The sequence below is a fragment of the Mustela lutreola genome, chromosome 7 (assembly GCF_030435805.1).
Source record: "Mustela lutreola isolate mMusLut2 chromosome 7, mMusLut2.pri, whole genome shotgun sequence".
NCBI lineage: Eukaryota > Metazoa > Chordata > Mammalia > Carnivora > Mustelidae > Mustela > Mustela lutreola.
Genome location: NC_081296.1, coordinates 104,405,327 through 104,516,652, shown reverse-complemented (window position 1 = coordinate 104,516,652; position 111,326 = coordinate 104,405,327). Strand labels below are relative to the sequence as shown.

Genomic DNA, 111,326 nt, shown 5'->3' with positions numbered 1-111,326 from the left:
TAATTCTACTCACAGACTTATGGATCTTCTCCCTATGGAATGTGCTCTATCTCTTCTCTGATGCATTGTTCCCCGACATGACACTCAGAAGCCTACTGTACTTTCTTTCAAAACCCACTCTTAGGAGTCATTTGTATTTCTATTAAATTTTACCGACATGAAAGATAAGAGTAAAAAGACGATAGAGGCGGGATTTATATCATAGAAAGAAAATAATTCCAAACAGAACATTATATACCCTTGTTCCTCAAACTCCATTAGCCACACCATCATTGTGGCCTTTGTCAAAGATGAAATCAGACACTGGTTAAGGAGGTAAGGATAGATTTTTTTTTTTTTTTTCAGTAATAAACTACCGCTATAAGGAAGGGAGTCCAGTATGACCTGAAATCAACTTCGTGGAAACAGAAGGCTGGAGACTTTTGAAAGGCAGGGATGTGCTTACAGGAAGGCACTGGGGAGCGCTGAGGATGGGGGTGATCCATGTGACTAAGCCATCTGGGCTTGCTAACTGGAGCCTAACCAGGGAAAAAACAAACTTCTATCTTTATGACCAGAACTGGTGGTGCAAGTTAAAACAAGGCCCTCACCAAAGTTAGGCCTTTATCTTCCCACTCAGGAACTGGGATTGAAAGCCATGATTCTCTCCTTGAATGTTTGCATTTCAAAAAGATCTCTCTTCCATCTTCAGAGAAATGGTTTAGGATGGTAGATTTACATCTTAAAGGCAGAGAAAATATAATTGCAAACTTTGTAAAGTAATTGCTGTAAAAAAGGGCTTGGGATATATCTGCCTACCACCAGAGTTGGGACCGGAACAAACAAAATTCTCCCAGTGGCCTTGACCCCTCTAAGAGGTCCTGGGGTCATTCTAGGGGATATGACCTTGAGCTGTTAGGAACTAAGCTAGTGTTCAAGTGTCTAAGTGTGTGTAGGTGGGAGGTGTGGGGGATGAAACTGTAGTTTGCTGATCCTCAATCTAAAAAATATACCTAGAATTGAGCTTGTTGGCTTATGAGGTATGAACATCTTCAACTTTACTGGATAATACCAAGTTGTTTTCCAAAGTATTTGTAACAATCTGTATGCCCATCAGCAGTAGATAACAAGTCCAATTGCTTTTAATCCTTGATATCATCTACGTTTTAAATTTTGCCAACCAGGTGACTATAAAAAAATGTATTGTCCTGATTTCAAACTATATTATAAAGCTATAGCAATCAAAACAATATGGCATTAGCATAAAAATAGATATATAGATTGAAGGAACAGAAGAGAGAGCTGGGAAATAAGCCCATACATATATAGTTAATTAATTTATGACAAAGGAGCCAAGAATATATAATGGGAAAAGTGTCTCTCCTTAATAAACAGTATTGGGAAAACTGAATAGCATATGCAAAAGAATGCAACTGGACCCTTATCTTACACCATACACAAAAATCAAGTAAAAATGGACTTTACTTAAACATTCAACCCAGGGCGCCTGGGTGGCTCAGTGGGTTAAGCCGCTGCCTTCGGCTCAGGTCATGATCTCAGGGTCCTGGGATCGAGTCCCGCATCAGGCTCTCTGCTCAGCAGGGAGCCTGCTTCCTCCTCTCTCTATCTCTCTCTGCCTGCTTCTCTGCCTACTTGTGATCTCTCTCTGTCAAATAAATAAATAAAATCTTTAAAAAACAAAACAAAACAAAAAAACAACAAAAAAAACCATTCAACCCAAAACTGTATAACTCCTAGAAAAAAAGGCGGGGGTTAGCTCTCTGACATTGGTCTTGGCAGTGATTTTTTTGGAGATGACGCCAAAAGCACAGGCAACAAAAGCAAAAATAAGCAAGTAGGACTGCATCAAACTAAAAAGATTCTGCTCGGAGCACCTGAATGGCTCAGTCAGTTACGCGTCTGCTTTTGGCTCAGGTCATGATCCCAGGGTCCTGGGAACCGTCCCGTATCACATTGCATCCGGCTCCCTGCTCAGCAGAGCATCTGTTTCTCTCTCTACCTCCGTGGCTTCCCCTGCTTGAACTCCCTTCCTTTCTCTCTCTCTTAAATAAATAAAATCTTTTAAAAAATAAAAAAAAAATCTGCCCAATAAAGGAAACAATCAATAAAATCAAAAGAATGGGAGAAAATATTTGCAAATTATATACCCAATAAAGGTTAATATGCAAAATATGTAAAGAATTCATAAAATTACAAAAACAAACAAAAAACAGACAACTGGATTATAAAATGGGCAAATGACCTGAATAGACATTTTTCCAAAGATGATATACAAATGGCCTACAGGTATATGAAAGGTGCTCAATATCACTAATCATTAGGGAAGTGACAAAACTGCAATGAGATGTCACCTCATACCTAGCAGCACAGCTGTTATCAAAACATCAAAAGATAAGTACTGGTGAGGATGTGGAGAAAAAGAAACCTTCGTGCACAGTTGTTGGGAATGCAAATTGGGTACAGCCATTATGGAAAACATTATGGAGGTGCTTCAGAAAATTAAAAATAGAACTACTTTGTGATCCAACAATCTCATTTCAAAGTATATATCCACAGGAAATGAAATCACTATTTTGAAGAGCTGTATCTACACTCCCATGTTCATTGCATTATTAAGGAATAGCTGAGATATGTAAACAATGTAAATGTCCATCAGTGGATGAATGGATAAAGAAAATGCGATATATATATGCACATGGAATATACATTGTAAATATACAATGGAATATTATTCAGCCTTAAGAAAAAAAGGGGCACCTGAGTGGCTCTGTTGGTTAAGTGTCCAACTCTTGATTTCTGCTCAGGTCATGATCTCGGGGTTGTGAGATTGAGCCCAACATCAGGCTCCACACGGGGCGTGGAGTCTGCTTAAGATTCTCTCTCCCTCTCCCTCTGCTCCCCATTTTGCTTGCATGTGTGAGCCCTTTTTCCCTCTCTCTCAAATAAATAAATCTTAAAAAAAACCAAAAACAAAAAAAAAAACAAACCCTCATGGAACTGCATTCTTCCAATATGTGCTAGTGGGTGAAGAGGTAATGAATTAGTGTAGTGAACATGAGAGGAGGAACAGATTTGAGAGGAATGATGATGAGTTCATTTGGGGGCATACTGAGTTGGATTTGAAGCAGAGAGAAAAAGGAGCTAGATATATTGATTTTGGAGTCACGAAGACTTAGGACTTTTGAGTTAGCCAGCTGAAAGAGATTTGGATGGCAAGTTGGTGCTGGCTGTTGGCAGGAGACCTTTGCATAAAGCTGCCTAACCGAAGAATCAGAGGCTCACGAGAACCTAACCCTGTATTTTCCTGTATTTCCTCTAGTAGCAATGATTAAGTATTTGCTAATACCATGTCAGTGGTGACTTTATAGAACATAACTACCTCAAATAATGAGAATCAGACTGTATATTTCTCTGTTTTTACTTTTCACCTTTCTTACATAAATGTTCAAATTTTCTTTGCAATGTTTTTGTCCTCAGAATATATTTCTTTGGGACGCCTGGGTGGCTCAGTGGGTTAAAGCCTCTGCCTTCGGCTCAGGTCAGGATCCCAAAATCCTGGGATCAAGCCCCACATCAGGCTCTCTGCTCAGCAAGGAGCCTGCTTCCTCCTCTCTCTCTGCCTGCCTCTCAGCCTTCTTGTGATCTCTGTCTGTCAAATAAATAAATAAAATCTTTAAAAAAATAAAAAAAGAATATATTTCACCAAAAATAAACAGAGAACTGTGTTCAATAATCAGTTTTTTTCTGTGATGTTATAGTTTCAATTTAATGCACAGTTAGGTGTATTAATTTGGCTGTGCTTTCTATTTTAAGTTTACTTTTTTCTTTTCTATTTTTTGAGTATGTAAAACATAAATAAGTCTATGGTTGAAAGTCTTTCTAGAAAGAAAGCCTCACTCCCATCCTTTTCCCCTACTGTCCTTTACAATTAGCCATTTTGGGGCTTCTGGGGGGCTCTGTCCATTAAGCCTCTGACTCTTGATCACAGGGTGGTGAGTTCAAGCCCTGCATTGGGCTCAAAGCTGGGCATGGAGCCTACTTTTTTAAAAAAAGTGAATATAAAATATAAAAAGTGAATAAAAAGTGAATATAGTCATTTTTTCAGTGTCTAGTGTAACATTCAGGTTTTTAAAAACAGAAAATCAAGTAAATACATAGAGATGTATGTATTCTTATTTCCTCTCCTTTATCATACTTAAAAAAAAAAGATTTGTCCATTTATTTATTTATTTATTTGACACAGAGAGAGAGATCACAAGTAGGCAGAGAGACAGACGGGGGAGCAGAGAGCCTGATTCAGGGCTCGATCCCAAGACCCTGAGATCCTGACGTCAGCCAAAGGCAGAGGCTTAACCCACTGAGTCACCCAGGCGCCCCTATCACACTTTTAAAAACAGTTAATCTTGTACGCTGGAAGTCACTGTATAATCAGTACTTAGAAATTGTCCTCACGTTTTACAAGGCTGCGTGTTCACTTAAAAGCACTCGATGGTTTTGTTCAACTCATTGGAGCAAGCGTTTTTAAAGTGCAGCCGATTAACAGTGAGTGCACTCGCTGGAATCAGACCACATCACTTACCGAATGTTTCATCTTGAGGAAAACATCTACCATCTTTGCGTCTGTTTTCTCACCTGTCAAATGAGGGTGTTGAAAAAACAGCCCACCGTCCCTTCAGTTTTACGAGCAGCACTATAGTGCATATATTTCTAGCGCTTATGATTTTACATGGAACAAAGGAAGCCGTCAACTTAAATACAAAGCAGGATGGGTGGGGATGGTGGTGATTTGCAGCAGCTTCAAGTGAATATCGGGGAAAACCTTGTGGAAACACAAACTATTTCCAGAGCCTGTGTGAAGTCGAGAACAGGAGTACATAGGGGCCCCCGGGTCTGAGCCGGACGGGAGTCCCGGAAAATGTGACGGTAGGGCAGGGACGCGCTTGGGATAGGGAAACGCATTCCCTACCAGACACCAGGATAGGACGCTTTCGCTCTCCAGCCTCCGGGCCAAAAAAGAGTGCGGTGTCGTTTCCCCCTTTAGCCCACAAGACCGCGGGCTACAGCCGACCAGGTAGGCACCCGCGACTGGGAGCTCTCAGCGGCGGAGCCCGGACAGCCGCGGAACTTGAGGGTTCCCAGCCTGGGCGGGGTCAGGGGCCGGGCGAGCCAGGGCGCGGATAGGGAGGGGAAGGGGGCGGAGCAAACCTGGGAAGGGGCGGGGCCGATACCGTGGCGCCAAAACGCGAACATGGCGCCGGAGCGGCTTCGTAGCCGGGCGGTCTCTGCCTTCAAGCTGCGCGGCTTGCTGCTCCGGGGGTGAGTCTTCCCGGGGCAATTTACGAGACGGGAGAGCCAGGGCCAGGCGACCGCGCCGAGCGCCCGTAGGCGGCTTGGCCTTCAATCTCAGAGACCCTTGAAAAACTTGAAGAAGTGAAATTGATCTGGCAGGGTCTAAAGGCTGCGATTCCTTCTTAAATTTCCCGAGTCGAAAACGTTTCTCCCAGGTGGGATGTGGCTCTCCTCCAGCATGTGGCCCGTGGAGCCGGAGAAGCGGCGGTCTGTGTCGCGGCAGCGGTTTATTGGCACTGCGACTTAGGCACTTCTCAGCTCCCCCTCCCCCAAGTCTATGCCTTAGCAAAATGGGGGTAATAACAGAGCGACTTCACGTTGCTTGTGAATCATCAGTTGAGCGACGTGGGAAAGCCCATATGCGTGTATATAAATATACCTTATTTTGTGAAAATTGTGAGCCCTCCCCTTTCTCAAATTTGGGTCAGGTATTATTCCTGAGCGAGAATTCCTAGAGAGTGAGTTAAAAAGTGGGTAAATTTGAAGCACATTCCTAGATCCTCCTCTTCCCCCTTAAACATTCCCTTTAGAACTTATTTGATAGGTTTTCTGGCCGTAATCATGTTTTCCTGTACTTACAGAACGCACTTTTCTAAGATTTTTCTCACTGAATCTGTTTTGTTTTTTAGAATACAGTATTTTTTCGATACATATTTAAATACCTGCTGGATGGAATATACCTTTTTTGGTCCCAGGTTATGACTGCATTTCCAGTGTGTGGAGAGTTTTTTGGTTTGTTTTTGAAATAATGAGTTTTATGAGCCTTTTAACTTTGCTTTTGGTTTAGCGGTGAACAAGGGCAGGAGTGGATATGCCCTGGGAGAAAATAATGAATTTTGTTCATTTGATCCCTAACATTTTGCAGATATGAGCAGTTGATCAATTAACGTTTCGTTCTCTTAGAATTTGACCTAATACTCAGCTGTCATTCATCAACTAATTTAGTCAGAAATATGCTGAAATCCTGTCTACACAGGATCTGGGCCAGATCGTGTATAGCTTTACAGGGTTTGGTCCATCCTAAGATCACTGTGCTGAGGCAAGGAGTACAAGAGAGGAAGACACTGTGGAGCTTGGGGAACAGATAGCGTATTATTTATTTATTGCTGTGTAACAGATTACCCCAAAATTTAGAGATTTAGAGGTTGAAAACAGCACACTCTTTATTATCTCACTTTTTCTGTGGGCCAGGAATTCAGGCAGGCTTAGCTGGGTTCTTTTTTTTTTTTGACAGAGATCACAAGTAGGCAGAGAAGCAGGCAGAGAGAGAGAAGGAAGCAGGTTCCCTGCTGAGCAGAGGGCCCTATATATATGATGCATGATGCGATGATGCATGATGTGGTGCTCAATTCCAGGACCCTGAGATGGGGACCTGAGCCTGGGATCATGACCTGAGCCGAAGGCAGAGGCTTTAACCCTCTGAGCCACCCAGGTGCCCCTTAGCTGGGTTCTCTTAGCTTCTCATAAAGCTGCAGTCAAGATGGGGTCATCTCAAATGTCTGTTGGGCAGGATTTGCTTCCAAGTTCATTCAGTGGTTGGCAGGATTCAGTTCTGCCAGCACTCTTGGACTTGGGCCTCAGTCCTTGTTAGCTGTTGGTTGGAGGCCACCTTCAGTTCCTTGCCATGTGGTCCTCTCCAACATGGCAGATTCCTTCATCAAAGCCAGCAAAAGAAAGAGTAAGTCAGAAGTCACAGTCTTCTGTAACCTAATCAAGGAAGTAATATCTTGTTTTAAAAGTTTTACTTTTAAAATTACAGTACAGGAAAATGCTCCATTACTTCTACTATAGTCTATTGTTAGAAGCAAGTTACTAGGTCCAGCCCATACTCAAGGTGAAGGGCTGCACATGGTTGTGAATACCAGGAGGCATGGATTATTAGGGGTTGTTTTAGAATTCTGTCTACCATGGATATTAAGTAGTTCATAGTTATTTAGTTTCAGTTGTGAAAAGGATCCCAAGAAAGAAGTGCTCTGGTAATGTATAACATTGTAACTACTCTAGAATTAAAGAAGGACTTCATTAAAGAAGTTGTTTGAGCTGACTGTTCAAGGATGAACAGGACTTGAGTAGGTGAAGAAAAGAGCGAGGAGAAATGACAATATAAAGGCCCTGAGGCAGAAGACCACTGGAGGAGCCTAAGGAGATTTGGCAGGGGCCAGATCCTGTATCCTAACAGCTGTCCCACCATTCACCCAAAATGTGTGTGGTTTTCAGGACTCACCAAATATCTGTGGACCACCTTCAGGATGCTTGGCACTCTGCCAGAGGATGGCACAATTCTAGTTTCCAAGGAGCATCATCCATGATAAATTGGAGAGTTGTGATACCCACACATGAAACAATAACTGAGCAACCCAAGTTAAGAACAATTAGTGTGATGACAGTAACAATAACGATAAGTTGAAGTTGTATGCTACAAACAGAATGGCATGCAATTAGTTGATTGTTTAGACAGTGTTCATTCTGAGCCCTATAGGTATTTAAATCAGGGATTCATGTGGTTTTTTTTTTTTTTTTTTTTAAAGTTCGGTCTTACTGGGTTCTTTTGGAGCAGAGGGATTCTTGTGATTTCAATGAGTGTTGCTTCTATGACTATATTCATATATCATAGTTTTTTTTCTAGTCTAATTTTCTAATTTTAAGAGTGAAAACAACAATGAAATTACTATAATTTACTTTAAGTAAATGCATCAGCAAACCAATAAATATATACTTAAGTGTCTGTTATGTTCAGGACATTGAAGCAAATAAAGTCCTGCCGTAAATGTAAGGCGATAACTGGTACAAAGCTATTGTGATGTGTCAGATCTGAGGTGTATAGGAATTTTAACAATTCATAAGGGAGGAGAGGTTGCACCTTCCTCAAAAAAGATGTGATTTGGGGCTTTAAAAATGGTTATGTTGGCTGGGGAGAAATGGAAGAATTTGTTCAGAAAGGAGTGGAGAGGTGAGCACTGCTTGCAGTGAAGAGTGAATAGATTTTAGTTTCAATGACACATTGATGAGTGTTTGTCAGTTTTGGGCATAAAACTTTGAGCCTCGGTGACCAGTGGCCTGCCATATCTTTTCTTTCCATTCAGGGAAGCCATTAAGTACCTCACAGAAGCTCTTGAATCTATCAGTGAAGTAGAGCTTGAAGATGCACTGGAAAAGATCATCGATGCTGTTGAAAAGCAACCGTGTAAGTGACATTCTCTGATAGCTCTTAAATTGTTAATATAGTTCTATATCCTTGATTACATTTATAGATTTCAGTGGAAGTTGAGGATTCCATATGAAGATATTACAGGGTTATGAGACATACCCATGGTAGCACTTCTTCCCAAGGGGTAGCTTCTAGTTCCATTGCAACTTCAGGACTTTCCCCAGAGACTCTTAAAGTTCTTTCCTCTCATGGAGCTGTCTCGGCTAGCTGTCCTGCACTTTTGATCTGATCCTTACAGTCACTTTTGTCTCTCTGCATAGCTACAACTTTGTCTTTTTTTTTTTTTTTTTTTTTTTTTTAAGATTTTATTTATTTATTTGTCAAAGAGAGAGCAAGAAAGAACGCAAGCACAAACAAGGGGGAAGGCAGGCAGAGGGAGAAGCAGCCTGATGTGGATCTTGACTTCAGCCAAAGGCAGACACTTAACTGACTGAGCCCTCAGACGTCCCCCTACTACTTTGTCTTACTTAGGTTTGGAACTCCTAAAAATTTTTGGGGGAAAAAGAGTAAGTGAGCAGGGCTAATTCTCCCTTCTGGCTTCAGCCTTTCTCAAGGGATCTTTTTATTAAATATTTAACCTTTTACCACAAACCTGGACCTACAAAGAAGGAATGCTCTTCTTCTAGGCACAAACATCCAGTGTTTCTAGAGCACTGAGGGACAGAAGCAAGTGTGGCTTGCTCTCAGGCATTATATTGATCTAGTTTCTTCGATTATGTAGGAAGACATACATTCCATGATAGATGAGAAATTACTGTTACGTCTTATTTTCAGTTGTAATGGCAGAATATTAAATATACCTTTGCATTTAAAAACTGCTTTATAGTTGAAAATTTAGAAAATTATTACTTATGAGAAAGTAGTATATATTCCTTTAAGATGGCGCATAGTGTCTTACCTGAGAACATAGCAAATCGTTCAAGGGTGTCCACTCTGGAATCAGGCTGGCCATCTATACTTTCTAGCTGTGTTCTTGGGGAATTTATTCAGTCTCTCAAAGTTGTACTTCTTCCCCTTTAAGATATTAGCATATGAACAACAACCTATCTGTAAGGATATCTAATCTAATGGCATAATGCTTGTGAAGTACTGAGTGTAGTGTCACACATTTAGTAAGGGCTTAAGAAGTGGTAGCTGTTATATCTGTTACTGTCATGCCTGTGGAAACACAGCATTGGTGCTGGAAAGTTCTACTAATGCAACTAACCTTACATATAAAAACTTCTGTAAGTGTTTATACAACTGAATTTATATTATTAGACAGTCTTTAGAAAAATAAGGCATTTGGCTGTGTATTAGGATATTACAAGTGTATTTGAGTGTAAAAAGATAAAGGTTTTTGAGATATGGCTTCTGTTATTGTTCTGACCTAACCTTTTTTTTGTCCTAAAAACTATGAAATGAGAATCTTAGGGTTAGTCTTTGCAGATTATTTTTAGAAAAGAGCTATCTGTGGAAATAAGTAATTTTTATGCCTGTTTCTAAAATTGAACTTTGAAATTCTCTTTTCAGTGTCATCAAACATGATTGAACGGTCAGTGGTAGAAGCGGCGGTCCAGGAATGCAGTCAGTCTGTAGATGAAACTATGTATGTGGATAAAATGAACTTCCTCCTGCTGGCAATATGAAGTGCTTATTTTAAATGATTTTCTTGGGGAAAGATTTAGTGATCAGCCTTTCTACAGTGGTTATTTCTGAGTGCTTCTTTCTTTCCTTTTTTAAAAAATTAACATATAATGTATTATTTGTCTCAGGGGTACAGGTCTGTGATTCATCAGTCTTAATTCACAGCACTCACCATAGCACATACCCTCCCCAATGTCCATAACCCAGCCCCCCTATCCTTCCTTGCCCCTCCACTCCAGCAACCCTGTTTGTTTCCTGATATTAAGGGTCTCTTACGGCTTGTCTCCCTCTCTGGTTTCATCTTGTTTCATTTTCCCTTCCCTTCCCCTATGATCCTCTGTCTTGTTTCTCAAATTCCTTGTATCAATGAGATCATATGATAAAAATATGGAATGTGTCACGAATTTGTGTATCATCCTTGCACAGGGGCCATGCTAATCGTTGCAATTTTAGTATATGTGCTGCTGAAGCGAGCACTCTTAGTGTTTTTCTTTTAAGAGATAGCTTGCATTATAAACCTCATTAAGTGACTCATCTTTACTATTTTTTTCCTGGAGATCTGAGATTACAGTGTTGTTTATGCCATTAGTAACTTTTGCCACTACCCGTTGGATCTGAGTTTATATTCTGTATGCTTCCAATAAATTGAATTTTCAGAAGTATACTTTGCTTTTGCTCTTAGGAAAGTGCAAGGTTCAAAGAAGTTCAGCAGCTTATGTTGGGTCCCATGGTCAGTGGCAGAGAGGGTAGAACTGTAGTTTATGATACTTTCCAGTAACTCATGCTATGAGAATTTAGGAATTTATGTGGGAATAATTTTTTTTGGTTTCATTTCCAGATGTCCCCCCCCCTTTTTTTAAAAGATTTTTATTTATTTATTTATTTGAGAGAGAGAGAGAGCATGAGAGGGGAGAAGGCGGAGCTGGGAGCCCGATGCAGGACTTTATCCTGGGACTCCGGGACCACTACATGAGCGGAAGGCACTGGTTTAACCAACTGAGCCACCCAGGTGCCCCCAAATGTCCCTCTTTCTTTTCCTCTTTTGAATAGGATACTTCTTCCCAAATTCACAGGGTTTAACTGAGAGGAAAACAACTGGAAAAATGGACAGAGAGTATTAACTTTAATAGTTTTTTTTCCCTCTTTGGGGCAATGGGGATCATTGACAGGAGTCATTACCATATTAGAGCTGCTTAGAAAATAGAGAAATTGAGGAATATTTATTTATTTATTTAAAAGATTTTATTAATTTGACAGAAAGAGAGAGAGTGAGTACAAGTAGGGGGAGAGGCAGGCAGAGGCAGAGGGAGAAGCAGACTCCCCACTGAGCAGGGAGCCCTATATGGGGCTTGGTCCCAGGATGCTGAGATCATGACCTGAGCCGAAGGTAGACGCTTAGACTGAGCCACCACCCAGGTGCCCTGAGAAATTGAGGAATTTTAATTTTAACCTTGCAGACTCATTATTTAAGATACTAGGGTACTATGACATACCCCTAAAGCCATCAGTAGAAATTCAAAATGACTATATCGAAGTGGAAAGATTGTAATCATAAGTACACATTAAAGTTAACCGTTGTTTCTTTCTAACTCTTTATATGCCACAGTTAGCCAGTGCAGAGGTCCAGTGGGACTGAATGGTGAACAGTCTTTGCAATTGTAATTGTCAGGAAATTATTATATTATAGTGTAAGAGAGGCTTTCATTTTTATAGATGAAGAAGTGGCATGAGAAGTCAAATAACCTGTCAAGATTGACCCACTAAAAATGATGGAACAGTATGTGGAATTCAGGTTTTCTTCAAGTCCACTGGTTCTCTGCTATCTCTACTAAATGTTACCACCAGAGTAGCAAGAACATTTTTGACCATATTCAGTCTGGGAGATAAATAGATGAAATTTTAGGGAAGATTTGTTAGATTGGAATATTTATGCAATAGTGCTGTGAATTTTTTAAAAATTTGTTTCAAACATGGTTACTTATTAACAATGTCTGAAAGTAAATTATTTTGTTGAATTTCTTTCTCTAACACTGTGTCAAGGATATGGCCAGTATTTTGAGGGTTCTTTTCAAAATATTCTTTCAAAATATTTGCATAATATTTTGCATAATATTTTGGATTAAAAACTTGTTGGAAATGAATTGTATTTTTAAGTAATATTTAATAATTTTAATATTTTACATTATATTTTGCATAATATTTTAGATTAAAAACTTGTTGGAAATGAATTGTATTTTTAAATAATATTTAATAATTTAACCCACTGAGCCACCCAGGCACCCCAATAGGTGACATTCTTAATTAGAAGTTAACTTGATTATTATTATTATTATTATTATTATTTTTTTTTTTTTAAAGATTTTATTTATTTGTCAGAGACAGAGAGAGCGAGCGAGCACAGGCAGACAGAGAGGCAGGCAGAGGCAGAGGGAGAAGCAGGCTCTCTGCCGAGCAAGGAGCCCGATGTGGGACTCGATCCCAGGACCCTGGGATCATGACCTGAGCCGAAGGCAGCTGCTTAACCAACTGAGCCACCCAGGCGTCCCTATTATTATTTTTGCTTGAGAGTGTTGGCAATACTTTCTTGTCTCTGAGAGGAAAATTTTATCCCCGTATTATGAGACTCCAAGAAATTTTGTATATGACCTGTGGAAAGTACATTCGTATACCATAAGATTATAATACAAGTTTGTTTTGTTTTTTTTTTAAAGATTTTATTTATTTATTTATTTGACAGAGAGAGATCACAAGTAGGCAGAGAGGCAGGCAGAGAGAGAGGAGGAAGCAGGCTCCCTGCTGAGCAGAGAGCCTGATGCGGGACTTGATCCCAGGACCCTGAGATCATGACCTGAGCCGAAGGCAGCGGCTTAACCCACTGAGCCACCCAGGCGCCCTATAATACAAGTTTTTATGCTCACTTAAGATTCTTCTGTTTTAGTAACTCAAGTCTGTTTTTGTGGACTGTTTTTCAGAGAACATATTTTCAATATCATAGGAGCATTTGATATTCCACGCTTTGTGTACAGTTCAGAAAGAAAAAAATTTCTTCCGTAAGTATACCATCTGTTGATTTTAAGCTAATGTCATATGTTCAGATGTACATTTTTCTCAGAAGGCATATAGTCCATGATTCATTTTTGGCCCACCTTTGTGTATTGTGATAGTTATAAATAAGCATTTCTTTTTTTCTAGTCTATTAATGACCAACCACCCTGCCCCAAATTTATTTGGAACAGCAAGAGATAAAGCAGAGCTGTTTCGTGAACGATATACCATTTTGCATCAGGTAAGCTGAGAGGGGAAAATGAGTCTGTTGAAGCTTAGGTAAGACTCAGTGTTAATTAAAGGATAGAATTTTGTAGTCCAGCGCTTGTCATCCAATAGACTCTTACTGGACTCTCTAGGTTTGAAAATGTATGGGGGATACAGAAATAAAAACAATTGTTTTTGTGATGATAAAAATAGCAGCTATCATTTACTATCCACTTTTAATGCGCCGAGCGCTGTGTTTAGCATGTTATGGACATACTTACCTCTTATAATCATTGCAATGTCAGTGTATGTATAGATGCTATTATCCTCATTTTCCCATTATTTTAAAAAAATATTATTTATTTGAGAGAGAGCAAGTGAGCACAAGGGGGTGGGGGGTGGATGAGCAGAGGCAGAGGCAGAGGGAGAAGTGGGGCTGATCTGGATCATGACCTAAGCCAAAGGCAGACGCTTAGCCAACGGAGCCACCAAGGTGCCCTACTATTATCCTCATTTTACAGATGAAGAACTGAGACTTAAATTTAAAAATTTGACTGAAGATCACGTATAGTAAGTATAGACAGGATTCGAATCCAGTGTGTCCGACACGGGAGCCCAACCTTTGCCTATAGCACTATACTAGCTTCTAGCAGCTTCCAGTCTGTGACTTTATTTATTTATTTATTTATTTTTAAAGATTTTATTTATTAATTTGACAGAGAGAAATCACAAGTAGACGGAGAGGCAGCCAGAGAGAGAGAGAGAGGGAAGCAGGCTCCCCGCTGAGCAGAGAGCCCGATGCAGGACTCGATCCCAGGACCCTGAGATCATGACCTGAGCCGAAGGCAGCGGCTTAACCCACTGAGCCACCCAGGCGCCCCCAGTCTGTGACTTTAAAGACCTTTGCATGAACAAAATATAAAGTAGAATTTTGTATGTGCTGTAAAAGAGATACAAGCAGAATGTATTTTTTGGGAACAGCAGAGAAGCTTTCAGGGAAATGATGGCATTTGACATGGGCCTTGCCTATTTGGTCTCGTGGAAAGGGTGAAAAGGTGGTGCTAACAGTGTGAAGAAAGACAACAGAGGGAAAGAGTGGAGTCTTCCAGAAATGATGAGAAGGTGGTCCATTCTGTGTGTAGAAGAAGGCTCATGAAGAAGAGTAGTATGGGAGAGATAGGTTTGGAAAGCAAGTGGGAGCTAGATTGTGGGAGCACCTTGGATGCCACTCTTGGCAGCTGGGACTCTGGTTTCTTTGTACAAGGAACCTTGGAATATCAGAGAGAGACCCAGTCACAGTTGGGTTTTGTGAGCACTTCTTTCCCAGCAGATTTTGGGATGCATTAAGAATGTGAGAGAAGGGTGCCTGGGTGGCTCAGTGGGTTAAAGCCTCTGCCTTCGGCTCAGGTCATGATCCCGGGGTCCTGGGATCGAGTCCCGCATCGGGCTCCCTGCTCAGTGGGGAGCCTGCTTCCTCCTCTCTCTCTGCCTGCCTCTCTGCCTACTTGTGATCTCTGTCTGTCCAATAAATAAATAAAAATCTTAAAAAAAAAAAAAAAGAATGTGAGAGAAGACTTTAGGGAGTCCATTTTATTAGTCTTGCTAGGAATGACAGCTGTGGGGAGAAGTGGCAAGGGTTGTAGACAGGGGACCGCACCAGAGCAGTGGAAGCCATTATTCATGGTGACTGAGTGCATGTGAAGAAGAAGGGAGAGAGCGAAGACTCAGATGATTAAGGTAGTAAGTCCAAGAGAGTAGGACAGTAGAATAATATGTTAACAAATAAGAAAAAGGGAATGTTTGGGGAAGATGATGCAGATGACTCAGATTCTGTTTCAAACATTTGAGTTAAGGTTACCAGTGGGATATCAGGTGAAAAGCATACCTAGAGCTGAAGAAAGAGGTCTGGGCAGAGAGAGAGATTTAGGGGGATCTGCAGAGGAGAGGAGGAAATGGAGTAGACCAGTAGACCGTCTGAGAAAGAGAGGCAGCCATAGGGAGGCAGTGGCTGAAGGGAAGAGGAGAGAACTGGGGAGCCAGGCCAGGATGGTGTTAGATGGCAGAAGCAGAAGAAGATTTCAAGGAGAGGATGGACAGTGGGAGGAATCCCCAAAAAAGGATGAAGAGGGTGAGCACGAGGGATGCCTATTCTCTCCTGCTTCCATCACCTACATGATGTTGCCAGATCAGTCTTCCTGACATGAAGCTCTGGTATTGTCATGATTTTGCACAGAAATCTTTCAAAAGAGAGGCTTACTGCCTATTGAATTAAATACAGATTATACTTAGTGGTTGAGATCCTCCGGCTGCATGTTTTTGGCCAGCTCTCTACTTTTCCTCTAAAAGTTCCTCTGTGCTGGAATAAAGAAGGAAATACAGAATTATTGTTCATTTCTTCTTCTTCTGTAACTTTGCTTATACTATTCACTCTGGATTGCTCTTCCCTCTTTTCTGTGCTGCTGAAACCTTCCTAATTTGGAAGGGCCTTCTTAAATTCCTCCTCTTTTCTGAACCTCTTCGTGATCAATTGGATGCAGTCTCTTCCTGCTTTAAACCAGTGACTATGTCAGTATGTCTCCTACAGCATTTACTGGAGTTAACCCTGCCTTGCATTTGGGGTGTTTACCCCTGTTATCAGACACTCCTTTTTATTTTCTCTGCCACATTTGGCACAGTGTTTTCCATAGACAAGATGCTCAAGTAGATACTGCATTTCTTTTTCCTTTCTGCACTCCATCTCACGACCCTGAGATCATGGCCTGAGCTGAAATCAAGAGTCAGACGCTTAACAGACTGAGCCACCGAGGCACCCCTTAAAAATTACATTTTAAAGCCTATTATATTATTTTGGGTGTGTGACTTATCCCTTCTGAGCCTCATTTATTCTTATCCGTGGAAAGGGTTGAATTTTAGTTCATTCACATATTTATTACAGTTATCTCTCTGAAAGCAAGTCTGATTTTATTATTATCCCACTTTCAATATCTTTGTTTTCCAATGTCTATACAAAAACTTCCCGCTTGGCATAGAAAGTCCATACTGTCAGGGCTCTTTTACTGGAGATTACAGAAACTCAAACCAACTAAAACAGAAAGAGGCATTTATTGGCCTTTGGAGAGGTCTAGAGGTCCACCAGTTTCAAGCATGGCTGGGTCCAGGATCTTACACGTCATGAGGTATCTACTTCTTTCCATCACCCAGCAATTTTTAAAAATTGATTTTACTTTCAAACAAGTTCTCCCAGTGAGATGACAGAGGCCGCTATAGCCTCAGCAGCACTTGGAGAGGGAGCTGCCCTCTTCCAGTAGTTCTAGCAACAGTTTCTTAGCAGCTCTTAGCTTAAGGCAGTTGGCAACACTGAACCATTCACTGGCTAAGGGGTGGTGTACTTTGATTGATTAGGGCTTAGTGGCCAGTTTATAGGAAGGGGAGGGGACACCAGCCCTGCCTAAACTACATGGACCACAGTGGGGTGGGGGGATGGTTCCCCAAACAGAGGCTCCAACTCATTTCCTACCTTGTCTGACACTGCTTTGTACACCTCATGAGCCAACTCTACTAAACTTGGCATCACTTCCAAGTATTCTTTTACTCTTGTAACTCTTTCTTGTAACACATCCCTTCCTCCTCCTGAAATGTCTTGTCTCAGCCTCTTTTGGTTTCTAACTAGCAAAGTCTTAATTTATCATTATGGTCTCATTAAGTGCCCCGTTCTGCCTGGGGTCCTTTGTTGTATGGTGGCCCTTGACTTTTCTCTCTCACAAACCCTGTGCCCTCAGGAAGGCACTTGGTTTGTTGTCCTTATATCCTCAGCTGAGAGTGCACTGCTGCTAGCTGCACAAATAGAGCTTTTTCTTAAAAATAAATAAATAAATAAATAAATAAATACTTTTTAAATTTCAAAATTACATTGCTAAGTATTTTATATTAAAATATGTGGGCTTTGGGGCGCCTGGGTGGCTCAGTGGGTTAAGCCGCTGCCTTCGGCTCAGGTCGTGATCTCAGGGTCCTGGGATCGAGTCCCTCATCGGGCTCTCTGCTCAGCAGGGAGCCTGCTTCCTCCTCTCTCTATCTCTCTCTGCCTGCTTCTCTGCCTACTTGTGATCTCTCTCTGTCAAATAAATAAATAAAATCTTTAAAAAAAAAATATGTGGGCTTTCAGATTTCAGAATAGGCAGTAGTAACATTAGTTTAAGGACAGTGTTTTGTCAGAGTATTACTTTAATGAATTTTAAATTTTTATTTTGATGAATTTTAGTTTAAAATGTATGATTCAGTAATTCATGTGAATCTTTCTTTTTTTTATAGAGGACTCACAGACATGAATTATTTACTCCTCCAGTGATAGGTTCTTACCCTGATGAAACCGGAAGCAAATTCCAGGTTAGAACATTACCCTAGTTGTTTAGGGGGTATAACTATACAAGTTAAATATTTATTGCTTAATTCTAATTTATTAAAATTTAAATGAAAATGAATCACCAGTAACTGTTTAACCAATAAACTGACCTGTGCATGCTCACTGTTAATAAAGTCCATGCCCTGGGTATTGGGTGCTACAAATCTCTAATAGAAGCTACTACTCCCTTCTTTGGGACAGACCCTGAGACGATGGTAGCCCCCAGACAGTCTCTGGCCACTGTCAGGGCCACTAACACAGATCCCTAATCCTCTTGGTCTATTTGCTGGATGTGATATTGGCTTTCTGATCAACTATCAACATTAACCTTTCTCCCCTCACTCAGACTCCAAAATCCTGGTCTTTGTTCCAGCCCATCCCTCTAGTGACCACGACACACTTAGCTAAAACGTGCTTTATCCCTTAAAGTGAAAAGTTTACTTAAGGTAGTAAGGAAATAACAATTACAAGATAAATGAGATAGCACAGACAGGCCACAGGGGTGATGGGAGAATGTTTTCTGTCACATGCACTCCTCCCACTTTTAAACTCCTATACCCTTTGTTCCCTTTCATTTCAGCAACATACATAGTCATTGTCAGGGTTTGTGGGGTCCAGCCCCCTGTTGGGCTCTGGGCTTAGCTCAGCATGGAGTCTGCTTGGGACTTTCTCCCTCTCCCTCTGCCCCTCCCTCCCTCAGTCTCTCTCTCCTTCCCACTCTCTCAAATAAATAAATAAATCTTAAAAAAAAAAAAAAAAAGAAAGGCATCTGGAAGTTTCCCCCCGGCCCTGCCTTGCTTAAGGAGGGAGAGGACATGGAGGGGAGGGGCAGAGGGAGGTGGAGAGAGAGAGAGAATCTTTTTTTTTTTTTAATTAAAAAAATGTTGTATAAACATATAATGTATTTTTAGCCCCAGGGGTACAGGTCTCTGAATCTCCAGGTTTACACACTTCATAGCACTCACCATAGCACATACCCTCCCCAATGTCCCTAACCCCACCACCCTCTCCCAACCCTCCGACCTCCAGCAACCCTCAGTTTGTTCTGCAAGATTAAGACTGAGAGAGAGAATCTTAAAACGTCCACGCCCAGCACGGATCTCAAAACTCAGATCATGACCTGAGCCAAAATCGAGAGTCAGATGCTTAACCAACTGAGACACCCAGGTGCCTCGGAAAGGATTTTTAAAAAAATAGTATCCTAATTGTTACTGCCTTTAACCTAATGTTAAAAATATAATAGATTGAGAACGTAAATAATAGTGACAACGTTTCAAAATACTAATATAACTTTTTAAATAGCCTTCTAATTTGCAAGAGGTACTAGTTAAATGAATAAAACTTTTTTCTACATTTTAAAGGTAAGTGCACTTTATCATTATTCAGAATATAGTAGTTTCTCTCTATCCATAGGTAAAATGTTCTAAGACTCCCAGTGGATGCCTCAAACCACAGATAGTACCACAACCTGTATATACCATGTTTTTTTCCTATACATACATCTGTGATAAAGCTTAACTCATAAATTAGGCATAGGAAGAGATTCACAACAATAATTAACAAAACAGAACAATTATAACAATATAGTGTAATTATTATGTGAATGTGGTCCCTGTCAAAATATCTTATTGTACTGTACTCACCCTTCTTGTGATGATGTGAGATGATAAAATGCCTACATGTTGAGATAAAGGGAGGCGAATGTTGTAAACATTATGATGTAACTTTAGAGGACTACTCACCTTCTGACAATTCATCAGAAGGACCATCTGCTCCTGGGCCACAGTTGACAGAGGATAACTGAAATCACAAAAAGTGAAACTGTGGATAAGGGGAAACCTGCTGTAATATGGCATGAGACTTGAGTCATTGTTAAGTGCCTGAGTTGGTATTTTAGCTTTTTATAGGATAAATTCTATTTTCTGAGTTTTATTTTATTTTCTACTGTTAAGTAGGTATAAATACTAAAATTTGCATTCAAAACTTTCTTATTTATAAAAAGATTGGTTTCTTCAAAAAATTTTAAGAATTTATTTTGTCTTATTTTAAGCTTAAAACAGTAGAAACCCTCTTGGGCAGTACAACCAAAATTGGAGATGTGATTGTTCTTGGAATGATAACCCAGTTAAAAGAGGTGAGTTAAACTTAGTAAGCATCCGACTATTGTTTTCAGCCTCGGGACCAATAAAGTGCCAGTTACTATAGCGTTCCTGCAGAGGTACAGGGCCACACTCCTCGTGGAAGGCTCCTTCCTCTGTTAGCAAGTAGCCTTTGCCTCCACGTTCAGCTTCCTGAGGAGACATCAGGAAGGAGTGTCTCATATCGGCGTGGTTCAAAAGTAGTCCCCAGTGACCTCTGGTTGAGCCGAGAGGATGGAGGTTGTGAACAAGCAGGGCTGCAGACCACATCCTGGTTCCTCAGGGAGAGACACTGTTGACTCTCTCAGGAGGCCCGCTGGGCAGCCTGCCAGCGCTCCTCTTGCCCTCTCTGAATTTGCAGTGGTTTCCGCATACCTGAGAGAGGCTATCAGGTGATGAATCTGAGGCGACCAGACAAGCAAATGGAAATGCCTAGACCAGGAATTGCTCATTTTTAAAAATCCACTGTACTCTACTTTGTTCTGTTGTCAATGTTGTATTTTATTCATTTTGACCTAGTATTCATTTTTATGTAAATGTGGACATACTTCTTTTAACTTTTTTAGGGAAAATTTTTTCTGGAAGATCCTACAGGAACAGTACAACTGGATCTTAGTAAAGCTATATCCTTCATTATTTATTTGACTTAAGGTTTTCTTTATTGAGATTGATGGTAGTTTTTAAAAATTTTTTTTTTTTTTTTAGATTTTTATTTATTTGAGAAATCACAAGTAGGCAGAGAGGCAGGCAGAGAGAGAAAGGGGTGGAAGTAGGCTCCCTGCAGAGCAGAGAGCCCGACGCGGGGCTCGTTCCCAGGACCCTGGGATCATGACCTGAGCCGAAGGCAGAGGCTTTAACCCACTGAGCCACCCAGGCACTCCTTAAAATTTTTAAAAGATTTTTATTTATTTGAGAGAGAGAGAGATCATGAGCAAGGAGGAAGGGCAGAGAGAGAGGGAAAAGCACACTCCTCCCTGAGCAGGAAGCCCAGTGTGGAACTCAATCCCAGGACCCTGGGATCATGACCTGAGCCAAAAGCAGATGCTTAACCAACTGAGCCATCCAGGAGCCCCTTCATTTTTATTTTTTTAAATCTTTGTTACATGAGTTGGGGATATTGTTTATGTATCATTCTCAAGTTAATCTATTTGGGTTCCCACTGTAACTTACATATGGCGATGACGTAGCAATCAAGACCTAATCCTAGTCAGAGACAAGAAAATCTTTAATTCACTCTTATTTGGAGAATCCAAACAAATCACCAAGGAAGTTTAGAACGCGCTAAGAATGATCCATACTGTCAGTATTACCAAACTACGTGTTAGAATCAGACATGGGGCATTTAAACCTAAAATTTTTTAAGCTGTCATCTATTCAGTTTCAAGTATGAGGACTTTGAATTTATTATTTAGATAGGCCTTTGGGCCCAGACTGTGTATTGACTTTATCATCACCTCAATCACAGAAATATTTTCCTCAACTGTTGTGTACCAGTTCCACAGTGGCTTGTACACTGAGTCATGCTTTGTCTTAGCTGAAGGTAAGTCAGTATACGTTTTTTCCTGTCCTCCTTATGCTACCATAAAAGCATTTCTGCATTAGTTAAAATATATGAACATGGTATAATTTGGGAGAACATTGTTTATGAGTGCATACTTTTGACAACATTAAATAACTCTCAGGGTGGTAAATGGGCCTGGGGTTTATTTTTGAGGTGATAAAAATATTCCAAAATCAGTGGTGATGACTGTACAACTTGTGAATATACTAAAAAACCACTGAACTATATACTTTAAAGGGTAAAGTGTAATGACATGTGGATTACATCTTAATAAAGTTGGAAAAAAAAACCCAGATTTTATATAGGGTCATAAAATGAAGCATTTCCTAATCTTTGTACCTTATCTGTCTGTACTCCAACATCTATTATGAAGTTAAGTGGGAAGTTTTACATCTGAATCTATTTCTGTTTTGTAACTTTTTAAATATAGAACTAGACTCTCCTGGGCTCTGAAGCTGTCATATAGCTTGATGGGACTGGCAAATTCTATAGTTAGTTGACAGAGGGTGAGACAAGAGTTTAGCATTTGCTTTGTGTTCCACAGTTTCTTCCTCTCAAACAAGAAGAATTGGACAAATAAAAGTGATTTATTACTTATCTTTTTTCAGGTTGGTTTGAAGATCAGGTGTTTCATGTCAATGCCTTTGGATTTCCACCCACGGAACCTTCTAGTACTACTAGGTATAAGATGTTTGACTGCAGTTCTATGGGAATTTTGGAATTGTGACAGTAGTGAATGTCAGATAGGATATCATATCTCAATTATTACAAGGGCTCAGGCTTTGTGTCAGATGCAAAGAGTAATAGACAGTGAGAGTTAGCAGACTAGGCTGTGTATGTAACTGAAAACTAGCACGTTGATTCCTGATGACTTGCTGTCTCATTTCCATGCCTTGGCTTTTTATTTGAAAGATTTCTAGTCTTCCTGTCTCTCTTATCTATAGGGTTGACGAGAAGTTCATCTGAAATAAGAGATAGGGAAACAGAGGAAGATAATTTTCATGTTACTCTAAAGCCTTGTTTTGTTTGCTACAGGGAGGCTTCCCACCTGCTAATTATTTATTTTAAAATATTTGCTTTAGTCAGTTTTAAAAGACTCAGATATAACCTATTAAGTATTTACTTACTGTTTTTGTATTTATTTTAGGACATTTAAATAAACTTGTTTGCTTTTCAAGTGTTACAAATAGTGTATTTTCATGGTATTATGTACACCGAGGGGGAAAATAACCTCATTAGAAATAGAAAGAAGCTAAAATTGTAAAATTATTAGAGAAACATCTCCAAAAAGGGGCACCTGGCTGCCTTGGTCAGTGGAGCATGTGACTCTTGATCTGTAGAGATTACTTAAACATAAAATCTTAAAAAAACAAAAAACATCTCCAACAGAAAACAGGCTAGAGGCTAATATTGTATCATAATTACTTAGGGCATACTATGGAAATGTGAATTTTTTTGGAGGGCCTTCTAATACATCTGTGAAGACTTCTGCAAAACTAAAACAACTAGAAGAAGAGAATAAAGATGCCATGTTTGTGTTTATATCTGATGTTTGGTTAGACCAAGGAGAAGTGTTGGGCAAACTTCACACCATGTTTTCTGGTAGGTGCCATTCTTTTCTCCTCTTTTGAACTCAGTACATACAGGGGGTCATGTCCTAAATTGTTAAAAAAAAAACGTATCTTTTTGAGTAGTCTATTTTCTTGTAAATGTTGATTCAGCAGTGAGCTATTTTAAATGAGACCACCTTAAAGACTTAAGTTTTTACATTTGAAAAATTACCCTGTGCGTGTGTAATCATGAAAAATAAGAATTAGTCCTAAGTATAGTATAAGAATGGATAAGAGTTTGGGCTTTGGAGTCTGACAGAAGTGGATTTAAATTGCAGCCTGAGACCTTGGGCAGGTTACTTAATCTCTCTCTTAGCTTATAGGGAGGTTGTGAAAATCAAGCCATTGCAGGGCCTAGCATATAGTAAGTCCTCAATAAAGGGCAGCTTTGCTACTATTATTTAAAAATACTAGTTGTTGGGGCGCCTGGGTGGCTCAGTGGGTTAAAGACTCTGCCTTCGGCTCAGGTCATGTTCCCAGGGTCTTGGGATGGAGCCTGCACCAGGCTCTCTGCTCAGCAGGGAGACTGCTTCCTCTTCTCTCTTTGCCTGCCTCTCTGCCTGCTTGAGATCTCTGTCAGTCAAATAAATAAATAAAATCTTAAAAAAAATATAGTTATTAAAATAAGTTATTATTAAGCTTGTAAGTTTTTATTATTAAAAATTCATGGTTAGGGGTGCCTGGTTGGCTAAGTGGCTTAAAGCCTCTGCTTTCAGCTCAGGATATGATCCCAGGTTCCTGGGATTGAGCCCTTGCATCGGGCTCTCTGCTTAGTAGAGAGCCTGCTTCTTCCTCTCTCTCTGCCTGCCTCTCTGCCTTCTTGTGATCTATCTGTCAAATAAATAAATAAAATCTTAAAAAAAATAAAAAACAAAACAAAATTTAAAAAACCTCTCATAGGGGCGCCTGGGTGGCTCAGTGGGTTGGGCTGCTGCCTTCGGCTCGGGTCATGATCTCAGGTCCTGGGATCGAGCCCCGCATCAGGCTCTCTGCTCAGCGGGGAGCCTGCTTCCTCCTCTCTCTCTCTCTGCCTGCCTCTCTGCCTACTTGTGATCTCTCTCTGTCAAATAAATAAATAAATAATCTTAAAAAAAAAAAACCCTCATAGTTAAAGGGTTTTTAGTCGGATTTCTAGACTTAGAAACCGATACTCATTTTATTCTCTTATTTTTAGGTTATTCACCAGCACCTCCAACCTGCTTTATACTGTGTGGTAATTTTTCCTCTGCACCATATGGAAAAAATCAAGTTCAAGCTTTGAAAGGTATTGAGGGTCTACTGAATAAGTGTTTCTTCATTTATATAAACTAAACCGACAAGAAGTAATCTGTAATATTTTAATTTCATTCAAAAGATGTAGGATTGTATCTAATAAAATACAATTTGATATTTATGTGCATTCAAATTAAATTTTATATCCCTTTAAAATTTTAGATTCCTTAAAAACTTTGGCAGACATAATATGTGAATATCCAAATATCCACCAAAGGTAATGATTTCTACTGCTATTTTTTTAAAGTTTTTTTTTTTTAAATAAAAAATGAATTCTGTTTGATATCCATGATTATTAAGAAATGAATGGAAGAGGGGTGCCTGGGTGGCTCAGTGGGTTAAAGCCGCTGCTTTCAGCTGGCGTCATGATCTCAGGGTCCTGGGATCAAGCCCCGCATCGGGCTATCTGCTCAGCAGGTAGCTTGCTTCCCCCCTTCTCTCTGCCTGCCTCTCTGCCTACTTGAAATCTCTCTCTCTGTCCAAAAAAAAAAAGGAAATGAATGGAAGAAAAAATTGAGAAAATTAGTATGGTATGAGAGAAAATTATCCTTACATTGTGATAATATGTTATACTGTACTAGAGATTTATAGTGAAAAATATTAAAAGGAAGAGTGATACTTTCAACTATATTTTGAATTTCTTGGTGACATTAAGTATCTAGAGCTACACTCTTCAATATGATAGTTACTTGCCACATGTGTCTCTTTAAATTTAAAGCTATATTATAGTTAAATATAATTTAAAATTCACTCACACTAGCCATAATTCAAGCACTCAGTAATTGGACAGTGTAGATACAGACATTTCCATCACTACCAAAAGGTCTGTTGGACACTGTTAGTCTGGAGACTTTTAGTAATTCATTTATTAAAATGCATGAAATTTAAAAAATATTAAAAATTCATGATTGAATTAAAGGCAATAACTTGTTTTTAGACTGTTGGATAGTGTTACAGTAATTGTGTTTTTTTTTTAATGAATATGTTGAATTTTGCTGTAGTAGTCGTTTTGTGTTTGTACCTGGTCCAGAGGATCCGGGATTTGGTTCCATCTTACCAAGGTAAGTTTTGTTTAGGTTTTTCTAACAATAAAAAAAATTATACAATTCAAAGATATATTCTTACCACCTAAATTGTTTTTATAGACCACCACTTGCTGAAAGTATCACTAATGAATTCAGACAGAGAGTACCATTTTCAGTTTTTACTACTAATCCTTGCAGGTAAATATTACCATTTTGTGTTATACTTTTTTCCCTTTCATTTCAAAATTAAGTTGTGTCACTAAACTTTGACTACTATGAATAAAGAGAAAATTTTTCTTCATTTTAGGTTTTTTTTTTTTTTTTTTTTAAAGATTTTATTTATTGGGGCGCCTGAGTGGCTCAGTCATTAAGCATCTGCTTTCAGTTCAGGTCCTGGGATTGAGCCCCACATCAGGCTCTCTGCTTAGCAGGGAGCCTGCTTCTCCCCTTTTCATTCTCTGCTTGTGTTCCCTCTCTCGCTGCATCTTTCTCTGTCAAATAAATAAAATCTTAAAAAAATTTTTTGAAAAAAAGATTTTATTTAATGTCAGAGAGAGAGGGGGCACAAGAAGGGGGAACAGCAGGCAGAGGGAGAAGCTGAGCAAGGAGCCCGATGTGGGACTTGATCCCAGGACGCAGGGATCATGACCTGAGCCTAAGGCAGAGGCTTAACTGACTGAGCGACCCCGGCATCCAGGTTTCTCAAAACTTTAAAAATATTTTAACATGATTTAATTAATTAATAATGAATTTAGAAGCTGAAAAACAGATGGAGATTTAAAAATTGATATACTCATTTCACATCCTTTAAGAAAAGTTACGGTGGAAAAGTGAAAAGATGATGCATTTACTCTATGTATCGCTCACTGTAATCATAGGTTGTTACCCTAGTCCTTGGTTCTCCTCTCTTTTCTGCCTACATTCACTCCTTTGGTGACCTATCCATTCCCACCTGTATACTGCCATGTCAACTCCCAATCTGTTCTGTACCCTTATCAGAGTTTGTGGCACCTTTATCCTTCCAGTCACTCAGGCCAAGAACTTTGGGTTTCTCTGACATGTAGTTTTTCAGGAAGTCCTTGAAAATTTTGAAGGAAGACTTCAAAGTATATGCAGGACCTGGCTGCTTCTCCCCACCTCCTCCTCTGTGGCCCTCTACCATCTTCTCTAGCCTGGATTACTGTTACTAGTTGCTCTGGAGCTTTTCCCCCTGCCCTCCTTTTCTAGTCTATTCTTAACAAGGTGTCAGAGTGATCCTTTGACACACGGGCACATCACATCATCCTTACTGATCCTGAAAGATAGGACCCCCTCCTGCCATTCAGTCACAGCTCACATCCTCGCAGTAGTAGTCAGGCCCTGCCTGATCTAGCCTCCTGTTCCGGCTCCGATTTCCTCTCTTCCTCATTTATTCCAGGCACTACAGCCTCCTCTCTGTTCCTCAGACATGCCATCTCGGGGCCTCTGCTGTACCTGCTCCCCCGACCTGAACAGCATTCTTCCTCTGCGTATCTGCTTGATTGACTCTCTCACCTCCTTCAAGTCTGTGCTCAAATCAGACTCTGTTACCAGCCTACCAGTTTTGATCATCCCTTTTCATAGCTCAGCCCTGTGGCCCTTCTCTCCTCACAGATGGTCCCTAATAGCCTATTTTTCTTTTTCCCATACACTTAATTATTTCCCAATATCCTTATATAGTTATGTTTATTGTTTATTTTCTCAGACTGCCCTGCCCCCGTTAGAATATAAACTGCCTGAGGACTGGGATCTTTTTGTTTTGTTCCTTCATCTCTAGAATGGTGCCAGACACATACGAAGAGCTCAATAGATTACTGTTGAATGAGTGGATTAATATATTTTAGCTGCATTTCTGCTATAGTAAACAATGGGAAGGGAGAATAGCTTTGTATCATGAAATATTTTGCCTTTTAAACTATCTCATGTTTATCATATTTTCTCCTGAGGAAGTCAAATTCAACTATTGTTTTCATTTTAGAATTCAGTATTGTACACAAGAAATTATTGTCTTTCGTGAAGACTTAGTGAATAAAATGTGCAGAAACTGTGTCCGTTTCCCGAGCAGCAATTTGGATATTCCTAATCATGTAAGTTGAGTCTTCTTTATTAAACTATCTTAAGAGTTGCATTATATAAAATCTTGTTAAGTCACTTAATAATTTGCCCTTTTATGTTTATTTATGGTTCAAAGTAATCCGAACATACTTTGGTCAGTAAGTTAATTTTTGTTACTAAGTCAGTGTTTCTCAACTTTCTTACTGAAGTCTGCCTAATGAGCAGAGGGAAACCTAAAATGAACAGGAAATTTCTTTGATGCTTCCTATTTTGCTTTTAAAACTCATAAATCTTACATTGTCCTTCAAAATATATGTATATTTGTTTTAAAAAGATGTTTCTATTCCTCACATTCATTAAATGATACGTCCACATTAGGAGGATGTGTGGTGTTTATCTTGTAGCTTCAGGGTTCCCTGACATAAACTTGTTAATCCCTGGTTTCATGTACCCCCCCGTACCACTTTGAGAAATGTGAAAGTAGATCATACAGAGCATTTTTAGTATTTATTTTATAATATTAATGATTATGTAGGCTGTTTATCTATTCTTGGCATTACTCAAGCTGTGGAATTATTTTAGATGAACAATAATTATAATTAGTAGTTGAGTTTATTATACAGCTATAAATACAGTTGCTCCAATATGACTGGGGAGTAGTTTTTTTTTTAAAAAAGATTTTATTTATTTATTTATTTATTTATTCGTCAGAGAGAGATAGAGAGAGAGAGCACAAGCAGGCAGAGTAGCAGGCAGAGGCAGAGAGAGAAGGAGTCTCCCCACCCAGCAAGGAGCCCAATGCGGGACTCGCTCCCAGGATCCCGGGATCATGACCCAAGCCAAAGGCATCGGCTTAACCAATGCCACCCAGGTGTCCTGGAGGGGAGTAGCTTTTATGACATATGGTATTAAATGAAAACTTACAGATTTTTCCTAAAATACAGGATAGTTAATTCCATTTCATTTTCCCCCCAAGATTTTATTTATTTGAGAGCGAGTGAGCAAGAGTGGTGGGGAGGGGCAGAGGGAGAAAGAGAATCATACTCTGCACTGAGCAGGGAGTCTGACCTGGCATTCCATCCCAGGACCCTGAGATCATGACCTGAGCCGAGGATAGACACTTAATGGACTGAGTCACCCCTAGGCACCCCTTGTTTCATTTCATATTAGTATTTCCTAAAGCTTTGTGATTCAAAGTCTCCCTAATTGTTTCTCAAATTTTCTAAGTCCTTTTGGTAAATGATATTTAATTTAAAATGATTTGTTGGCAATTTTAATTTTTACAAATGAACTGACATTTGTTTTATACCATTCTTTTTTAGTTTGTAAAGACTATCTTATCCCAAGGTCACCTGACTCCTCTACCTCTTTATGTCTGCCCAGTGTACTGGGCGTATGACTATGCTTTGAGAGTGTACCCTGTGCCTGATCTTCTTGTCATCGCGGACAAATATGATCCTTTTACTCTCACCAATACAGAATGCCTCTGCATAAACCCTGTAAGAACATAGTTAATGTTATATAGTCATAGTTTGTCAAGATTAGAGTGTTATTTCTTTAAACTTTATTTTTTAAGTTATTTAGTAAGATTATTGTTGTTTAAAAATGTACTATTAGTGAAACATTGAGTTAATTTGGTATATACAGAAAGCTCTTCAGCATTCAGGAAAGCATATGACTGTAAAGTAATGTGACTTAAAAAAAAAAGTAGACCAAAGCATATAAATCCAAATGCATATTTTCCCCTTCATAGTTAACTGCCTTGGGATCCCTTTCTGGGAATTGCTTTCAGAGCCTCTGTCTCATTCTCTTTAAATACATTAATGTCCTTTGTGAATGATTTTGATTTTTGGAAATTTGTGCAAGTCCCAGAAATGCGTAAGCCTGATGAATATGGAAATTCTTACTGAGATATAATTTCTACAGAAGTATGATTACCTTTTCAAGTTTTGGGAATAAGTACTGCATAAACATTGTTGATGTGAAACAAAATATCTTCACTAGTGATTTTTAATCTGTATGTTTCCTTGATTCTTGTGACTGTAATACTTTTTTTTTGTTTCATCTAGGTCATTTCTAGAAACATCATGACTTACTGTTGGTTACCACTTTCCTCAAACACTCATTTATTTTGTCCAACTCCCTCTAAGAGAGGGTTTCTCAACCATGGAACTATTGACATTTTGAACCAAATCATTTTTTTACTGTGGGCCACTGTCGCTTGCATCATAGGGCACTGTGCAGCATCTAGCCTCTCATCCCTTCATGCCAAGGGCAGCCCCCAGTTGCAACAGACAAAAACCTCTTAGGATATTTGCCAAATGTCCCCTAGGGATGACATTATCTGTGGTTGAGAACTGCTCTAAGGATGAGCACAATGTATTTGGTTTCATGGTTTAAAACTTGTGAAAGTTTTTTTAGAATCTTTATTCACTTTCCAATATTCTTTCACAATGAGGCTATTTCTTTATTTAAATTTAACTCTTTGGCTGTTCTCATAGTTAATGCTTTATTTGATAACACCTTATTTCTGAATTTTTCCACTTCGTCTTCCTGTCAGCCAGTAAACAACCATCTCTTACACCAACATTATATCCTTTTTTACTTCATACCTTTTGAGCAAACCCAAAACTTTTCACATTGCTTCATCCCTTCTTCTTCTTCTTTTTTTTTAAAGATTTATTTATTTTAGAGGGAGGGTAAGAGAGCACGAGTAGGGGGAGGGACAGAGGGAGAGAATCTTCAAGCAGCTCCCCGCCGAGCGCGGAGCCCAGTGTGGGGCCCAATCCCCAGCCCAATCCCACCACCCAGGAGATCACTTCCTGAGCCAATATTGAGTCAGATGCCCAACTAACAACCTCCCAGGCACCCTGCTTCATCCCTTCTTGATACTTACTCACCCTAAGGAATGCCTGCGATGGGCCAGACATTGAGCTAGTGCCAGGGACACAGAGCCTGAAATGAACAGACCATCTCTGCCCTAGAGTTTAGTAGACACAGTTGTATTACTGCTCAGTTGCTTTGGGGGCACATCAGGGCACCATCAGTGCCGATTTTCACTGCAGAGAGGGGCAGGAAAGCTTTCCTGAATGTGATGTTCAAGTGTCTTATGTGCAGATATAGCATCACATGGTACTGTCTCTTACACTGAGTATTTCTTACTCCTAAGCATTTCCAGTTACATCTGTTAGTATAAGACTCTCTAGCCATCTAGAAAGACTTGCTTTGAGTGGAAACATTTTATATTAGTATCTTCTCTCTATAAAGATCAGGAAAAAAAAAAAAACACCTCTCATTACTTTTTAGTTACATCTGACAACTTTATTTTTAAGTCATGACAAAGGAATTTGATCTTAAATATAGGAATTCTTTTATAAAAGTTCAGTATTCACAGGCATTTTTTTTTTTTTCTCCAAAGGGCTCTTTTCCAAGAAGTGGATTTTCATTCAAAGTATTTTATCCATCCAACAAGATAGTAGAAGACAGGTAAGTGTACCCCCAGAAACAGCAAGGAGGAGTTGTCTTTTGGCTTTGTATTGCTGAAAATCAGATGTCCTGTAGGTGTGTTGAGGTTTTAAAAAATGTCTGTAATGGTCCTTTGAAAATGTTTCAGGCTGAACTTCTGGTCATACTGTGGGACATAGAATTGTATGTACTTGATAACGGAGATTAAGAAGTGTTTTCTGAGGGCTGTCTCGGGCCAGCCACAGAGGTGGGCTAGTTCTCTCACAGGTTGACTCCTGATGATGTTTGTGTTTTGAGAGGTCAGCCTCACCGTCCACGTGGTTGACTCTCAAAACCTAGGCAGTTGGCCTTAAACTGGCATTAATGAAGTGTGTGGGGAGGGCATGGGATGTTAGTGATGGTGAGAGGTTGGGGTTGGGGTGTTGTCTTGGGGATAAAGAATAATCCATGTTGGGGGCTGGGTAGTGGTTTTCCAAGGGTGATCTCTAGACTACCCTCATCAGAATCCTCTGTGAACCTTGTTAAAAATGTTAAATTTCTCACTTCACCCTGACAGAGGAGATAAAATGATCATGAATGTGGTTTTCCCAAGGTGAGGCTTATCTGTTGCACTCCCTAAGTGCTGACCCCTGCAATTTCCGCAAATGTGGGAAATCTAGCTGTATAATTTACGGTAGTGGGGGGCTGTGTTTGTGCTCTCTCCTGGGCAGCATTGGGGGGGGAATCCCACTCCAACCTTATCAAATGATTTTCTAGTTGTAGGGCCCAGGAATAAACATTATTGACACCATTTCTCTTGGATTCAGGCAGCCTAACACGTGATTTCTCAGTTAATCATATTTTGAAAAAGCAGCTTCCCCTTCAGATAAGAACAAGTGACCAAGTAACTGCCTCCCAGGTTCTTATCAAAGAATGCAATCTTGAACACACAGCTTAGTGGTCTTTATTTTTTGGTAATTAACATTTAAATGAAATGAATACAAGTACATGATAAAAATTTCAAACAATGCTCAAGGTATAGAATTGAAAAGGAAAAAATACATCTGCTTCCTAACCCTGAAACCATGATTAAGTTTCCTGTATTTTTAAAAGATGTATTTTTTTGAGAGAGAGGGGGTATGCATGCACATGAATGTGGTGGGGAGGGGCAGAGGGAGGGAGAGAGAGAATCCTCAAGCAGACTCCTGGCTGAGCACAGAGCTTGACTTGGTGCTCGATCCCAGGACCCTGAGATCATGACCTGAGTCGAAATCAAGAGCCAGAAACTTAACCAAATGGATCACCCAGGTTGCCCCTTTTTTATATTTCTTGAAAAAACAATTATGCATTGTTCTTACCACTCAGTACTCATGGAAGATTTAAGTCCATTCACTTTATGAGATATTCTAAGTTTTCCTCTTAAATTTACTCATTTGACATATATATGATTCTTACTGTATTCCACACACTGGTTTTTGGAATGAATATAACCAGACAGATACTCTCATTAAGGTTACAGATCTTCTAGTCTCTTCTATAAGCCCCAAACTACGTATGTTTGACTTTACCTAGACCAAGTTGAATCCTAAAACACCATAACTGATTTGGAATGCCCTTAGGTAAGAGTAAGCACTTGCCTCCAGTGTCTCAGCTGCCTGTCCTCACCTGGATGCCCTTGAGGGCATTTAATTTTGTGACCCAGGATTACTAAGGGCTGCCTGCCTGGAGCATATTTTGTCCACCTTTAGATGACTTTTACTGAACTGCAATTTGATGTGAAACTTACTCTGCAAGGAAAATCAATATGGGAACTTTAAGCAGGTCTCAGGCCAAGGGGATTCTGTGTCTGTCCCAAGCAACTGTTTATCTAGGGGAGACTAGGAATCTTCTAATGAACTCCCTTTGCTTTAGCTGCTAGGAAGCACAACCAAATGTGTAGCCCAATTCTCTCGCTGCAGAGGAATTACTACCATAAATGTTGGGCATGGCCCTACTTGTAATCGCTGTCAAATAAATAAACAAATCTTTTTTTAAAAATGTGGGTACTTCTTAGAACTTTTCAAATGTATTTAAATTTCAAAACCTTAAAGGAAGGGATTAGTCTTAAAAATTATAGGTAAATATATTACCAACTGAAAAAAGGTGTAAAATAGTGTGAACTGTATTCTAACACTTGTATATCTTTTTAAAGCATGTACCCCCCCATAGATGCTTATATATGATTAGACTGTCTTTATAAGGACAAATAATTGGTTCCCAGAACAGAAATAGAGTGTGAGACTGATTTATTTTTCACTCTGTCCCCTTTTGAATTTGGAACAATATGCATGTAATGACCTATTTTTAAAATTAAGTACTTAGAAATGTACAATAACTTAGGTTTCCAACATGTTTAATTTTATGAATTTCTATTTTCAGCAAACTTCAAGGTTTTTGAGATTCTTAAAGAGCATCTGAAGAAAGAAAATTCCATCAGTTCTGCTTAATTTTATATTTATGTGATTTTGATAAGTTCCAATAAAATTATGATAAATGCTAGAATGTTCTTAAATTTGTATTTTATGAAATTTTGGTATTAAGTTACAATAAACATGGTACACTTGACAAAGTTTTACAGCAAAAATATTTTCTGTATAGTCTTAATATGAAAATATGCATGAAGATATAATCTGATTTATGCTTAAAAACTGGTTTCATTATTCTAGGCTAATCATATGCTAATATTCATTTTAAAGAAAATACAAATATTTAAAATTTTCTGATTCCTTATTTTGTCTAACTTGAGTCCTAATGTTAGATTTAGCAATCTTCCAACTAAATTTCAAGTCACAGAATTTATTCTAATGCTAGTGAAAACTTATATTACTAAGATAATCATTTCATAATTATATTTTGGCACTGGAGATTTTTTTTTAAGATTTTATTTAGGGGGGCCTGGGTGGCTCGGTGGGTTAAGCCTCTGCCTTCGGCTCAGGTCATGGTCCCAGGGTCTGGGATCGAGCCCCGCATCGGGCTCTCTGCTCAGCGGGGAGCCTGCTTCCCCCTCTCTTTCTGCCTGCCTCTCTGCCTACTTGTGATCTCTGTCTGTCAAATGAATAAATAAAATCTTAAAAAAAAAAAAGATTTTATTTATTTGACCGGGTGCGACAGCAACAGAGGGAACACAAGCGGAGAGGTGGGAGAGGGAGAAGCTCCCACTAAGCAGGGAGCCTGATGTGGGGCTCAATCCAGGACCCTGGGATCATGACCCAAGCCGAAGACAGATGCTTAACCAACTGAGCCACCCAGGTGCCCGTGCACTGGAGATTTAAAAACACATGGTCACTGTAGGCTTTACATTTAGAAGACACATTACTTTGAAGCAGCAGGTTTTGTTATTTGGATGTGATCACTTAATACCATCCCCTTACTTTTAGTTTACAGCATTGCAATAATAGCCTAGAAATGAATGTGAGTGACAGATAGGAAGTCGGGGTACAAAGAATATTTCAAATGTAGGAGTAATCTTTTCTTTTTAAAAGATTTTATTTGTTTATTTGACAGAAATCACAAGTAGGTAGAGAGGCAGGCAGAAAGAGAGGGGGAAGCAAGCTCCTTACTGAGCAGAGAGCCCAATGTGGGGCTCGATCCCAGGCCTCTGGGATCATGACCTGAGCTGAAGGCAGAAGCTTTAACCACTGAGCCACCCAGGCACCTCAAGAAGGAGTAATCTTAATATTACAAAAAGCCTGGAATGGAAGACATTTCTTTGAAAGAAGGTTAGACTTTGGGGGAAGAGAGACTGATAAAAAATAAAAACGACACATTGAAGGGAAAATTTCTCAATGAGACTTAATCTGAATGTAGTGAGAAGCGAATTAAGTTAAGGGTGAAGTGGCAATTTGAGAAGTGGTTTGAAGATGGAAAATTTTGGGAGAATGTTAGTAGAGGCCTGATGTTAGAAGAGCAAGATTTAGCTTTAATTTCAAGAAGACCTTAGAGCAAGTTAGAGATGAAATTAAGGCATAAGTTCAAAAGCTGTATTGCTTGGAAAATTTATAATTTGGGCCTTGAAAGTGGTAGTGAAATAAACACTGCAAGGCTGTTGGTTCAGTTATGAGAACCAGAGCTAAATCTGAAAGATGGCAGGTAGGAAGTTATAAATGGAAACTCCTATCAAGTGTTCCCGCATTCATTTCATTGTTTCTATAAGATATGCTTTTTGAGATCTTTTTACATTTAGTGCCTAGAAAGACAGGGTGACTTAGCAAGGTGAAGTGAAACGAAGCAAGGCAGGTAACTATGAGCAGGTAAGTTGCCAGAACCAGACAGTAAGTGTTAGAATAAGACCGGAACCAAAACCAGGTGGGAATCCGCATCGTCCGGAAATGCAAAGCAGAAATGCAAAGCAGAAGTCTGAAAGATGGGGCAGCGGAGGAGCAGCACTGAAAGGGCATCCTGGGCTTCTCTTTGGGGGGTGAGAAGCAGAGAGGTGGTGTGCTCCCTGACTTTGGTGCTTCATCAGCTGGTTGACCTTGCTGCCAGAAATCTGGGTCTGAGGCACTGCGCCTTAGAACAGAGGCCAGGTAGATCACACCAGAAGACAGGCGTGGGAAAGACTTCTCTGCCGTGAGAAAAATAACACTTGGTCTCATGGGGGAAACCACAGGAAGTGCGACTGGAACATGCAGGTGCACCTAATGGCTGCACCTGGTGCTGTCCCAGCCAGTCGTAGCTATGTGGGAAGCCGAGCCCAGCTGGCCATTCTAGAGAAATTTGAATTTTCAGGTTAAGCATCCTGACTTTCCAATCACCGGTGGTTTAAATTAGTCTGCATTAAGGAAGACATGATTACACGCTGGGTTGTGCCCATGAATTGCTTTCTCTGCCTTATAAGCACAGGAACTCAATCTGGTGTTCTATCAAATATACCTATTAAGTAAGATGACTTGGGTCCCAATCAATTACCAAAATCTCTTGTGAAATTTACTATGTCCTCTTAAAGTGGGACTGCTCAGAGCAGGCAGGATAAAATTAAAACAGAGTGTTTCTGTCTTGACCCTGTGCATATTCCTGTGTTTTCTATGCAGGGGAGCCCCCCCCCCCACCAGATTCAACAGGCAGCACAGGCTATACAGGAGAGATGGGTGTTCTGCCGGGGAGGCCAAGGTGTAATGATCCAGGGTGTGAGTGTGGAGAGCACTGGGAATCAAGGCATGATGGCCTTGGAGACACAAGGAATTTGGATGTGGGGCTACTGAAAAGCAGTCAGCAGATCTGGCTTTCAAGATCACTGAGGTTACTGTGTGAAGAGACTGTAATGAGGGAAGAGCTGAAGAGACCGGTCAGGAAAGTACTGCATTAGTCTGCAATGGAGATGATGCAGGGGCTCAGACCAGAAATGGAAAGAAGGGGATGTATTCGGGGTGCGTAAGAAGAGACCGCAGGCCTGGGTAACTGAAGACCGATGCAGGATGGGGTAAGGGGAATCAAGGATTACACTTAGGTTTCAGGTTGAAGCACCTGGGTAGACTGTACTATTTACTGAGACTGGGTGCATAACAGGTTTGAGAGGGAAAAGAAATCAAGATTTCTGTTTGGAGGGGTGCCTGGCTAGCATTCAGTCAGTGGAATGTGTGAATCTTGATCTTGGGGTTGTGAGTTTGAGCCCCACACTGGGGCTTATTTAAAATCTTAATTTTTTTTTTTTTTTTTTAGAGATGCCTATCACGCATCCAGGTGGAGGTATCTGGTAGGTAGTGGCATGAACCTAGAGCTCAGAGGTTAAGTGTGACGTGTGAATGGAGATAAAATTTTGGAGTCACTAGTCTCATCCCACATGAAGTCCATGAAGGCAAGGATTTTTTTTGACAAGTACTTTCAAGAACTTTTAAATTGAAGTGTAAGATACATACATACAGATCCCCTATCATCAGGGTACAGCTCAATGAATTTTCACAAACTGCACATCCTGTTAGTAATACCAAGATTAAGAATCAGAATACTACCCCTCACCCCAGAATCTCACTCCTGCTCCCCTCCAATCACAACATTCCACTCCCCCTCAAAAGGATAATCACTAGCCTGATTTCTAGCAGTGAGATTCATTTTGCCAAGCTTTGCCTATTGTAGAATGGAATCATACAGTATGTATTATTTTGCATCTTGTTTCCTTCATACAACCTTGTCACATTTATCCACATTGTTCATTCACGTCCATTGTGTGGATATACACATTTTATTTGTCCATTCTACTATTGATGGAAACTTGGGTAATTTCCACTATTTAAACAGTGCTACTATAGATAAGCAAATTCTAGTATGTGTCTTTTGATAGGGATATGTGTTTCTATTGGATATATATCTAGGAGTAGAATTTCTTAGTTATGAGATATACATTACAGTCAACAGAAATTTTCCAAAGTAATTGACCCAATAGCTACTTCCAGTATCAGAGAGTGCCAGTTGCTTCACATCCTTGGGACACAATGATTTTGTTTTGTTCCATCCAATGCCTAGAACAGTGCCTTACCTACCCAAGTAGTGGGTGCAGCAGTGTACAATAAATATGTTGAAAGAATGAATTTAAACTTAGATGGCATTTAAAGCTGTGAGCTTGATTAGGATCATCTAGGACAATTCAGTAAGTAGGCTGATGAACAGACTTTGGGTGACTCCTAAATTAGAGGACAGGCAGGAAAGAACAAGCAAAGGAGGAGGAAAATGGGAGAGCATGGAGTTCTTCAAAGCAAGAGTAAAGTATGTTTCAAGGCGGGGGACTCAACTGTTTTGAATATGGCCAAGAGATCATAAGATGAGGGGAGAAGTTGGGAAAGGAGTTAAGATTTTTGGTCATTTCAAACCTGATGGACATAAGCATTAAATCATTGAAATAGAGACCTCAAAAGGGCAACTAGATATACAAGTTTGGAATTTAGAACCTGATATAGAAGTCTGGTATTTGTGAGTGTAAAAATATTTGTGAAGGAGAGAATGTGATTGGAGAAGAGATAGGGTCCCTGTCTTGAGGCATTTCCACTTTGAGGTGGAACAGAGATAAACACCTGCAAAACAGACTATATAGTGTCAAGTGTCTGAGGTAGGAGAGAAATCTGGAAAGTGTCCTGTCACTGAGGTAATCCCAAATCAACTGTGTTAAATGTTGGTGAAAGTTTCAACAAAATGAGAAAAGAAAAACAATCACTGGATTGAACAACTACCAGTTAATAACTCCCTTAGTCAATAAATACTATTCTATAACATCACTTTTGAATGCACAAAATCCCCCTGTACAGCCATAGTAAAATCTGCCCACCCAGTCCCACTGCAGGATTCTTGGATTCTTCCCAAATCTTTAGAATCATGGGTAATGTTGCCTTGAGCATACTCTTAGACTGAGAATTGCTGGATGAAAAGCGTATGTACCTTCTAAAGGCTTTTGATATAGCTACCAAACTACTGTCTAGAAAGGCTTTACTACCACCGCAAATAACAGTAATTGTAAAAACAGTCTTTGTCATTTTGATAGGTAATCTGTGGGATCTTATATTTGCATTTTTATTATTAAAGTCCTGGGGGGCCTGGCTGGCTCAGTCAAAGGAGCATGCGACTCTTGATCTCAGGGTGCTAAGTGTCAGGTTGAGAGTAGAGATTACTAAATAGAAAAATAAATAAGAAACTTAAAAAACAAGTCCTGTATGCTTACTGATCATTATTTATGAATAGCCTGCCCATAGCTCTTGCCCCAAATGTGAGGTGGTATAGGGCAAACCTTATGGTGAAATGTCTAGAAAACTGAAATGTTGGTTTGGTAAAGTAAAACATGTGGATAAGCTTAAAATTGAATTACAGCTCGTGAATAAGATAATGTACATAAATGCTGGAAATTACATTATGATAGTTATTCTGCAGACGTAATTGCACCACGGCACAGGAATCTAAAAAGGTAGTATGTGGTGTAATTGGTTGATTTGAAATAAGAAAGTTATTTGTGGCATTTCCACCAGCCCACTCCAATTCCAGCCCCTCCTCCAGGCTGTCCGCTGTGTCACTATGGCAACGACCACGCGCTGCTCCAGGCTCAGTTCTCCGGCGGTTACCGAACTGGGCCGCCCCACTCTGGGCAGACCCGCGACTCTACGCGCGTCCCACCCATCTTGTCTCGGGTCGCTCTCCCCCGGCCGGAGGGCTGGAGCCCCGGCGGCAGCATGGCCAAGGCGACAGCCTCTTCGCCGCTGGAGGACTTGGACCTGAGCGGAGAGGAGGTCCAGCGGCTCACCTCAGCCTTTCAGGACCCGGAGTTCCGGCGAATGTTCACCCAGTACGCCGAGGAGCTCACGGACCCGGAGAACCGACGGCGCTACGAAGAGGAGATCACCGCGCTGGAGCGTGAGCGCGGAGTGGACGTGCGGTTCGTGCACCCGCAGCCGGGTCACGTACTGCGCACCAGCCTCGACGGGGCGCGTCGCTGCTTCGTGAACGTGTGCAGCAACGCGCTGGTGGGCGCGCCCAGCAGCCAACCCGGCCCCAGGGGCGCGGCGGCCGGCAGCCAGTGGTCCCTGCCCTACAGCCTGGCTCCCGGCCGCGAGTACGCGGGGGGCCGAGGCACCCGCTACACGGTCTACGACGTGGTCTTCCACCCAGAAGCGCTCGCGCTGGCCAGGCGCCACGAGCGCTTCCGCCAGATGCTGGACGCCACGGCACTGGAGGCCATCGAGAAGCAGTTCGGCGTGAAGCTGGACCACAGGAATGCCAAGACCCTGAAGATCAAGTACAAGGGGACCCCGGAGGCCGCCGTGCTGCGCACACCCCTCCCCGGGGGCGTACCGGCCCGGCCTGAGGGGGAGCCGGAGAGCCCTCTCCCTGATTTCCCCTACCCCTACCGGTGCCCGGCGGTGGCCGGGAACTCAGTGGTCCCGCGACCCCTGGCGCCCTCCCCTCCGGAGGCGGTCCTTGAGCCCGCCCCCACCGAGCCTCGTTACAGCGTGGTGCAGCGCCACCACGTGGACCTCCAGGATTACCGCTGCTCCCGGGACTCGGCCCCCAGCCCGGTGCCCCGGGAGCTTGTAGTCACCATCGAGCTGCCGCTGTTGCGCTCGGCTGAGCAGGCGGCGCTGGAGGTGACGGGAAAGCGGCTGTGCCTCGACTCAAGAAAACCCGACTACCGGCTGCGGCTCTCGCTCCCGTACCCGGTGGACGACAGCCGCGGCAAGGCGCAGTTCAACAAGGCCCGGCGACAGCTGGTGGTCACGCTGCCCGTGGCGCTGCCCCCTGCGCGCCAGGAACCTGCCGTGGCGCCGGAAGAGTCCGTCTACACGTCCGGAACTGACGGCGCGGCCTGCGCTTCCGCTCGCGAGGGGGAGGTGGGCCCGGCAGGGGGTTGTGCCGGGAACGGTGGGCCGGATCCCGGGGCTGCGGACGCCTTGATCACCACGCCCGCCGCCGCTGCGGAGCAGCTCGTCTTCGAGCCCGACGAGCGGGACTTGGACGAGCAAGCGGTGTGCACAACGGGCATCGAAGAGGAGCCGCCCTCGGTAGCGGAGAACTCACCTGAGGACGGTGGAGGAGTCTCCCCTGGTACTTCATCTGGGGGTCTTGACAGAGGGTCTGCTGCAGGAAGAGAGAGTGCGCGTGGAGATTTCGGAGCTGAGACTCGAGTGCTCGGGGAAGGCGCGGGCCGGGAGCCCTCCGATCGAGCCATGGGTGGTCCCGGGACCGGCGGCAAGGAACCTTTGTGTCCTCCTTTGCAGTGTAATCAGGATGAAGAATCCCTGACTCTATTGATTCAAGTGCCTCAGATCCAACCGCAAAGTCTTCAAGGGGATGTGAGTCCCTTCGGGTACAAACTGGGCTTCTCCACCCAAGGCTTAGTTTACTATTCCTTCTTTTTGCAATTTGCTCCGGAGAATAAATTGAGCACCAAAGAACCAGTGGCTAGTATTTCTTCGAACAATGCAGTGATAGAACTGGCCAAATCTCCAGAATGCCATGGACATTGGAGAGAATGGTATTATGGTTTAAACAAGGATTCTTTGCAGGTAACAGTTCTTTCTAGACTCGTATATATTTTTAAAGATGGTATTTATTTATTTGTTAGAGCACGAGCAGGGGGAGAGGCAGAGGCAGAGTAAGCTCCGCAACCCCCCAGCAGGGAGCTCTATGTGGGGCTCATCCCCTCAGGACCCATGAACCGACCTGAACCGAAGGCAGACGCTTAACCAACTAAGCCACCCAGGCGCCCAAAGACTCTTATATTTGAATAATTCTATCCCACTTTTAAAATTTGCTCTTACCCTTGAATAACACAGGTTGGAACTACCTGGATCAACTTATAAATGATCTTTTTTTTTTTTTTAAGGATTTTATTTATTGACAGAGATCACAAGTAGGCAGAGAGGCAGGCAGAGAAAGGAGGAAGCAGGCTCCCCGCTGAGCAGAGACCCCGATGTGGGGCTCGGATCCGATCCCTGGACCCTGAGATCATGACCTGAGCTGAAGGCAGAGGTTTAACCCACTGAGCCACCCAGTGGCTCAGATCATAAGTGATCTTTTTGATATGTACAGTATATTATAAATGTATTTTCTTTTATGATTTTCTTAAAAATATTTTCTCTAGTTTATAAGAATACAGTATATAATACACCATACAAAATATGAGTTAATGGACTGTTTATGTTACAAGTAAGGCTTCCAGTCAACAATAGGCTGTTAATGGTTAAGCTTTGGAGGGGTCAAAAGTTGTAGGTGGATTTTTCAACTGGGACTGCGGTGTTCCCATAACCCTCCCTGTTGTTGAAAGAGCAACTGTATTTGTTACCTCTTGTGGGCAAGTCCTCGAACTTGGGGCGGAGCAATACCTAGTTTACTTAGGACATAATTTCCATGAATAGTGTGTTCGATTGTAGTTGCTGCTATACTTTTTGGGTTATTGAAGTTCTTGAATTTCAGATTCAGTACTCCAGTATTATGGACAATTAAAAAAAAAGATTTTATTTTATTTACTGACTTGTGTGGGGGGAGGGGCAGAAGGTGAGGGAGAGAGAAGCAGACTCCCCTACTGAGTGGGAGCATACACTGGGTTCATCCCAGGACCAGAGACCATGACAGGAATGAAATCTAAGAGTGGGTTCCTCAACTGGCTGAGCCAATCAGGTGCCCCTACTGATAATTTTTTTTTTTTAAACTGTAAAATTTTAAGTTCTCAGGAACTTTTTAAACTCCTAAATTAACAATTGGTGGTTTTCATTGAGATATGTATTAGTGTTACATGTAATTTTTTTTAAAGCTTTTATTTAACAAATCAAGGGTTAAATTCCCAGCAATAAAACTAGTTGCAAGGATTATGTATTGAAAATTAAGTTTAGCCTTGGGCTTTAACTTGCCAGAACTTTTCATTTCTTCCTGTGATTTTTCCTGGATATTTGCTGATAAGTTACATTTTATGAGGGGTAACTTCTGTGAGAAGTGGTTAATTTGAAACTCTCCGAAAATAAATAGCCAGGGCAAGGTAAGATACTTTGTGAGAATATAATATGAAATTGACTGTCATCAGCAGGGGGAAATTTAGGAAAGGGCAGTTTCCTGTAATTGTTGTATTTATCTATTTATTTTTAAAGTTTGTATACATAATCTCTGCCCCTCTACCCTGTGGTGGGGCTTGAACTCACTCCAGAGATAGAGTTGCATGCTCCTCCAACTGAGCCACCAGGTGCCCCATAATTGTTTTAATAAATGTAAAAATAACAATTGGGAAGAAAGTTTTATGAATAGGCAGTTGAGAGAATACTAAAGACTATTATTTTAATCTGATTTTCTAGAAGGCTAACATTATTTTAGCAAAGAAACTAGAACAAAATGGGATTAGGGCAACTGTGTTTTATATCTTTGATGCTTGAAATGGATTTATAATTACTTTGTTAATCACATTTGCTAAGGCTGATGAAGCCATAATATTCAGTTATTTTTCTTTACATTTTGCTGGACTAGAGTAGAGTCTAAGCATTAAAGTAAAATTTCTTAATATCACAAGAGTAATGGATGGGTAGACATGTACTATATGATGATTATATTATATGCATCATATAAAAATAGAGTGATTTGTGACTGTCAAGGTCAGAATTGTTATTTTACACATAAGTACAAAATAGATTAATAAAAGCCTAAATATTCACTGGACATTTTCCTAGAGCTTTAGGACCACTAAATTCAGTTTATTTTAGAATAAAATCAGTCATTAGAATAAAGTGAGTTTATGCACTTTGTTTTAATCATAACCATTTCCATTATATATATTATATAACTTACATATTTATATAATAAAAGTATTTGGGTATTTTTGTGCAATTAATGTGTCTTTACCAGAGGCAGGAACCTTAGAAATGCTTTTAATTGGGGAACGTTTCTATAATACAGTTATTCTGGAACTTTAAAATAATAGCAAGGAAATTACTCCAAATACAAGATTTTTGTGTACCTAGTGTTCATGGTAGGTGTTCTTAAGTTTAAATACTGTTTAATGTAAGGGAACTTTAAAACTAGGCTCTTTCTTGATTTTGCTCTCCTATTTGGACCAATTAATGAACTGTTTATTTGGAAATTTGTTTTTATGAAAGTACTTTTATTTTGGGCAACATCAAACTGATTTTATGCATTTTAAATATGGTTTTCCCTTCAACACTGTAACTATATACCTGTATTTACTTGACATGAATATGCACAAGTTGCTTTGTGTTTGGGATTCTGGTGAAAGTGATTTATGCATTTCCTAATTATAGTTTGGAAATCTTTCCATGTCAGGCTCTTGAAATCTACCTCATTCTTATAAATAGTTATATGCTACTGTCACAATGGATTATCTCAATCACAAAAATAGAATATACTTCTCTCAAATATTATATTTGACTCTTATCTGGCCAAGAACTAAAAGGCAAACTGGTCACACAAAATTTGAATAAATCCTATCATATATATTTCTTAGCTCTCTCATTGGGAAGTATTCTAAAATTAAATTACATTTTATAGCTTCGACTGCATTTATAGCTCTAGAGGTGATTTTTTTTTTAAAGGTGATATTATTCTTATAAATACTAAGAGAAAAAAAGGAAAGGAAAATACCATATGTAAGTAAGATTAACTCAGATTATTAACAGAGACTTAAAGAAGGAACTAAACTTTTTTCTTTTTGGATCTTTTCTGATATATGTATATACTCTTGCTACTCTTACTGCTCTGTACAATACTGTTTTCTTCTACCACGACAGCATAGGAGTAACATTAAACATTTTAAAAGCATAATCCTGAAGTGTGTAATAACTTGTATGAGCTGTTTTTAGATCAACACTGTCAAAAAAATGACCTATAAAGCAGAATATTTTTTCTCTTTTTATTTTAGGAAAGGCTGTTTGTCAATGAAGAAAATGTTGATGAGGTTCTTGAAGAAGTCCTGAGCCCTCCACTTCATCAGACAATGTCCTTAACCCCACCATTAATTGAAGTTCTTCAGGTTACTGATAGTAAGGTTCAAATTCATGCAAAGGTAAGGATTTGGTTGCCTTTATAGTGATTTAGGACAAGGTTAAAGCCTGACAGATAACTTAATTTTTTATTTCTTGATGTCGTAACTTTAAATTAAATGTACATAATGGTTGGGAAAACTTAAGAGGAGTAGAGACTTTTTTGCCTGTATTTTCCTATGGACCAAACACTTTGTGATTCATTTTCACATATCTCATTTAACCCCGAAATAACTGTCCAGTGAGGAAGAGGGAAACTAACATGTGGGAAGTTTGAGTACGAGTCCGGGGACAAAGAAGTCTTTTTGACTCTCAAACCATGGGAAGGAGCTATGTTATTCAGTTTGTTCATTCTTTCTAGTTGAACCTTAAGTCTAGTTATTCTTAGTCTTCAATATTGGACACAAATAATTTAGTAACTAGCACAATTGATCTACATATGAATTGGGGAGGAGAGTAGCTCTAAAGAATCACAAAAATTCAGGAAAAAGAAATTCAAGAATGCCCTTATAAGAATGAATACTAAATGGTTTTGTAGGCCATGTCAAAGGGTTTGTAGGCCAGGAATATTTTATTCTGAAGGAGGTAAGGGGTCACTGAAAGGAATTACTCAAGAATTAATGCCAGGTTTGCACTGTCTGCATTGCTAAAGAGAACTAGCAGCATTTAGAAGATGACTTTGAGGCAGAAAGCTCGGACGCCTATCTGCATATCTGTAAGCATTATTTCTTCACAACTTACAAAAAAAAAAAAAAAAATTCCAGAGAGTACAATTTAATTTTCTGTTTTTTTTCAAAGATTCTTAATTTGTTGTTTCTCTTGACATAGTTGCAAGAATGTAGTAACTCTGAAAAGCTTCATGAAAAGGAAGAAAAAGGCAATGAAGGAAGTCATCTAACTGAAAAAGAAAATATAGAATATCCTACTACCTCAACAACTGATTCTAATTCATCTCTAGAAGTTAAAGTACTAGAGACAGACAGTTGTGGTTCAGTTGCATGCCTGCGAGGGGCTCCTGATGTTTCACACTTGCTATTTGAAAAGTCTCAGCAACCTGAGTCAAAAATGGAACCTGAATTTATAAAAGAAAAAAGTCCTGCTTACTCAAATGAGGAAAAAGAGGACTTAGAAGAGCCAGTGATAACAGAAGAGAAAGAATCAGATGGAGATGACCTATCTTCATTACTAAACAGAGCTTCAGTTCACAATTTATCTGGTCTTAACAACGTAAAAGAAACCAATATGCAGGACGGTAGTGTGCAGTTTATTAAAGATCATGTGACTCAATGCGCATTCAGTTTTCATAATTCTCTGCTATATGACTTGGACTGATTCTGTATAATTTTAGAGTTTATAAGAGTAAAAAGTGTTTGGTTTTAAAACATTATCTTTCTGTTAACTACTATCTTAAAGTACTCAAGAAAGTATAAAATTAAAATTTGCAGTTTTGAGTCTCATGGGGAAACTGGAGATTGTTTTTTTGTATGTAGAGTTTATACAGTTTCCTTAATTATGGAGACTTTTGTGATTGCTCTGATATATTTTTTTCTAATGGCGAGTTAATCATTTAGTTTTAAAACAACCTGTATATATTTGCTTGTTTTTGGCTTCTTTTGTTTACCATTACTTTAATAAAGTTTCAAAGTAAATATTCACTAAGTTGTGTCTGTTACAAAGCGTAATTCTTAAGAATGCAATTAACTAGAAATTAATCAGTATGGGGGGAGGGGTAGAATCTCAAAACTATGCATTTATGTTTCACTAAATATGATTATTTATGCTTGAAACATTCTTAGAACTTTACTAACCAATATTAACCATCCCATTATGATACAGATACACTGAATGAAATTTAGTATTTTTGCTTCAACTCTGTATTTTATGTGTGCCACACACACGCGCGTATATATAGTTATACAGGTTATATAGTAATGCCTTTAAAATTCAACTTCTTAAAAGATGTTTCTGGAAGTTACTATTACAGTATTAAAACATTTCTTGGTTTTATAAATACATTTATGAATTTTTTTAAAAGCTTTTAAGTAATCTCTCTACCCAAACATAGGGCTTGAACTTACAACCCTGAGATCAAGAATCATACACCCCACCAAATGAGCCAGCTAGGCACCCCGACATTTATGAATTTTAGAACAACTAAAAAATCTGGGAATTTGCTCCCATAGCAAATTGTCTTCAATATATTACATGAAAAGAAACCAAAGAGCCAGTGTTTTCTAGTTAGTTTTGCTTGTAATATCTAAAAGAGGGCAATAGCTAATTCATCTTAACAGTGGTTAAGTTATTAATATTTATATTGGAGGCCAGGAGTTCTCACAAAAATTTTTAGTACAGCATGAATGAAAATGTAGAAAGGAAAATATTTGTTGATCTAATTGCTGACCCCAAAACCATGATCTAGTTTATCAATGATCTTTTTCTGATTAAAAATCAAACTTCAGGCCTACCTTAGTCCTGGACATTAATTTTTTTAGTCCTCTGAACTGCTGAAAGTCAAATCAGAGCACCAAAAGCTAGTACAAAGCATGACAATTCATCCTGATTGACATAACACCCTATAAAATCTGGAACCAAACTGGGCTGTGAGGGTAAAATAAAGGTAACTCATAAAGCAAGAGAACTATTTGTTCCATATTTAACAACCAAATGCATTTCTCAAACATAATATGACTCTTAATTTGATGAAGTAATTTCAAAATTGTCCATTTAATACACCATCTTCTTAGAATGAAATGTTGTCCTAATACACAGAAATTAGTCTCTGTGTAACTTCTGGTTGAATGCAATTATATACGATTAAGAGAAACTTCCACAAGAAATAAGGAATAAATTTTAAGCATGTTTCCTATTATTTACTGTGTCTATCCTTTTAAAAAGTATGATTTCAGTTAAAATAAAGCTGGCACTGGAACATGTTTCATTTTGGCATGACTGAACTTTCTATCATTTCTGGCTTTCGAAAACAATTTTGGCTGTATTTCACTTACACAGCAGCTTTTTATTGTTCATTATCTATGCTTGGGTAATTTGAAAGCCAGTGTCTTCTAAAGGGAATGCATTGTCAAGAGTGGGGTTTTATTTCAAACTCAGTTATATGATGTACAAACAGTACACACGAAGATGTAATGTAAACTTTAAAAACTTCTAGAATGCCTTCACTGAATTTTGGTGTAAAGAGTAAACAAAATTTATTCTGCAAAATAATTATGAACGTTTTTATGCAAAAATGAGTATTTTATTTTGGCAGCACTAAAAGAAAAAAAAACCCACTGTACTTCTACATTGAGGTGAAAACAGTGTTTAAACTTTCTTATCAATCAAATACATTCCAAAAGAAAGTGTGTTCTATGAAGGCTCCAAAGCACAGGCAAATCTTAACACAATAATACAGGAATCTGTAATACTGAAAATGTCTGTTCTGATAGGGCGTTTAACAAACATAACTTTTGTATTATAAAACCAGTGAAGCAATCCCTTCCTAGTAACCGTGTCAAGAGTGAAACTGGGCTTGTTCCATTAATACTAATAATTCCATTGTAATACTTTTTACCGCTATGACAATTTTAAATAAAGTTTGCTGTACTTAAAATAAGTTTTGAAAGTGGAAAAGTGTACAAAGTTCCAGATAAAAAGATTAATAGATGCACCTTAAATAAAATTTCCCCTTTTCTTTTACCAATTAATAATGATTACCTTTAGCAGATCGAGATTGAACTTTAAAACCCAACTCCCAAAATGAAAACTGGTGTTTAAATTTTAATCAGACATAGAAGGAAAAGATTACTATATTTGGACATCTTTTACAAGAATTTTTTTTCTGTATTAAAGCAGAAACCAGTTCCTAAACCCTTTTATTCAATGGTATATTCTGTTTGGACAAATATCAAAAATAGAAGACTGTGACTTTTGCTTTTGTAATTGTGATTTTTCACTGCAGTCTTCTATAACTTTTACAGAGTTCATGGTCCCTAATATCTCCCCACCCTCCATTTTTCCTAGGTGGGGAAATGGCTGCCATAAATTTCTCACTGATAATTAGAGTTTCTGGAAACAAGTACTGTTTGTTATTATTTAAGAGTGACTCAATTTGGGCACTCTGGGTGGATGGTCTACAGGTTTTCTTGTGGTGCATACCACAGTCTCCAGCATGAAATATCCTAGGAACTTGAGGAACCAGCACTTTCCAGAATTTTGGAAGACAAGATACAGTTAAATATTGAAGAGTCCAGTCCCAGTTATAATCATCATAAGTACAGAAAGTGTCTGTGCACTCAATCAGCTTCTGATATGCATCCCGGGTCAAGGCTAGACCCATATTGTGCTCTGTGGATTTCCAAGTTTTCACATCTACCTTGTCAGCAATGCCATGGTAACTTCGAACCGCCGTATAGGTCCCCAGGGAGAGAACATCACACTCAGGACACTCCTCCTGCTTTAACTTCCACATCTTTTTGAAGACATGGTAAAAGTCTGGGGCTAAGTAGTGATCTTCCTCTAGGAAAAGTATGAGGCCAGTATAGTCTCGAAGAACTTTTACCCTTTCCCATACAAAATGCAGCTTCCACCACCAATGGTGTTTAGTTTGGGAGAACTTAGCCTCTCTATAATGGCCAAAGGAGTCGGGATACTCAGCATTAATGCATCCCATCTTCAAAGCTGCATTCTTATCCAGATCTCTGGGGCAATCTCTGGGGTCGCTGCCTGGAAACTCGTTGGGGTACAACTGAATGCTGAAAGGAAAGAACACCTGCAGAACCGGACAGAAATCCACCCCAGCGATTAGCTGATTGATCTCTGTCGACCAGAAGTCATGGCTAAAGATAACGAGGACGTTGTCAATACCCTGGGCTTTTCGGAGTGAGTCCAGCAGCAGTCTGAGGTAATCGGGCCGGTTATGCACCTGGACCACCAGCACCAGCTCTCGAGGCGCCCAGGAGCCGGCCTTATCTACATTCCTCAGCGTCTGGTCAAAGTTCAGCTGGTACACCAGGGACCTGTACCGCAGCGTCAGGTTGTCTGCCTCGGGCTGCGGGGCTGCGGGGACCAGAGGAGCCGCCGACTCGTTGGAGACCCGGCGGATGCCCACCGACACAGCAGAATGGTCCCCGCCCCGGCCGCCCGCACCTCGCGCGGGCTCGGCGTCCAGCAGCGGCGGGGCGAGGGCCTCGCTCTTCCTTTGTCGCCCATTGCTGCTCCAGAGGACGAAGCCGCAGGCGGCCACCACGAGCGTCAGGATCAGCACCTTCCGCTTATAGATGCGGAACCTCATGGTCTCCAGGGCAGGGAGCGCGGACGGGCGCAAAAAGGAGCTAGCGGCTTCTGCACAGAAGGGGCGGGCGGGTGGTGGCCGTCGCCTTGGCCTGTAGCAGTCAGAACTGGCCCCCGCGGCTGCCCCAGCTAACTCATCCCGGGCCCCGGGGGTCCAGGGGCCCGAAGGGTCTCAGTTCCCCCGCGCCGCCCGGGCTCCACACATCCTCGCCTGGCAGCTGCAGCTCAGGTAGCGGCCCCGCCGCTAGGAGCCGCGGCTCGGCGTCGCCTCGGTCCTCTCCATTCAGCACCGGTCCCGGAAGAAGTCCCGCCGCGGCCCCACCGCACCCCGCTTGGTTACCTGCGCCTCCAGTGGCCCTGCGTCCTTTGCGCTCTCATCCTTACGCGGGCCCCAGACCGCCAAGACCCAGCGACGCAGCCTCGCCCCACTCTGGCGGCGACCGTTCTGACAACCCGCGACTGGCCCTCGGAGCGCCGCGGTCCTCCGGCCCACACCCCTCCGGCCCGCCCCCTGGGCCGCTGGTTGGAGATTCCCGGACGCGTCCGGAGACGACGGGCCGGCGCTGCCTGCTGCCTATTGGTCCGTAGCACTGTCGCTCACGCTCAGTTCCTACTTCCGCTTCATCCTCCCTTTCCTGTTAGGCGAGAGCGGAGCGAGGCGAGGATCGTAGTTGCCGTTTCCCGGTAAGCGAAGAGGGGAGTGTAGCGGTCTCAGCAGGAACCTCCAGTACTCAGAATCTGGAGATGGACCAGGCCGTTGTAGGAACTGGAGGGCGAGACCCGCTGCCTTGGCAGAGTTAATGGGCTTCTCCCCTCGGAAAGGGGCTCACGAATGACGGCCAGTGGGCCGGGAGATACTTATTCAGGGACACGTCAGCCGTGAACGCTGCTCACGGGTGATGGTGCTTCGGAGGGGAAAGTGAAACCAGACAGCTCCGGTTCCCGGAGAAGGAACGGAAGCGGGCGGTAGCTGGAGCTACTGACTGAAACCAGGCACTGAACCGGGCATACCCGGGAGCTAGAACATGGAGGAGAAGGGTGTGAGAGGGTCTGAGAAAGAAAATCAGATCAACCCCACTACGCTTTTTGGGACGGCCACAGTAAATTAAGCTCCGAAGGAACCCACTTTGTACGGGGAACTGGCTGTTGGGCGCCCCTATGCTGCTTTTAAGTGAGTCTCTTTCCATAAATATTCTGGACATCACAAAAAGGTGTGCACTTTTGTATTGAGTCATAGGTAAAAGGAGTATTTGGTGGGTTTACACATTACTGACATGTGTAATGTTTTCCTATATTTTTAAAGCACTTTATTAAAAATGTTTGAAGTTTGCTACTTTAACTTCAAATGTTTTACATTTTCATCCTGCAGACTGCGCTGCTGCAGAAATGGTCAACGTTCCTAAAACCCGAAGGACTTTCTGTAAGAAGTGTGGAAAGCATCAGCCTCACAAAGTGACCCAGTATAAGAAGGGCAAGGATTCCCTTTATGCCCAAGGAAAGAGGCGCTATGATCGGAAGCAGAGTGGCTATGGTGGGCAGACAAAGCCAATTTTCCGGAAGAAGGCTAAAACCACAAAGAAGATTGTGCTGAGGCTTGAATGTGTTGAACCTAACTGCAGGTCCAAGAGGATGCTGGCCATTAAGAGATGCAAGCATTTTGAACTGGGAGGAGATAAGAAGAGAAAGGGCCAAGTGATCCAGTTCTAAGCTTTGAGTTTCTTCTTTTATTTTTGAGAAGAAAATGTTGACCCTGTAGAAAAATTACCCGTATGAAAATAAAGTCATATTTTTACCCAACTGTTTTTTTTTTCAATCTAAATAGAATGACATGCTTAGTGAGTTGAATCACATTCTTTATGTGATTCAGAATAACAGAAAATTAGTCCATGACGTAAGGTTTATCTTCAAATATATATATATATATGTAAAAATATAAATATATTTATGTATTTTAAAATTTTTATTTGACAGAGAGGGAACACAAGCAGGGGTGGGGGTGGTAAAGGGAGAAGTAGGCTTCCCATCCAGCTGGGAGCCTGATGTGGGGCTCCATCCCAGGATTCTGGGATCATGACCTGAGCTGAAGGCAGACGCCTAATGACTGAGGCACCCAGGTGCCCCTTATTCTCAAATTCTTACTTAGATTTAGTTCCACGAAATTGGAATTTTGTATTTATATATACAGAAAACAGGAGTCCCACCGCCCAACTTTATAAACTAGGTTATGGATATAAATCACATAGTAGGGAAAAAAAAAACATTTTCTGGTCAATTTCAAAATTAATGTGTTTGGTGAATTCATAATTACAACTGATGAGCTGCTGGGAAAGGTCTAAATCAGATTTTGAAAAATGTAAATGAGGAGGATAAATTAGGCCTGTGTACAGCAGACTGAATGGGGCAGACAGAGTATCCAAGTTGGGATATAAGAAGAGCTGACTTGCAAGTTGGTGTCCAGTAGGGACCACTAGCTATACATAGATATTTATTTATTTATTTTTAAAGATTTTATTTATTTATTTGACAGAGATCACAAGTAGGCAGAGAGGCAGGCAGAGAGAGAGAGGAAGCAGGCTCCCTGCGGAGCAGAGAACCTGATGCAGGGCTCAATCCCAGGACCCTGGGATCATGACCCGAGCCGAAGGCAGAGGCTTTAACCCACTGAGCCACCCAGGCGCCCCTACATAGATATTTAAACGAAAAATGCAGTTCCTCAGTTAGACTAGTTATATTTAGTGCTCAATAGACACATATGCTGAGTGGCCAACCTACTGGACAACACAGATACAGAACATTTCCATCAGTTTTTTTTGGACAGCACTGTGATAGACTGGTCCTGAATGTAAGGCACGAGTTTAAGACCAACTTCTAACTGAAAGACATTCTGAAGCTAGTGAAAAAACAGTGAGTCCATGATGGCATAAACTGTTTTTTGATTCTTTAAGAAGCCATCCTGGAGACACTCAAATGTTAAAACTTCTTGGTTATTAGGAGCTTTGAGAAAGTATGCAGTTACCACTGAAAATAGAATGGAAAGCTGAAACTTAAAGAAGTGAGCCTTGCAACACACAGAAGGCAAAACATGAGTATCAAAAGGAAAGAATGACAAAGGGTATGGTTTATGAGAAGACAAATTCTGCATTTGTACAAGAATTTTAAGTTGGCCAAGATAGTTACATGGGATGGTTTGTAGATGAATAATGCAAAGTGCTAGGGTGTAGGACTAACAGCTGGTTGGCACTTAGTCCCAACACAGACACTTCTGCATTTGTTGATGAAAAACTTCTGGAGCACCTGAGTGGCTCAGTCAAGTGTCTGCCTTTGATTCAGGTCATGTTCCCAGGGTCCTGGGCTTACTGCTCTGTGAAGAGTCTGCTCTCCCACTTCCTCTGCCTGTCTCTCAAATAAATAAAAAAATAAAAATAACTTCTACAAGAACATGTAAAAATCAGATACACACATGTTAAATATGCCACAATACATTTTTAAAAGAATGATGCTTTAATGTAGTTACATAATATTTATGGGTAATCCTTCAACATTTTGAGTTTAGCAAATCCTAAGATGTTTTACTTAATTATAGAATTCTTGGTTTTAAGAGCTTAAGTGAATTAACTTTAGAAGGTATATAAAATCTGGACTTAAAATCTCTGGTCTGGGTTCGTGGTACCTCCCAGGGTAATTTGTGAGGATTAAATCACATACTGTATGTAAAACACCTGGAACAAAGATGGAGCTAAATGCAGCTCTTTTTAATGTGTAAGCCATTTTTGCATTATATATGATTTTTTAAAAATAAAAACAAGAAATTATATAGAAATCTTTTGCAGGAAGAATTTGACCACAAGCAAAACAAATTTAAGGTCACCCAAGAATTACTCTGGACGAAAGAATCCACTCTGAGAAGAAACTACATTTTAGAGATACTATACATCAAGTTTTAATAAAAATCTTCTAACAGTTAAAACAGTATTTACTCAGGAATACTTGTAATTTCAGAAAAGAATAAAATGCTCCAAATAAATATTTTAGGACAGAGGAAGTAGCAGCTACCTAAGCCATAAGAAATAGTCTTACACAGACTAACTGTAAGTCCTGGCCCAAACCAGCAATGGTATGCTAAGACCAGAGATGGTTTTCTCTAGTAACTTTTACTTCCTTTGTTCCCAGAAACCGGTTATGAGGCTATTGCAATGATCTAAAAAAGAGGCTGATCTGAAGAAGGGCCATAGGAATGAACAGAATGGAGCAGTTCTGATTTCGTTTTCCACAATTTTTTCAAGCAGCTTCATTTTCCATTCCTTTCCCCTGGTTCAAATCCTCATCATAGTTTAGCTGGTGTATCACCAATTTTTAAATTAAAAAATAAAAATATTAAGTTACTAAAATAATAAACAGAAAAAAGAACCTTCAAATACGGAATGTAGTCAGTAAAAAGTAGCAATTTTTAACTCCTACTCAACCCTAAAACTGTGTTCCAACTCTGGAAGTTAAAAAACAGAAATCACAACAAAGATGTGAGTAACATTATAAAACCTATAAAAGCTGAAGTCTGTTTATCCCAACGCAGCTCCAACTTTATGCTTGAATATAGAATTCCATATGTAGAATAATATACTAGAAAAACACAAAAAGTGGTATGCTTATATGGTTTCATACCAAACAAGTTTTCACTATCTTAGTCCTTCAAGGTATATTTTCTACATATAGGAACTCAATTTCTTTAACTGAAACTCAAGAAGAAAATTGGTAAGAAAACTCTATGACTGGAGTGATAGGGATCAATATCTGTTTAACATTAAAAGATAACCCACAACCCATTCTGGAAACACTAGGTTGAAATAAATACATGTGCAATAAACTGATAAAACTGCTTCTTCACAAGGAAATTAAATAGGTTTTAATGAAATTAAGGTTTTACAGTCAAATGATTGAAAATATTAGAGTAACATCTTCCCCTCAAGTATATGAAAGGCTTCCCTTTCTCCAGTTTGACACAAACCACAAATAAATCCCAAACTGATCTGTAACTAAATGGAATTTCTTTTTGTAGTATCACCTATTACTTTAACATATCACAGGAATTTACATAACAGGCTAGAGAACAGAAGTAAGACATAACAGGTGCTTCAGTACCACCCATATTATCTACTAAGACCACAGTGTGAGCAACAGAGTGTAGATTCATAGTAGTAGTTCCCTGAATAAAAGAGTTTAGACAGAATCTTCCACAAACACAGGTTTTTGCAGTATCCAAATCTTGGCACAGATGAAAAGGAATGATATGAGAGCCATATGGAATCCTATTGGGAAAAAAAGTTCAAAAAAATTTTTTTAATACACTATTAGATTCAGAATTTCATGCATTAGGTCATGAATTTCTGGACACTGACTTATAATCATAGAAAAATAAGATCTTTAATTAAGTGACTCAGTATATTATCCTCCCTTCCAAACAGTTAAGAATGGTGAAAATATACTAAAAACACCATATGACATATTGTATACTTATACTACTCCATAAAGTATCTTTTAGCACTGTCACTTAATAGCAAAACCCATGGAATAGACTGCAGAGAGTCATCTGTCCTTTATGGATCTACACTGTAAGACCAGTATAACATGATCATTTAAAGGTATAGTTCTGTTACACAATTCTCATAATGGTAATGGGAAAATTACTGAGTTCTATTTGTGAAGAAACATTTACGTAAATATATCCAAATATTCTCCTAGGCATCCATTGTTCAAAAGGGACTTTAAACTGTGAAACAGATTTAAAACACTTATTGTTTGGGGTATTTGTTTTAATTTACTGGCTGGCTAAGCCAGTAGGCTGACCTCACCTTGCTTGAATTACTTAAAACTTCCAATGATGCCCATTGCGATTAAAATCAAGTCAAACTATTTACCTTCATCTATGAGCCACTGTAAGATTGTCTTTTGAGGTTGCCTACCCATTTCAACTCCCCAAAACTCCCCAAAACACTGTTCCCCCAAACTCAACCAGGCCCCAAGTCACTTTGTCTGTCTCCCACAGAGTCTGTGTTTTGTTCTCTAGTCCCTAACTTAGGCTGGCAAGTAATAGGTGTTCAGATCTTTTAAACAAATAAATAAAATCTACTCATAATTTAAACTGGGGTTCAAAACCCTTTTAGAAAGAGTCTGAAAAGATACATATTAAATAAAAAAGTTTCCTTTTCATAAGGGATTAGTGACCAGCCTTGTTTGCAATTCATTTTTTTCAACTGTACTAATTTCTTGCTTGTATAAGTAACAATTAAAAAAAAAAAAACTGTGCTAGGAGTGTCTACCACATGTTTATCTCTTTCAGGCTGTTGATTATAGCCTAGGGAAATAGGTAACAGTTAAAAACTGCATTTTCTATCTAACATAATTTAAATTCCCACAAATTTTTCTAATAGACCATAACTTTGTTTGTAACCAGTAGTTAGGGCAATTCACCAGCAGCCAGATAAAGGCATTGTTCTTATAGTTTTGGATTGGTATTCTTTTTATAACAAGTGGGCTGAAAACATGCAAAATTATACATTAGTAAAAATTAAGGTCACCTTAAAAGAACATATACCAGTAGAGGTCAAGTCTAAAAAACAATGTAAATACTACATGCTATATCATTCACCACTATCAATTTATTTTTCTACCTTCCCTATCATATCACATTTTAATCACCTATTTTTTTCCTTCCACTTTTCTATGTTGGACGTCAGTTCTGAGCCAGCCAGGTGTCTCAAATCATCAGAATTTTTAAAGCTCCTCAGGTGACTCCAAATGTGAAATAAAGTTTGAGAATCACCACTTTAAACTAAGAGCTCTTAAATACAAATGGTGAGGAGGGAGGGTTGTAACTGATTTCAGTCAGGGTCCATGAGCATTATAAAGCTGTATGCAAAATTCTGTGTATTTTTCTAGGCCCATGGGCTTTTTTTTTTTTTTTTTAAAGATTTTATTTATTTATTTGACAGAGAGAGAGATCACAAATAGGCAGAGAGACAGGCAGAGAGAGAGATGAGGAGAAGCAGGCTCCCTGCTGAGCAGAGAGCCCCATGCGGGACTCGATCCCAGGCCCCTGGGATCATGACCCGAGCTGAAGGTAGAGGCTTAACCCACTGAGTCACCCAGGCGCCCCCCCCCTTTTTTTTAGTCCTCTCTACCCACTAAAAAACCAATCCTGTCTCTGAAATATGGTCTTCCTACCATTTTATGGGCACTCAATAATAATTTGGTCTACATCTTAGTCTCCTATATGAAAGAAGCACGGAGTTTGGGGTCTCATGAAACCATGTGCAGTTAGTGTTCAAAGACAAGGGGGAGGAGAACCAACAGCTATTGAGTCCTACTATATGCCAAAGTATTAGCTCCTTTATCTTCACAACTATGTAAAGTGGGTATTATTATTCCTGTTTTACAAATGAGAAAATTGAATCAAAGGAGGTTTAATAACTTGCTAAAACCACACTAAGGGGTAAAGCCAGGAATCAATCTCAAGTCTGACTCCAAAGACCACACTTGACCACTGTGCCAGATTGTAATTCTCAAACTTTAGAGTGCATCAATACTACCTGGAAGGACTGATAAAAACACCAGGGTTAGACCCCACCCTCAGATTTTCTGATTCAGTAGGTCTATAGTGGAGTTAAAACCTCACATCTCTTACAAGTTGCTAGGTGATTCTGATACTGTTGGTCATGGACCACTCTTGGAGAAACAACTGCCATTCATTCATTCATTCAAATATTAATTAAGAGCCTAATATATGGTAGGAACGGAGGAATATCACATTTTAGACCCTGGGGAAACAGTAAGTAATAAGACAAAGTCCATGCCCTCATGGATCTTACATTATAGTGGGGAAAACTGACCAAAAAAAAAAAAGTTAAAAAATATGTAATACCAGGTAATAAATCCCATGACAAAAAAGTCAAGCAGTGTAAGGAGGTGGGGGAATCAAACTTTAAATAGAGTCAAGAAATGCCTTTCTGGGTGCCACGTGGGAAGAGAACTGAATGAAGTGAGAAAGTGAGTTATGAACCTTCTGGAAGAAAAGCATTCCAAGCCGGAGTAAGGAGCACCAAGAAGGTCACTGGTGCAAGGGGCCAGTTTGTGCACAGCATTGTAAACTATGTTAAAGACTGTGACTATTACAGTGAGGATGATGAGAATACTAGAATGCTAGATACCACATTTTATGACTATATAAAGTCTTACCTATTATATAATACCGCTTGTGCAGAAGATTCCAATAAAGTTAATGGCGTTTGCAGCATTATAATCGGAAGGACTTTTGGTTGTTCAAAAGTATTTCCAAAAAGATCCAAGTACTCAAGGGATAAATTTTTAAATTCACTAGGCAAAAAGGGAAGCTTATTTCGAGCTGCTGACAAAAAACGCAGTTTTGTCAACTGTCCCATCTTGAAAGGAAATCGAATCAATTCATTATCGTCAAGTTTCAAATCTGTAAGTTCTCGGAGCTGGCAAAACTGCACAGGGAGTGCCTTAATTTTGTTCTTGCTGAGATCCAAACTCCGAAGTGACATCTGGAGTGAGGACTGACACAGGGCTACACTAAATGACTCCAAATAATTATCATTCAAGTTAAGTTCTTGAAGATGGATGAGGTCCCCAATTGTAGCTGGAAGCTTTTTTATATGGTTGTGACTCAAGTCTAATTTCTTCAGGTTTCTTAAGCAAAGCATACGCATATCAATTCGGACAAGCCCACAGTAAGAAGTCTGAAGATGTTCCAGAGAATATGGAAAGTTCTTGCTTAGAGGATAGTCCTTTTTGGATGTGATAACCATTTTAGTTTTAAATTTTTCAAATTCTGAAGTCTTCACTGGTGTGAAGGTTGTAAGTGGTGCTTCAATATCACAACCTCTATGAGCCAGTCTCACAGCTGTAAGGAAACTTTTTAAACTGCTGGAATTGGCCTGAATAAATAAAAATAAGTCGTACAATTATAAATTCCATTTTAGATAATATATGCATGCTAATTCATCATACAACAAATTCTGTAAAATTATGCATGCAAAATGGTGCAATCATTTCTTGAAAATGGCAGTAAAAATAATTTTTTTAGCACTTTATTGAATAAATTTCAATACAGATACAAAACTTTGAAAATTTCTGAAAAAAGGTTATGTTGAAAGACACACTCTAAATAAAACCATTTAAAAAGGAACGAAAAGAGCATAAAATAAGATGGGAAAGCATGAAAAGATTCCACTTAAGGTTGGGTTTGGAGTTCCTGGGTGGCTCAGTCATTAAGCAGCTGCCTTCTATTTAGGTCATGATCCCAGTATCCTGGGATCCAGCCCCGTGTAGGGCACCCGGCTCAGAGGGGGAGCCTGCTTCTCCCTTCTCCCTACCTGCTACTTCCCCAACTTGTGTTCTATCAAATAAATGAAATCTTTATTTTATTTATTTTTTTAACGATTTTATTTATTTATTTGACAGACAGAGATCACAAGTAGGCAGAGAGGCAGGCAGAGAGAGAGGAAGAAAAAATAGGCTCCCTGCTGAGCAGAGAGCCCAATGCAGAGCTGGATCCCAGGACCCTGAGATCATGACCTGAGCTGAAGGCAGAGGCTCTAACCCACTGAGCCACCCAGGCACACCCAAATAAATAAGATCATTAAAAAAAGAAAAAAGACGGATTTAAGATGAACTAAGATAGGGCACTTGCTGGCTCATTTGGTGAAGCATGCAGCTCTTGACCTTGGGGTTGTAGGTCCGAGTCCCACATTAGGTGTAGAGTATAAAAAAGGTGTTAAGTATAAAAATAAAATCTTTAGGGGTGCCTGGGGGCTTAAGTCCAATAAGCATCTGACTCCTGGTTTTGGCTCAGGTCATAATCTCAGGGTCATGAGATCGAGCCCCACATCGGGCTCCGAACTCAGCTTGGAGTCTGCTTGAGATTCTCTCTTCCTCTCTCTCTCTGCTTCTCCCATTCATGCTCTCTCACTCTCTCTCTAAAATAAGTAAATTGTTTTTTAAAAAAATATTTTAATGGTTTAAGTATTTTCTAAAATGATAATAAATATAACACCCCCTAAATTGTCCTACTTGCATTTTATCTTTTTTTACACCAAATTTAGATTTGCAACCTGATTATGCTGGCAAAATGTAGACTTGTGCCACCGGCCTTATAGTTCCCCTCTAGAACACCATAAGGCTCCATCTGGAGCACAGAGCTAAGTCATTCTCCTTCCTCCCCATCCTGCATAGCCTCTCTGCACTTTTAGAGCTGGGCCAGCATGCCAGAGAAGCTGCCATTGCTTCTTCAAACACATCTGCCAAGTGTCCATCCCTGTTCAGCTAAGTGGGATATCAGGATGCTCAAACAGCTTCTTCTATAAAGAAAATACAATCAACCAACCTAACCATTAGTGTTTTTAATACCATACCTTACTTAGACAGATATCCACAGGAGGCTCCTTTAACCGAACAGTAGCTTTCCCCTCATCCATAAATTTGGTGAAGAACTGCTCAATGTTCTCCTTTAGCTGCTTAAAACCAATGAGAAAAAAAGGATAAAACCAGGTATTGTGATTCAATATTTATTACAACTAGAATGTGCCCGTCACTTTGCCAGGCTTTTTATTCAAGTCTGGGAGTTTTGGTTTTAAGTTTTAGTTTTTAATTTCATTGTGTTTTTTTTTTTTCTTTCTTTTTTTTTAAGCATTTGGGTAGCTACATTTCTTTTCTAGCTTCTGGTAGATACTACTGTTTTATCAGCCCAGTAACCCTTTCCTGTGAATCCCGTTTGGGAGAATGCTCCTCTTCTCCCATTCCAACTATGTGACCGTAGTAGGAGCTGCCAATAGTAGTTACTTGCCTTCTTAACTTCAGTCCATTAGTCCCAAGTGGACACACTCCCACAAGATTGTAAATTCCAAGAAACCAGGAATCTTGTTTCCTTTGTTCGATACTGTATCCACGGAGGCACAACAGTGACCGACACATAGTGGTGCTCAAAAATTACTAATGACAATTGTTGCTTCTGCTTTAGACTTCAACAACTACTGAAAAGCCACTCTGTACCGGGTACTATGTCAGGGGGGTTAAAACAATAGTAGTGAAGAAAACCAAATGATAATTACATTTATAAAGTCGTCTTTATAAATTACATTTATAAAGTCTGATGAGAGACAATTATTAAGTAAGCAATTATAAGCACAACAAATATTAAGATAAGGGAATTAGAGACTGCTCTAAGACCTTATATAGCAAAGGAAGCTCACCTGGTCTAGGGGAAAGGTGACCTTAAAGGTGAGAACTGAAAGAGATGTAGGGCAAGTGAGGATACTGGGGAGAGAGAGGGAATAGCATACCGATAAGGAAAAATGTGTACTAAGCCTTGAAGGCAAGGGAGTTTGGCAGCTGTGAGGAGCTGAAAGAAGTTCAATATGGCTAAAGGATTCAGTGTAGAAGCAAGTGAACCCAGACAGGCAGAGATCGAAGGCTGAAAACTTTTGTAAATCATGTCAAGAATTTTGGATTTTATTCTGCAAATGATATCTACTGAACGACTTTAAGTTGTGAACATAGATCTACACTTTGATAACTTCCCTTTAACCACAGTGTAAGAACGAACTTTGGGGGAGGGGGAATTAGGATGGGGGAGGGTAGAAATAGGAGCATCTTTTAAGAGACTAGCCAAGGAAGGGTTAATGGTGGTTTAGACTGTAGTTGGGACAGAAGGAGGTAAGAAAATCTGAAAGATACCTATGAGGTAGAACTGAAAGAATTCAGTATTTTATTTGATGTGGGAATGTAAAAGCTTTAAGGCTTCTGGGCAGAACACTTTTTTTTTTTTTTTTTTTTTTTTTTTTAAGATTTATCTATTTAAGAGAGAGCGAGAGAGAGAGAGAACACGAGGTGGAGAGCAGCAGAGGGAGAGGCAGACCCCACTCTGAGCCTGACTCAGGGTTTGATCCCAGGACCCCATAATCATGAACTGAGCTGAAGGCATATGTTCAAACAACTGTGCCACCCAGGCATCCCAAGAGCAGAGTACTATTTAATGAGTTGCATAATTCCAAGAGAAAAGCAAATTTAGGGTGGCAAAGAAAATTAATTTTTAGATATCTTGAGTATGAAATGCTACAACATATCTTAGTGAAGATTTCCAATTCAAGTTGGAAATTAGGAGAGGACTAGTTAAAGATACAGATTTAGAAATTACAGTGAGATGGGTAGTAGCTGAACAATGGAATAGAAAAGTTGGTAAAAGAAAGATCCCCACGATACTTCTACACTTAGCACTAATACTAGTCTTCAGGACCCAGGACCAACAACTCAGGACCACTTTAACTCTTCCAACAAATGTTTACTGAGCACCCACTATGTTCCAAGGCCTGTGCCACTACCTCTTCTACAAAACCTTTCTCTGGTGCCTGGGTGCCTCAATCAGTTAGGCATCTGTGTTCAGCTTTGGTCATGATCCCAGAGTCCTCGGATTGAGTCCCATATCAGGCTCCCTGCTCAGCAAGGAGTCTGCCTATCCTCTCCCTCTGCCCTGCTCCTGCTCCTGCTCTCTCTCAAATCAATCAATCAATCTTGAAAAAAAAAAAACCCACTTTCTCAAGCCTCTGTAATGAAATTCATTTAGCTTTTTGATACTTTACTATTATACTTCTACCTTTATTATAGCATTTATCATAGCCCACCTTTGTAGTGCAAGCACTAGTTTTTGTTTTTTTCCTTTCTAGTCTTGGAAGGATAGTGACTAAATCAAGTTTATTCTCCCATTTAGCATCTTGCACACAGTAAACCTTCAACTCATAGTTCTCAGTAAAGTTTTGATTAGGATCACGACCTACCATTACTAGTGCACTTAAGCTTAGGGAAGAGATTGTTACAGACTTTTTAAAAATATACACTACCCGAGCTGGGGTTATTGGGGAAGACAATGGTGAAGAAAAGGGAGACACAATTCTTGTTATGAGTTTGCTTCTGTCAACTTAGTCTTCTAACCTATAAAATATTGGGTGATTGCTGAAGTCTTTTCAAGTTGAAAGGCTATATGAGTTGATTCCATGAAAAAGGAGAAATTATACTTTTAACTGCCTGTATCAATTATTAAGCATCTCTGAATGAGATGCAATAAACACATCCCTCAACTAAGAGTATTCATTGTGGAGTACAACACTATGAGGGAATAATCCCAGAAACTGTATAAAATCTGGACAAGAGTCAGATGCAAGGGTGGGAGATGAGTTGTCCCCTCAATTTTATGTATAAACTTTATTTAGACATAAGGGTATGCCAGTCATTCTGACAAAATAACATAGTGCCTTGTAAAATGAGGAAGACAATTTTATAAAACTTGTGTTTTGAAAATTGTTTCATCTTCCAACTGTTTTTAGAGTTTACTATTGCTCTGTAGAGGAGAAAAAGCCCTCGCCCTAGAAAATCAAGTCTTAGGAAATTAAACATTTAAGGAAAAAGAGAGAGAGAGAGATGCACTAACCAGTAACATTAATAAAATATCAAGATGCAACCCAATGCATTACTGTTATACTACTATACTAATCTGGTCTAGCGACCTTGGACACTATCCAGCATCACTTAAAGCCAAAAAAAAAAAAAAAAAAAAAAAAGCTAGCGAAAGTACCGTGGGGGGAGAAAAAGCTTACTGAACGAAAGTGCAATTATTTTACTGGTCCCCCAAACTGGAATGCTGTTTCATTTAAAGTTTAGTTTCACGCAGACCGAGTTTCCAGAGGCTTTAAAAGGTCCGGGCTACTATCCACTACTGAATAGAAAGGCTGTCAGTTTAGGGAAAAAAAAAAAAAAAAAAACGGAAAGAAAAATAAGGAAAAGGTGCCCTCTCAAAAGCTTTCCTCCTTCGGGTTCACAGGAGACGCCCAGGGCTGGAAGGGGTGGTGGGGCTCAGGTATCCGCCCCCAGGCTAGGCTCCAACCTCTGGAACCCGCGAGCATGCGAGACCCGAAAGAGAAGGCTCGTGGCCAATTCCCGAGGCAGGCCGGGTTCTGTCCACGCACCTCATAGCGGGTCCCACGCTTGTCTTTCAAAGTGGAAATGAGCAGGCAGGTGGGGTAGGGGCCGCCTCTATCGTCCCGAGCCCCAGCCCGAGGCTGACTCCTGGGCGTCTGCTGACAGAGGCTCAACACCGCCCGGACGCCCTTACCCCGGTTCCTCATTCCCAGAGCCGGCAAATGCCGACTGACTACTTCTACGTCGCAGTGGAGCTTCATTTCTCCCAGCAGCTGTAAGCCAAATCCAGAACTCGGCTTTGAAACTTCCCCCTTCCCGCCGCGCCGCGCCGCCGCCGGGGTCCTGGAGCGCGCGGGCTGTCTCCGGATCTGCCTGCCTGCTCGGAGTGCCCACAGCTCGGATTTTCTCAGAACAGCGGCTCTATGGATCTGCGGGGGCGCCTGCCTCCCATTTCACTTGCAGGGCCGAGTCCTCACTGCGGCTGCCGGTCGGCGGAGCGCGGATACCGGCCGCCTGAGGATTCGGCTCGTGCCTCCCGATACCGGCGACTGGCGAAGGCGCAACGTCCTTTCCCAGGAACGCTTGCGGCTGGCGGGGCAGGTGGTTATTGTTTGGGGCGGAGTTCTAGTTTCCGCTGTGGACACTTAACCGGTTTCGGTAGTTGAGTTTCCCAAAGGGAAGCGGGTGCTCCCCTGTTAAAGGGAGAGTGTCTTTACCTACATAGCTTCGGAACTTGGGACTTTACGAGCTGCCCATTGCGGCATTTCCTGGCGCTGATGGGCTGGTGTTTGTTTTGGTTTTGGTGGCTCCGCTCACTCCGGAGGCAACACCTGTCCCGTCAGAACTGAAAGATAGGACAGTATTTGACTTGGCGATTTCTGTCGAACAAATGCCTAGTAGCGGTTGTGTGGAGTGACTGGCTTAACTGTATCCGACACTTGTTAAGACCGTCCAGACCCCACATGCCTTTCGAATTCATTACGTTTATTAATGGGGGGCTAGGCCGTAGGCGGGGCGAAGGAGGTGCTCTCAGGGTCGCAGTCTTGTCTCCTTGAATTTCGTGTCCTAGGCGCCTCTCTCACCTCACCTTCGTACCGGCCTTTGGTTAAACATTCATTTCGTTTGAGCTGTACTTTCGCGAATGTGAAACGATTTATAGAAATACTGATTTTCAATTCAACTATGACCCTATAATGATTTATGCTTAATTGAACACCCCTGTTTACAACATGTTGAACCTAACGTGTTATCTGTTGATTCTAGTTCCGAAAAACGTAATTGGTTTTTAAAAATTAGTGATTAATGGAGCACTACCCCCCGCCCCGCCCGTTTTCTAATCTTGCATGTAGAGATGAAAACAATTCCGCACTTAGCAACAGCTAATCTCATGGCCAGAGGGAAACAAAACTAAACTAAAACGACACCTTAGAGTTTTCAAGAACAGACTTTACAGGTATTACCTACTTTTGTTCTTTGAGTAAAACAGTAAAAAAAAAAAAAAAAAAACCAAAAAAAAACAGCTTAAATCACGACAGGTATCTCAAATACATTCAGAACTTTCAGGGACAGTTGGGAGCTGAGAAAATCTTAAATGTACAAGCTGATGTAATTTCAATTAGAATAGATATGTACAAAAACCAAGAATATAACAACTCCATCCCTCTTTTTGGTGCTAACCTGGGTAAATGAAACACGGATTCAGTGATCAGATGTTAAATAATCTAAAGATATGAAAGTTACTTAACAGTTTCAAGGTGATTTTAGAATAAAATAATAGTGCTGATGTAGTTTTTTGAATGTTGTTGGTAGGGTCCGGAGTCCATGGCCAAGAAAGAATTCTTGAGAGATCTTCCGTGGGAAATGGTGGTTTTGCCTGGACATCAGGCACAGGCATCTAGGGCTGCTCCCCACTGCCCCAGGATTCTGAGGAGCAAGTGATTATATACTTTGGGTTAGGGGAAGTAAAGATAAGGGAGGTTCCAAAAGGACTTGCAAATGTTAAAGAAGACTCAAGATCTCGTAGGTTATAAGGTGATTTAGTTTTATCTACATTTCCTTCTGTCTTTGTTTCCCACATCTGTGTGTACAGTCAAAAACTTATCTTCCTAACTGCCAGATTTTCAAAGATGTGTGCTTCCCAAAATACAGAAATTAGATTATCTTATTAAAGAATATCACATAAAATAATACTGGACTGAAAGTAAAATAACCATATATTTGTTTTTGAGATCTCATCTCTTTCCCTCCCCCCCCCCCACATTCCCCCTTAGTGTCCCCATTTTTAATGGCTGAAATACTTGGATATGGCATTTATTTTGGTCTTTCTGGAACTGTTTATGAAGCAAAGTATTCTTTAGGGGTACCTGGCTGTTGGTGGAGCATGGGACTCTTGATCTCAAGATAGTAAGTTTGAGCCCCATGTTGGGTACAGAAATTATTTTTTAAAAATTCTTTGATTACCCATTCACACTTCTGTCTTTACTACCACAAACAAAGTCTGCGTGTTGCTCTCCTCTGCCCTCAATTACCTCAAGCTAGTTTGAATTGCAGACTGAAAGAGTATGAAAATTCAAGGCATTTTAAAGTGGGGTACAGTTTTTAACAAAAGGAATCAAAGAAATGATGTCTAGATTAGTTTTCCTTCTGGACAATTGGTTCCCCTTCCTCCTGGCCTACATACTACACTTATTTCCACCCCTGTTGTGTTCATACTAATTGATCCTATTAATCTTTCAAAACCCAGTTCAGTTTCCACTAGCTATCTTTAACATCTTGGTCTCCTTTTTTGGAGTTTAGAAATTCAATTGCACTTAAAATTACCTTTCATTTCCTTTAGTACCCTGGTTTCTGGTGCATACAGCATCCAACAGTTAATTGAATCTCTGACTCTTGCCCCCTTCATTTGTACCCATAGTAAACTTTACTCACTTAGGTTTGTGGCTCACTTGGTTTCAAACTAGTAAATCATAGTCACATCATATTATTAAACAGCTAGGTCATAATCTATGGACAGTGTAGGTTTTCCTGCCCTGGAACATTGGGACCAGATCTTAGAGATGGTTTTTAATTTTTATTTATTTACTTTAAAAAAAGATTTTATTTATTCATTTGAGAGAGAGACAGACACAGAGAGAGGGTATGCGTGAGCAGCAGGGGAGGGCAGAGGCAAAGGGAGAAGCAGACTCCCCGCTGAGGAGGGAGCTCTATGCTGGACTCAGTGCCACAACTTTGTGATTATGAACTGAGCCAAAGATAGACGCTTAATGAACTGAGCCATCAGCTGCCCCTAAAGTTGTTTTTTTGAATAATAAACTTCATTAAATAAAGCTAAAGGATTAACAAATATGCACTTGATCAGTAGATTATATAGTACCTATATAGTGCTACCTTGCCCCTGTTGGTGCTCCTTAATTAGGTCTTGTAAGTTATGTTCCCACTATGATTTCCCAATTAATGTTCACCATTCCCCTGTTAGTGCTACCATGTAAGTGGAGAGCTGCATTACTTTCCTCCAGAACTATTCCTAAACTTACCAGGTCTTCTTACTTCAATACTTATTCACTTGTTTAGTATTTATAATGTTCTTACTGTATGCCAGTGCTTATGTTAGATATTTAGAAGGCAGAGATGATTTTGCAGTGTTAAGGAGAGACAAGCAAACCATCAGTTATACTACAGTGGGATAAATGTCGGACATTAGAGGAATATAAAGTAGCCAGATGATGAAAAGAATTTGTTTGCTAAACTAGGGCCTTTGGACTTTAGCCTGAAAGTCCTGGGAAATCACTGAAAAATTTCAACAGGCGATAAAATTCAGACCTGTTTTTCCTAAACAGGAAACAGGTTATTGTGGTCAGTAAAGAGAGATTACTTTAGAGGTGGAGCAAGCAAAGAGACAAGGATCAGCTAAAGGGCTAATGCAATGATCCACCATCTATACTGCTGCCACATTAAATCCTTTTAAGGAGTCTCCTGTCATAGAATCTAAACTTTGAGAGCTGAGACATAGTTTACAGATATTCCAATGCAATTCTTTCATTTTTCATGAAGGTAATAGAGGCTGAAAAGAGTACAGGGATTTGCTCATGACCTTTCTGTAGTCCGTGTTAAAACAAATAGTGCTAGAACTCAAGGTTACAATCAATTTCTTCCAAACTCCTGATCATGTTGATATTTTTACCTCATCCCATAAATTGTAAATGTTCTCAATAGCATCTAGAATAGTGAGTTCTTTCCATGAGGTTTTCAATTAATTTTTTCCCCAGATCCAGTGGAGGAATTATTATGTGTGGTTGCCATAGCCTTACAAAACAGATGTCTTAAATAAAAAGACTTGAAAGTTGAAATGATTCCTTTGATCCATAGGCTGCAGAATGAATACCGTATTAGCAGACATGGAAAGAACATTAATCTCATGGTACATCTCCATCAGAGTTCTTGGGTGACCAGGGGTATTGTCAATGAACAGTCATATTTTGAAAGGAATCCTTTTTTTCTGAGCATATGCCTTAACAGTGGGCTTGAAAGATTCAGTAAGCCAAGTTACAAAGGGATATGCTGTCATCTAGGCTTTGTTGTTCCATTTATAGAGCACAGGCAGAGTAGATTTAGCATAATTCTTAAAGGCTCTAGGATTTTTGGAATGGCCAGTGAGCATTGGCTTCAACATTAAGAACTACTTGAATCATCAAGATAGTTTAACAGGTTGTTCAAGTTTAACTAATTGTTTCTTATTTGTCCTTTCCCTTTTTGCTTTTAAATGAGTTCACACTTCTTCAGGCCCAAAGGATTCTGAATCAAAAGTGCTGAAATATTTATGGAACTGATCTCAGAACTATTGTAATCTCTTAAAAGTTATGTACACTAGGTAGGAAAGGTCTGAGAAACCTATAGGTCGGGAAAGGTTAGATTAACTTTTGAGAGGCACATGACTTGTGGAAACTACACATCAATGACTGATATAAATTGTAGGAAAACTATAGATGTTTGACATTGGACCCTCTACAATCAGGCTTTATGATAAAATACGTTTATTTTACCTGTCCCTAAGCTTTTGTGCATCCTCAACTCTAGTTCACAAAATTGTTCACCTTCTACAACTCCATTTTTTGACTCAAACATTAGGCATTCCCTTCCATCTAGTGTTGCCTGTAGAAATTCCACCCTTCAAGGCTTACTTCAAAGGCATCTTAAGTATATCTTGAGCTAGCGTTAATTTTTCTCTTCTTTGCTCCTCTTGTACACCACATCCATCATAAGACATAGTGTTCTGCTTACTTAGTTGTGTAATGTCATTGAGTCACACAAGTCGACACTGGAAGGAAGAGCTCTTTGAGATAATCCCATTTTCTTCTCTACATCTGCAAATTTTAGGAGCAGGAATCAAGTCATATCTGTTTTTTTAAATTTTTGACTTGCCTTCTTCCTTCAGCCTGCACCAAAGTACCTAATTTAATGATTGCGAGGGGCACGCTCACCCTCAGAATCCTGAAAGGGCATACCTCAAGAAGTGTTGTATTTCAGTTTTAATACAAGAATTCGTGTGTAAAATTTTATTGGAATTTTCACTCTGTGGTACATTTTGTAGATTTAGTTAAAGCTTTGATTTTGGTATCATGTATAGTTTTAGGTTTATCTAGAGACATTATAAACGTCCATGTGGAATTTAGACATCTTTCAGCATATTATTAGATGGCATTCATTCTTTAGTAGTTGTAATGAAATCATCCGGTCAAAGCAACCTACATTGTGCAACTTGTTTCTCGCTTATATTTAACTACATTTAAATATCAAACACAGTAAACCTCTTATTTTTCTTGGTTGCTGAAGGTGTATCTCTAAGAGTGTGTCCCTCGATTAAAAAACAAGAAACAGCTCTGAAACGCATTCTGTTTGACCAAAGAGAAACTCCTACTGTTGACTCTTCATTATTACAGCTGACTTTAAGGTATTTTGTTAATTTATTCCAGCAGGTGTCAGTGCTGAGTCGAGTCAAAATCCTTTTTCCAATTGTAAAATTTTAATTAAGAAAATTAATGGTTCAGGCGATGAAAAGATTTTTTTTTTTTTTTTTTTTTTTCCCTCCTGTTTTCTGTTTCTCAGGAGTTCAAGATTCATTCTTTTCGGCTTCAAAAGAGACGGGGTCTCGCTATGTTGCCCAGGCTGGAGTGCAGTGGCTATTCACAGGCGCGATCCCACTACTGATCAGCACGGGAGTTTTGACCTGCTCCGTTTCCGACCTGGGCCGGTTCACCCCTCCTTAGGCAACCTGGTGGTCCCCCGCTCCCGGGAGGTCACCATATTGATGCCGAACTTAGTGCGGACACCCGATCGGCATAGCGCACTACAGCCCAGAACTCCTGGGCTCAAGCGATCCTCCTGCCTCAGCCTCCCGAGTAGCTGGGACTACAGGCGCGCGCCACCGCGCCCGGCGCTCGAGAGCAGCGCAAGTTAACACTAGAGGCTGAGCTGCGTTGACGTCATCAGCCGTGCCGGCCTGGCCTGTTTCCGAGACCGCCCTAATATACTCCCTCGAAACAGCATAGCCGCACTGCGCTCGCGTCATTGGTCGGCACTGCATTCTGGGTAAGCCGTGTCTTGAAAATTTGAAGAGCGCATGCGTGGGGTCGCTCCTTCCTTTTGCCTCGTTGCATCCGAGAGAGCAAGATGGGTCACCAGCAGCTCTACTGGAGCCATCCGAGGAAATTTGGCCAGGGTTCTCGTTCTTGGTAAGAAACAGAATGTGGTTTTAGGGAAGGGTTGCACTCGGTTGTGACGCCGCCAGATCTCTCATGGAGAGGAGTCCGCCGCGCCTCGTGGGGGTAGACCGACTCTGGAGCCGTGACTGCCGCCATTACGGGCCTCTGACGGGTGGCGAAAGATCGGTGGTGCGGGTGGTGGCCCCCGAGTGCGGAATCCTTCCATTTCGGCGGCTCGCAGTAACGCCTTCTCTTCTTACAGCCGCGTCTGCTCAAACCGGCACGGTCTGATCCGGAAATACGGCCTCAATATGTGCCGCCAGTGTTTCCGTCAGTATGCGAAGGATATAGGCTTCATTAAGGTACGCGGCCGCGGGGTTGTCTCCTCCCGGTTCTGTGAGCTGGGAACGTAGATACTTATTTAGAGCTTTCGACCAACAGCGTTTTCTCTCTTAGTTGTTAGCGGGGCTTTTTGGGGTATCGGACAGCACGGTTGAAGAGTTTGGACAGGGTAATGGGATAGATTTTTACAGTCTCACTCCTTTTTACCAGTGGCAGTCAGTTTTAGAAAACACTGGAAATTAAGTTTCAGATCTCTTGAATCGTATCTAGACATTTTCCAGCGAAATACATGTGTTGGCCACTGCCCGGAGACGTGAGATAGCATGTCCTGGAATGAGCTTGAGAATGGGGGCCAGACAGACTTTAGGATTCAAGATAAAATCTCCTGACGTTAGTCCAGTCCCATGAAGTTCCGTTTCTGCCTGAGAAAGATAAATGGCAAGGTGGTTGTGTAAATTAGTTACGCATATGTGGAGCTGTCTTCACTTCTAAAATTTAGATAAATGCCAGAATGTTTTCTTCCCCGTATGGTGAAAACTACCACTTACTTTCTTGGCTCTTTGAGATATACAGTTACTGGTGTTACAGTATGATGTCGGGTAGACACAAAGTATAGTAGGGTTAGACTTTTAGTTTTGACCACTTAGCAAGTATATGCTTGTTACATTGTGGAAGTTCATGTATCTCACTCGGTGGGGTGGGAGGTGGTGTGTCAGTGATGAGAATGGACTCAAGCCCTTGAGCTAATAGCTTTGTGGCCTGGTTACTCAGAGGGTTAAATGAGTTAACGTATGAATGATTGCTATAGTAGGGTCTCTCACACATTGAATACCAAAGTACTAGCTGTGTAATTAGTTACCTACTTAACCAGCCTGAGGTTTTGGTAAAGATTTTTTTATGTAGTAGTGTTTTCTGGTGGGGAATTTTTTGATGGAAGAAGTGAATACCAGTACTAAAGATTACAGTCTAGAATATAATAGTGGTTTGTGGAACAGCTCGTTGTAAACATTCAATACATATTTTAAGATTTTTAGAGCTTGGTGGCTAGTTTGGGTGGGTTAGATTTCTGGTTTGAACCTCACTCTTTTGTAATGAGAGCCAGTGTTTGTGAGAATAAAACAGGTATTTGAATAAACATTTTGGATTAATATATTTCTTGTCTTTTTTTTTTCTTTGCAGTTGGATTAAGTGAACTTCCTTGAATGGGTCATCCAAGATACTCTACCTGCAGATAACCAAGATACCTACCTTAATGCCAGCTCATTGTACATAAAATAAAAATCCTCAAATTATGAGTGCTTTAAAGTGAATGGAATGGTCATTTGATTACAGGAATCTCCTTTTTCAAATGTGCTATTTTCTCAACGGTTCATCACCAACATATGTGGCTTACTTTCTTTTAATGTAAAAGTACTCATGTTGAACTCTGCTAAAAATGCCAGCATTGTTTTTATATTTCAAAAAAACATTTTTATTAACATAAAATGGCTTACATATGGGAGCATCCAGCATATAACCCAAGTTAAGTGTCTCATAGGTAATAGATTTGCTGCGGTGAGCTAGGCAGTAGAGATAGAACTGTTGAAACATGTTTTTTTGAAAAACAAAACAAAAAAACTACTACTGAAACCTTGGCATTGCCCAGAGGTGCAGAGGTAGCGGTCCTGGCTTTTGGGGTAATTAACAGATGAAAGACTATAAGTTTGTCAAATGTTTGTATGTGGAAGGAGAGACCGGTGATTAAAAGTTCATGGGTCTTGTCAGCAAAATAAACTTGGATGAGGCAAAGGTGGAAGGAGGGAAACAAGTATGTTGGAAGGCAAGTGATCTTGGCTCGGTCTAGGATAAAAGGGAGTGTTTGAGGTCGCCTACAAACATGGCTTTAGAAGAGCAAGATGACAGGATTTGTTGTAAGCTTGGATGGGGGAGATACAAAATAAAGGATTCTAAGGGTTGGTCCAAGCAATGGGAAGGCTATAGTCCTTCCTGAGTGAGAACTGAAAATGGTTTGGGGAAGAAGAGTTAAGTTTAGGGCATAGTAAGTTGAAGGTGCTTTTAGACTTCCATATGGAGTTCCCAAGTAGATGAGCATTTGGGTACATTACTCTGCAATCGTTGGGAACTTAGGAGTGCTTGTACAATTTTGGTTGTCCTAAGAATATGAATAATACCTGCTAATTTGGGATCTCATTGTAACTAGAAGAGATCCAATTCCTAAAATCTAGGGAAAATCTATGGAGTGAATAATATATGAACAGGACTGTTGCGGGTTACTCCGGGACAGGTGGGAAGATGAAAAGACTGCAGGAGAAACCAAGAGAATGGCATACCAGAAGCCAAGCAGGGAGTGATCAGCTAACTTTCTAATAAACTTGGGTTGATACCGTGTCTTCTCAGGAAGGGAAGTGCGGCTAGAAATAAGTGGAACAGACCCCTTAACTGATGGTGGTTAAGCTATCTGCAAAGTTTCAAAAACATGACAAATGTATTGCTACTGTAGGTGCTCATGGAAGTTGGGGACAACTGAAGCTTAACTATGATGAGCTTTTTGGCAAATATACCTTTGCTCCTAACCTTGCCCAGGAGTAGAGGATAATAAACCGTAGTTGCTGCTGGAGAGATGTTTGGGGAAGAGTCAGATTTCAAACTGTAAGGTGTAAAGAATATTGGAATATACCAAAGAATATTGGAAGAAGAGCTTGAAGGTGTAGGAAAGTTTCTGGTAAGGGAATGGAGCTGCTATCGCAGATAGGGTGGTTAAGACCCGTACTAGCTGAGCAAATGTGGAAATTTCAGATGTGATAAGACTCCTACATCTGAACTCTGGTCTGGTGGGATGGTGCTATGTAAATACTTGCTCCCATATGTATTGTGTGTTGGCCAAGGGGACATGCCCTAGCCAGTCCTGGCCCTGTGTGTATGAGAGAATGGGGAGGCTGGTGTGGATTAGGTGGTCTGACTTCTAGGAGTTGAATAACTTACTGCTTAAGACTTAACATGTATGTGCCAGAAAGGCCGAGTGCCTTAAGTGCGCTATTTTTTTTCAAGTCACAGACTTTTTCATAGAATGCTCATTATACCACTGAGGAAAACAGGCTTAGAGTTGCAGTTATTTCATTACCAAAGTCTACCCAAGTAAAGTGATCAGAACTGGTCTAGAACTAGAGACTGTCCAATATCAAAGCTAATGTTCTTACTGCCTACTACACACTCTTCCCCAGAAACAATTATATTAAGGCAGGAATTATTTCCATGTTTACTGCAGCACATAGCAACTGCCTTGTATATTAATAGTAGGTCCTTAATTGTTGAGTTAAATTACCTACTAAATGAATGTTCAATGATGTTGATAGCAAAATACGACAAATCCATGACAAATCCAAACAACCATTGGAGCATAGAGAATATATTCTTAGATTTTGGGTCCCTTGACTTACTAAATTAGATCTGTATGGGATCTGTCAAGGACCTGCCAAGATTTTTGTTCAGCTTATTACTGAAACCAGTAAACTTTCAGCCTGTTCAAACAATTAAAAAACATTCCTAGTAGGTGAACCAAGGATGTTGAAATGAGCTTACAAATAAGTGTAAAACTGGTCTTTTCAACAGGAGAGGGAAATAATTTGTCCACTGGGCAGAATTAGAAGTTGTCTCTGGGCAAGTATGTAACCTTCGGGCTGTAGACTACCTGGAACACAAAGGCTTGGGCCCCTCACCCCAAGATTGTGCTAGCCAGAGCTCTGATTTCCTTGAAAGACATCAGCAAACTTTTGGTCCATTTCAAAATCAGAATTTTTCTCCATGGATTCTCAGACTTTTACCTATAATTGGTAAAATTTTCAAGTTCATGTATTGTGTCAGGCACAATGCTTTACTGGAATTAGACTCTTTATAATATAACTCTGTGAGGTATAGCTCCTTTATTTTACAAATGAGGCAACTGAGGCAAAAAGAATAAGTAACTTTTCCAAGATAGTATTGTAAGTGAAGTTCAAACTAAATAGAGTATCTCCAGAACTGCTGTTAACATTAAACTATAAATGTCCAGCATTTATGAAAAGCTTTGGTAAATTTTAGTAGTCTTTAAAATAACCTACTAGAGAAATAAATTTCAATACAAAGTAGAAAATTGCACATGTGGTGCAATTTCACAATGGTAAAAAACAAATGACACAGAAAATACAAGGAAATATACCAGTATATTAGCAGTGATTGTCTTTGGGTGATAGAATTACAGGTAATTTGTTTTGAAGCAGTTAGATTTAAGATTTATTTTGGGACGGGGTATCCAGTGAGTACTGCAGTATCTAGTGCCCCTGCTACTAATATTGCTAATGAGGCTTCTGCTCCTTCCCAAACAGCTCATTCCATTTTTAGACTGCTCTGGTAGCAAATTTTTTCTTAGCCTTGCTATGATTCTTTCCATTGATTTCCACCCACTGGTACTACTTCTTTGTGCTCTGGTACAAAAGAAGTCTAATCTCTTTTTTTTGCAAGAAAAAAAATTAAATATTTAGGCATGGGGGCTCTTGTGTTTTTCCAGAATCTTCTTAGTTCAGGTTAATTTGTGATTATTTCAACTGTCCCTCATAAGACACGATTTAAAGCTATCTCTGGTATTCTCTGAATTAATTCCACTCCATCTAGATCCTGATAGTGCCTGACATGACACTTTTCACAGGGCAGGCATGCAGTAAAAATTTGATGATTGAATGAATGAGCAGATTTGATTGACTTTAATTTGGCTGGGCATCAGTGTGTCTTCACTTTTTATGGGCCCTCTTTTATCATTACAGAAAGGCCAGAGACCATAGCCTTGGACAGCTATCTCCGTGGCTAATGCCCCTGACAGTTTTAAAGCAGTCTGCTTTGCATAAGTTCTGCCTAGGACATAGTTCTTGTTGAAAACTATCCTTAATAATTGGTGCCTTAGAGATGTGGACTTTTAGATAGGCAAAACAAAGCTCTTCTAGGGTATAATTAAGAAGGGTTTAACAAGGTGTTCAAATTCCCCGAATATCCACAGAAGTTGAAAAAAGGAAAAAGGAAAAGAAGGCTGAGCTACTAGATGTTTTTCAAGAGTTAATTTAGAAAATTAAAGGCTCAATTTGTTGATATCACTGAATATATGTTGTACAGGAGTGAAAGCTATATAGGAGCCAAGATTAGATTACTACCTGTGCTAGTTGCAGGTGTCCTTTGTCTTTCAGAGCTTTAACAGAATTGAGATTGGAAGTGACAAGCTTAATCTAGATGGGCTAATTATCATTTAATGTCTCAATTTATAGCCATTTGGTTAATTAGAAAATATGTTAAAGAAGCCAGGCTGACTTTTTTGTTTACTGAAAATCCTTTTGTTAAATTTAACCTGTTATGTATGTTGATGGTGACCACTTCCTTGGGCTGATTCCTATGAACAAATGCTGGATTCCCTGATGTATGGAAGGCCTGTAGAACCATAGTGCCTTCCTCTTCCCTTCATCACTTCTGCCACCATACCATCCCCCCCAGACCCCACCCCAATTGCCCTCGTTGTTCTTAGTCCCCTTAGGCTCTGGACACCTTTTCATTCTGCCTAGAAAGAGATCCCTGTCTGTGTGTTTGGGAATCACTGATCTTGGAGCAGGGACTAAAATGTTAGTGGATCTGGAAGTGGTTGGTGAGGATCTCAAGTGGACTCCATTCCTATGGTTCAAAGGACACATTCAAGGAAGCTGTGCTCTGGGCTAAAATGACCCAATATTGTCTTCACTTCTGAATGTGTGCCATTGATTACTTTCCTGGGCTCCTTTCTTCAGACCCTCGCCCTCCCATGTTGCTGTGGGTAACTCCTCCAGTGTCACCAGGGATTTTGATATCATTGGTGAGCTCCCTTGGTCAGACAGCAGGGTGCTACTCAGCTGTTTTATTGTAAGGCTTTGCTAATTCACATAATCTTAAAATATCTCCATAATAGCATTTACCAATAAGAAAAGGAGGGGTGAATGTCCATTGATAGAGGTTGAACAGAGTGGCTGAAGTCTGGAGGAAAGGGAGGAGTGAAATGTCCACAAGGCAGGGAGAGAGTGGGGCTAGTGTTAAGAGAAAAATCATGCCTTCTCGGGTGCCTGGGTGTCTCAGTCAGTTAATAAGCCAACTCTTGATTTCGGCTCAGGTTATGATCTCGGGGTCCTGGGATCAAGCTCCGCTGAGGGCTCCACACTAAATGGGGAGTCTGCTTCAAGATTCTCTTTCCTTCTGCCCCTCCCCCTGCTCATATATACATACTCTCTCTAAAATAAGTAAGTAAGTAAATAAATCTTTTAAAAAACAATGCCTTCTTTCTGTTTGTCTATTACCATGGTTCTGGAGCCAGTAATGTGGGATATCACTAATTTCTCTGAACATAGTTTAGGACAGGTTTAAATTCAGGAGCTGACATTGTAACATCTACTCTGTATAATCTAAGTTTCAGAATAGGATCTCTGTGAGTGTGTTTATGGTTTTTGATGATGTAGCAACGAAAGGAAAGAACAGTTTTGTTTAATAAAGTTGTAAGAGTATAAGTACCAGTAGCCAAATGCACATTATACAACCCAATAATAATTATGCTGATCGTGTAAACAGCTCCCCTGTGTAGACTAGCTGAGCCTCCATCACTGAACATCAAGCATTAACAGCAGGCGCTACAAAAATCAATAAAACTTCACCCAGGGAACCGAAGATATGTAGGTTACTAAAACTCCTAACAGTTAGCCATAAATAATGATATCTCATTATATTAATGCTAAAGGAGGTTTTGTTTTATTTCCTAAATAATAAAGAGATTACACATTAAAGCAATAGTTGACAAAGTGATAAACATTCATGGCAGCAAAGACAGATCAATAAAAGCACAAAATAAGAAATGGAACCTGTTTCTTGGCAATCTCATTAGCTGAACTTCATAGACTGAGTCTGGTCTACCTTGTGTTCTCTTTTTACATATCCACAAATTCCATTTTATGATGGCATTTGTGCATCTGTTCTTTCTTTGATGCTAATTAACTCCTATTACTATTCATGAAGATTAAGTGTGGACATCTAGCACTGATGATGTATTCAGCCAATCACCACAGGAAAAGGTTTGTGCAAATGAGTTCAAATATGGAACTTTTCTTGTAGGTAATCTCTTTAAACACAATTTCCTTTAAAGTTTTCTACATAGTCAGGAGTCTTTGTTATCTGTTTCCTGAGTATTCTAGCTTCTTTATTACTGACGGAACAAATCATGACATTGAGTGCTCCTCATTTGGGTCCTTCATTATAGGTTTTCTAAATAATCTTATCCTTTTTTTACTGACTTTAATTTCTTCTTGAAAACCCTGCCACAAAGTTAAAAGCTGCTAAGTTGAAAAAAATTCCATTAATTTTATTGGAAAAAAGTTATGATGTATTCCATTGCGCCAGAAGATTCTCAAGTAATTTTCATAAATAGGAAAATATACCAATTAAACAATTAAAGAAAGCTTATAAAAGTAATAACAATTTAAAAGGATGCTGACACCAAATGGTGTACAGAAATTCAATTCTGGCACAGATTCCCAAATTTAAAAAGTGCAATCTCAAAGCACTATGGGGTTAGTGTCTTGGGCATCCCAACGGGTGGCTTTTTCTGGAGACCAGTGTCCTATTTTCATTGCTGCTTTCCCTGTTCCAGTGTCCTTGCAACATTCAGGCTCTTGATTCAAGAGTGTTAGGCCTGCAGATAGAGGTATGTAGCACTTCTGTGACTGACCGACCATTCAATCTCAGGATAGCACACCGAGGAAAAACAGAAATGAGTAAAACCAGACTGTTCTCCTTTATGGAGAATATTATTTATGGAATGAACTGTCAGTAAGAATATCTTTTGTGTGTTTGTCATATATTACCTTTTACTGACATTTATCCTTCCAATTCATTCTAAACTTTTTAAAACTGGTGTGTCTCTCTCTTTAAATATTTTTTTTTTCTTAAATTTGAATACAGAGAAGATGGTGGAATAGTAGAAGACATAAATTTTGTCTAGTCCCAGAAATTCAGCTAGATAGTTATCAAACAACTCTGAACACCTACAAACTCAACAGGAGATGGAAGAGAAGAACAACAGCAATTCTAGGAACAGAAAATTGACCACTTTCTGGAAGGTAGGATGTGCAGAGAAGTAAATCCCAAACAATGGGAAGATAGACCGTGGTGGGAGGGGCTGGCTTCTGGCAAGTGGTGGAGCAGTGGAGCACAAAATCAGAACTTTTAGAAGTCTTCCACTGAGGTACATTGCTTCAGAGGCTACGTGGGGGGTGGCGAGATCGGGGAGTGGAGCCCTCACAGGGACAGCATGGTCTCAGGACTCTCAGGGGTCACAGAAGGACTGGGAGTGTCTGAGTGTGACAGAGCTGCTAAGTATATGAGTGGGGAATCTGGCTGCAGAGACAGAGCCGAGGAAGGGCTATCAACTCTGGGTTACCTTAAACCATGATCTGAGGCAAGTCAGGCCACTGCTCTTTGAGCAGGGACTCCACAAGTGGCAGATCTAGGGAGACCCTCCCCCATTCCTCCCCCAGGGGAGTGGCATGGCAGCATGCTGCAGGAATCTGCTGGGTTTGGAGACTCCTAATGGGGCTGTGTGACTGTGATAGAAACACTTGGTCACAGGCCAGGTAAGTTTAGAGCGTGGCTGGAGACCAGGGAGATGGGAGGGATTGACTGCTTTTCTCTGAGGACACACTGAGGACTGGGACCCTGAGCTCTTGGCTCCTACCAGGCCGGAGATTGGGAGGCTGCCATTTTCATTCTTCTCCAAAGATGTAGGGAAAGCTATTCAGGGAACAAAAGCTCCTGAGACCAAAATCAAGCAGATTACTTAGCCTGGCCCCTGGCAAAGGTGGTGCAATTCCGACTTGGGCAAAGACATTTATCTTTCTTTAAAATTTTGGGATACAGTTTCTTCTAATATACCAAAATATCTAAATCTAGCATATGGCTTTGTTCTAGTCTCTAGCCTCATCATATTCTCTCCTTTTTTCTTCTTTTCTCAACCAACTTCTTACCTCATCAATTCCTTCCTTAAAATCATTTTTAATTTTCATCGTTATAGTCATATTCCATCCCTTAATCGTGTTTACCCTTATTTTTGTATATATATAAGATTCTCTTTCTTTAAAATTTTGGGAGGCAGTTTCTTCTAACAGAACAAAATACACCCAAAATCAAGCGTGTAGCTCTGTTCTACTCACCAGCCTAATCATGTGTGTGTATGTGTATATATATATTCTTTTCCTTTCTTCTCCCCCTGGTTTTGATCTCTTCTGATTTGGTTAGTGTATATTTTTCTGGGGTGGTTGTTACCCTTTGAATATTTTGTTCTCTCATTCTTCTGTTCTCTAGATAAAATGACAAGGCTGAAAAACTCATCTCAAAAAAAAAAAAACAAAAACAAAAACAAGAGGCAGTACCAACTGCTAGGGACCTAATCAATATGGGCGTTAATAAGATGTTAGAACAAGAGTTCAGAATGACAATTATAAAGATGCTAGCTGGGCCTGAAAAAAGCATAGAAGATACTAGAGAATCCCTTTATGGAGAAATAAAGTCCCTTTCTGGAAAAATTAAAGAACTAAAATCTAACCAAGTTGAAATTTAAAAAAAGCTATTACTGAGGAGCAATAAAGAATGGAGTTTCTTACTGCTAGGATAAATGAGGCAGAAGAGAGCAGTAGTGATATAGAACCAAATGATGGAGAATAAAGAAGCTGAGAAAAAGAGAGATCAACAACTACTGGATCACGAGGGGAGAATTCAAGAGATAAGTAATGCCATGAGACAAAACAATATTAGAATAATTGGGATCCCAGAAAAAGAAGAAAGAGAGAGAGGGCAGAAGATATATTGAAGCAAATTATAGCAGAGAACTTCCCTAATTTGGGGAAGGGAATAAGCGTAAAAATCTAGGACACACAGAGAACCCCCCTCAAAATCAATAAAAATAGGTCAACATCCTGTCATCTAATAGTACAACTTACAAGTCTCAGAGACAAAGGGAAAATTACACTATCTCTAGTCATATTCCCTATGCTGTGCCCTTTATTACTGTGCCTTACTCATTTTATAACTGGAAGCCTGTATCCTCCACTCCCCTTCACCTGTTTTGCCCATCCCTCACTATCCTGATCTTTTCTGAAAATCATAGATTTATTCTCTGTACTTATAGGTCTTATTCTGCTTTTTGCTTATTCATTCCTTTTGTTTTTTAGATTCCATATATAAGCGACATTATATGATATTTACCTCAGTCTGACTTATTTCACTTAGCATAATATGCTCTAGGTCCATCTAGGTTATTGCAAATGGCATGATCTCATCCTATTTTATGGTTGAGTAATATCCCATGGCATGCTTGCTCATGTGATTGTGCATGTGCATGTGTGTGTGTACACCAAACTTTCCCTATCAATTTTTTCACATTATTATTTCCCCATCTATCAATGGACACTTAGATTGCTTCCATATCTTGGCTATTGTAAATAAAGCTTCAATAAACATAGGCGTGCATGTATCTTTTCAAATCAGTGTTTTCATTTTCGCTAGGTAAATACCCAGAACTGGAATTATGTTCTATTTTTAATACTTTGAGGAACTTCCATACTGTTTTCCACAGTGGCTGCACCAATTTCTATTCCCACTAACAGTGCATGAGGGGTCCTTTTTCTCTGTGCCCTCTCCAATGCTTGCTATTTCTTGTTTGTGATTTAGCCATTCTCACAGGTGTGAGGTGATACCTTATTGTGGTTTTGGTTTTCATTTCCCTGATGATTAGTGAGGATGAACATCGTTTCATGTGTCTTTTGGCCATCTATATGTCTATTCAGGTCCTCTGCCCATTTTTAAAGCAGTTTTTGTTTTGTTTTGTTTTTGGTGTTCTGTAAATTCTTTACATATTTTGGTTTTTCACTCTTTATAAGATAAATCTTTAGCAGATTTCTTCTCCCATTCACTAGGTTGCCTTTTTGCTTTATTGATGGTTTTCTTTGTTGTGCAAGCACATTTTATTTTGATGTAGTCCCTTTTATTTTGTTTCCCTTGCCTCAGGAGACATATCTAGAAAAACCTTGTTATTGCTGATGTCAGAGGAATGACTGCCTGTGCTCTCTTCTAGAATTCTTATGGTTTCAGGTCTTACATTTAGGTCTTTAATCTATTTGGAGTTTATTTTTGTGTAAGAAAGTGGTCCAGGTTCATTCTTTTACATGGAGTATTCCCAGCACCATTTACTGAAGAGACTGTATTTTCCCCATTGCATATACTTGCTTCCTTCATCATAGATTAATTGACCATATAGCTGTGGGCTTATTTCTGGGCTCTCTATTTTGTTTAATTGATCTGTGTGCTAAATTTTTTTAAAAAATTGAGGTGTAACTGACATTTAATATTGTATAAGCTTCAGGTGTACCACATATTGATGGATACATTTATATATTGCATTAGGGTTATCACAGCATTAGGTAACATCTCCAACATTTCACGTAATTATCATTTCATTCTGTGGTGGGAACATTAAGATCTAGTTTCTTAGCAACTTTGAAGTATACAATGCAGTATTGTTGTAATCACAATGCAGTGCATTCAATCCGCAGAACTTGCTCATCTTCTGACTGCAAGTTTGTACCCTTTGAGCAACTTCTCCCTGATTCCCCCTATCCCACAGCCCCTGGCAAGCACCAACCTATTCTTTATTTCTACCAGTTTGATTTTTTTCAGTTTGCACATATAAATGATATCAAACAGTATTTGTCTTTTTCAGTCTGACTTATCTCACTTAGCATAATACCCTCAAGGTTCCATCCATGTCATAAATGACATAATTTCCTTCTTTTTCATGGCTGAATAATACTCTTTGTTTATATATATATACAGATTCATATATATGTGCGTATATATATACACACACACATACATACATATATTTATATATTCTCACATCTTCTTTGTTCATTCATCCCCTTGATAGATGCTTACATTGTTTTCATATTTTGGCTATTATGAATAAAATATTGGGATACAGATACCTCTTGATATCCTTTCATTTCCTTTGGATATATATCTAGAATGGGATATCTGGATCATATATGATAGTTCTATTTTTAATATTTTGAGGAAACTCCATACCGTTTTCCATAGTGACTGAACCAATTTGCAAGCCCCCAACAGTGCACAAGGGTTTCCTTTTTCTCCACATCCTAGTCAACACTTGTCATTTCTTGTCTTTGATGATAGCCATTCTACCAGGTGTGAGGTGATATGACATTGTGGTTTTGATTTTCATTTCCATGATGATTAGAGATGTTGAGCACCTTTTCAAGTATTTGATGGCCACTTGTATGTCTCTTTTGGAAAAATGTTTATTCAGTTCCTCCTCCCATTTTTAATTGGGTTGTGTGTTTTTTTGTTATTGCATTGTATGAGTTTTTTTTTTTTTTTAAGATTTATTTTTAGGGAGAGAGTGTGAGAGCAGGGATGGGGTGGGCAGGGGGGGAAAGAATCTTCAAGAAAACTCCCTGCTGAGGGCAGAGACTGATGAAGCGCTCAATCTCATGACCCATGAGATACTGACCTGACCCAAATCAAGAGTTAGACGCTTAACCAACTGAGCCATCCAGGCACCCAGTGAGTTCTTTATATATTTTAGATATTATCCACTATCAAATATATGATTTTCAAATATTTCCTCTCATTCTTTAGGTTGCTTTTTCATTTTGTTGATCATTTCTTTTGCTGTGCTGAAGTTTTTTTGGTGTAGTCCTACTTGTAGATTTTTGCTTTTATTGATGGTGCTTTTTGTTTCATACCTGAAAAATCATTGCCAAGACCAATATCAAAGAGTTTTCTCCTGTGTTTTCTTCTAGGAATTTTATGGTTTCAAATCTTGTGCTTGTTTTTAATCCACTTTGAGTTAATTTTTGTGAGTGGTCTAAGATAGGGGTCAAATTTAATTTTTCTGCATGTAGTTATCCAGTTTTCCCAGCACCATTTATTTTATTTTTTAAAGAGTTCTTAAATTTATTTGACAAAGAGAGATAGAGAGAGGGAGAGAGAGAGTATAAGCAGAGAGAGGGAGAAGCAGACTCTCTGCTGAGCAGGGACCTCCCCCACTGCCCCCGACGTGGGGCGCCATCCCAAGACTCTGGGATCATGACCTGAGCTGAAGGCAACCACTTAACTGACTGAGTCACCCAGGTGCCTCTCCCCCACTCCAACTTGTTTTAGAGACTGTCGTTTTCCCTTGAATATTCTTGGCTCCTTGGCAAATATTAGTTGACTATGTATGTAGGAGCTTATTTTTGTGGTCTTGATTCTGTTCCACTGTTCTATGTATGTGTCTTTTTTTTTATATCAGCACTATCCTGTTTTGATTACTCTAGGTTTTTAGCTTGAAACCAGGAATTGTAATGCCTCCAGCTTTATTGTTTTGCAGGATTGCTTTGGTTATTTGGGGTCTTTTGTGATTTCATACAAATATTAGGACTGTTCTATTTCTGTGAAAAATGCCATTGGAGTTTTGATAAGGATTGTGTTCCTCTCTAGATGACTTTGGGTTGTATGGACACTTTAACAATATTAATTTTTCTAGTCCATATATATGGGATATCATTCCATTTATTTGTGTCTTCTTTAATTTCTTTCATTAATGTTTTATAGTTTTCAGTGTACATATTTTTCCTCCTTGGTTAGATTTAGACATAAGTGTTTTATTGTATTGACACTATTGCAAATGGGATTGTTTACTTAATACTTTTTTCAATTTGTTGTTAGTGTGTAACAATACAACTGATTTTTTTATGTTGACTTTGTGTTCTGGAATTTTACTGAATTCATTTATCAGTTCTAGTTCTGACAGTTGTGTGTGTGTGTGTGTGTGTGTGTGTGTGTATGTGTAGGCGTTAGGGTTTTCTGTAGATAATATCCTGTCATCTGCAAACAGACAACTTCCTTTTTTTTTCCTTCTGAGAGAGATAGAGGGAAAGCATAGGTGCGTGAGTGGGATCGGGGGAGAGAAAAAGGGAAAGGGAAAGAGAGAATATTAAGCTGGCTCTGCTCCCAGCAAGGAGCCTGTCCTGGGGTTCTCACAACCCTGAGGTCATGACCTGAACTGAAATCAATCAACCTGAGTTGGTTGCTTAACCAACTGAGCCACCCTGGCACCCTGTTGAGCCACATTTTTCTTTGAGAGTGCCTGTATGTATGCATGTATGCATGCATGAAATCTGTTCTTTCCCCTAGTTAATACATCTTATATCAGCTTGATTTGCAGGCTCCAGGCACTGAAACTTGGAAAATAGGAGAAGAGTTGTTTTGCCCTCACCTATAAACTCCAACAGCTCCGCTCTCTATTTATTCTCCCTGAAGCTGAATGGCACCCTTCCTGTCTCAGGGTAAGTTGTTTCTGCCCACCTCCCACCTTCAGTTTAAAGCACCTCTCCATCTCCCCAGTGGTTTCTCACGATATTGTCTGCGTTTTGACGGTTTCCCTTTATAGTTCCTCCAGAGTTCATCTGGGAGTCGGGAGTCCTCAGGAGTTCAGTGAGAGTGGGAAATGGAGCTGGAACAGTAGTATTCTTAATTTGTTCTTTCTGTGGAGACAATAAGGTTGGACTGCTCTTGGGAATATCAACAATGAGAAGTGTGCTTAGACTTTGGGGGCAGCCTTAAGAATGAGGGAGAGGTGAGTCTCCAATGTAATTAAAGTGTTTTCTGGGGCATCTGGGTGGCTCAGTGGGTTAAAGCCTCTGCCTTCGGCTCAAGTCATGATCCCAGGGTCCTGGGATCAAGCCCTGCATTGGGCTCTCTGCTCAGTGGGAGCCTGTTTCCCTATCTCTTTCTGCTTGCCTCTCTGCCTACTTGTGATCTCTGTCAAATAAATAAGTACAATCTTAAAAAAAAATTAACAAAAAATAAAGTGTTTTCTTTTATCTTTATCTTTTTATCTTTCTTTTTATCTTTGATATCAATTCCTACTCTATTATTATGAGATTTTATAGTTACGAATTTCATGTAAAGGAAATGTCGAGAATAATAATAATAATAATAATAATATAATTATCATTTGTTTGAATGTTTTATAGTCATCTCTCTCTACCAGACACTTTAAAATCCTCACAAAAGCTCCGAGAGGGAAGAGCTTAATATCTCATTTTACACATAAGTAAATTTGAGGCTCAGAAAAGTCAGGTCAATTGCACAGAAGTAGAGCTGGGATTTGAATTCAGGCTGTCTGACTTCAAAGTGTAAGGTCTTGGGTGCCTGGGTGGCTCAGTGGGTTAAAGCCTTTGCCTTTGGCTCAGGTTATGATCCCAGGGTCCTGGGATCGAGCCCCGCATTGGGCTCTCTGCTCGGCAGGGAGCCTGCTTCCTCCTCTCTCTCTCTGCCTACTTGTGATCTCTGTCTGTCAAATAAATAAATAAAATCTTAAAAAGAAATGAAAAGTTCTTTAAAAAAACAAAACAAAACAAAAAACCAAAGTGTAAGGTCTTAATTACACACTGCTCTGCAGGCAAAGCACATGGGATGTTAAATAAATTGTGGGGTTTTTCTCCTCCCCACAGTGATGTCTCAGTTTTAGGGAAACTCTGGGTACAGTTTGGTTGTTTGAGTTTCCGCATCTATGCTAGGCTATGTTTTTGGAATATCCTTATTTAAGAAAAGGAGAAGTAACCACTGTGCTTAGCAATTTGTCCATAATAAGGTATCCGAGGTTCCCGACCATGCTGAAAAAAAGCGTGATTCATCCAAGCTGGCTTAATTAGGTAACTAGAAGATCACAGGATTCTGTGGGCCCACAGGTTACCCCTTCGATGACACTCAGGCTATGTGGCTCAGACCTGAGGCTGAAACTCTGTCTGGAGAGCTGTGTTGGCCTTTCTTTTGTAGAATGAGTCTGGGTACTTCAGCAAAATCCAAAGGGACTTACATCTCTTTTTCTTTCTGCTACCTGATTTCCATTCTTTTCCGAAATTGCCTGGAAAGAAAAGAAGTTCTCTTAGAGGATTAAAAAACCCTATAGTTCATAACTCTTTTACAGATAAAACAAATTAATTAATGAGAGAAAAATTAAGATGTTACGGCCAGTTCGAAAAGGAAGTTCAAAGAGCAGAGGCAAAAATAAGCCAGGAAATAAATTTGTAAGTGGATGCATACTGGTTTATTTTAAGGGTAGAAGGAAATCAACTGTGCTGCAGTAGGCAGAATTCATTTGCATGTCTGTAGACAAAAATTCTTTGCACTGCTATCAGTTATTTACAGATTTATAAGCAGATCAAAGAGAACCCCATAGAATCAGATAATCCAGAACGGGAATGCTGTAAATAGCACACATTTGGAAGCACTCAGAAATCCTTTTGGTCCATTTCAAAGTTTATCACAATTTTTCCCTGACAGGTCACATTGCATATCTGATCACTTTTGTACTTACTTATTTCTTGTAATTATACTCAATCATTGAAAGTGGATTATGCAATGAGAAATGTACCTTTTTTTTCCTTCAGTCATTCTAAACCAAAAGCATCTTAGAACTAGATGCTTTAATAGAAAGAAATTTGTTTAAATGTGTGCACGCACTCGCATGCGTGTGTCTGTGCGTGCACGCATGGGCGTGTGTGTGTGTGTGGCAGGGACCCTTTGGCAAAGCAGAAGAACATTAGGACCTTCATTGTAACCGAGCACAAGCCTGTTAATAAGAAACGACCAAATTCATAGGCGTATACTCATGTCCCATTCTGGGTGCGAACAGACTTATCTCCACTCTGCTACTCACGTGTTCACACTGATGGTTACGGGACCTCTAGCCTGAAGGAAATGAGGACATTTGTTTGTTGAGGTTGGTGACTTTACTGAAACACATGGTTTTAATGTGATTTCAAACACAGGTTCAAGCCTAAACAGATTTCTCTCATTTCCTGAGGGGTATGCCACCATTTTCTAGGAACAATAATATTTCTACAAAAATACTATTCTTGGTAACTTAGGGGTAGCAGGGTTAAAGAAACTGCTGTTACAGAACAGGCATAGACTATTAGAAAAAGCTTTCTCTTCAACTAAATTTATGGGATTTAGTCAAACACCAGATGGATGCTTGGGGTTGTATCTGTTGGTCTTTCATGTTAACCTTACCCACTTTAAGTCTAAAATCTGCATTCCAGATTCTTGAAAAAAATTAATGCTATTGCATTGATTTTTTTTTTAAAACAAGCAGAAATCTCTCACAAAATTGTAGATTGACTTTTCATACAAGGCCTTCTTCTTCTTGAGGAGGAGACATCATATTTCATGTTATTCACATGGGGTGTAAGTGTGTGTGTGTGTGCATGTGTGCATGTGAGTACGTGTATAACATCACTGAACATTGTTAAATGACTTAAAATAATGTGTTTTAAACCAAAGCAGTGCTTAGTCCTAATATACCCCAGCAGAGTCCCATGAACAGTTATATAGGCTTAAGAAGCTAGATGGCAGAGTGATCACACAGTTAAAACGCTTTATTTGGAGTTGCAGAGAGAGCTAAGTCCTATCTTCAATTTAAAAAAAAAATGAATTCCTGCTTACCTGTCTGAATGGTAGAAAAGAGGTAAGTTGGTGTGATGGTTTCAGAGGAATAATTTCTTTTCCAGCTTTTCTGAGATATAATTGACCTATAACATTGTATATGTTTAAGGTTCGCAATGGGTTGATGGGATACATTCATATATTGCAAAACGATTACTGGCAAAGCATCAGCTAACACCTCCATTCCGTCACATAATTACCATTTCTTTTTTGTGGTGAGAAAATTTAATTCTCTTAGCAGCACTCAATATATGATACAGTATTATTAACTATAATCACCATGCTCTACATTAGATCCCCAGAATTTATTAATCTTATAACTGGAAGTTTGTACCCTTTGACCCATATCTCCCCATTTCTCCCACCCTCTGTTTTTAAGAGGAACAGATTTTAAGATTAAAAAAATCAGGAAAATCTCCCCCATGCCAGAGGTTTGAACATGGAAACCAAAGTCATGCATTAGGGTTCTTTATAGAGTGATGGGGGGATGCCTGAGTGGCTCAATTGGTTAAGTGGCTGCCTTCGGCTCAGATCATGATCCCAGTGTCCTGGGATCGAGTCCCATATCGGGCTCCTTGCTCGGCAGGGAGCCTGCCTCTCTCTCTGCCTGCCACTCTGCCTGCCTGTACTCTCTCTATCTCTCTGACAAATAAATAAATAAAATCTTAAAAAAAAAAAAAAGAGTGATGGGGGTGTATTCAAGGCGTGGAGCTGGCAGAAGCCTGGACAAGGAGTGTCTTCCGAGCCCTTCCAATGATTAGCCTGTGTTATTTAAGCTTCTATCCTCTGTATTTCTTTCTCCTCCTTCTGGCTCTCATCTGTAAAGTGTGCATCAACTCCTTTAAGTTATGATCCTAAGTAACAAATGCAAATGACTTGAAAGTACTCAAGACAACTGATGAAAAGGTGATACAACCATGGAAGCCTATATATAACAGGGTTAACCCTGCCCAGGAACTCTGTGGAGTTACCAAGCTTCAAATCCTCACTCCTATAATCTTGGTCTAGTTGTACAGTTCTCCCGAGTCCCAATTTTCTTATTAACAAGCATGGAGGTTATAATAGTACCCATGTCGCAGAGTTGCTGTGAATATGTTTAATGTGAGGATTGACCACCGTGTCTGGTGTATAGCCAACAGTTCATACATGATAGTCATTATTACCATGGCCTTTGACTAATAGAGCTTTGCCCTTAAATGTGCACATTTCCTTAGATCCTCATTGCCATTCTGTAAGGCAGGCACTGTCGTCTCCATTCATTTACTTACAATGGCGACTGGGCCCGAGAGGTTTATCAGTCTGAAAGGAGGAGCCTGGACTTGACCCAGACTGGACCCATGTTTGGGACTCTTCCCAGTCCCATGTTTAGGACTCTTCCCAGTAGCCATTTTGCTTTCTAAAAATAAGCACAACTACAAAAACACTCCTGGAAGGTAAAACATCTTCATGGTTGAAGAGATAGAAGAGTTGCTCATGCCCAGTCCCTGAGCTGGGGGGGTCTATAGGACAAGGGCACACCCAGAATTCAAGGTGTCTAGTCTACATCCCCTGGAGGGGAGCAGAAGGTGACTAGAAAAGCCTCAGTTAGTTCCAGTGCCCTCAGTGTGGGCTTGGTGAGGCTGCTTTGAGATCCTTGAAGGCAAATATCTTCTTCATTTTTGTATCCCATTTCTAGTGTGTGGCATGGTAGGTGCACAATAAGTGTTTCTTGACCTCTATGTACCAAACCCTAGGAAGGAATCTTCTTTCTGTTATAATGACTATGTTGGGATAGGATAAAAGTTACCAATGAGAGGGTATTTGTGGACTCCGCATTCATCCTGAAGCCCATCTAAAGAATTCTTCAAGGCCCAACCTCTGTTCTCTATACCCCTTTTTACTGGGAGATATTTCTCTCTCTCTCTCTCTCTCTGTGTGTGTGTGTTTGTGTAAATTACACTCCTGTATTAGTCAGCTTAAGTGACGTCTCTCTTGCAGGCTTGCAGACATTTGTCTTCTCAGTGACCCTCCCATAGCCTCTTCTCGGTGTGTGTATGCACACCTGTTCTCTCTTCTTACGAGGACACTAGTCCTATTGGGTTGGGTTCCCACCCCTGTGACCTTATTTAACCTTAATTGTGTTCTTAAAGGCCATGTCTCCTAATATAGTCACATTGGCTGTTAGGGCTTCAACATAAGAATTTTGGGGGGTGGGGGACACACCAATTCATAACAGCCCTCTTCAATATTAATCAAGGAATAGAAATACAGAAGAGATCTCTTTAAAAATATTTTTACCCCTGAACACTGTACTTCTTGGACTGTGGCACAGTTCCAGGGCTGGCCGGCAGGGGTCCACAACCTTTTGTTAGGTCCACAAAAGTGTCCTAACTAGCAGACCCGCCTGCAGACATACTTACATAGCTGGAGGAAGGTATCCTGGAGCACAGATTCTCTTTGGCTTTGTTTCGAGTACAAAGCTAGTTGACTCACTTCTGTTGTCTTATTCCTCACACATTTTTTTTAAGTTACTATTTTAATTCCGGTTAGATAGCAAACAGTGTCATATATATGTTTCCGGTGTACAATACAGGATTCCGCACTTCCATATAGTACCACGTGCTCCTCATGCGTGCACTCTTTCATCACCAACACCTATTTCACCCATCCCCCACCTAGCTCCCCTCGTAACCAGCAGTGTGTTCTTGATAGGTAAGAGTCTATTTCTTGACTTGTCTCTCTCTCTCATTTTTTTCCTTTGTTCATTTTTTTTTGTTTCTTAAATTCCACAAATGAGTGAAATCATGTGGTATTTGTTTTTCTCCCACTGACTTATTTTGTTTAGCATTGTATATTCTAGCTCCATCTATGTTGCAAGTAGCAAGATTTCATTCTTTTTTATGGCTGAGTAATATTCCATTGTATATTGTATATAAATATACCACCTCTTCTTTATCCATTAATCAATGGATGGACATTTGGGCTGCTTCCATATCTTGTTTTTTTTTTTTTTTTAAAGATTTATTTATTTAGGGGTACCTGGGTGGCTCAGTCGGTTAAGCATCTGCCTTCAGCTCAGGTCATGATCCCAGGATCCTCGGATAGAGCCCTGCATTGGACTCCCTGCTCATTGGGGAGCCTGCTTCTCCCTCTACCAAAGCTCTGCGTGTGCTCTCTTTCTCTAATAAATATCATGACCTGAACCAAAATCAAGAGTCCGATGCTCAACTGTCTGAGCCACCTAGGTGCTCCTTGTATCTTAACTTTTGTAAATAATTCTACTGTAAATATCAGGGTGCATGTATACCTTTGCATTAGTGGTTTTGTATTCTTTGGGTAAATACCCACTAGTGTGATTGCTGTATCATAGAATAGTTCTATTTTTAATTTTTTGAGGAACCTCCATACTGTTTTCTGGAGTGGCTGAACCAGTTTGCATTTCCACCAGCAGTACATGAGGGTTCCTTTTTCCCCCCATGTCCTCACCAACATTTGCTTCTTGTGTTTTTGGTTTTAGCCATTCTGATAGGTGGGCGGCAATATCTTACTGTAGTCTTGGTTTGCATTTCCCTGATGATCAGTGATGTGAACATCTTTTCATGTGTCTGTTGGCCATCTGGATGCCTTCTTTGGAAAAATATCTGTTCATGTCTTATGCCCATTTTTAAATTAGATTATTTGTTTTTTTGGGTATTGAGTTTTGTAAGTTCTTTATATATTTTGGATACTAGATACTAACCCTTTTTTTTTTTTTTTTGAAATACTGACCCTTTATCAGATGTGTCATTTGCAAATATCTCCCATTCTGTAGATTGCCTTTTAGTTTTGTTGATTATTTCTTTTGCTGCACAGAAGCTTTTTATTTTTTTTTTTTTATTTTTTTATTTTTAAATTTTTTATTTTTTATAAACATATATTTTTTATATACATATATTTTTATCCCCAGGTCTGTGAATTTTATTTTGATATAGTCCCAATAGTTTATTTTGCTTTGGTTTCCCTTGCCTCAGGGGACCTATCTAGAAAAAAGTTGCTGTGACTGATGTCAGAGAAATTACTGCTTGTGTTCTCTTCTAGGATTTTAATGGCTTCAGGTTTCACATTTAGGTCTTTAATTCTCACTTATCTTTTTGATTCCTTCCTCCCCAATGAAACCCAGAAAGGATGTTTTAACACTGTTTGCATTTCTGGATTGTTTAGTCAATGTATGGAACTACATTTAAATTTTAAGCCTTGATCTCTAATTACAGAAGGAAAGACTTGTCAGGAATCAGCAGGCTGATGGGGAGAGATTTTTTTGCATTACCCTAGGCCTCCTTTTTTTTTTTTTAAGACTTTATTTGAGAGGGAGAGAGAAGGAGAGAGAGCATGCACTTGTACACAAGTGCAAGTAGGGGGAGGGGCAGAGGGAGAAGGAGAAGCAGACTCCCTACTGAGCGGGGACCCTGATGAGGGTCTAGATTGTAGGACCTGGGACCATGACCTGAGCTGAAGGCAGATGCTGAACTGATTGAGCCACCTAGATACCCCTAGGCTTCCTTTTTATATCAGCCCTGAGAATACAAATTAGTCTCTTCAGATAGGGCCAGGAAGAGGTCAAGGGATGTGCCTCCTCTCTAGGGGGCCCCCCAGTCTGTGAGAACTGATGAACATCTGCTCCTGTATCCTGGAGAACCCTGCCCTGGCACCAATTCCATGGCTGGCTTGTCTCTACTTCTCCTGGCTGCCTCTCCTTGCTGTGTAAATCCAGCCTTCTTTTTAAATGTTGCTAAACCTTACCCCATCCTTCCTCTCCTTTTAAAGATCAGGACTCCCCAGTGTACATTTTGTAATTTCTTTCTTTCTTTCTTTCTTTTTTTTATTTATCAGAGAGAGAGACGGGGAGAGCAAGCACAGGCAGACAGAATGGCAAGCAGAGACAGAGGGAGAAACAGACTCCCTGTCGAGCAAGGAGCCCAATGTGGGACTCGATCCCAGGACGCTGGGATCATGACCTGAGCCGAAGGCAGCTGCTTAACCAACTGAGCCACCCAGGCGTCCCAACATTTTGTAATTTCTATCTAGTTGTTCTGGAAGAGCTGATAATTAGAAGCAAATGGCTGTTATCTAATGACTGTTCCAGTGTCAAACCTTCTCCTCTTACCACCTGTCCAGAACAAAGGCTCTATTTCTTATGTTAGTTTCATTTCTGGTCATTTCTGATAATACTGTGTTGGAAGTGTATCCTCTTCAGTCATAGGAACACTTGTAGAAAATACAAAGGAAGCTGCAAGGAAAACTAGGCTCACCCTTGTTGAACCCTAAATGTGGCTGACATGTTTTCGTTCAGTGTTTTTCACTGGTATTTCCTTGTATTATTTTAAAATTCAGCATTCGCATTACTGGGCCTGGATGGAGGTCTATTGGTAAAATACTTACAACAAAAATCACAGTGTCAATGGATAAAGCCTGCTTGGGCTAAATGACACCACACACGGAAAGAGAAGGAACAGCCTGGAAAGCATCTCTTGGTGAGGGTCAGAGACCAGGCTGCGAGAGCTCTCTAATGAAGGAAAGGGCATTGTGGGCTCATGCAGCCAGGACTATGTGGAGGCCCTCCTTGGAGAGGCCTGCTGGGATCAGCAGGAAGGGAGGGAATAGGGGTGGAAAGAGGAAACGGATGTGGGGGCAGGAGACCAAGAGAGCCTGGCAGAAGAACTGATCCTTGTGAAGAGTAATGCTAGCTTAGTAGTTCACAGTTATGGAGCCCCTCCCCGTGCCTGGCACAGCTTAAAGCACTCCTCAGACATTTTCTCACGTAATGCTTACCGGTGACCTTGGGAGGCAGCTGACCTTATCCTTATGAGAAATGAAGTTCAGAGAGGTTAGCTCACTTGCTCAGGGCGACCCTACTGTGCTGGAAGCCCGTATTCTTTTTTTTAAGATTTTATTCATTTATTTGACAGAGATCACAAGTAGGCAGAGAGGCAGGCAGAGAGAGAGGAGGAAGCAGGCTCCCTGCTGAGCAGAGATCCCGATGCGGGGCTCGATCCTAGGACCCTGAGATTATGACCTGAGTCAAAGGCAGAGGCCTTAACCCACTGAGCCACCCAGGCGCCCCAGAAGCCTATGTTCTTAACTGCCGATTGAGTCCCTGTGGAAAAGGGGCGTAGGCCAGGTTGGCAGGAGAAAAGACATCCCAAACTTGAGAACACTGGGGAATTCGATGACTTAGGAAAATGAGAACGTGTTGTTCAGAATGGAAGCATCCCCGGTTCACAGGGAATCTGGACTGCACTGGCCCCGATAATTCAGAGCTGGCATTTTGGGCTGCGTGCAGTGAAGAATGATGCCTCGCTCAGCCGGTAGCTCTTTCCTGGAAAATGAAAACAGAATGAATCCACTGTGGTTTCCTCAAGGACAGGGCTGAGCATTTACGTGGGGGGCCAGGGGTGGTGGTGGTGGGATATCAGGTAAAGGGAGGCAGAGTGGGAGTAAAAGGAGGCACTCAGAGTAGCTTCAGAGAAGGCAGAAATAATAATGCAAACCCAGGAGAGGAAAGGGGGTGGGCCAGAGCGTTCAAAACCCAGGGACGTTGTTATTGTTATAACCAAAGAGAGAGCAAATGTTGGAGGGAAGCATTTCCTACTAATAAAGATCTGAAATAACTGAGGGGTTGGCAGTAGCTGAGAGGCCGTCTTCTTTGAAAAACATGGGGGCTAAAAGGAATTCCCCTTTTCTATTTGCACAGCACTTTATAGTTTGTCCGCTGCTTTTTCATGTATGGTCTATTTGAGAGCGTGCTGTGAAGTATGTCATTTTCATTAGCTTGTGACAAATAAGGAAGTATGTTTCATTTTTTTAAAAATTTCTTTTTTTTGTTTTTCCTAGTAGGCTTCAAGCCCCATATGGGGCTTGAAGCCATGACCCTGAAATTAAAAGTCACATGCTCCACTGACCGAGCTATTTAGACACCCCAGAAGTATATTTTGGAAAGGAAAGGTCTTATTCGAGGTCCTATGACTGGTTAGCTAGAGTGGAGGCCAGGAGTCTTTGGTCTCATCATAACCCCAGGAGAACATGTGGGACCCTCCCAAAATAATGAACACATTGGGAAAGAAGCTAAAGGGCTGCCTTAGAAAAGCTGAACCCCGTGGAAAGGTTCTGGGGAGTCTATTAGTGTATAATGACTTTGGAAATTTTCTTGAAATCCTTCCAGTTAAGACTGAATTCACAGGAACATCGCATTGATTTATATTCAGGTGACCAGAAAAAGCAACTCTGAATACAAAGAATTTGAATTATCTGATACCCCTTGTTCTAACAGCAGAAGAGAAAAGCATTCATTCTTGATTAAAAAAAAAAAAAAAAAAAAAAAAAGTCCGATGATTTGCCTTTGGTCTTTTTCCTCAAGGAAAAAACTTTTCTGTTTTCACTCTCTCTTTAATGATAGCACTTTGCATTTGTTCAAAGTGACTGAGTTCCTCGTGGAAGGGCTCCCTGCAGTGAAGAGCCACCTCCGTGAGCTTAGGGCGCCAGTGTCACTACTAAGCTTGCTGTAGTTCATAATATTTATTTCTGCTCTTTTCCATATTGGCACCCTGGCATTTGTGTTCTCCAATTTGCTTCTCCTGACACTCTCTATAGACACAGGTGACTCCATTGCCAGCCCGTCTGTCTTTCTTGTTCACGGTCTCTGTGTTTCTCCCTTGTTCTTCAACCAAACCCCTGATAATCAGGAATTTGACTTCTTCCTACATTATTCATTACTTGTTGCAGTGTAATAAATCACCGCAGATTTGGCAGCTTTAAATGATAAACATTTATTATCTCACAGTTTTGGGGAATCAGGAATTCAGACATTGGCTCAGAGTCTCTCATGAGGTTGTGGTGAAGGACTTGGCGAAGCTGCAGCCATCTGAAGGGCTGGAAGATGCATTTTCAAGCTCTCCCTCATTGGGCTGTTGACAGGAGGCTTCCTTTCCTTGCCATGTGAGACTTTCTATAGCGTTTCCTGTCAGCGATCCAGGAGAAAGGAGGTTGTGAGGGCACACCAGAGGGAAACTCTGGTCTTTTTATAACCTACTCTTGGAAGTGACATACTATTACTTCTGTCCTATTCTGTTCAATAGGTGTGGTTCAGTAAGTCCAGTCCCATACTCATTCAGAGGGAAATGAAATTCTCCTTCTTAAGGAAGGAGGACCAAAGAATTTATGGACATATCTTTAAAACCATCGTACTAGGTAATTATTGATGGTATTACAACTATGTGCTAGACACTGTGCTTAGCTTTGGGTTTTAACAAGGTCTCCAGCTGCATGATAATTTTAGTGTAGAGTGCAAGCTCTTTTCTTCTTTCTATGTCCTTTCTATTCCCTTTTGTCCAAGAATGCACCACTGAGAACTCATCTTTTTTCGAATTCTCTGCTAATGGCTGCTGGCGGTTAACAGCCTGATATAGTGGCTGATAATTTTCATTAGATCTGGAGCACCAGGGCTGGAGGAAACTGAATCCTTTTATTAAAATTAGAAATCCATCTGAAGTTTTTGGAGAGCCAGTGATTTTGTAGTTGTCTTATAGTTCTTAGTCTAATCTTTTTTTTTTTTTTTTAAAGTCTTTTCTCTTTACTTTTCAGTTTTGGATGTTTCTATTGACATATTCTCAAATACAGAAGAGTTCTTCTATTGCTGTGTCCAGTCTCCTAATGAACCCATCAAAGGCATTTTTCATTTCAGTTTCAGTGGCTTTTTTTTCTTTTAATTTATTTATTCATTTTAAGTAATCTCTACACCCAATGTGGGGCTTGAACTCACAACCTTGAGATCAAGAATCACATAATATTCTAACTGAGCTAGCCAGGTGCCCCTACCATGGTTTTGATCTCTAGTATTTTTTTTTCTCTTAGATTTCCCATCTTTCTGCTAACATTAGCCATCTGTTCTTGCATATTGTCTATTTTTTTCCCCATTAGAGCCTTTACCGTATTAAACAGAGTTGTTTTAAATTTCTAGTTGATAGAACATCTCTGCCATGTCTGATTCTGATTCTGTTGTTTGCTCTGTCTCTTCAAACTGTGTTTTTGCCTTTTAGTATACCTTGTAATTTTAGGTTGAAAGCAGGGCATGATGTATTGGATAAAAGGAACTCCTGCAAAAAGTCCTTAGGGGATGTGGGGGTAAAGTGTGAGGGGGAGGGAGTGTGTTCTATAGCCTAATGATGAGGTATCAGTCTTTTAGTGCGGGACCATAAACTTTTTCTGGGCTTCTCAGTGTTTCCTGACCTTAGGTGGGGCAAGAGGGCTAGAGGTGGCTGCAGTTGGGTATTTCTCTTCCTCTAGGTCAGGCAGGTTCTGATTAAACCTCAGGAGGTTAGGCTCTGGTAAAATAGTATCTTTTGAGGCAGGTTTTATTAAGAACAGAATGCTCTGGCATTTCTCAAAATGGTTTCTTTTCCTTCTCCACCCTGTCAGAAGCACCGGGGAATTTTTCTCCCATCTTCGCTGTGAGAACCTGGTAGAACACCCGGATGTAAAACTCACAAAATTTATTACCCCAGCGCCTAACCCCAATGCCCCCAGTGCTTGGGTTACCCTGGAATTTTTCTCTTAGCCTTGTGCACTATAATATATATATATATATATATATATATATATATGATTTCCTATAGCAATTCATCAACTACTCCTCATATTTTTCTTTTCCCTCATTGCTTCACATAGAGGTTTCTGCTCTGATAAGTTGTAGTTCTCTGAGTCTGCTTGTCTGTCTTTCCCATTTTGGTGGCAGTGGTTTACCCTGCAACCTCACTTCTCATAAATCTAAGAAGAGTTGTTAATTTTTCAGTTCATTCAGCTTTTTACTTGTTGTTCAGATGATGTGACAACTTTCAATCTCCTTACATGCTGACTGGAAATCAGTGGTTTTGTAACATTATTATCGTAATGATCATATCACCATTTTTTCCTGTCCCATTTTATGCTCGGTCTTACTGAATAATTACTATATGCCATGTTCTTTTTTTTTTTTTTTTTTTTTTTTTTAAAGATTTATTTATTTATTTATTTGACAGAGAGAGATCACAAGCAGGCAGAGAGGCAGGCAGAGAGAGAGAGGAGGAAGCAGGCTCCCTGCTGAGCAGAGAGCCCGACGCGGGACTCGATCCCAGGACCCTGAGATCATGACCTGAGCTGAAGGCAGCGGCTCAATCCACTGAGCCACCCAGGCGCCCTGCCATGTTCTTTTTTAAAAAATTAATTAATTAATTTAAAAGGGAGAGCATGTGTCAGTCAGGGGAGGGGCAGAGAGAGGGAGAAGGAGAGAGAATCTCAAGCAGATTCCACACTGTGGGTAGAGCCAGTGCAGGGCTCAATCCTATGTCCCCAAGATCCCGACCTGAGCTGAAACCAAGAAGTCAGACACTTACCCAACTGTGCCACCCAGGCACCCCGCCACGCTCTATGTGGCATAACCTGCCACAACTCTATGTGGGTTACCAGTAGTCCGATGAAAATAGTCCTGATTTAGTTTGGGTTTCCTAAGAGCAGAGCCTGCAACAGTGATTTGTTGCCTGAGATTTATTAAAGAGAATGAGTTTGGGAAAAACTGGCAAGAGAGAGAGGGAAGCAGAATAAGGAAAGAGAAGTTGCTACACAAGGGTGGGATTTCAGGTGAGAATGGGAACCAGTGATCCAGTGGAAGTTCTAGAGTGTAAATTGTACCTTGTTTCATTATTGAGGAATGGAGGAAGGGAGAAGGGCTTTTATACCCCACCTCAGCTAGTCATTAGTTACGAGCCATGCTGAGGGTCCTCCTACTCTCTCCATTTTACAGATGAAGAAGTTGAGGCACAGAGAGGTTGAATAAATTGCGTGCATTCGCATGGCTAGTAAGTGGTAGGATTGTGTTTGGACACCAGACATTTTGGCTCTACAGATATGTTTTTATATTGCATTCAACTACTTATTTTATTTAATCTTCCAAAAGCTTAATAAGGTAGTTGTGGTGTCAATGACTATTCTGATTTTTTCAGATGAGACAATTGTATGTCAGATCTGGTCTGCCTGCCTGCCTGCCTTCCTGCCTGCCTTCCTTCCTCCCTCCCTTTCTTCCTCTTTCTTTCATCTAGGTCCTGATCTTGTTCTGTGTCCCTGTAATGCTTCGCTCTCTTAAAACAACCAGAGTGTGTTTCCCTGACCATATGATTAAAACAGTAATTACCTGATTTAGGAGACTATAATTTGGAGAGATATCCATACCTTAAGCTATGATTGAAATGGACAAACTTCTCTAGTCAATAGGGGATTGGCCCTCACTTTTACTTTGATATTATTTTAAATCAGTAGCTGGCTATCTGTCAAGGGAATGGTTTTACTGCTTTGTAATTGCAAAGTAACAAGAACAGCATCCTGCTGCTAAATTCCTGATTGCAGAAGAATTAAAAATTGTGTAAAAAATCATGCATGGAAGGAACTTAGGATGTTATTGGTGAGAATCATACAATTATTTATTATCTTCATCAGTATTCTGGAAGAATAGGAATTATAAGTTATCAAGAGATTATAAATTTCAGCAGAGAAGGAAGAAGGTATTTCATTTGGAGAAAAGATATTTCATTGGAGAAAAATAGCTTGAAATGGAGCTTTTTAACAGTCAGCTTTTGGGAATCCATTTCCTGGAAGTTTCAGGAGTGTATTAATGCCAACAGGACAAAGTTTGCACTGAAAAACCAAAACAGCACAAATGACAGTGCATTTACTGCTTCTGCTTCTTATGCCTCAATTCCTTTTAAATCCCCATAAATCTGATTTCCACCTAGTTAGTCATGGTTGTTCCCATATTCATTCTCTTCTCTTTCCCTGTTCGGTCTGTATCCAACAGACACTTTTGAGTAGGTTTGTCCAGTGGGAGCTAACTGAAGACTGCGGGTGATTTCTCTGGTAGTAGCTCAGTCTCCTGGGTCATTTTTAGCTTCTGGAGATCATGCTCTTTTCCTGTGGTACCAGTTTGTGCGCAGCCTCTGCCCTAATTCTAGTTTCTGTCAGCAGTCCTGGTTTCTGGGCTCCGGTCTCATCATTTCCTTCTTGGGTTCCATCAGCCCTAGGGCTGTTGCTCCATTGCTCACTTTGTGTTAGTTCTTCTATCAGTTGGGTAACCAATTTTCTGTATTAAATTTTAAGTTGCCTCTCCTCAATTTTTATTTGTGCCTCCTAAAGCTCTGTTCTTGCCCTTTTTGCTTTTCCCTCCAACACTAACCTTAATGAAGTGAACTCATCTACTCCCACATCTTCAACCATTATCTCTGCCTCACGTGTCCTTGTCTCTAGTGCCATTTCTCAACCTGATCAGAGGATGTCCCCACCTAGCAATGCTGCACAACCTTTGAGATTTGGATGCCTCAAATTACTTAAAGGACGAGGGTGCTGGTGGGGAGCTGCTTGGCTCAGAAATATTTGGAGATTTGAAATCAGGGGTGGGGGGCTCCTGGGTGGCTCAGTTGGTTAAGGGCCCTACTCTTGATTTCAACTCTCATGATCTCAGGGTCATGAGATTGAGCTCCAAGTTGGGCCCTGCATTCTGCATCCAACTCTGCTTAAGATTCTCTCTCCCCCGCCTTCTGCTCCTCCCTGCTAGCTTGTGCTTGCCCGCATGCTCTCTGTTTCAAAACAAAACAAAACAAAACAAAACAAAAGCAAAAACTTGGGTGAAATCTGTGGTAGGGAATGGCAATAAGTATAAGGAATATTGTGGGTAGGTGACTTGAAATTTAGATTATTTTTCTGCTTTCCACCTGCATGGCTCTAGTCCAGGATCTTGAGCTGCAATGCCCACAGAGTTCCAGGCAGGTGACATAATTGATTAAAGTGGGCTGGGAAAAAGACAAATGGTCTCTTGATTTATGTTCTTTTTATACAGAAGTGCTTTGTGTGCATATTAAAACAGGTTAGGTATACTCGTCCCTTCCATAAGGAAAATGTCCTCTTCCATTTTTCAGGAAAAATTCTGTCCTCTTGGTCTATTGGTTTCCCACTTTGATAGAGACATAAATATAGAAAAATGCTTTCCTACTATGAAAAAATATCCCTGCAAGCCTGATGTTGATTGACAAGTGCAAGGTGAAAACTGACACTTGACCTCAATGTTAGGCATGTAAGGGAAGGTGGTAGGGCCTGAGGAAAGTTAGAGAGGGCATACACTGTCTAAATGGGCTGTAGTTAGATCCAGCTGGGTGTTGTCCTATACGAAATGGAGCTGGTGTTGTTAGATGATCCAATTCTTAGAGAAAAGTTGGAAATTTCTTTATGTGGTATCTCTTGGTTTGAAAACACCTGGAAACATATGCTATCTTTTTAAAAATTAACATATAATGTACCATTTGTTTCAGGGGTACAGGTCTGTGAATCATCAGTCTTACACAATTCACAGGACTCATCATAACACATATCCTCTCCAGTGTCCATCACCCAGGCCCCCATCCCTCCCTGACCCCCAGCAGCCCTCAGTTTGTTTCCTGAGATTAAGAGTCTCTTATGGTTTGTCTCTCTCCCTGGTCACATGCTATCTTTGATTTGAAAATATCTATACACATATGTTCCATGGGCCAAACAAAACCTATATACTATATGCCTGCATGCTGAATTTTCTGTGGATTTGGTTTGTGGCTTCTGGTCTAGTCACAGTCTCCATGCTAAGTCTTTTTTTTTTTTTTTTTAAGATTTTATTTATTTTATTTATTTGACAGACAGAGATCACAAGTAGGCAGAGAGGCAGGCAGAGAGAGAGGAGGAAGCAGGCTCCCTGCTGAGCAGAGAGCCCGATGTGGGACTCGATCCCAGGACCCTGAGATCATGACCTGAGCCGAAGGCAGCGGCTTAACCCACTGAGCCACCCAGGCGCCCCTCCATGCTAAGTCTTATGTATTTATTTAAACCAGTGTCTTTGAGCTAAAGACTCATCTTAGGTTGTTACCACAGTTCTTCTCAATCCTTGCTAACTCTGCTGGATATTTGTTGCTTTTTCCTCATCCCCTATTCACTCTTCTCCCTCCTAATCTCTGTCCTGGAAGACTGTCTAGTATGTGCCGCAGCATTGGCCTTTCTCACTGGTTTCCTACTGGGTTCAGCCAATGAGAAGCACAGGTAGGAGATGGGGAGAAGGGAGGAGAGTGAGGTCACAAAGTAGATTACACTCACGGGTGGGCAGTGAAGATCACTTCTCTTGGATCGTGACTTTGGCTATCCTTGAGGAGATTATGAGTTGAGTGAGGTTTCAACCTGTTATCCAAAAAAGCTAGATCTATACCTCCACAGGCACCATCCTTGATCAGTCCCGATATGGACTGTTTCAGTTGCAGCCACTGTCAGAAGCAGACGTCTGCATCTCATTGATCTGTCTTTCCCTGATTGTCACATCAGAAGCAGGACCTTATTTTTCCTTGGCTTCACTGCCTCTATCTTTTTCTATAACAATCCCTGTAACTGGCACATTTTTTTCAGTTAGCCATTTTAGAAGAATAGGAGGTTGCTTTTACTTTTTTAAAAAAGTTTTATTTATTTGAGACAGAGAGAAAGAGAGAGAGAGAGAGCATGAGGGAGAAGGGGGAGGGGCAGAAGGAGAGAGAGAGAGAGAAACCCAGCACATTCCATGCTGATCGCAGAGCCCAACGTTGGGCTTGATCTCCTGACCCTTAGATCACGACCTGAGTTGAAATCAAGAGTTGGACGCTTAACAGAAGGAGCCAACCAGGCGTCCCATGCTTTTCCTTTTAAAAGTAGTATTTGCAGTTCCTAAACACACTTGGCTTTTTACTCTCCCTTCCCTCATTTCTCAAGGTAGGATCATCACAATCAGAGAGCTTTGGTGATATCCCATTATTATTAAACATTAGATCCAGGCTTTAACATTTCCTTTAATAGAGCTGTGAAGTCCCACCTGCTTTCTCTCTTTATGCTGGTCTCCAGTCTCCCTTCTTCTTCTCTTCAGTCTATCAATCCCTTCCTAATTCGATTCTGCATCATTCCAGATGAAGTTTCATGGTGGACTCATCTTTCCATCTCTCCCTTGCTGGCATCTTTAATTTGTTTGTCCCCATGTCCATCTTCTACACCCATCCTGCAACCCCCCCAAATCATATCTTCTTCATATCAGAGGCGCTCCTTCTCCACCATATACTGGTGTAGATGCCCAATGTCAATGGAGTGTACAACTCCGTGTGGTGATCTTTTATCATTGAATTCCACACTCTTCCACTTTTCTCAGGCTCCCCATCCCCATGCCAACTTCCTCACTTTCTGTGGAAAATTTTATTTACTGTTTCTCAGGAAAAGGGCAGGCAGAGATTGCTCCCTTACGCATGTTTGTCTGTGCAGCACCAGGCTTTATGTCTGGTCTTGTCGTCATTGGCTTTCTCTTTCTCTTCATTGGCTTCTTCTCTCCAGAATAAAAACACTTTCAAATTTTTCCTATTAGAAAAACACCGGCAATAAAAGAACATCTGTTGGTAACTCAGTTTCTCTTCACAGTAGGGTCCTCCTCCCCATCCCCAGCTCTTTCCTTCCCATCACAGTCAAGTCTCAGGAAGGGCTGTCTACACTGCCTCTCCTTCCTTTACTCTTCAACCCTCAGTAATCTGCTTTCTGTTCCCATCTTGAAAAGGTTACCAGTGATTTTGCAGTTGTTAAATCCAATAGACACGTTTCGGTTGACATTTTATTTGAACTTTATGGGACATTTGGCCTTTTGGACCACTCCATTCTCGAAATTCTTCCTTTAATTTCCTTGGCACGGTTCTGGTTAATCTAGCTGTCTTGTTCCTTCTCAGTTTCCTCTGTTTTATACTTAAAAATTGGTTTCCCCCAGGGTCCTCTTTTCAGCCTCCTTGCCTTTCTTATTCTGTATCTTCTATTTGGGCAGTCTCATCTATGCGTATGACTTCGGTCACTGCTAATGTGATATTATGTCCACATTCTCCATGTGTAGACTAGATTCTTCTCCTGAACTCCTGAACTTGCTTATTCTATCAGTTTTGCCTATTCTATTCTATTCTATTCTATTCTATTCATTCCTTCCCTCTTTCCCTCCCTTTCTCTCTCTCTCCCTTTCTTCCCTTCCTTCCTTCCTCCCTCCTTCCTTTCTTTCTTTTCTTTCTTTCTTTCTTTCCTTCCTTCCTTCCTTCCTTCTTTCCTTCCTTCCAAGGGAGAGAAAAAGAGAGTGTGCACGCCCAGGGCATACAGGCAACAGCAGGGAGAAAGGGAGGGGCAAAGGGAGGGACAGAGAAAGAATCCCAAACAGCCTCCATGCCAGGGTAGAGGTGACCTGGGGCTCCATCTCCTGACCCTGAGATCATGATCCTGAAGTGATGACCTGAGCTGACATCAAGAACCTGAGGCTTAACCAGCTGAACCACCCGGGGGCCCTGGCTATGTCCGGTCCTTACTGCCTCCTTTCCACATGCTGCCTCTCTTTTCTCTTTAGACACTTTCCTCTCTAGAAGGAAATGCCTGGACTCTGTGATCTGCCTCACCTGCTCCCAGTTCCAGCATCCCCTGCAGAGCAGTCACACAGCTGCCAAAGCACAGCATTTGAGTCTCCCAAGAATCCAGCCCCGGAAGGCTTCCTACTTAAGGGAGCATTCCTTGCTCGACTTTGTCAGAGATCACAGAGGCCGACACAAACCGCGGACCAGAGAAGAACATTTTCTGGCTCTTGTGCTGTTAAAACTGAATTCAAAGCCTCCGGGTTCTTGAGCTTCCCGCAGGATGATTTGACTATTTCCTCACAGGTAGACCCCCCTAGAGCCCGTCAGGCTGTGCTAGTCTGGATTTCCTCATCTTGTTATTTTCCTCTATCTTATGACTGAGGGACACAGATTGGCATTTAGAATCAGGAATACAACTTCCTTACTGCTTTTCTTCCCTCTGCGTCTCAAATCTTCTCCTGCTTCCCATTCTCCCCTCAGCTGTCAGTGTGAGCTTTCTCACATTAAATCAGACTCCTTTCCTCCCATCTCCCCATGGCAGCACTCAGACCAGAGTAAAGAGATGTGGGCGGTTGGGTCCAGGGCAGGGCAATGTGGAGTTCTCCCTTCTGAAGCCTCAGGGTTCTCTAACACCAGCCTTCCATCCCATTAGGCGAAACTCTAAACTTGCCTCAAAGTTCAACCTCATAGGCTGTTATCAGCTCTGCCAATCTGACTTGAGGGGGTCCTGCAGGCTTCAGTGAGTGCTCGGTGTGTGTTGCTGCCTTACTAAGTGCTCTTTGTCCCTAGCAGTTCCCTCCTTCCATTGCTTCCGTGGTGCCCCACTTCCTACCCCGTGGATGGTCCCAACATGGAGTCTTGGAAAGGCAGAGACAGAGTGGGGAAGTTTCAGAGAAAAGCAACAAAAATGATTCAGGGAAGAAAGGGATCGACATATGAGGAAAGATAAAAAGAGATATATTTATCTGCCTGGGCTGGGCTCTGGCTCAGAAAGGACGTGAACACCCAAGAGGGCAGAGAATGGGCTACATCTCTTTTTTTAGGTACCTCACCACTCCAGCTCAATACTTCTCTCTCTGTGGTCTCCGCTGAAAGTCAACGAGGATTTATTGAGTGTAGGAAGCTTTGCTTTTAGATTCAGTGTGTTTCCAGAGGCTGCGTCTTAAGTGCATTGCTCGTAAGGTAGAAACCTGAGGGCACCTCTGTGCGCATCTTTGTCTGAGCTGAGGTACATGGCTTCATTGTTGGAAGTTGTCACACAAGTGGGGTGAGATGGCAAGGTGTGATTTCTATACCTAAAGGAGATATGAAAGGTCATCTAATCCTCATTTTACAGGTGTGAAGGTGGAAGCTACAAGGAGAGAGGCAATCTGCCCCGTCGTGCAATGAAGTTGGTGACCAGGGAGTCAGGGAGGCATCCTGATTAGGAAGAATCGCTTGAACAAAAGCTGTGGGGAAAAAAAAAAAAAGGGCCAGGTCGATCATATGGAGATAGATCGAGGCACTGCTTTGTACCAGGCTTAGTTCCAGTCTCTGAGGTCCAGCCAGAAAATCAGGCTGCTCTCTGATCTCATAATACTTACAATTAAAAAAAAATATATTTTAAATTTATTTTTTAGAAAGAGAGAGAGAGAGAGGGAAAGAGAGAGAGAGAAAGAGCACATGAGCAGGAGGAGGGGTAGAGAGAGAGGGAGAAGCAGGCTCCCCGCTGAGCAGGGAGCCCAACACGGGACTCCATCCCAAGACCCCGGATCATGACCTGAGCTGAAGACAGATGCTTAACTGACTGAGCCACCCGGGGAACCAAACTTACACTTACATAGAAATTACAGTGATTGGCAAAGTCCATGTTAAACCCAGCTGTCCCTCCTGGATCTGACGCAAGCAGCCAAGAGTCAATGGACCAAAACATACAACTCTGCTTACTGGTCTCTCTTTAATTCATGAACACCTATTTCAAATGAACACTTAACACAGACCTGCAATTTTATTCTTTTACATTTTTTTATCTGCTTGGAATGGTTTAGAAATATGTCTGCTAAGTTTTGGAGATTTCTCCCATTAAGAGATAGAGTCTATGTCCCTGTCCTTAGATCTGGGCAAGACATTGTGACTGCTTCCATGACTGGAACACAGCACAAGGGACATTGTGTCACCCTGATGATTCTGTCAGTTTCTGTTGGGACGCTGGGAGTCTTTGGCTGCTATGTGAAAGATCCAGTTCTCCCGAGGCCTCCATGTGCAGAGACCACATGGTTGGACGACATGTATGGATGTATATGTGAACAGTTGACCCTTGAACAATGTGGCGGTTAAGGACACCAGCCCCTGTGCCACTGAAACTTAACTCCTTAACTACTAATAGTCTACTGTTTCCCGGAAGCCTTACCAATAGCATAAACAGTTGATCAACAGATAGTTTGTATGTTGTCTATGTTACATATGGTATTTTTGTGGTAAAGGAAGCTCAAGAGAAGAAATGTTATGATCCTAGAAGAGAGAAAATATATGTATGGTACTTTACTATAGCTATCTATAGATATAGATATAGATATAGATATAGATATAGATATCTATAGCTATCTATAAAATCCACATATCAGCGAACCCATGCAGTTCAAAGCCATGTTGATCAAGAGCCCACCGTATAATCCATACGTGCAGGTATATGTGTGTACATATGCATGGCTGTGGTGGTCTTTGTGTGTGCATGCATCTGTGAGAGAGACACAGAGAGAGGCAGAGACAATGAGAGTGACAGAGAGAGCGAGCGAGTGAGAGAGATCTAAGGAGATGCAGCTGTAGATTTCCCAGCTCAGGAGCCAGACCTGTGTGTGCATGAACCTTCATGAGGACCCCGTCCCGCCCACAATCTGACCGCAGTATTATGAGGAACCCTGAGCAAACTCTGCCTTGCTGGGCACACTCAACCTTCAGACTAATGAGTGAAATAGGTGATTATTATTATTATAGTCACCATTTTGGGGTGACTCAAACATATAACTAATATATAATGAATGCACAAATAGGGTTAGAAAAATCCAAACAGGGCCAGTAGGAACTCACCGAATAGGCTGCCCTAAGGGAAGCCAGGTTTAAATCATCGCAAACACCTATCATATACTTGTAAAGGACACTATTTGTATGATTCACTCACTCATTTATCCATTTCTAGGGATATCCATGTTCTAGGGATACAGTGGTGAGCAAAACAGAGGTAATTCCCATCTTCATGATGTTTTCCATTTGTGGCATATGTGCTGCACTCCATGAGGACCTTCAAAAGGTTGCTTTTCCTTGTCCAACTTTTTTTTTTTTAAGATTTTATTTATTTATCTATCAGAGAGAGACTGAGGGAGAGAGAGAGAGAGAGAGAAATCATGAGCAGGGGGAAGCTGCAGGTAGAGGGAGGAGCAGGCTCCCTGCTAAGCAAGGAGCCCATTGTGGGGTTTGATCCCAGGACCCCAGGATCATGACCTGAGCTGAAAGCAGATGCTTAACCAACTGAACCACCCAGGCATCCTGCTTGTCCAACTTCAGATCAAATTGGAATAGAAAAGATTGACATTGAAAATCACTGCTCAAAGATCACTTACATCTATTGCTGCTTAGGGCTGAGCTGAAAGCTATAGGATGGTTGACAAACCACATGGACTTCCTATGTTGGTGTCCAGAGCTGGGCAGCCGTCCCCACCCCTTCACAGTCAGGGATCATCTCAGGTTGTCTTCCCTGTGATGGGGACTGTTTGCAGAGACACTGGGGAGGAGTGGAAAGGAAGGATCTCTTGTCTCCTGTTGTAAGAGGGAGTTTCTGGGGCCAGTGATTTCTTCCAAACTCTTCCAGGGCACGAACTACTCTACCTCCCCTGGTTTGAACACACAAAGGGACAGAGAGGGGTCAGAGGTGCATCGCTCCTGGGGACTCTTTCCACATGGAAGGGGAGAAGTGTTCTCTCCTCACAGGGAGGAAAGTAAATCAACAAACGGATGTAACATTTTCATTGTTGACGCATTCCTTAAGTTGGGGTTCATGGTAATTTACTAATTTATCCATGGGCATTTCAACTGTTCCCTTATTTTGTTCTTACAATGATGCAGCACTGAACTTCCTGGGACATAGATCTAGTAATATATTTCCTGACTTGCTGGTGCTAAGTAATTTTAGGAGCAGAGCTGCTGGATCAAAGGGAATGTGCATTTTGACGGCTAGTGCTGAATTGCTCTCCAAGAATGTTGCACCGGTGTGCATTCCCATCAGCGGTGTAAGAAAGTAGCTACAGCCTACAACAAGAGAAGCATAAAGTCTGTTTTAAATGGTGCAGATAGAATGTTCCACTTACACAAAATCATATACAGTGAGAGCAGATAAGTTTACAGAGCGTTTGCTAGGCATTTTACTCATCGAATCTTATTTAACCTTCCTTCCTATGAAGAGGGTATTATAATCTCCATTTCAAAAAAACGGTGATATTGAGGCTAACCAAAATCAAACTGCCCAATGTCGCAGAGTTCTAGATGGTGGAGAGGGTCTGGACCCTGGCAGCGTGGTTCCTGCAGTTGTGCTCAGGACCCTGGACTCCAAAAAGCCACACGACGAGCCAGCTGTGACACACAGTGGCTCTTTGAAGAAGAAAAGATTCTAATAACATGGTGGCGCTGTAAGAAGAGGAGTTCTTTTAAGAAAGAGCTCTGCTTTCATGCAAATGTTCCTGATAATAAGGAGTATGAAAGAATCATTGACAATGTGTGGTGTATGTAAGAATTGCTAAATAAAATGTTTTCCAAAGATTTGCATGAAGCATCAGCTGGGTTTTGATGCTTGCTGGTTGTTTAAAATGTTTATTCATGTTGAACAATGTTTATTTATTGAAAGTACCATCTATTTAAATCAAATTATCTCCATAACTGAATATTTATATGGATGCTTTATTGAATATTCCTAAACATTTGCCCAAACCCCAAACGATTTATTCACAGTTATAAATGTTTACTTCTTTAGAGTAAAAAAATCGCTTAAAAGGAACTTAAAAGCAAATTGACATTTCTGTAGTTTGTGAACATCTGCAATGCTTTCTGCACATTAGCTGTGAGATATTTCTGCCTTAGAAAATGGTTAGATATTCTAATTATTTATGTTCAATAAAATATTTAAAATTTACACAGCATCTCTTTTATTGTGTGTTACATAACAGCAGCCGCTCTTGGCTCTGGGACAGGCTTGTAATAGATAGATTTTGAGATTTTTTTCAAACACCTCAGCTTTCCGCCAGCATTTAATTAGCTGAGACCCCATTTATTTTGCAGTACACTCCAGCGCCATGAACATTAGGCCTTAAATAATCCTGGGCTGAACGAGATGCCAGTACGAGCTGTAAAAAAAAAGCAATCAACAAAGTGATATAGTGCCTCACAGTTCTGTTCACTGTAGTGAAGGTTCCAAGGGACTAGATTTGGAAACTTTACTTCTATCTGTAAAGGATCACTGACTCCCTGATTGACGGGCGAAACGAGGCGCTTCTCGGGCTTAGGGGGAAGATGAGCACTTGTGAAGTCTGGAGGCTTAGGTGGGAAGCATTGATGTCCTTACCTGTAAGGTGGGGAGGCCGCTCCCTCTCTTTTGGGGTGTGCCCATTCCTTTGTTATTGTTGTCTTCATGGGCACTGTTTTATTGTTTTTTGAATTAGGTGGGGGGCTCCTCAGTTTTCTAGAGTTACCCTCAATATCTCTCTCCCCTAGACACATGCACCTATCCAGTGTCAACCTTAAAATACCCTGTCTCGGCCCACAACTGAAGCAGTGAACACGCTGGGAAGACTGAGAGGGGGGCAAGTCCGGAGCAAAATGACACACTCTTGCTAGGATGGTAGCTTGGAAGACTGATTTTAGATGTTCTCACTAGCCCTTCTGTTCTCCTCCACTGCATCCCATAAGCCTCAAATTCTTGGGTGTAAGGGGATGCTCACTCCAGAATAAGGTCTGCTATAATGGGAAAATAAGTCAGAAAATAAAAAGGGGCTAACCTTAACCGTGTAAATCTCTCTTCTTCTCTCCATCATCCTTTCCTCAAAGTCCTCTTTCTCTTCTTCAAGGTGCAAGAACATTAAGGGAGAAAATAAGGGGAGAAAAGCAGAAGAACGTGGGACAGATGAAGAGGAAGAAGAAATAAATGAGGTGACTTGGAGTATATCCAGCCAGGAATGGGGGTGGGCAAATGGGGCAGGCAGTTGAGAATAGATACAGATGAGGCTTCCCCTTGCCTGTCCACAGTCCATGACTGTTGTGAACTAAGACACGTGCATCCTCAGCTCTCCTCTGTCCTGCCTGACTACATCACGTCAAGGTGGCTGATGATGGAGGCCAAGCTGACTCTGCTGGAGCTCACTGTGCTTGGGTGTGCTGCTTGGCTCACCCTCACCTTCCATTTCTGGGACTGACTACATGAAGCCTGGAGGCTGTTCTTGACTAGCTCTCTTAAGAGGAAACTTTAATGAAATATTGCCAGAGATATTTGTTTTTCTTAGCTATAAAGGAGTTGTTGACTG

General features: G+C 40.6%; 6 protein-coding genes, 1 non-coding gene and 1 pseudogene across 14 annotated transcripts; 5 read left to right on the top strand and 3 right to left on the bottom strand.

The window, feature by feature from the left end:
- Nucleotides 1-5,222: 5,222 nt before the first annotated feature.
- On the top strand, nucleotides 5,223-33,498 carry POLE2 (DNA polymerase epsilon 2, accessory subunit). 2 transcript variants are annotated; one of them, XM_059182021.1, is made up of 19 exons: nucleotides 5,223-5,316; nucleotides 8,433-8,533; nucleotides 10,070-10,145; nucleotides 13,156-13,233; nucleotides 13,376-13,469; nucleotides 17,744-17,818; nucleotides 19,885-19,968; nucleotides 20,539-20,595; nucleotides 21,464-21,512; nucleotides 22,142-22,214; nucleotides 22,963-23,135; nucleotides 24,318-24,407; nucleotides 24,578-24,632; nucleotides 25,420-25,476; nucleotides 25,561-25,638; nucleotides 27,437-27,545; nucleotides 28,836-29,012; nucleotides 30,932-30,999; nucleotides 33,376-33,498. In XM_059182021.1, the coding sequence occupies exons 1-19, from the start codon at nucleotides 5,249-5,251 to the stop codon at nucleotides 33,392-33,394; spliced, it is 1,581 nt and encodes a 526-aa protein (XP_059038004.1). In that variant the 5' UTR covers nucleotides 5,223-5,248; the 3' UTR covers nucleotides 33,395-33,498. The 2 variants fall into 2 exon arrangements, with proteins under 2 accessions (XP_059038004.1, XP_059038003.1); XM_059182020.1 differs by having other exon boundaries at nucleotides 25,417-25,476.
- Nucleotides 10,565-10,660, bottom strand: LOC131837420 (U6 spliceosomal RNA; annotated as a pseudogene).
- LOC131837756 (U1 spliceosomal RNA) lies at nucleotides 31,518-31,683 on the top strand. The gene has a single exon (XR_009356343.1). It is a non-coding gene; the product is annotated as a U1 spliceosomal RNA (small nuclear RNA).
- Nucleotides 33,499-39,004: 5,506 nt separating the features above from the next.
- On the top strand, nucleotides 39,005-46,102 carry DNAAF2 (dynein axonemal assembly factor 2). 3 transcript variants are annotated; one of them, XM_059182018.1, is made up of 4 exons: nucleotides 39,005-40,973; nucleotides 44,327-44,470; nucleotides 45,100-45,162; nucleotides 45,276-45,411. In XM_059182018.1, exons 1-3 carry the CDS (start codon nucleotides 39,144-39,146, stop codon nucleotides 45,115-45,117), a joined length of 1,992 nt encoding a protein of 663 aa, XP_059038001.1. In that variant the 5' UTR covers nucleotides 39,005-39,143; the 3' UTR covers nucleotides 45,118-45,162; nucleotides 45,276-45,411. The 3 variants fall into 3 exon arrangements, with proteins under 3 accessions (XP_059038001.1, XP_059038000.1, XP_059038002.1); XM_059182017.1 differs by lacking the exon at nucleotides 45,100-45,162 and having other exon boundaries at nucleotides 45,276-46,102; XM_059182019.1 differs by lacking the exon at nucleotides 39,005-40,973 and having other exon boundaries at nucleotides 44,332-44,470; nucleotides 45,276-46,102.
- A 191-nt stretch (nucleotides 46,103-46,293) lies between these two features.
- On the bottom strand, nucleotides 46,294-50,226 carry MGAT2 (alpha-1,6-mannosyl-glycoprotein 2-beta-N-acetylglucosaminyltransferase). The gene has a single exon (XM_059182022.1). The coding sequence runs from the start codon at nucleotides 49,732-49,734 to the stop codon at nucleotides 48,394-48,396; it is 1,341 nt and encodes a 446-aa protein (XP_059038005.1). The 5' UTR covers nucleotides 49,735-50,226; the 3' UTR covers nucleotides 46,294-48,393.
- Nucleotides 50,227-50,265: 39 nt separating this feature from the next.
- Nucleotides 50,266-51,530, top strand: RPL36AL (ribosomal protein L36a like). Its single transcript, XM_059182029.1, has 2 exons — nucleotides 50,266-50,417; nucleotides 51,103-51,530. Exon 2 carries the CDS (start codon nucleotides 51,120-51,122, stop codon nucleotides 51,438-51,440), a length of 321 nt encoding a protein of 106 aa, XP_059038012.1. The 5' UTR covers nucleotides 50,266-50,417; nucleotides 51,103-51,119; the 3' UTR covers nucleotides 51,441-51,530.
- A 1,666-nt stretch (nucleotides 51,531-53,196) lies between these two features.
- On the bottom strand, nucleotides 53,197-64,282 carry LRR1 (leucine rich repeat protein 1). 5 transcript variants are annotated; one of them, XM_059182023.1, is made up of 4 exons: nucleotides 63,764-64,277; nucleotides 60,161-60,262; nucleotides 57,963-58,684; nucleotides 53,197-55,036 (listed from the first exon to the last, which is right to left on the bottom strand). In XM_059182023.1, the coding sequence occupies exons 1-4, from the start codon at nucleotides 63,974-63,976 to the stop codon at nucleotides 54,796-54,798; spliced, it is 1,278 nt and encodes a 425-aa protein (XP_059038006.1). In that variant the 5' UTR covers nucleotides 63,977-64,277; the 3' UTR covers nucleotides 53,197-54,795. The 5 variants fall into 5 exon arrangements, with proteins under 5 accessions (XP_059038006.1, XP_059038010.1, XP_059038008.1 ...); XM_059182027.1 differs by having other exon boundaries at nucleotides 63,910-64,277; XM_059182025.1 differs by having other exon boundaries at nucleotides 60,161-60,259; nucleotides 63,910-64,277.
- Nucleotides 64,283-70,286: 6,004 nt separating this feature from the next.
- Nucleotides 70,287-72,061, top strand: RPS29 (ribosomal protein S29). Its single transcript, XM_059182016.1, has 3 exons — nucleotides 70,287-70,444; nucleotides 70,677-70,776; nucleotides 71,936-72,061. Exons 1-3 carry the CDS (start codon nucleotides 70,383-70,385, stop codon nucleotides 71,942-71,944), a joined length of 171 nt encoding a protein of 56 aa, XP_059037999.1. The 5' UTR covers nucleotides 70,287-70,382; the 3' UTR covers nucleotides 71,945-72,061.
- The last annotated feature ends 39,265 nt before the right edge of the window (nucleotides 72,062-111,326 follow it).

What these genes read in the sequence shown, in the direction of transcription:
- DNAAF2 (XM_059182017.1), top strand. Translation starts at nt 39,144, where the DNA reads ATGGCCAAGGCGACAGCCTCTTCGCCGCTGGAGGACTTGGACCTGAGC. An exon ending in TAAACAAGGATTCTTTGCAG is followed by an intron (nt 40,974 to 44,326) that starts GTAACAGTTCTT and finishes TTTTTATTTTAG; the next exon opens with GAAAGGCTGTTTGTCAATGA. An exon ending in AGGTTCAAATTCATGCAAAG is followed by an intron (nt 44,471 to 45,275) that starts GTAAGGATTTGG and finishes CTCTTGACATAG; the next exon opens with TTGCAAGAATGTAGTAACTC.
- MGAT2 (XM_059182022.1), bottom strand. Translation starts at nt 49,734, where the DNA reads ATGAGGTTCCGCATCTATAAGCGGAAGGTGCTGATCCTGACGCTCGTG.
- RPS29 (XM_059182016.1), top strand. Translation starts at nt 70,383, where the DNA reads ATGGGTCACCAGCAGCTCTACTGGAGCCATCCGAGGAAATTTGGCCAG. An exon ending in GGCCAGGGTTCTCGTTCTTG is followed by an intron (nt 70,445 to 70,676) that starts GTAAGAAACAGA and finishes CTCTTCTTACAG; the next exon opens with CCGCGTCTGCTCAAACCGGC.
- LRR1 (XM_059182023.1), bottom strand. Translation starts at nt 63,976, where the DNA reads ATGAAGCTCCACTGCGACGTAGAAGTAGTCAGTCGGCATTTGCCGGCT. An exon ending in AGCGTGGGACCCGCTATGAG is followed by an intron (nt 60,263 to 63,763) that starts GTGCGTGGACAG and finishes ATTGGTTTTAAG; the next exon opens with CAGCTAAAGGAGAACATTGA. An exon ending in CAAGCGGTATTATATAATAG is followed by an intron (nt 55,037 to 57,962) that starts GTAAGACTTTAT and finishes TTTTCCCAATAG; the next exon opens with GATTCCATATGGCTCTCATA.
- POLE2 (XM_059182020.1), top strand. Translation starts at nt 5,249, where the DNA reads ATGGCGCCGGAGCGGCTTCGTAGCCGGGCGGTCTCTGCCTTCAAGCTG. An exon ending in AAACCGGAAGCAAATTCCAG is followed by an intron (nt 17,819 to 19,884) that starts GTTAGAACATTA and finishes TCTTATTTTAAG; the next exon opens with CTTAAAACAGTAGAAACCCT. An exon ending in ACTTCACACCATGTTTTCTG is followed by an intron (nt 23,136 to 24,317) that starts GTAGGTGCCATT and finishes TCTTATTTTTAG; the next exon opens with GTTATTCACCAGCACCTCCA.
- RPL36AL (XM_059182029.1), top strand. Translation starts at nt 51,120, where the DNA reads ATGGTCAACGTTCCTAAAACCCGAAGGACTTTCTGTAAGAAGTGTGGA.